General features: G+C 36.2%; 2 protein-coding genes and 4 pseudogenes across 2 annotated transcripts; 4 read left to right on the forward strand and 2 right to left on the reverse strand.

Annotated features, from left to right (window-relative positions):
* Positions 1-3965: 3965 nt before the first annotated feature.
* LOC143621996 (serpin-ZX pseudogene) lies at positions 3966-4373 on the forward strand (annotated as a pseudogene).
* Positions 4374-8096: 3723 nt separating this feature from the next.
* On the forward strand, positions 8097-103745 carry LOC143621998 (serpin-ZX-like; annotated as a pseudogene).
* LOC143621943 (serpin-ZX pseudogene) lies at positions 10377-13296 on the reverse strand (annotated as a pseudogene).
* Positions 21493-25650, forward strand: LOC143621944 (ranBP2-type zinc finger protein At1g67325-like; annotated as a pseudogene).
* On the reverse strand, positions 72793-90536 carry LOC143621945 (serpin-ZXA-like). The gene is made up of 4 exons (XM_077093216.1): positions 90473-90536; positions 90300-90316; positions 90152-90190; positions 72793-73589 (listed from the first exon to the last, which is right to left on the reverse strand). The coding sequence occupies exons 1-4, from the start codon at positions 90534-90536 to the stop codon at positions 72846-72848; spliced, it is 864 nt and encodes a 287-aa protein (XP_076949331.1). The 3' UTR covers positions 72793-72845.
* Positions 103746-141223: 37478 nt separating the features above from the next.
* On the forward strand, positions 141224-141640 carry LOC143621999 (uncharacterized). Its single transcript, XM_077093259.1, has one exon. It carries the CDS (start codon positions 141224-141226, stop codon positions 141638-141640), a length of 417 nt encoding a protein of 138 aa, XP_076949374.1.
* Positions 141641-144179: the final 2539 nt, after the last annotated feature.

Below are 144179 nucleotides of genomic sequence, written 5' to 3' on the forward strand. Positions count from 1 at the left end.
GAAATTTCTTAAAGTAGGGGAGACTGTGACAACTGCCCAAATCCGACCCGACCCAGGTACCCGTTTTCGGATCCGATTTTTAAGATTTAAAATTTGATTATAATCTTTATAAATTTATCAAATATATATATATATATATATTACTAATAATAATAATGATAATAATAATAATTTCTTTCCGCCGTCCCGCCCCTTTCTCTCTTGTCGCCGTCCCGCCCCTCTGCTTAACCCTTAAGCCTTGAAACCCTTTTTCTCTTAACTCTTTGCTTGTCCTTTGGTTCTTCCCGCCTAAGGATGTCTGCGCAGCTCCACGCGCCAGACTCCTTACAAGGAAGCCTGCGTGAAGACCAGCTGTTCCTGCGATACGCGAGGCGAACTGTTCCCGCGGCGCGCTAAGGATTGTAGTTCTTCCCGCGACGCGCTAAGGATTGTAGTTCTTCCCGCGGCGCGCTAAGGATTGTAGTTCTTCCCGCGGCGCGCTAAGGATTGTAGTTCTTCCCGCGGCGCGCTAAGGATTGTTCTGTCTGCCTTCGCCCTCGCGCACTCAAGCCTTCTCGCGCTAGACACTTAAGTCTTTTCTCCAGTTTAAGCCAGCCTGTATGCTTTTGAAATATCTTATCTTCTGTGCTATACCTACCAAGGTATGGGCACAGTAGGCCAGATCTGACATCTGTCCGAAAAGTCACTTTCGGCGCAGCTTGCTTACCAACCCTCTTGGTTGTTAGAAAAAGTAACTGGCATAATCTTTTAAAATCTTCTTTTCCATGTCTTGAACAGTACTTTGACTGACCCCTCCCATGCTATGAACAGTAACCTGTCAGCCTTCCCCATCCCCTGCAGCTGCCACCATATCTCTTGCTTTTGATATCTTTTGCTTTGATTTGATAAGATCTTTTTCCCCAATTCAAGGGATGTGTTCCCTTGGGTTTTCCTATAAATAAAACTAATTTCTTGGATAATTAAACACTACACTCAAACACTTAAACACTCCCCAAAATCTTTCTCCCTTACTCTCTGCCGAAGATCCTCAGCGACGCCTCCAACTCCCCTCTTTGCAATCCGTCTTCTCTTCTTTTCTGCCCAGAAATCTCGGTAAATAAATAATATATAATTTTTTTTTAAATAATTTAAGTGACTTACATATATTCAAGACATAAAAACCAATCGTTAAACCAATAACCTCTTATTTATAGGTTAACTTTCGCTTGTTTAAAAGTTGGTTCTTGCATTATCTTTCAACGCACCTTTTACAAGTGAGTAATCTCGTACCTAATCCCCTTTTATTTTTAACGTTTTGGGATGTTCATGTGTTCGTACAACTTGAGTCTTAAACTTGTTTATGAAATTATGTGCGCAAAACCCATGTGTTATGGACGTTTACTAGTGTTGTATATTTGTATGTGTTGATCATTAACCGCTTTGATCGGCCTACTCCGAAGTTTTCATGGATCCATTAGATAAACACGGGAGACCTTGTTACGATTTTCTTGGTTTGTTTGCACATACACGAATGATTATTTGTTTTTGCTCGATTTGGAGCACGCTATGAACTATGAGCTATGATCTATTTAGGCTTGATCACAATCTGTTTACACACTATGTTGAACACCAGTTATACACATGTTGCGCGCAGTGCTTTGTTATTATCTATTTATATCTATTAAACTTGATTTCTCACCGACACGCAAGTGTTGACGTTTTATTTTAACACATGTTCAGGTTTGCTGTAGCTGCTTTTGGAAACTCGAGGACACGTAGGATGTTTTCTTTTACTTTGGACCTAGTTTAAAATATAACAAGACAAATTTTGTGTATTTGAATATTATGAGTTATGATATGTGATTTATGTTACTTTATGGTGTGTTATGCGCATGCGCAATGAAATGTATTTATTAAATATTGACACCCAAATAGTGTCACGAGTAATGAAACAATTCGTAGCGCCCCGATGTATAATCCGCCATCGATCGGGGTGTTACAACTAATTCCAGAACATGTAGCAATCCCAGCTTGATTTAGCAAACTCACATGGTTGTTTTGTCTAAGCTTGTCATCCATATCAAATGACTTGATGGTGGATATCAAGTGTTATAGAGAGATGACAGTCAAATTTGTTGTTTGCTTGATGGTGATAACACTGCTATTCCATGTATAAGGTAACGAATTCAGCAACTTGTAATTTATCTCCAATAGGTCCGTGTCGATTCCTGCACTTCTCATCAATGTGATTAACTTCTCAAATCTCCTAATGATATTTCCAACAGTCTCTCCTTGAACATGATTGAACATGTTGAATTCACCCTTCAACATGCTTTTCTGCTGTTTCTCATCTCCAAATTTCCCTCAAACTTCTCAACAGGTGCATCCCAGAGTCCTTTAGCAGATGTGTGGTCTCTCAAAGTTTGAGTAATATCGGCTGACAGACACACACTCAAGACTCCATATGCCTTTTCATCTTCAAGGATTAATTTCTTGTCATCTTCTACATAGCCTTCAACGGGAGTATCAACAGGTCCATCAGGTGACATAGTCATAGGCTTGTGAGGACCAATTTCAATGGATCCAAGGAGAGCAAGATCGGTAATCTTTATATAATTCTTGAACCTCCATTTAAAGTCATTAAAATTACTTTTAAATGTCATAAGTTTTGGAGGTTTTATGGTGGTTTCAGCCTCATTCTCCAATATCAAATAGTTCCTCAACAGCTCAGGATCGCTTGCCATCTTGTACTAAAATTAGAAGATCAACACTTGAACAGAAAGCTGATTTAGATAAGTACAAACAAATCAAGTCGAGTATAAATTTGAATTTAGTTGAACATATTTCAATCAAATCGAATAAAAAATAATCGAGTCGAGTCAAAGGAATCGAATCGAATAATTTGAATCGAGTCAAATGAATGAATCGAGTCGACTGAATTGAATCGAGCCGAGTGATGAATTGAGTCGACTGAATTTGAATCGAGTCGAGTGTAGACACTTGATTCGATTAAAATAGAAGTCGATTCGATTGGAATTACACTCGATTCGATTGAAATTTTCAGTAACTTCCAAAATCACTTTTTCATGTACGGATTTGATGACAAACACTCTTTTTACCACTTTTGAACTTTCTAACACACTGAACTCGAGTAGCACTTTAACAACCTTAAACGCACCTTCAACCCGAATCTTTAAGCTTGTAACCACACTTTGTAAACCTGAAATAACTTCAAGGTTGTGATCCAAGAACTACAACTAGTAGAGCCGAAAGCTCTGATACCAATTGTAGGTTCCAACACCGGATCTAACAAGTTCTTGAATCAAACTCACTTACTTGCTAGCTGAAATCACTAGTAAGCAACGAGATCTCGAATCTTGGAAGGGACTGGTTAATTCTGAGAGTTTAGTGGGAAGATAGAGTTAGGATAGAGTTGGTAATTTGGATAAGATGGATATGTTTGCAAAAGGTTATGTGCATGGGTATATCGTCTACTATTTATAGTAGAAGACATTCCATGCTTCTATTCATTATACCCGGCCCAATGGGCTCAAACTTACATGGTCTCAGGCCCAAACATACATAAACGAAACCAAAAGCTACTACAATACATCGTGAATGAAATAGACAAATACAAAAGACTATTTAACAAAACTGGGCCCTACACAATGGCCTTATAAAAAAAGTCGATAATGCTTATTCAGATGACACCAGGCTCGTCTTTGCAAATGCCATCTACTTCAAGGGAGCATGGAGTGAAACAATCGTCAATGACAGAAGAATCCTTGTTCTACCTCCTTAATGGCAACAAAGTTCAAGTTCCCTGCATGATCAACGAGGAAGAACAAATCGTGCGTGAATATGATGATTTTAAAGTACTAGGTCTTCCCTATTTAAAAGGTCTAGATGAACGTCAGTTCACAATGTACGTTTTCCTCCCGGATGCTGAAGACGGGCTTTAATCATTAGTAGAGAAAATCAATTCCATGTCTGACTTTTTAGACTGTCATATTCTATATGAAAAAATAGAAGTCGAGCAGTTTTTGATACCAAAGTTTAAAATATCATTTGAGTTTCAAGCTTCTGGTTTGTTGAAGGAATTAGGGCTTGTATTGCCTTTCACTGGTGAATCTGATTTGACCGAAATGCTGCTGGTGAAAGGCTTTGTGTTTCAAGCATCCATCATAAAGCTTTTGTCGAGGTTTGTGAAGAAGGTACTGAAGCAGCAGGGTACACGAGTGAGGATTTGGATGGATGTGCATAGTGCACCACCGTGGGAGAAGCCCAAAAAGATTGATTTTGTGGCGGATCATCCGTTTTTGTTTGTGATAAAAGAAGATGTGACTGGGGTTGTGCTGTTTATGGGACAGGTTGTTGACCCACGTGTTGGCTGAAACGGTACTTGAAATCTTTAATATCTTGATTACATTGTCTTTTGTCTATTGTTTGGGCCTTTTTTTTCTGTATTACGTACCAACGGGAGTCCTGATCGAAACATTTTATTCAAATTCAAGGTGATGATTTGTATGTTTTGTCATGTTTATAAGTCATTAGTTGCATTGATTTCTGTCTATGCTAGATGAAAAAGAACCTGGGCAAAACTTGATCTAAATGGTTTGGATCCGTTACCAACGGAGTTTATTGATTTGTTAAATTATATGTTGTGTGTGGTTATTACTCTTATCTCTTTAGATTACGTTGTATATCATGTCGGGTAACATGGATAATCGCTGTCATCATTTGAACCGTTGTAAACGGTTGTTGGTTTGGCGCCAAACTAACCATCACAACGATTAAATGAAGTAGTTACCTAATAATTTTTGTATATATTAAACCATCTGTAGTGGAGGAGATTGAGAGGGAGAAGTGGAAAAGATTGGGGTTGAACACACCCCCCCCCCCCCTTCTCTTTGTTAAGTGAGAGATTGAGAGAAACCAAGAAATATTTCTCGGTGGCGTTAGTGGGGCCCACTTGATTTTTATTATTTTTGTTATTCATATAGCCGCTAAAATTGTGTCACCTCTCTCCCATCACTGCACCCTTAAAATACAATTCATTTTCTTGCTGACTAGGCGGCACGTGGTACACTTCTCCCTACATTCTCCCCCTACCACTATGCATGGTCTTATGTGAGTGTTTTCTTCATTTTTAGGGTGTGTTCGGAGTGGTTGCGAGTACAGGAGAAAGAAAAATGGTTAAAAGAGAAACACTATTCATCCACTATAATTTTTTAACGTTTTTTGAAATTGATTGTATATAAAGGAAAAAGAAAATGTAAAGATAAAAGTATAACAAAATTATTATTTAATTAAAAAAAAGTTGTAGTTTTTAATGTAATTTTAAATTTGAAGATATAACTAATTGGGAATGCTCTTATTATAATAATCAAAGATTGATTAAATAATCGACTAATCCAATCATATCTTTGAAATTGTCAATATGATTTTAGGGATAGGATATGCTACAAAATATGTTAACTCTAAAAAATGTAGGAATAAATCCTATGCATCCAATTAAATAATAAATGGTTGAGGTTAAATGGTTTGTTTAAATTAGGCATGGACGGGGATTACAAAGGAAGGAAGGGCAAATTAGTATTTGTAATATTATAATTAAGGAAGCCCCCACATAATCTCAACAAAAGCGCACCTCAATTAATTTACGTTAGCTACTTCAATTCAAAAATCAAGATGATGTTTATTTATGGGATTTTTACATATTTTTCATCTCTAAACCTTTGAAATTACATATTTTCCTAAAATACAAGTTTTTAATGCATAATGTACAATGCTCTTTAAGCATGGTTTGGAAAAATATGTAATTTCAAGTTTAGAAAGGGAAAATATGTAAATACCCCTTTTTTTTATTATTTTAATATGTTAGCATTTCTTCAATTTTTATCCATATATGTTTGTCTTTAAAATATGGAAACAAAACAACTAAAGTATAATAGCTTGCAATTATATCTAATACAATAGGTGTTGGTATGAAACTGTATTGTGCCAGTGTGTGTGTATATATATATATATGTGTGTGTGTGTTTTGTATGTGTTTAATACGATGTGTGCTAGTATGAAATTATATTGTGCTGGTATTTTGATTTACAATGTGTGTTAGGTATGAAATTAGATTGTATTGGTCTTTAAATTTACCTTGTGTGTTGGTGGTTCATACAATGTGTGTTAGCATGAAATTATATTGTGTAGGTTTTTAAATTTACAATGTGTGTTGGTGTTTAGTACAATGTGTGCTAGTATGAAGATTTATCATACCATCGTTTCAATAAAATTGAGTGTTATTGAAACTGAAAGTGTTATTTTAGTTGAAATTATATTATGTGCGGGTTATTTATATGAGTGCTAGTACTTTAAACACGTATACCTATTAATAGAAGTTTTGAGTGTTTGTTGTAAGTGTTATTAAAACTGAAAGTGCTATTTAGTTTGAATTATATGTGTTATATCGTATGTGGTGTAATTATTGTAAGTGTTGCTTGGTAACTTATGATTTAATTCTTTAAAATACAATTTAAAAAAGTTAATTGACGTAGAAGAATACTTAATGTGATTGAGCGATATTAGGACTTTCCAAAACCAATAGTAAACCGAAAATACGAAATTACCCCTTTCCTAATAGTTTAATAACGACCACATGTCATAAACCTATTGGTTCCTATTGTTGTTATAAAAAAAAGGTTTCTATTTGATCCTTCCTCTATGATTTTATCACAAATATTGTTCATCAACTTTTGGAAATAAGATTTGAGTCGTTTACTATATGCTTTTGATATACGTTATTAACAATTTTTTTTTCCACTTTCGGTCAACAATGTCATTAGTTTTGACTCTCAAAAGGTTTTATTAGTTGGTTTTGACTCTCACATATTAGGCCACTGTTATGGGGGAACCCGAAACCCGAACAATCCAACCCGAACTAACTCAATTACCATTACCCAAAACCCGAACAACCCAAAATAATGGTGGAACAAACCTAATAATCATTAAGGAAATAATGGTGGAAGTATTTGACTCCTTAAGTTGAGTCTTAACCTGAACAACCCAACCCAAATACCATTACCGAAGCCCGAACAACCCATATAGTATTTAGTCGGTCCATGGGTTGATCATCAAGTGATCGAAACTTGAACAACCCGAACCCCAATAAAATTACCCGAATGGCACCCCTACATCAAACCACCTTTGTTCGCCAAAAGGTTATGTTTGGTGAAGAACCCACTTTACTAATAGTTGAAACCCAAACAAGAGACATTTAAGCTTAGTATATGTAAATTTTTAATAGAAAGTGTTTTTAACTTTTTTTTGATGTTTTAAATTAGGAGTATTGGCTTCATATAATCTTAACTATACCTGATTGGCAAATATAAGTCCCAGCTATCGAAATGGTAAAAAATAATTCCCAACTACGCATGTGGGTGCAAAGTTAACGGAAACTTAACCAGCGGTTAGTTTTTGGTGGCGTGGCCGCTGACTTGTCATTAACCAGCTGACGGGAACGATGAATTTTCTCTTAACCAGCTTAGTGGGCCCTACGTTTATATATTCATCACCTTCACCCCACCTCCACCATCCACTGTTCACATTCGCTGCCGAAAAACCACCGTCGCTCAACGCCACTTCCTCCTCAACCACCGTTGGCCGCCACCACTCTTAGAACTCACGTCCACCACATTTGCCGCTAAATCCGGCCACTTGCAGGAATATAAAGCCCTACTATCCATCAAATCCAAAATCTCCGACAAACTCCTCTTATGACTAATTGGCAGCCTGCTCGCCGTCGATTTAACCGCGTCGGAAAATTCAACCTTCAACTTAGACGATAACCCGCCGGCGTTTGGAACGTCGGAGGATAAAGTCGGTAACTGGGTTTTCTGGGTAACCAGAAGAAGGTTTTTCGATTGAGCTTAGCGGTGGTGGGACCCGCGATTGGGGGTGTCGGTTAGGTGCTCGATGTCCGACAAGTTGGCCATGTTGGGTGGGACCCACGATTGGGGAGTGTGAGGTAGGGCTTTATATTCTGGCAGGTGGCCAGATTTAGTGGCAAAGGTGGTGGACGTGAGTTGTATGAGTGGTGGCGGCCAACGGTGGTTGAGTAGGAGATGGCGTTGAGTGAAAGTGGTTTTCCGGCAGCGGATGTGAATAGTGGATGGTGGAGGTGGGGTGAAGGAGATAAAGATATAGAGGTGGAGCCCACTAAGCTGGTTAAGAGACAACTCAGCGACCATGTCAGCTGGTTAATGACAACTCATCGTCCCCATCACTTAGGTAATGACAAGTCAACGGCCACGTCACAAAAAACTAACGGCTGATTAAGTTTCTGTTAACCTCGCACCCACATGCATAGTTGGGATTATTTTTTGCCATTTCAATAGCTAGGACTTATATTTGTCAATCAGGTATAGTTGGGATTATATGAAGCAAATAAAGCTTTAAATTAAAGGATAAGAGCATTCACATTCAATCCATCAAAATATGTGAGTAAAGAATTATAATGTAGGGAGTGGTTTAGGGTGTTGTAAGTGGGAGAGAGATAAATGCAATGATTTTTCTATATATTTGAAAAGTTACCGTTCACGTCATATAATTTTTTAATATATTTTGAAAATGGTTGTGACAGGAGAAAAAAGAAATGGTAATAATAAAAGTATAAAAAAAGATTATTTAATTGAAAAAGAAAGAGATAAAATGTGATGGTTTTTAGTGTAATTTTGGATTTGGAGATATAGGAAGGGATGAGAATGCTCTAATATTTAACTTGTTTTTGGTGTTCTAAACTAGAGAGTAACAGCATTCTCAACTCATCCCTTAAAACTATGTAATGATGTTTTTGTAAATTATAGGGTGTGGTTATGAGTGGTTGTGAGTGCAAATTATAGGGTGAAAGAGAAAAAGGTAATGATTTTTTGTAAATTTGGGAAAACTTTGTTTGGCCTTATTTATTTTTTAATATTTGTTGAATTGGTTGAGAGTAGATGATAGAAATAAAACTTTAATGACAAAGGTATAAAAAAGTATTATCTAATTAAACATGAGAGATAACTATAGTGTTTTTTAGTGTAATTATAGAGAGAACGATGAAAGATGAACTGAGAATGCTCTAAAATGATAATTTACACGTGTAACAAAACCATTTAACCACATCTTGCCAAAACCCTCCTCCCAACTTCAGTCTAAGAATCATGAATCCAACATTGTTTTCTCACCCCTTTCGATCCAGGCCATCCTGAGCTTGGCAGCCGCTACTTCCACAGGCCGAACAATAATGCGACTCCTTGCTCTCCTCAAAATTAATTCCACGGGCCGAATAATAACTCAACTCAATAGTAATTAAACATTAACTACCCTTCATCTCTTCCCATTCTTCCATATATATTGATCCTTTTAACTTTTTAAACCTTTTCACATGTAACAAACTAAGTTTATGTTAACATATAAAAATAGAAGTAAGAGATACATTGCTATGAACCCAACTGCATACAAACCCAATCAGGCAATTCAAGAGGCCCACAACTTAGTAAGCGGAACAACCCAATTAGTGTCTAATCGATTGGATCACTCAAGATATAAGCATGATGGTAGGGAGAGCGGACGGCATGAATGAATTTGATGAAAAGGTTCTTCTCCCTGTCTTCCTATATGTGATTCTAACGTTCTCATCTCCTTCTATTATGTTTAAACGTTTTGCTGTTTCATATATCAGCTCGATTGCAGTCAAAATGCTGTCATGACTGATTGACTGGTATGGCTAGCACAAAACACATAGATGACCACAAATCACAAAACAACAAACGATCGCGAAAAAGAAAAATAACCAATTAGCCAATAACAACTTTCCATGAATAAATTCCTCTCAACTAAATTAGTTTATACATCGGCTCTAAAAGACCAATTAACACGATGACTACAAGCTATTTGAATAACTTTTACAAATTAAATTGGTTTTTTTTATTCACACTCGGCCTAACATGATATGGGCTACGCTCCAAAGCTGAAGTGATTGCTTGTCGTACACAGAAAATTAGGATATGAAAGCAATGAACATGATTAAACAAATCACTAGCTTAACTTTTGAATTAAATGGCCCAAGATGTAAGTAATTGTTTACTCCAAAAATCAATAGTAAGCACAAAAAGATGTGGTGTACAAGAATTGGTCGCAGGTTCGAGACCTGCATGGGCCAGTTAACAGTAGTTTTGATCAGCAAATATAGTTTTTAAAAGATTGGGTTTTGCGATTCAAAAAGGGGTAGCGGCGCAGCTTGTTGCCCGCTTGCCTTCTGTTTCGATGTAATCCAAAAGGTCTTTAAAGATTATACAAAACTTTTTGAACCATAAACTAAAAACAATAGATTCATAATACTAGAGGTTTCAAATACAGTTTCAATGAGGGTTAGGGTTAATCACCTGTCCCATAAACAACACGACCCCGCTCTCATCTTCTTTAATTACAAACAAAAATGGATGATCCGCTACAAAATCAACCATCTTGGGTCTCTTCTTCGGGCGGTGTGGACTGAGGAGCGTAATGCTCGTCCTACAGGTCGCCACAGCTGTCGTACCTTTTTCGTTAATCTCCACAAAAGATGTATGCTGAATGCTTGAAACATAAAGCTTTTCGTAAGAGCCAACCATTCCGGCCAAATCATTTCCCTTGCGGAAAGGCAATACAAGGCCTAATTTCTTTAGCATATCAGAAGCTTCAAACTCGAATGAGATCTTAAATTTTGGTATCAAAAACCGAGAAAGTTCTACCTTTAAGTGTGGAATGTGATGTTTAAGAAAGTCAGACGTGGAACCGATTATCTTTGTTAAAGACTGCAACCCATCTTTTGCATCCGGGAGGAAAAAGTACATTGTGAACCGGCGTTCATCTTGACCTCGTAAGTATGGAAGACCCAACACTTTGAAATCACTAAATTCACGCACAAATTGTTTTTCCTTGTTGGTCATGAAGGGAACTCGAACTTTGCAGCCATTGAGGAGGTGAAAGTGGAATTCTTTCGTCTTTGACTGGTCAAACTTCTGAGTCCATGCTCCCTTGAAGTAGACTGCACTGGCAAAGATGAGCCTAGTGAACTTGTCAACTGAATTAGCAGAAAGGATTTCTTTGATCAGGTCATTTGTTTGCTTCCTAGCCCATAAGTTCACTTCATTGGCTACCTCGACAGCCTTTGTTAATGAATAAATAATAAGTTAGCTATATAAAAAAAGTTTTATTTTATAGTATAGAAATTTGATCAGGTTAAGGTTAATATATCACAAACAAAATATATAATTGTATCGCAAAATGTGTGTAAACCTAAAATTAACGATTTGTGCAACAACTTAACGATTACTACAAGCACCTTATAAAATATATATAAACGAAACCCCTAAAATCCTACGTGTCGTGATGTGGTCGCTCCCTCCTTTTATGGAAGCCACCAGATTGCTTGATTTTTAAACGAAGATCTCTCATTATCTAACCCAAATTCATGGGTATGGGTATTACCAAAACCAGATAGCTCTTAAATGGGTTATAATATCTCATTAAATTAAAAATTAATCTTACCAATTATTTAATATGAAAATCTATAAAATAGGGATATACTAAAATTTAATATCCAAATTAAAAAGAAAAAGATATTATTTATAATTAATAAAAAATTTTATAGTAAAAAACATAAGCGGGTCATGGGTCACCAAATCCAGATAGCTTTTAAACGTGTTATAACATGTCATTTATTTATAAAACCCTTTCATCTTCAAACCCTAAGTATATTATTAACTTTCTTACAATAAAGAAAATTAAAATCCAAAAACTAAATATTAAAAAACGAAAAATGTAAAACAACCATTCTCTCAAGCCATCAGATTGATTTATTTGCAAATGAAGGCTTCTAAAGAATTTGACCCGAATTCACGGGTAAAGGCCTCACCAAACCCATATAGCTCTTAAACGGGTTATAACATCTCATTATATTAAAAATTAATCTTATCAAATATTTGATATGAAAATCCTATAAAATAGGGATATACTAAAAATTAATATCCTATTTTATTTAAAAAAGATATTATTTATAATTAAGAAACAATTTTATAATAAAGAAAATAAACGGGTAATGGATATCACCAAACCCAAATAGCTTTTAAAACAGATTATAACATATCATTTATTTGTGAAACCATTTCATCATCAAATTTCAAGTATATTAATTATTAACTTTCTTACAATAAATAAAATTAAAATCCAAATATACATATATAAATATTAAAAACGAATAATGTAAAACAATCCCCGTAATACGGAGGATAAAATCTAGTTTATGTATGTTTGTTTCTATTTCAATATGCAGCTTTTTGCTTATCAGGTTCCTAAAACAGCTGAGAATTTTCGAGCACTCTGCACAGGTTCCTTGTATTTTATTAAAAGATATTGCATTGTAATTACGGTATTTATATGCATATTATTGTATGTTTAGGCGAAAAGGGGATTGGGAAAACTACCGGAAAGCGATTGCACTACAAAGGAACTGTATTCCATCGTATCTTCTCTTATGGGTTTGGTGAGACCTTTAACCATTTCATCATCAAACCTCAAATATATTAATTATTAACTTTTTTACAATAAATAAAATTAAAATCTAAATATACATATATAAATATTAAAAATGAATAATATAAAATAACCCCCGTAATACGGGGGATAAAATTTAGTTTTATAAATAATTGTAAAACTTCAACCGTTTTAGCTAAAGATTTATCCAAATAACAATATTTTATCACTGGACGAAACAAGCTTTATTCTTTATATAACAAAAGTCACGTTGTTGTGACAATATTGAAGGTTCGTCCATGGCGTTGCGGCAGGGTGTAAAATAGTAAAAAGACCTTGGTTAATCTATATTGCATGTATTGCATAATTAGAACCAACCTTGGTCTGGAAGTCGACCTGATTGCAAGCTGCTTTATAAACGGTGTCCACAACATGTTTGAAAGAAGGTTTGAGAGAACAAGTTTTATCAACCCAAACCCCATTTGCAAATGCCAATCGAGGTCCGCCAATTGGACTACGGTCTGGGAAGATCATGGGCACAAGCCGTGAGTAAAGAGAGTTGAGGTCGTCTGTGGTATTTGTTTTGAGGAAAGCGAGGAGTTCTTCAAGTGTTTCCCCTTTGGAACCGGTGGCAAGTAAGCTGAGGACGACATGAATAGAAACAGGAGAGAAAACAACATTGGAGTCGTGTTTCTTGGAGAGAAGGTGGGCCGAGCATCCAACTGAGACATTCGTTTGGTTTCTAACTGATTTTTGAAACTCCATTGATGCTTTTGGGATGAAAGTTGAAAACAAGATATATTATAATAATAAAGGTTTGAGATTGAAGATGGATGAATTGGAGTATATAAACTAGGAAGTAGGAGAAGATTAATTGAATATATAATCAAGGATATTTTTTTAATATAATTGTCAAAGAGCAATAATCTATTCCTTTAAAAACTTTGAATTTGAAGTTTGTGAATAACGATAATTGTGGTGAAATAATAAGGAAACGAAATTTTAAATTGCATATTTTGATTTTTGTTGCGAATAGTTTGGTGTTGGTTGTACGCTATTTTTCAAGATGCACATAAAAGTTGGTGATGAAAATTCTTAATCTTAAATATATACTAGCATATCTAGTCCCGGATCGATAATTAAACACGAAATAAACGAATAACTCTCGTTTATATTAATCAGAAAATATTACTCAAAAAACTGATTACAACTTCAAACCCTAACTCGGTTTGACTCTTGATGGACCCTAACTCGGTTACATCATGTTCATAATCTATAATCTCTAACCATAACTCGGCTTATATAGATTAACCTAACCTGCTAGTTAAGACATTACCAAATATAATAAAACCCTAATAATTCTTGGGTTGGGCCTTACACTTGGGTCAAACAACAATTGAGGCAACAATCAACCCCCCCCCCCCCCTAATTGTTGTATCCGACTGACCCCCTAATTTCCTATTCGAAATTGGCGGATCTTCAACTTCACGCTTGTCGTCCGTTTCTTGATTCCCCCAAGACTTTTCATGATCTCTTGCAATGTTCTTTGGGCTCCACTTAGCTTGAAGTAACACTTGCTTCGTTTGATCATTAGACGCCTTCCCTTGGGCTTAAATCACTTTCTTGACTATGTGTTTAGTTTCTTGAACACTGTTCTTTAGACTTTGAATTTTGGAACTTGGATCTTTGATTGGAATCTGACTCATAGCCGGCTTGTCTTCTTTCAGTCCAATTCTTTGAAGATCCCTACCTGCAAAATTCTTCATTCCAATGATAGCTCGTTTATTGGGACTTGTTATCTTGAGGCTAATCTTGTACAATCGGTTCTTGGTCCTTGTCACCTTCATCAAAAGCTTACCTGTATCATCTTTAATGGCTAGCAAATCATGTTTCAGGTGAATCTCACATCCACCTTCCGTTGCTTGACCAAGACTTAAGATATTGCACCGTAGGCTCGGAATGTAGTAGACATCGGTCAACAGGTGCTGCTCCCCCGTTTTCCCTTCAATTAAGACCGAACGTTTTCCCTGAATATCAATACAAGATTCATTTCCGAACTTCACCTTTCCCATGACATGTTCATTAAACTCATAAAAATACGTTTATTACCCGGATCAATAATCAAGCACGAAGTAAACGAATAACTATCGTTTATATTAATCAAAAAATATTACTCAAAAAACCAATTACAACTTCAAATCTTAACTTGGTTTGACTCTTGATAGACCCTAACTCGGTTACATCATGTTCACAATCTATAATGTCTAACCATAACTCGGCTTATATAGACTAACCAAACTTGCTAGTCAAGACATTACCAAATATAATAAAACCATAATAATTCTTGGGCTGAGCATTACACTTAGGCCAAACAACAATGAGCCAACAATATAGTGCCCCGCGTAATGCGGCGGCGAACAATACTTAAAAGGTAATAACGAGCTAATATGAGCCTAACCAATGCTATTTAGAACTGGACTTGAACTTCATTCTAAGCTAGGTCGGCTAGGCTTCAAATTAAACTTGAGATGGCTTGCTCGACTCCATTTGGCTCAACATTACAATTTATTATCTTAAATCCCAAACATATAACTTAATTATGTTAATGGGTTAAAACTTAAACTTAACCAAAGAGTTGTATGTCATTTACTCAGTCTATTAATTGTTATAAGGACTTAACTCGTATTTATAAAATAGATGGTGTCTCCCTTATTGTTCTCCAATCACGTTGGACATAGAATCAACAATTAATGTTTAACGTTAATCAAAAAGATAATTATTTATAAGATTCTTAATGTGTTTAACACTCGTAATTACTTAAACTACTGAATTTTATGTGCATTTATATTTTTGTCCTTTTATAAGAGAACCTAAATTAAGTATAATTCATTCACTTTTAAAATAAAGATAACTTTTTCATATGACATTATTATATAAAAAAATAAACCATTAAATTTAAATTAACTGTTTAAAAAAACTATATAAGTATTTTTTTTTCAAGAAAAACAAACTGCACTCTTTTGCTATACCTTTTTTTCCAAAAAAAAAAAAATTGTTTCTCAACGGATTGTGCATATAATATGCGTGATTATAGTCATGAGTAATTGCTAAAAAATATGTTGCGTAATTATTATATAAGGTGTTTAATTATTTTTGCATGTGCGTAAGTATGCATGTGCATAATTACAAATATAGATTGTGTAATCATACAAATTGCGTGATTATGTACATATCAAAACGGGATGGTGTTATTTTTTAAAACGGGTTAGAATGAGGTGGTATTATTTTCAAACTTGTCAGAATGGACTGATATGGCACACACAATCCAGCGTCAGTTTCTGCATAACCCGACATCGAAAGCTTAATTGTCCCGTTATACATGTAACCCGACATTAGAACACGTAATAGGCTCGCTACGTGCATAAGCCAACATTGGAATCCACTCCAACCCTAATTGGTTTCGTAAATCGGCATCCAACTTGTAACCAATGTCAATACAAATGTAACGCGACATCGGCCGCTTAACCGATACCGGTACGAGTGTAACTTGATGAAGTTATACACGTATATCGCATCATCGAACTCGTAATCGAAGTCAGTGCGCAGGTAACAAACTCATGCACGCGTGAAATTTAACTTTGACACACGTGTAATGCGAAATCTAACACATAACCAATGTCGATACGCATGCAACCTGACATCAAACACTTAACCAGTGTCATTGTAACCCGACGACGTTACACGCCCGACCAGAACTCGGTTTCCAGTCCTAACTCGTATTCGTGTAACGTGTGAATTATTTAAAATCACAAAGTGTAGCAATACTATACACAAATTAAAGAAAATAAAATTCTCGTTTTTATGGTGTAGTTTTTTCAAAAAAAATATTAACGTATGAAATAGTTATAGCCGTTTAAAAATCACAAGGGGTGGTTGGTTTAGCTTAAGGGGCCAAGAATGTAACTATTGTTTAAATAAATAGTTAAAAGATGAGTAAAGTTGAGGGGCCAAAAATACAAGCATTGTTAAAACAACAATTTTGCCCCTCAAAAACAATTTAAGACATGCATTGAGACTTATAAATTTAGCAATGTTCGTTGAAACTCTTAAAATTTAAGAGATCTTTCACTTATATATATATATATATATATATATATATATATAGGGTTAGGTTAAAATAAAAATCTACTTGAGTTGTGAAAACTTTAGAAACCCATTCTCAACCACATGTTTTTAATTAATGATTAAATCTTGTGGTCCACAATTAAAGTTAATAAAAAATGTAAAAGTAAATTTACACTTTCTCTCTCCTGAAAACATATATAAAAATTAGTAAAAAAAATGTAAAAAAATAGCAAAACATTTTTTTAATGTTTCGATGTTTTGTATTAAATGTAACAACATATATTACATGTAACAGAAAAAAACGATGTTACATAGGGTTTTCACGGGTTTTAACAACTCAAAAGGGTTTTCATTCTATACTTTGCATATAAATATATGATTAGGATCATGTGAGAACTTTTTGGGAATTGAGGACTATGAGAACCATTTTGGACCATAAAAAAACACAAAAATAAAAATAATCATAAAACAAAAAAAAACACAAAAATAAAAAAAGTAAAAAAACCAAAGTTCTTATTTATCATCCAGTTTTCTTAAAAAAATGTAAAAAAAATTCTCGGTTTAGCTAAATTATACATATATGTATAATATGTACATATATGTACACACATGTTTTTTTTCCTATGCACATATATATAATTTAAGGTAAATGATAATATCCATATGTGTACGTTACGTAACTAGAAATTATATGAAAGTATACATATGTGTATAGGTATAATACGAATTAAAAAGAAAAGAAAATCATTTTTTTATTATAGATATATGTATAATATGTACACACATGTTTTTTTTCCTATACGCGTATGTATAATTTAAGGTAAATGATAATGTACATATGTATACATTACGTAACTAGAGATTAAATGAAAGTATACATATGTGTATAGGTATAATACGAATTAAAAAAAATCGTTTTTTTAATGAAACCGGAATGAAATATAAGAATTTTGGTTATTTTACTTTTTTAGAATTTTTGTTTTTTTTTGTTTTATAATTTTTTAAATATTTTTTTAGAGGTTTTTTTAGTGATCCAAAATGGTTTTCAAAGTTCTCAATTTGCCAATGGTTCTCTTAGGATCCTTACCCTATATATATATATATATATATATATATATATATATATATATATATATATATATATTATAGTATAGATAAACAAAACCTTTAAAAGTTCTCTGGTTTCTCTCTACATTCTCTCAAGACATCATATTGTTTTATTTATAAATGGGGGCTTATCATGCATTTGACCCGAATTCATGGGTATGTGTCTCACCAAACCCAGATAGCCCTTAAGCGGGATATAACATCTCATTAAACTAAAAATTAATATTATCAAATATTTGATATGAAAATCCTATTAGATAGTGACTATATGCTAAAAATTAATATCCGTTTTTTAAGATATTATTTATAATTAAGAAATTATTTTATAGTAAAAAAAATAAGCGGGCCATGGGTCTCACCAAACCTAGATAACTTTTAAAGCGGGTTATAATATCTCATTTATTTGTGAAACTTTTTCATCATCAAACCGAATTATATTATTAAATTTCTTGCAATAAATAAAATTAAAATCTAAAAAAATTAATAAATATTATAAACGAAAAATGTAAAACAACCTCCGTAATATGGGGGATAAACCTAGTGGATGATATAATTTAAAGAAACCAAATCCCATAAAACTTTGTTAAAATCATTAATTTCTCTAAAATCAAGTTCAACAAAATCCGGTAAGTACTGGCCGGTTGAACCGATTATACCGGATTTTCATAAGCCAACCGTGATGTGCTGAAAGCGGTCTATAAAATATTAACCTAACCTAGACACTCTAGTTTTAAATTTATAAATCTAGACTATTCTAATGCTAAACCACTAGACAGGCAAGTGTACCTATCGACTGTAGTGAAGCCTAATGAAGTCCGAATATCGAACCAAAAGGACACTAGCGACACCTAAACTAGACTCTGACTAAAACTTAAATAAATATATTTAATTGATTTTCGTGCTTTTTATTTATTAACTACGAACTAAAAATACTTAAATTAAAACTGACACTGACACTGACACTAATTATTTTTGAATTTTTATTTGTTTTATTTTAAAACTAATTATTATTTAGACTAATTAATTAAGCTAAAGTGAACTAATAAATTATACTTAAAACTCCAAGACTTAAACGAATATAATAATGAGAAAGGCGTTACCTAAGCTTGAAATCCTATTTGTGAATCTTGGATACTTATCAGCTATGGGAACTGTGATGGAACCGGGATCTAAAGATACGAAACCCTAGACAACCTAGTGGATCCCTGATCATTCTCCGGGTGTGACCAAAAAGGAATACCTAAGGGACGTATGACGCAAACTGGTTGGTTGGATTACCTCTCAGTCTCTCCAACAATATTAAAGTACTCTAATGACCAGATCACCTCTCAGTCTCACTAATCACAATACATCCGGGAGTTTAAAGGACGTAAGGAGTAACCTAAAGATGCTCAAAAAGACTTAGGATAGCAAAAATCAAAAGACAATAAGGGGGAAATCTACTCTCGTGCAATCTATACCCAAACCACCTAATTACCAAGACAACCCCAACTCTCGTGCAATCTACCTATCTCAGTCTCAAGATAGGTAGAACACTTAAAATCTCTAAACCTCAAGCAATAGTTCCTATGGATTATGTCAACTATAAACCATAAACTAGTTATGAACACACAGTAGGTAACCTAATATGCATCTACACATGAAAGACTTTCACAAACACATATGGAACGATTGGATAAAAGTAAATTAATATTAAGCATGCATGTTCATCTTTTCAAATACCAATAAGTTGGTTACAATAATATTAGTTCAACACAAATAACCCAATACCGAAAAGTAAACCAAAAATCAACAAATATTCATTCAAAACCTAGGCAACTAAAAAAGGTTTTAGCCAATAACCATGTTCGAAAACATAAAATAAATAAGTTCAACACCCAAGTTCATAATAAAGATAATAAAATTAAACCAAAAGAACGGTGTTTGGATGGGTAGGTGTTAACCAAGTGCCTTCACTCGAATAATAAATACTCTTTATGCGCTTTCGTTTGTTGCTTGGCGTGAGGCTCCCTCCACTTCAGCCGACACTTCTTCCAATATATATTGCTTGCGGCTGATATCTCTTCTTAAATTATAATAATCATCCACTTTTTAAACCTCCTCGTCCAAACCATTTCTTGAGCTTCAAGTTGCCGAAAAAAAAATAATAATACTGCAATCCTTTATTTTAATCTTTGGTCCACCATTTAGTCATTGAATACAACTGACCCTTCAAACAAAATTATTAAAGCAACTAGTTGGTTTACCCGTGCTCCGCGGCGGGTGCGTTGAATTGTCGTTTGTTTTTGTTGAAGAAGTGAAAGAGAACTAAAAGGTGCTAGCAAAACAACCATGATTCAATCCGAAACTGCAAATAAAAAACATATAAGACAAGTGCACCATTTTGATCATTTGACTTTTAAAAGACAATTGGCTCATTTGAAAGGTAAGTTCTTGTTTTAATATCAATCTCACAGATAACTACTTCATTGACTCAATCTTTTAGATAAAATACATGAATGACTTAAGTTCTTGCACATCAAAATGAAATCTTTTAGATAAAATCATTACCATATTGTGAACTTAAGTATTAAAACTTTCAAGAAATGAGTTATCTTCCAAAAAAAATGCTTTAAGCTCTTGCTGTTAACACTTTTCATAGCTACTTGTATTTTGAGTTCAGATTATTATCAACACTTAACAAATTTCAAAAACCAAGACATGACCATTCAAATATCTTTGTAATACCAATCATGCCTTTTAGATGCATTAATACAGTAAACTCACCTCTTTGCAATGTCCTGAGCAATTCACCTCACCCAATCTATAAACTTTAACCAACGCCTTCACATACTCCTTAAGCGCAGCTGGATTAGTATGCAACGAAGGCTGACTTTCAAAAAGTCTTATCACCGCCTCGGGATCATTCCTATGATAAAGCTCTCTAAGATAAGCCGCATTAGTCAATCCATCTCCATCACGGTCACGAAAATTTCGTGCAAAACTTCCCACATAAGTGGACTGAAACCTTCTTTGAGCATTCGGAAGCTTATTCGCTGCAAATAAACAATAAATTAACATGAAGCATAATTAACTGATTATGCACTTAGTGTTTTATTATTAATATACCTGAATCGAATCTGAACTTCTGTGAAGTGAGATAAGACCTAGCATACAAGCTTTTCGCAAGGCCTAGCTTCGGGCGTTGCTTCGAGACCTGTATAAGCACAGAATAAAGTAACCCGTTAATAGCAGACTTTATGAAACCCAATTGTATAAAAACCCTAAAAGATGAATAAGGAGGCTAGGGTTTCCGTACAATTAATGGTAACCAAAGTAATAACCAATCGAAGACGAAATCGGGTAATGGGTAACCCGTAATAACATCGATTGGATGATTTGAAGCAATAAAAAGGCAAACTTTATGATTATTGAAATGAAAACAGGTAGATTTTGGGATATACCTCAAGAAGAAGGCGTTTAAGGACCATATTTGGTGGAATCGATAGATAAAAGCGGTTGAATCACACGTTTAGAGAGGAAGTGATCGGGTTGGAAGTGATAGGGGCCGTGAGGCTTGATAACAGGAGGAGGAGGAGGGTTGTGGATTCTGTCAAACTGCTTTCTTTCTTCTCGCCGGAGGTGCTGGAGACGACAAAGCAACATCAATCTCATGATATCACAGTCGCAGATCCACCGCCTCCATGAAAATGGCCGGAGAGAAGACAGAGAAAGAGGAGGTGATCGAAGATGGAGAGAACGAAAGACAAGTGTCATGCCGGTTGTTCAACTAATGACGCTTCAAGCAATTGTACGATAGGCATGAAAAGTAGTAGCACTAGCACAGTGGCAATTTGTGAGACAACAGCAATCTCTCATTTAATATATATATATCTATATCTATTCTATATTACGTTATAAAACATTTATAAGACGCTCTAAATTAAATGCTCATTCACGTCTCCTGCAACTACCCTAGCGAAGGTTCACAATCCGGCGATCGCAATACAACAATCTGGCGCCTTCAATACAATCATTAAAACCATCCGTTACAATCATTCAATACATAATCAATGGATGGTTTAACAGGCCCTTTAAACCCCCCAGCTTCCACCTGCAAATCCCACGTATCATTTGCTGAAATCAGAGTTGTTTAGCTCTTTAGAGTGACGGTTGTTATTATTTTCGGTAAGGTTTCGTATCGTGAATTCGATTGCATTACAGTTTTCAATTAGGTCACAGAGTCTATATGAAGCTTTTAAATTCAAATTAAACTAATTAGGTATCATATGGTTGACGTGCATTAGGATAACTTGTGTAGTTGCCTTTCATTACAGTGATTGAACTATGTTTTGAGATTAATTGTTGCAACTGATTTGTGTTAATTTTGTGTTTATTGTTAGTTGTTAAGTGATGGATGTAAAATGACTAAACAGATGAAGATTTATTGAAATTTGAATCACTTCTGTTAGGGATTTACTTGATTTAGTGTGATTGCAGACTTGATTGTTTGAATTAGGGCTTTATTGGCTAACCGGGATAACCCTTATTTGGCTCATGATCCAAAATATGAACTAAACCATTTGTTTTATAAGTTTAAGCATTGGAAATAGGTTTTGTATTACTATTACTTGTTTGAAACGGCCCGGGTTGACCGCCATAAAAAAGATAATAGCAATTTGATCTGATACTAATATTCTACAACCCGAATCGTTTAGAATTGGGTTAATTTGCTAAATATTTTTTAGCATAAAATCATTTAAAGCAAGATTGTAGTTTAGGACATCCAATGTTTCAAACAATTTACTAATTTACTAAATCACTTTCAACATCTATTTATCACCATATTAGGCACTTCTCCATTTCAAGCAACCAATTCAGGTAGCCAGTTTAAGTAATGTGTGCAATAACTCCAAAAAAGGTGTCTCTCGAATATCATTGCGTAGTTTTTAGAATAAGTATTAATTATCTTAGAAATTCATATATTAGCCTATCCTTTTTTGTATGATTTGGATATATTGATGATAAGATTTTGGTCTGGATTCATAGATCTTAATGGAAGTTGAATGCCGAAATATTTCAGGGATGGTGAATCGGTTGCGGTCGCATATTTTAGAGCTAGACACGCACCCACAGTTAGTCAATAGAAATCTTGAAATTTCTTTTAAAAGATATTCGTACTTTAGGTTAAAAAATATTCTGATTTTTCCTTCTAATCCAAAGAAAGAAAGTCTTACATTTCATAGCCTTTTTATGACATGCTAATGTTGTAAATTCAGTGCAAAACCAAAAGCCATAACCATCTCCTTTTGTAACCTTATGTCAAACAATAATAAGAATGTTAGGATATAATATTCCAAATGAAGCCACAAAATGTTACCAACATATGTGAAACAAAAAGTTACCAACATATGTGAATTTGGGTTTTTAGTCAAAATTATTGATTTTTACACACTCTGTACTAATTCTTTGCATTTTAGCTTATAAGTATATGTGCTTATCTGCCCATGATGTTTTGACACAGCAGATAAGCACTTCTTAAGTGTTTGGATAGAGGCAAAATGCTTATAGTTATGATTCTTTTACATATAATACCAATTTACTTTCTCATGTGTCTTAAATAGTACAGGTTACTAATTTTTGTGCCTCATGGTCATTATAAAATGCCTTTTTTTTTGTCATGTTTCGCGGTTTGGGTCGTCAGAAACTAAGTAAGCAGGTCAAAATGCTGAGTTCACATGGTGATGTGTCGTTTATTTGATTAACTTATATTTTTTTTATAATTTTTAAACGTTGATACAATCTCTTTTTGTTATTTTATAATCTTGTTTGAAAATGCCACATGAACTCTTATAAAAAACAAAACTGCTAAATAAATAAGAAAGAGACACATTACCATACCGGCTCAATGTTTTGGATTGCTTACCTAGCTTTCAAGTTACCGAATGACCCAAACAGGACTAAAGATCTTTGATCCGAAGCACAAAAGTTACAAATGAGAAAGTACATCGCTATGATTATCTGCTTGTGTGAGGATGAAATAAGCAATTTGGGTAGGTGGCTGTGAGTTTCTTATTCAAATTGGTTATCTGATTCTGATCATTTTATATCTTTAAATCCTAATGCACAGAGTTGGTGAACACTAAAATAACTGTGTGTCTTATTATTGCCTGTTGTACCAACAGATGCAAACACAAACACTATCTCACATGTTGCACTTTGTTCCAGCTGATTATATGCTTTTGCTTATTTAAAAAAGCATTAGCATTTTTAATAAGCATTTCCAGCACCTCTTTACTCATGTTAATTTTAACATAAACTGGGATGGTGGTTTAAAGGGTTAGCAATTCATTTGATGATTAATTGGTCCCAACTTTGAACTCATTTTGCTCTACTTTCACGTCTTATATAATATATATGTAATTCAAGCTTTGAAATAACCCTTAGCTGTTACTTTTAAGACATTAACTATTTACAGTGAGAACTCTTCTGTTAAATTTTTTGAAAGGTACCAATACTCTTACTTAGTGAAAGGTGACACTTACTCTTCAGTGGTGTTTGCACTTGCATGTGTAACGCGGAAGTGACCCAGCTTTATATTAAAATGTTGTTGGGAGTTATATTAAAGTGTACCATTAAAGTGTGGATTTATAACTTCTGGTATTTATTGGAGATTTATATGATTTCAGGTGGTCGTAGAGTAGATGATCGGACCTGTGCCAGCTGTGGAAATGTCAAATTTTGATTTAGGACAACTTGCAACATGTGTAACTTTACACAACCTAGACCAACTGATCATATTCAGTAGGTCGCATAATCACATTGTCGCCTTGTTTTTTAATATATATATCTATTAACCAAATGTTGATATTGCAGAAATTTTCTCCAAGGCAAATGCTGAGCTCACAGGGCTACACCTCATCTTCTGCTTATACCAGGACTGCTACACCTGCTTCAATGTATGTGGGTGTTCCACCTTATGGTGCATCTGTGCTTAATGCAACATCTATTTCGCCTTACGAGGCTCCATTGTCTGGTGGTTCTACTTATCCTTATATCTACAACAATCTCCTTGCTGTAAGAAATCCCTATCGACCTCTGCAAATTTTTGGCACGCCCCCTTATTCTAGTACTTTATAGTTTCTACTTTCCATCAATGTGTTTTTTATGATATATTACATTTATCAATAATACATGTTTCTGTATATTTGGTATCTATGGTTTACCTCAACTGATAGACCAACTTGGTTTATGTTTGCCGATTGGCCAGACTGCTATGGTATGTCTTTATCTTGCAATGGATATAACTGTTATTTTCCATTGACCTCAAATTTATAAACCAGCTATGTACCCCATTTTATTAGTGGTCTAAGATCATAGCATTTGTTGCTAAGTTTTGATTGATTGTCTGAGTCTTGAAACTCAATAGGGACCAACGCCTGGATTTTTTTTCCCAGAAGCGACACCTCAAAATAAAGGTATTTCACTTCCAATTGTTTTAGGCGTTAAAGCTTATAATATTGTGATGGTGCATTATGATCTGTTTGCCATTGTTTCAATTTTCAGATGGAGCTCGAGAAAATGACTGGGAATGCCCAAAATGTGAAAATGTCAATTTCTCTTTTAGAACCGTTTGTAACATGAGGAAATGCAGCACACGTAAGCCAATATCTCAAGTTTGGTATGTTGTCTTTATATGCGTTATATTTTTGGCACATTGAAGCATTTTGGACAATGTTTTATGTTTTGGATCACTAACTACTGAAGTTTATACTTTGATAGGGTGTTAGTATGCAGACTGCAAAATCTGGATTGAGGCCAATTGGCAAAAACTCAATGCTCATAAGTCAACTCTTAAAGAGTCAGATGTCCACTATGATTAGGCTATCATTTGTATATTGTAGTTGATTTACTATTATAGTTCATTAACTTGCATAAAAGGGTGAACCTGACAATGGGCAACGAAACGTGAGAACCATTGTTTTGCAAGTAACATATGTCATGGACACTCTCACTGCGTGTCTATTTATGAGAGATCTTGCTATGAGTTGTGTAAAAAACTATATCATTCTTTATAAAAAAAATATATATTCAAAGAGTTCCGCTTTTTTGCTTGGATTGAAGATCATCATCTGTTGATGTTAAAAGTGTATTACTATTGCTTTTTACAAGACTTGAACTTTACATTATAAATATTATAAATCAAATGTCATTTGTTTTCTCTCGTAATGAAGTTTGGAGATTAATTAAACTACACAAGGATTATCAATGAAAATTCTACGACCCCGTCATGAAGCGTGGGCATCAACGCTAGAAATATATACAAAATAAATCGCATAAAACCAAATAGAGTAACCAATATTTGTCAGATTCACTCTGTTATAGTTGAATTTATAAAAGGTTTGTGGTTTGGAATTTAGTTAAAATAGTTTGGGCAAAAGGGTCGTCACCCCCCCTCCCCCCGCAACTTGCAACTAATGTTGGCACCATAACGGATCAAAACGCTGTCAACCAAATTTATATTGTCCCGCCGCAACGCGCGGGCACTCCTACTGTATAATTATATTCATGTTACATGTTGAATTAATGAATTACGTCATCATCGCATCAACCGAACCAAATATTTATATATTTAATCTAACTAGAATTATTATTATTCAATGATCTCAAGTTTTTCTTAAATATATTATAGTAGCTCGTTGTGTCTTAAAATCCTTAAAACTCAAATATAAACCAACTAATGATAATATTCAATAAAAACTTGGCTCAAAAGCAATTAAAAGTATATGAAATATTTATATAATAATATGTATAATTGAGACCACATCAAATATCCCCACACTTAAATCTTTTTCGTCCCTAAAAAAGCTATTTGCATTGGAATCAGAATTGGAAAACTGGTTTTCAAAAAAATTTAGGTTACTTTAATTAATAATAGATAAACGTAAAAACCGCGGTTGCCGATATTGTTGTCCATTTAAACTCAGCCACCAATCTATCAAGCCCCCCATCATATTTAACGATTAAGTTCAAGTGATATCAATAAGCCTATGGGTCTCACACCTAAAGAGTTATAGATCCAATTACCCCCATCTCTAGCATAATTAAGACAATATAAACCGGGTTGAAGCAGACTGGTTCAACCTATCACCGTAAACTAAAAACCCTTTAATGTAAGAAGAAAATGCCCTTAGATGGAATTTAGATGGATGAAAGGTCAAGTGAGGTCGTACGAGCAATTCCTAAACCTAAAACTATATTAGCAGATTTCGGCCCAACATTGTTTCACCCGAGCTACAACCCAGTATATGTCGGTCTCAGGACTCCACCCTTAATATTTCCTAAAAATATTTATTGACTAAGAACCTTGAACCCCAATAGTGTATCCTCAGAGTCATCATCCCCTTGGTAACATGTAAGCTCTCGATCCCGTCTAGTATATGCCTTTTGGCCTCTTTTTCTGACTTTTGAATTTTATTTTTTTTTGTGAATGTTTCTTTGGCTTTGCATTACTTTCTCATTCACTTTACTTTCAAAATATTTGCACATCTTTAACGTTAATGCAACACAACTTTGTGCTCTTAAGCATCTTTTATCTAAATATATAACTATTTTCTAAACTTGTATAAAATTTGGACATTGCGGGGCGCCACCACTCATTATTTACTTTCATAAAACAAAGTGACGTGCTAAATTTTAAGTGCATTTAATTCTTACCACCTCAAGGTAGTCAAATTACGGTAATACTCGCTATGCCTTATCGAATTTTTAGCTTCACTATCCCCCCTCAAGATGAGAACACACAAGATTTATGATTATTAGGTATATTAATAATAATCAGGGGAAACCTTTCAAAGCTAGTTGGACCTACAGATACATCACAAATTAAGTGCGCTTTCTATTTTATTTATCTCATATATATTAGTAGTTTTAAAAACCAATTCCCAATTTTTCTATCATTTTCCATTTTATTGCAAAATATTTAATTCAAGGGACCCCTTTTTTTATTATTATTTTTTTTGTTTTTGATTTTTTTTGATTTTTTTTTAACTTTTATAAAAATATATACTGTTTTTTTTTTTCAAAAAAAACGTCAGTTTCCCATCCCCATACTTAAATTTCACATTATGTGAGACAGGAAAAAGAAAAAAATAAAGCAAAAATAAAATAAAATAAAACAAAAAACAAAGAAAATGGAACAGACTCCCCTGGTAAATATATTCGTGAAGATGTGCGGTGAATCATGTTTCTTGCCCTCCAATCGAACGCGATAACAAAAATGCTGCAATAACGTAATCTCCCACGAACGAAAGCGGCAATTCTGAAGTAACTTGCATTCCCACACTTGTTTAAAACTATAATTTAGCAGCCATCTCACAAGAAACTTTGGAACACCCTACAAGCAAGAGAAGAACCACCCAACAAAACAAAGAAAGAGAAAATTACTGTTTGCATCCCTGTGGCTTTAAGGCAGAGGCACAATGAGTCCATAAAATTTTTTTTGAACTGGTTGAGTCCCTGTGGTTTCAAAAATGAACAATTTGAGTCTCTACCGTTACTTAACTTTCAGGGTAAACTTTCATTTTATTGAAACCACAGGGACTCAAATTGTTCGTTTCTAAAACCACGGGGACTCAACCAGTTCAAAAAAATTTTCGGGGACTCATTGTGTCTCCGCCCTAAAACCACAGGGACGCAAACAGTAATTTTCTAAAAATAAAAATGAAAATAAAATAAAAAGAAAAGATATTACCAGGTTGCCTCCCGAGAAGCGCTAAGTTTACTAAAAAGTCTTCAGCCGGACTCGCTCCCAAAACCTCAATCAGGAGGCTTCTCCTTTATCCTCTTCATATCTGTACTCCTCAACACTCTCCTCTTACACATGATTGAGAAGAAATCAACTGCAAAGCTCTCGTGGGCCAAAGGATATGAATTCAACTCAGCCCGCCAACTCTTGAGATTCCCAGGACCGAATTGTATGATATGCATGTAATCCAAGAGGTGGTTATCCCTACATAATGATTCGGTGAAGTTAGGCGGGTATGACAATTTCCTACGAACAATTCGATCCCTGAGCCTCGGTATCCTTTCTCTTCTAGCCAATTTTCAAACCTCGACACGTCCCGAATGGAGATTGAGTACGGTTCATGTTTTGGTTTATCAAAAGCGAGGTGTAATTTCGTAGTAACCAAGTCACTTACATCCTCATGGCTCTCCTCACAAGGCTCCCTCTCGATTCCCACACTTGGCTCGTTATATAGTAAATCTTCAAGATGCTTTAAATCACTAAGCGGGTCAAACTCTTTTTCTTCACAACATAGAGTGGGCAAATCTAATAACTCGTCACCGAATTCCAGCTCCCATGAAGGAATGTGCTCCTCCTCCATGTCGTTTTCCATCAACTCATCACCCTCTTCAACTTCAACCACGGTGTTGTTAGGTAACTCTACTACCTCTATCTCCTCATCACCCCAAAAATCATCATCAATGGGTTCGGATCCAAAGTACCAAAGTGTGAAATACCGATAATCTGAGCCAACATGGCCAACGCTCTACTGAACCGGAGGTGGAACTTCATTGTCCATTATGGTCTCCGGTTCCGGGATGTGTTCCGGCTCACAAACAATTTTCTCCGTACTGCTAGTTGAACGCTCCTCTAGATCTTCAGCCAACCAGTCGCTTAATACCCGTAAATTCTCATTCATTTTTCTAACTGCTTCATCAAATTCCATTATATGTTGCTCAGTTATAATTCTACTTTCCTCTGGATCCCAACGATCACAACTATTTAAACATTTTTGCAACAACTCATCATTGAATCTGGCGAGCTCACGTATAGATGGAGATTGGCATTGAGGCTCATACGGTTGTGAGTAAGGTCGATGATCTTCATACTCGTATGTGCGACCCCCTTATGAATATTAGCAATCATGTGACCAATGGGGTCCACCACATATCTCATACAAAACTTCCCTAAAACGACCCCGATGGCTATAATCGTATCCATGCTGGCGGTTCCTATAGTAATGTTCCATAATAATCACTGCAATGGACACTCAAACAAAACAGATCACGGGCACCAGATAAATATATAAATAAAAAAAGATTACTAGACACACTAAAAAAAAACTCTCTAAGACTTACTGGACGCAGACAATTAGACATACAAATAATAGACTCACTAGACTAGTCACAAAATACACAAAGACATGGACTCACAAGACACAGCACAACTCAAGACCCTAAATAACCAATAATATTAATAATAAAAAAAATATTTACAAAAATTACAAGACACACTAAAAAGACTACCTAAGACCTACTAGACGTAAACAATTAGACACACAAATAAGACCAGTTAATCAATTAAGTTCAATCAAAGCTAGTTTCGCTATCGCCTAAGTATCCCCGGCAACGACGCCAAAAACTTGATGTGCTGAAATCGGTCTATAAAATATTAACCTAACCTAGACACTCTAGTTTTAAATTTATAAATCTACACTATCCTAATGTTGGACCACTAGACAGGCAATTGTACCTATCGACTGTAGTAAAGCGTAATGAAGTCCGGATATCGAACCCAAAGGACACTAGCGACACCTAAACTAGACTCTGACTAAAACTTAAATAAATATATTTAATTGATTTTCATGCTTTTTATTTATTAACTATGAACTAAAAATAATTAAACTAAAACTGACACTGACACTAATTATTTTTGAATTTTTATTTATTTTATTTTAAAACTAATTGTTTGTAACATTCATTACTTTTCAAACCCAAAAACCCGACTCATTTTAAATTTTCGGTTTTGTTTGCAAATATATATGTGTGTGTGTGTGTATATATATATATATATATTTCTCAACTTCGCTTCATGCAATTCTTGTTCATTATTCATCGTTAACAATATGTTCACGATAATTTACGTTTATCGCTCGTTCATAATTTTTTTTTCATTTTATTCAATAAACGTACCTCCGGGATTTAGAGTTAAAAGCTTTAAGAATTTAAACAAATTGCAAATCATTCGAGTATAATACAAACATTTCAAAGTGAAAGTTTTAAATTGTAACCAATACTTTAAATTAATTTTTAAAACAGTTTTAAAGTGCAGGGACCAGATGGTAAATATATTTAAATTATATAATAATATTAACATTAACCTTCCCGGCCCCCACTATTCCCGTTTTTCCGGTACACCGGATTTCCGGCGCCGGCATAACCCAATACACCCCTTAATCCTCGCCGTTTAACCTGCTTATTTGATTTAACGACCATAGACTTTGATTATAAACCATAATCAGCACGTTAATTAAGTTATAACGACCATTTAATCTTCAATTAAATTGCGAACTCACCGGAATTTCATTAAAATCCAATAAGGAACAATTAATCGTTAAACGCCCCTGTTATTAGTATAAATAGGACCTAAATCTTTGACTAAACTCGTCCTCAATCTCAAAGTAATCAAACAAACTCTCTAAGTCCAGCAAGTTAATCCGGCAAGATCCGATTACGGCCGACCCTCGTTCACCGTCAAACAGAAACTTTTCCGGGTAATTTTTATATGTTTTTCTTTAGTTTTTCATCGTTAATCAAAAGCCCTAACATAAATGGATTTGATTAAGAAGATTAAATTTAGGGTTATAAATATGAAGAAGATGATCCAGGATATTAGTATATGTATACTTTTGTTCTAATCCTTTAACAAACAAGCAAACTGGTGTAGCTGGATAATGCATAAAGATGTAAACACAACGACCCGAGTTCGGAACCTGGGTCAGGCCATGTTTTTTGTTTTATTTATTTATTTTTTAAGCATTCTATTATATATATTAACTTATTAAAAATTATTAAAAATCATTTTAAATCAAATAAATTATTTAAAAATCAGATTAAATTAACAAAATTATTATAAACTAAATATGTATTTTTATAAATTACTATAAATCAAATATAAAAACTATATTTACCACTTTCACCTAGAACCGATTTTTGTTTTCGTTAAAATTCGTAAAACCCGAATTATCGTAATATTAAATACTTGTCCGTTAGTATTACAATACTTTTTCGACAACTTTAATTACGCTTGTAAACGAGGATAAAATTAGACTAGTTAATTTCGTATCTCATAAATACTAAAACCGTTAAAAGGAGTTATAATTCGTTAGATTCTAATTCGTTCACTTTAATCAAATAACATAATTGCTTTTTGATATAAAACCCGTGCCTTGTAATCATCATAACTCTCATATTAGTGTTAAAAAGTTATAACATAAATCATAAACATCGCTAAAATTTCGTTAAACTCAAATATAATATTATATTATAATTTTCCAAAAAAGCTAATAAAAATACATTAAAATCCCTTTATCTAAATTATTGTTTTCATCAATTTCGTTAGTTAGTCTTTAAATATTTGTATTTGTTTATAGTTCGAGAAGTTCAAACGTTTCGATTCTTTAAATGCATTCTCTATCACTTCGGTTTCGTTATTGGGCTATCGGCTTTTATTACAAGTTTATCTTCGCATTCGAGGTGAGTTTTTCACCACCCCTTTTTAATGTTTTATTGTTTTGGGGTAGCATATGTATCTGTATTAAAAATTCAAGTGTTGTTACTTCTATTACAAACTACAATTCGTTTATGGACTTGTGTGTTACTTGTATTACTTGCACGAATATTACTTGCACGTTGGGAAACTTCATTAAGTATGATCTTACACTCTCCTTTGCACTCCGGTCCATTTGTACCGAGTGGAAAAGGGCCTCATTATCCAAGTACGTTGGTTGTTACCAACTGGAAAGGAACTTACTTGCGCGAATACCCAAGTACGTTGGTTGATACCAACTTGAAAGGACTTTCCTTGCTCGTTTATCACTTATCCATGAATTGTATGATTTTTATGTATGTATATAAAACTGTGGGAACTCGCCAGCTATGTTCATAGCTGACTTTATTTTATACATATGTTACAGGTGTAAAGATACGAGGATGAAAGTTAGATGACACATAGCATGTCTATAGGATATTCAAAGAACAACTTATCATTTATTTATTTATTGTTTCAACTTGCATTATTTGATAAACTTGTGTTACATGATGATTTAAATGAAATAATGTTATTATGGTCACCTAATAGTATCACGTGTGTTTGAGCTATCTGTACGTTACACTCAGGCGTTTCCGCTTTAGCCGGGGTGTTACAGATTGGTATCAGAGCCGTGGCTATAAGATAGGACATTAGACGTAGTGTTCTAGGTAGCTATAGCTTAATTGCTTGATTGCTTAATTTGTTTAGGTTGCATGATTAGTAAATTGTGTGGGCCTATATTTGATTGTTCGAATGCACTTACTATTACTATATTACGGAATTCGTTTACGCCTCATGTACACAAGTGCACACACAAGTCCAAGTCTTAGACCTAAAATGCTTCAAAGGTATTTCAAAGATTTACAAGCAAGTTATACTTTGGTTTTCCGATATTTTTCCGCATAAAGATGGTTCTACGTGGCGGGTATGTAGTAACTGGAAGGGGGACGTGCTTGTTTCCTGAACTCTTGACACCAAGGTCCAGGAAACCTAAGGATAAGCAATGCGCACAAATCTAATTAGACGCTGGACCTGGTTGCTTACCTGGAGAGTTCGGGAAGGGCATGAAACTTATTAGGCCAAAACATACCACACCAAACGCCATACGAATCATGACTTTATGTCTTCAAACCGTGATCATGTCATCTATGTGACAAGGACATGGTTGCACTTTTAGGATGTCGTACAAGTCATTGTGATTCATGCGACATATGACTCCGACCCTCAATGTTTTACAATGTGTTTTATCTAAAAGTCTGACAAGTTGTGGTGATACACGAATAACAAGCTTTTGGTTTGATTTAATTATGCATTTTGGTTTGTTTTAACTGAAATTCTGCCAAGTCGTGATGATACACGAATACCCAACTTTCGGTTCAATTTGATTACGCATTTTTTTAAACACACAAGTTATGATGATTCTTACAATGTGTGATTTCGAAGACTTCATTGTTCATATTACGGTTTTAAAAAGACATTGGGTTATGAGAATAGCCAAGTTTTAATTCGTTTTTCCGTGATGATATAGAAAGTTCTAAAAGTTGTGCTATTACACTTGTCGAATTTCAATTCATTTCTTTTATTTATATATTCTTTTAATGTTGGGATTTAAAATTGAAAATTCGAAAAGCCATGGTGATACATGAATTGTTGAATTTCAATTCACTCCTTTATTTATATACCACTTTGGGTTTAAAAATTGAAAATTCGAAAAGTCATAGTCGCTTTCCAATTCATTTTCTTTATTTGTAAATACTCATTATCTTATATATTCTAAAATTGAGAATTCGAAAAGTTATTGTGATACATGAATCGTCGAATTTCAATTTGTTTCCATTATTTATATTTAATTACTATTTTGGGTTTAAAAATTGAAAACTCGAAAATTCATGGTGATACATGTATAGTCGACTTTCAATACTCATTTATTCGTGTGTTTTAAAATTGAGAATTCGGAAAGTCATGGTGATGCATGAATTGTCGATTTTCAATTCGCTTTCTTTATATAATTCGTTCATTTTTATGATTCTAATTGAAAATTCGAACAATTATGGTGATACATAAACACTCGATTTTCAATTCGATTTCATTACCTATATTAAGCTTGCATTAAATTCATATTTTACTTCAAAATTTGATATATATTTTTCATATGTTAATCAAAAGTTTACGAGATTATTATGCGAAAACTCACGCTTACTCATGAGCACTTCAATTTCCATTTCGGATTTTGTTTAATACGACCATTTCCGTCCTTATTTTCATAATTTGTATCTTTCATGCAATATTTTATATGGTTATTAAACAAATTTCATACCTACGACTCTTGTCATACGAACCCTTCACACTTCATGCCCTATCCTTTTTCCTCGACGTTACCATCGAAACTCAACTGACAAAACGACAACCCAAATTATCAAGTAATTGACCATCGCAAATTCCGACCATGACAAACCAAGATTCATTACCAACCACAAAACGACAACCCAAATTATCAAGTAATTGACCATCGCAAATTCCGACCATGACAAACCAAGATTCATTACCAACCACAACAATGCATTCTTTATATAATTCGTTCATTTTTATGATTCTAATTGAAAATTCGAACAATTATGGTGATACATAAACACTCGATTTTCAATTCGATTTCATTACCTATATTAAGCTTGCATTAAATTCATATTTTACTTCAAAATTTGATATATATTTTTCATATGTTAATCAAAAGTTTACGAGATTATTATGCGAAAACTCACGCTTACTCATGAGCACTTCAATTTCCATTTCGGATTTTGTTTAATACGACCATTTCCGTCCTTATTTTCATAATTTGTATCTTTCATGCAATATTTTATATGGTTATTAAACAAATTTCATACCTACGACTCTTGTCATACGAACCCTTCACACTTCATGCCCTATCCTTTTTCCTCGACGTTACCATCGAAACTCAACTGACAAAACGACAACCCAAATTATCAAGTAATTGACCATCGCAAATTCCGACCATGACAAACCAAGATTCATTACCAACCACAACAATGCATTCAAACCACAAATCTAAACCTAAGTAAATCCAAATCCAACCTAACTCTTGGATTCTCAAACCCAACCTAACCAAGATATTTACACGAGAACCCACCCTTTGTATGACACGTACGATTCCCCCACTCCGCTACCGCAATGTCGAAATGTCCCAAATAGTGTTAAATTCAGCCAACTCATCATTTTTTGTCTCATACCTATACATATACGACACAACACCCTCATTCATAGGACCTGTTACCCAACCATTTATCCCCCACCTTCTACCTTACCTCATGCTCGAACTTCAAACCCGCTACTATTGCAGTAACTCGAGCACACCCGTTATAAGGCCTCATTTATTTCCGCCATACAAAAACCTTACCCCGCGTTCCTTGTCGTCTTAGAAGTTTATTTGTTTTTGTCAGCAATGCTTAATCTTTTCAAACTTATCAACCTTGCCTAAATTTTAAATAAATTTTCCATACACGTTTATTCTTTTATAAACCCCTTTTACGTAAATTTCAAATTCCGCTTAATTTAAATAGTCAATTAACAAATATATATATATATATATATATATATATATATATATATTCATAAAAATATTTCGTTACACGAAGTATAATCAAGATTTTTTTTTAAAAGAGATCTCATTTTAACCAAGTGGGTTATCCCAATATTTTTTTTCGTACAATCATTATTATTTACTGTCATTATCATAATTATTATTATTACTATCATTCTAAAATTATTATTATTATTATTATTATTATTATTATTATTCCAAAAAGATCTTTAAAATAAGACTATTTTTAAGTTCAATAAAATTGTTATAAATTACTCTTATCACCTTTCACTTAATAACCAACTTCTTCATGCTTGTTAAGTCCGTGAGTTCCGTTAGCATAATATTATCACCATAACAGTTATAACATTTGACGATCCTCCATAAAATTTTCACAAGACACGACCCGTCAGAAAAATACTTTACACTAAAAGATTTTAAAAAGTTTCGCAAACTTTAGTACTTACTAAAAGTTTCTTTGCAAATTATTATTTTCCCTAAGTTATAAAAGCATCACATTTTTACAATTGATTTTCACAAACTTAAACGAATCTCAACAATCATTTCTTTTCCTCTTCCTTTTCAACACCAACGAGCTTTGTGTTAATAAGTCATATCATCGCTCCCGTAATAATCTTCATACCGTAAAACCCATCTTTGCGAAGACAAGCATCGCAAGCCATCCTTCGTTTTCCTTTCTTTCCTCTTCATGCCGATATATTGTTATATATATTATTCTGTTTGGGTTTATAAAAATAATTTTACTCATCGATTTCTTCCGAAGGTTGTTTATGAAGTTTTTACTGAGTTTGGTTACTCATTAATTAGTGAACTATTTTCACTCATAGTTCATTGTGAATTGATTTACTTTGTCATTTTTCGCGATCTATAACCAATTTACCATAAACTTAATCGTTTAGTGAAAGTTAGGATTATGAACATGTTTATGTACATATTGAGTTTATTATTGTTACACGAATCGTTTTGATTGTGTGATTTGTTTTATTTTCACTCAACATTTTATTCGAATTATTATTTTTCAATGTTTCATCAAATTTAATCAATGTTTTATTTTGAAAATTCAATTATGTATTTTTTATTTTAATGTTTTGCCAATTTGAGATCAATATTATAATTCGGTCTTGAAATTTCGATTATTTTATTCTCAATATTTTACCAATTTGAGATCAATATTTTAATTCGGTCTTGAAATTTCAATTATTATGTTCTCAATGTTTTACTAATTTGAGGTTAATGTTTTACTTGGATCTCGAAGTTGCAATTATTTATTAATCTCAAATGTGGCCCTTATTCACGTTGATATTTTCATAGAGTTATTATTGACTCCAAGAGCTTACTTGATTCTTTTACTAAAGTCTTGTTTATTCTATCTTATTCTCGGGCCCAATGCTAGCGATTTATGTGTTACATTTTATAGCTTGTTGCTATGCTTACTTAACATGTTATTCTCAACTTTATTATTTCATGTTCATAATTTCAATTAATGTCATCCGCTATTCTAAGAGTTTCGCGTATTTAAGTTTGGTAACATTGTTTGTATATTTAAAACTTCAATTATTTCATATTCTTGCTTATCCTTGGCATTAAGGACTGGTTTCTATATTTTATTGATTTTCGATCTATATAGTTCATCGTTCTTGAATTCTAAAGTTTTCACATAAGGACTTATTATATTTTAAACCCACAAAATGGAACGAATTATGTGGACCATCCGACGATAAAGGCAATTATCCAAGTCCTCGCATGGAAGACATAATAAGTACGTTGTGTGTAGTAACTCGAAACCTGGAATGATTTTGAAAGACGGGACAAACGCAATATGATAAGGGCATGGTGGATACACCGCTGGTACATCCTATATATAAGTGTCCTTGCCATATTCCCATTTGTGACGTCTTTCGGGTCATTCAAAGATCGACGTTATTGTTATTATTTAATTATGTATATGAAAATCAATAAAACTTTTAAACAACTCCTCATATGAGTTGTTTTCTTTTACAATTTTTATTTTTATTTTAATTTCAGGACGGAATTCTCAAAAGTTGTGAATCCTGTAACATTCGTTACTTTTCAAACCCGAAAACCCGACCCATTTTAAATTTTCGGTTTTGTTTGCAAATATATATGTATATAATATATATATTCCTCAAGTTCGTTTCATGCATTCTTGTTCATTATTCATCGTTAACAATATGTTCACGATAATTTACGTTTATTGCTCGTTCATAATTTTTTTTTCATTTTATTCAATAAACGTACCTCCGGGATTTAGAGTTAAAAGCTTTAAGAATTTAAACAAATTGCAAATCATTCGAGTATAATACAAACATTTCTCAGTGCAAGGTTTAAATTGTAACTAATACTTTAAATTAATTCTTAAAACAGTTTTAAAGTGCAGGGACCAGATGGTAAATATATTTAAATTATATAATAATATTAACATTAACCTTCCCGGCCCCCACTATTCCCGTTTTTCCGATACACCGGATTTCCGGAACCGACATAACCCAATACACCCCTTAATCCTCGCCGTTTGACCCGCTTATTTGATTTAATGACCATAGACTTTGATTATAAACCATAATCAACACATTAATTGAGTTATAACGACCATTTAATCTTCAATTAAATTGCGAACTCACCGGAATTTCATTAAAATCCAATAAGGACCAATTAATCGTTAAACGCCCCAATTATTAGTATAAACGGGACCTAAATCTTTGTCTAAACTCGTCCTCAACCTCAAAGTAATCAAACAAACTCTCTAAGTTCCGCAAGTTAATCCGGCAAGATCCTATTCCGGCCGACCCTCGTTCACCGTCAAACAGAAACTTTTCCGAGTAATTTTTATATGTTTTTCTTTAGTTTTTCATCGTTAATCAAAAGGCCTAACGCAATTCTAACGAACATGGAGTAGATTAAGCAGATTAAATTTAGGGTTATGAATATGAAGAAGATGATCCAGGATATTAGTATATGTATGCTTTTGTTCTAATCCTTTAACAAACAAGTAAACTGGTGTAGCTGGATAATGCATAAAGATGTAAACACAAAGACCCGGGTTTCTCAGGCCATGTTTTTTGTATTATTTATTTATTTTTTTAAGCATTCTATTATCTAGATATTAACTCATTAAAAATTATTAAAAATCATTTTAAATCAAATAAATTATTTAAAAATCAGATTAAATTAACAAAATTATTATAAACCAAATATGTATTTTTATAAATTACTATAAATAAAATGTAAAAACTATATTTACCGCTTTCACCTAGAACCGATTTTTGTTTTCGTTAAAATTCGTAAAACCCGAATTGTCATAATATTAAATACTTGTCCGTTATTATTACAATACTTTTTCGGCAACTCTAACTGCGCTTGTAAACGAGGATAAAATTAGACCAATTAATTTCGTATCTTATAAATATTAAAACTGTTAAAAGGAGTTATAATTCGTTAGCTTCTAATTCATTCATTTTAATCAAATAATATATTTGTTTTTCGATATAAACCCCGTGCCTTGTAATCATCATAACTCTCATATTAGTGTTAAAAAATTATAACATAAATCATAAACATCGCTAAAATTTCGTTAAACTCAAATATAATATTATATTATAATTTTCCAAAAAATCTAATAAAAATATATTAAAATCCCTTTATCTAAATTATTGTTTTCATCAATTTCGTTAGTTAGTCTTTAAATATTTGTATTTGTTCATCAATTATACTTAAAACTCCAAGACTTAAACGAATATAATAATGAGAAAGACGTACCTAAGCTTGAAATCCTATTTGTGAATCTTGGATGCTTATCGGCTATGGGAACTGTGATGGAACCGGGATCTAAAGATACGACACCCTAGACAACCTAGGAGATCCTTGATCATTCTCTGGGTTTGACCAAAAAGGAATACCTAAGGGACGTATGACGCAAACCGGTTGGTTGGATTACCTCTCAGTCTCTTCAACAATATTAAAGTACTCTAATGACCAGATCACCTCTCAGTCTCACTAATCACAATACATCCGGGAGTTTAAGAGACGTAAGGAGTAACCTAAAGATGCTCAAAAAGACTTAGGATAGCAAAAATCAAAAGACAATAAGAAGGAAATCTACTCTCGTGCAATCTATACCCAAACCACCTACCAAGACAACCCCAACTATCTATTACCTCTCAGTCTCAAGATAGGTAGAACACTTAAAATCTCTAAACGTCGTTCCTATGGATTATGTCGAATATAAACTAGTTACGAACACACAGTAGGTAACCTAATATGCATCTACACATGAAAGACTTTCACAAAGACACATATGAAACGATTGGATAAAAGTAAATTAATATTAAGCATGCATGTTCATCTTTTCTAATACCAATAAGTTGGTTACAATAATATTAGTCCAACACAAATAACCCAATACCGAAAAGTAAACCAAAAATCAACAAATATTCATTTAAAACCTAGGCAACTAAAAAAAGTTTTAACCAATAACCATGTTCGAAAACATAAAATAAATAAGTTCAACACCCAAGTTAATAATAAAGATAATAAAATTAAACCAAAAGAACGGTGTTTGGATGGGTAGGTGTGAACCAAGTGCCTTCACTCAAATAATAAATACTCTTTCTGCGCTTTCGTTTGTTGCTTGGCTTGAGGCTCCCTCCACTTCAGCTGACACTTCTTCCAATATATATTGCTTGAGGCTGATATTTCTTCTTAAATTATAATAATCATCCACTTTTTAAACCTTCTCGTCCAAACCCTTTCTTGAGCTTCAAGTTGCCCAAAAAAAATAATAATAATGCAATCCTTTATTTTAATCTTTGTTCAACCATTTAGTCGTTGAATACAACTGACCCTTCAAACAAAATTATTAAAGCAATTATATTCATGTTACACGTTGAATTAATGAATTACGTCATCATCGCATCAACCGAACCAAATATTTATATATTTAATCTAACTAGAATTATTATTAATATTATTATTATTCAATGATCTCAAGTTTATTTTTAAATACATTATTGATGTACCCAAATTTACACATAAAAACAATACAAGTATTCTTTAATAAAGTAAATGGTTTTTATTTGTTTTTATTAAAAGTTATATCGAGTTAATGGATATTATGCTAGCTGATTAATAACTATGTTATATATTAAAATTATGTCGGTGTTTGATATTTACCATACTATTCTTAAGAAGAGATTAAATGACAAGTTAAGTGCATTAATTGATTTTTTTTTCCTGCACCGTGTGACCTGTGAGTATGAAGCCTAGGAGAGTTATAAAACTACTTGGTCATAAATGTGGTATCATTAATAAATGTTGGAATCCAGGACATTAATTCGTGAAATAGAAATCATAGTCAAATTCAAGAGTGGGCCTTAGATTAGTTGATGGGCTATACTTAGTCCATGGTAAAAAATTGTAGAGGAGATCTAAAATAATAAAAGGGGAAGTCGGCTACAGAATTAATTAGAAGACTTTGGACGAAACGAGAATTAATATATTCTTGGAGACAGGCGCAAGAAGGAGGAGGCGTGAAAAGGAGAAAAGGAGAAGAGGAAGAAAGCACTTGGTTCGAGCAGAGAGCGTTTGGGGTTCAACATCTATTTATCAAAACACCCTTATTATTCAGTTTGAATTTATTATTTTCGTCATGAATTTATTATTTGAATCTATTTATTATCTTTTGGTCTTGAGTATGGTTCTTGGCTAAACCCTTAGACCGCCTAGGCTTATTATGAACTTTTGTTGACGTTTGATCTTGGCTTGGGTTTTATTTATCGTTATGGTTTTATGAACTAGTAAAATGTTTAATTATATTGAGTTGACGCGTATGTGTACTTGAGGTTGTTTAATTAAGTTTTATTATTCCATAGTGGCCTTGATTATTGTTTGTCATTAAGATAGGTTACTATTAGGTCATTTACTTTGTGTCTTTGACTATTTTATGATTGACTTCGAATTAGATCATAGGAATAATATTATTTAATCAAATAAACCTAAGTGTCCTGCTAACCTAAATAGCTGTAAGGTGCTAGGTTATTGGTAGGTCTTTGTAAGGAGTCATCAGGATTGAGAGATTTAGTTCTTCGTAAGGAGTCCGTCTAGATTTGATTGATTAACTTTGTCTATCGAGTCAATCGAATATATTAGACTGCCTTTGATTTCTGCGCTGTAAGGTAGGATTTCGTATAAAGGAACTAGTTTGTAATTAATTAGGTGACCGTAAGGAAACTTGATTTTTAATACTGGTGAGTGTTAAAACTTATTAAAAACCCATAGGTGTCTTCTTGAGAAGGGTCAAGGGTCTTATTCGGGTTTTCTTTTAAGCGTCTATTTTACGATCCCAGTTCCATAACTAAATATTTTCCTGGTTAATTGATAATTGAAACTTAGGGGATTCTAACCTAGGTGGTTGCTTGTCATCATTTGGAATTAAGTCTAGGTTTAAGTCATCTTTAAGTCTTAGTGATTAATTTAATATTAGTTAGTAAAACCCCCCAATAATATTAAATAAATAGTCGCGTTTGTAGTTAAGTTTAAATTTAGCTAGTTAACGTAATTTAAAGAGTCCTGTGGGTTCGATATCCGGACTTACTTAGTTGTACTATAGTCGATCGGTTCGCTTGCCGGTTAGTAGTTTTAGTTAAGTTAAAAATCTAGAATTATTACTCAGTGTCTAGATTAGCGTTTATTTAGTTAATAAATTAATAACTACTTTTAGCACATCAATTATAGTAGCTCGTTGTCTCTTAAAAGCCTTAAAACTCAAATATAAACCAACTAAGGATAATTTTCAATAAAAACTTGGCTCAAAAGCAATTAAAAGTATAGAAAATATTTATATTATAATATGTATAATTGAGACCACATCAAACCGGTATTTAGAGCCTGGTATTTTTAGTTGGTTTGCTAGAACACCGTACCGCCGGTTTTTAAAAAAATACCTGTTTAAACTGGCAAACTAGTTTTAAATCCCAAAGATTTTTGATATATTTTGTGACCCATATTTTTTAAAATTGACTTTTAATATTGCGGATAAAATTGAAATGAGTAAACATGGTAAACGACTATTTGTTAATCAACCAATTTTGTATCATGCAAATCCAATGTTTATTTATTTACATATTTTCTAATTGACTAATTTCGTATACAAAGTTCAAAATTTTTATCTGACTAGTGATATTTGGTTCAAGTTTGATGTTTATTAATGTAATTTTGGTTAACTTTTTAGTTGAAATTGTAGTTATATAGAATTATAAGGTAAAATATTTAACCCGGTTGAACTTCCAGGTACATTCAAGTTCAACCGGTTGTACCTTTTTTTAAACTAAATCCGATATAGGTAAAATACTGGTTTTAAAAACATTGGGTTCAACCCATCTTAAATTTTATACGATCATTTCTTAGACAAATATATACATATACCATATCGTATTTATGTTCAATCTTATGCCACCACTGTTGAGTGCCTTCAGATCAAAGACCACCCTAAGCTACCGTCGTCAGTCGTCGCCCCTGTGTGAAGCATCCATCGCACACCACCACTTACCACTTTGAATCAGAAAGGGACCATCGCACCCGGTAAGCCATGCTAACACTGTCATTTCAACCATCAACCCCCACTGTTTCCTGCCAGCGGCAGATACCCACCTGAAAAATATGAAGGAAAGAGTTTGAGGTGTCTTCAAATTGGGTTGTTTGTTTGAGTGTGTGATTGTGTTGTGCATATCTCTGTGTAGACATGCGTAACGTATTTGATTTCAAATAAAAAGAAATAAGAAACCAAATTTCATTAAGGAGAAAATCGTAATTTAATAAAAAAAGTTTTAATGAAATAGGTAAATGGTAATATATATATATATATATATATAGTTTAGGAAAGGGAAATGTTAAATTTTTTTAAGGGTTGTGCATATATATAATAAGTGATCTTAAAAAGGGGATTCTTCTGTAACATTTCGGATTTTTCATATTCGTATTCGTTTACATTTAACCCGATTCGCGAACATTATTGGATCCTTATTATTAATAAAATCAAACATTTATAAATATTCCTTAATGTATTTTCATTTTATATCCTTTATATTTTCAAAGTTGTTCATTCTTTGTTTAAACTTTAAAATAATCAAGAAATAGCCATTTTAAAAAGTTCAAGGACTTATATTGCCAAACAACAAACTTTCCTTCCATACACCCAGGGTGTCGCGCGGCCACAAGAGCCTTAGGCCGCCGTGCGCCACCTTGGGATGTTTGCACAGATTATATTGATTTATTGCTTTCCTAGTTCGTTTTTGGCACACAATCGCTTTTTTTACCGAATCACGTGAATTAAGCCCCATGAAAATTAATATGGACTAAGTGCTTGTCCATATACATTATACCCTTTCCTCAAGAACAAATTTGGCTGCATATAATATTGATTTGGTCATTAAAGTCATTCGGTTTCTTAAACCAGAAAACTAGCTATAATTGGTTCGGTTTTGTGTATTCTATATAAACAATGCATATTTCACCTGCCACAATTTTCGTAAACCCTAAATATATTATTCCCAGCCATCACCTACCTCTGTTCTTCGTGTTTTTGCTCGTTTTGGCCATATTACTTGAAGATACAAGTTTTGGTGTTTGACTTTACCATTACAACAACCTTTGACTTCACTTTTCGGTTGATTCATACACATTCCGGGTAAGTTGTGTGTTGTAAATCATTCATATATATTCCCTAGTCAATAATTTCTGAGATTGAAGGGTGTTGACTGGTCAATTCGATTAAAACCCGTTCAAGGACATAATAGTCAACAAGTTTGACTACTCATTTTCTCATGCTTCTTATCGGAAACGACGTTTAGTCCAGAAGACTTTTATTTTCGTATCGAGATTTTAAGGCTACTGACCAAAACCCGACTTCTGACTCGCTGTTCGGATCCTGGTCAGTACCAGCTCGCTTAAACGTTTAAATTCTCATAACCAAAGTTCTAGACATCCGTTGAGAGTGATTCCAGCGGAAATGCTTTCGGTTTTTCTCATATTTATTTATCTCAAACTTTCATGTTTATTTGATTTACTTGGTTCGACGCATTAACAGGCGATCGTTTATTTCTTAATCGTTTATTCTTCTTTTCATTCGCTTGCTTACGAAATAAGGTGAGTTTTATCATTCCCTTCTATTTTACTATTTTCATAAGTTTTGGGGACATATGAGTACTAAGTACTAATATCTAATTCATATTTTCATACCACATATCTATACAAAACTAGCAAACGAATGCTTGTGTGTATTTCGATCAAATGTTATTTGTTACTTGCTTATGTGTAACATCCCGAAATTTCTAAGTAATATTTAATATATTATTTTGTCGGGTGAAATAAACGAGTTAGTGGAACAGCATAATATGAAGACTTAGTAGGATAATTAGATGGGTTTGGATATGGACCAAAAGGAAATATGGGCCTTCGGTCCATGGGCTTGAGGGAGTATAAATACCCCCTTAAACCCAATCCTTTCCATTCCATCCATTTATCCATATCTTTACACACACCCAAAACACACACACCACATGCACCGCCGGCGGCCGAGGAGAGGAACGAACAAGATCCGAGAGAGGGTGAGCGATTAGTTGTGATTAAACAAGTTAAACGAGATCCAAACAAGCTCAAAAAGGTATGATTCTTGATCTTTGAAGTTTAAAGATCCAAGATTTATAGTGTATAAACGACCGAAAACGGTTGGGGAACGTAGTGGGTGATGTTGAACCATAACAAGGGTGTTAAAATCGCCAAAATGCTTGATAGAAACCAAACAGCGGCTGGACTGGGCAACTTCGCCGCGAACTGGGCAACTTCGCCTTCAAAGCGATAACTTCGCCTAAGGCCAAGTTCGCCTAATTGATAACTTCGCTTACGGCCAAGTTCGCCTAACTGGTAACTTCGCCTGAGGCCAAGTTCGCCTAATTGATAACTTCGCTTACGGCCAAGTTCGCCTAACTGATAACTTCGCCTAAAGCTAAGTTCGCCTGATGGCAACTTCGCCTAAAGCTAAGTTCGCCTGATGGCAACTTCGCCTAAAGCTAAGTTCGCCTGATGACAACTTCGCCTAAAGCCAAGTTCGCCTAAGGTTTAACTTCGCCTAAAGTCAAGTTCGATTAGAAAATAGATTAAAAACGATAAGTAAAAGTAAGCTAATACTAGGCCACCAGATTAAATCAGGCGAGTATTGATACGTGTAACTTATACAGTCAGCCGAGCTCAGTTAAAGAAGGGATTTACAACTATCGGAGGAAGAAGCAGAGTTCAGGTGAGTTTCTAGCCCCATTCCTTGTTATGTTTTCGAGGCTGTGTGCATACTCGATGTGAAGTGTGAATACACTTACCTTAAGTGGTAAGTGTATGCTATAGATGTTATACGAAGTATATGTTTTATAATGCTTGTCGGTACGTGAACGATCTTCGGATATTGCACGTATCGCCAAGGATAGTAAATTCCAAGTGGTTGATAGTGTGTATGAATGTTATGATGTGACTTGTTTATTACGTAAATACCGAACTGATATGAAGTGTGATATAGGCAGGTAGAGGTAGAGTGTGTTAAAAGTGGGGCAAGAGTCTAGTAAGGGTGTTAGTGGCATAACGTGAGCGCGTGATAGGGAAAGCCTGTACGTGCCATCGTTATTATGTGGGTATGATTGTTGATGTGACTTGCTTATTATGTAAATGATATGAAGCGTGTTGTAGACAAGTAGAGGTAGAGCGTGTTAGAAGTGGCAAGAGTCTAGTAAGAGTGTTAGTGGCATAACGATAGTACGTGGTAGGGTAAGCCTATACGTGCCTTCGTTATTAAAGTGGCAAAGTGGCATAACGTTTTACGTTATTAAAGTGGCAAAGTGGCATAACGTTATACGTTATTAAAGTGGCAAAGTGGCATAACGTTATACGTTATTAAAGTGGCAAAGTGGCATAACGTTTTACGTTATTAAAGTGGCAAAGTGGCATAACGTTATACGTTATTAAAGTGGCAAAGTGGCAAGGTGGTAGGTGTAAATAAGAGGCTAAGTGGTAAGGTAAGCAGGTTAGATGTGAAAGTGTGAATACACTTACCTTAAGTGGTAAGTGTATAGATGTTATACAAGTAGCTATTATGTAATGCTTGTCGGTACGTGAATGATCTTCGGATATTGCACGTATCGCCAAGGATAGTGATTGTCAAGTGGGTGTTAGTGTGTATGTATTCTATGATGTGACTTGCTTATTATGTAAATATTGTATTGATATAAAGTGTGCTGTAGACAAGTGTAAGGCCCCGAACCCGGTAGCCCTACTTTAGCGTCGGATTTACTCATAAACACAGTTCTTCAAATCAGAGTTTATTAAAACTTTTCGCGGAATATAAAACGTCAATCATTTGTTACAAAACATTAAATCTTTTCTTTGATACCATAACACAAAACTTTATATTTTAAACATCTTCACTTCTTTCTTCAGATGCCAGTCGTTCAATCCATGCCGTGTGTCATCCTCATGCTAACTCTATAATCCGCTCACCTGCGTGCATACTAAAAGTCAGCTACGCTGAGTGAGTTCTAGTTAATCAAGCAACTTAACATACAACCACTTCATACAATATATATATACGTATCCGAAGACACATAGTCCACTGTCTAACATGCCACTGTTTAACCACTTAATTACCCCTATAGCTTAGCCTCTTAATTACCCCTACAGCTTAGCCACTTATGCCACTTTATGCCACTTGTGCCACTTTATGCCACTTATGCCACTTGTGCCACTTTATGCCACTTATGCCACTTGTGCCACTTTATGCCACTTATGCCACTTATGCCACTTGTGCCACTTTAATAACGAAGACACGCATAGACTCACTCTACCACGTGCTCACGTTATGCCCCTAACTCTATTACTAGACCCCTATCCACTTCTATCACACTATACTTCTACTTGTCTATAACCCACTTCCTATCAGCACATTATTTACATACTAAGCAAGTAACATCAACAATCATACACACATAATAACGATGGCACGTACAGGCTTTCCCTATCACGCGCTCACGTTATGCCACTAACACCCTTACTAGACTCTTGCCACTTCTAACACACTCTACCTCTACTTGCCTATATCACACTTCATATCAGTTCAGTATTTACGTAATAATCAAGTCACATCATAACATTCATACACACTATCAACCACTTGGAATTTACTATCCTTGGCGATACGTGCAATATCCGAAGATCGTTCACGTACCGACAAGCATTATAAAATATATACCTCATATGACATCTATAGCATACACTTACCACTTAAGGTAAGTGTATTCACACTTCACATCGAGTATGCACACAGCCCCGAAAACATAACAAGGAAATGGGGCTAGAAACTCACCTGGATCCTGTTACGCTCGCCGTTGATCGTAATTCCTTTCTTTAACTGGGCTCGGCTAACTGTATAATATTTACACATATCAATTACTACTACTACTATTACTACTACTCATTTTCGATAACCGCCTTAACACATTTTCCATTAGGTTTTTAATTTATTTCATAAACGAACTTCACTTCAGGCGAATCTTGGAAACAACTTGGTTCTGGCTTGATTCGATCGAATAGGAACACGTTCGATCGAATAGACACACGTTCGATCAAATACAACACTCATTCGATCGAATACAAAACTCATTCGATCGAATGAGTTGGAGACCATTCGGTTGCTTCCCTATTCGGTCGACTGGACTTGTTCGATCTACACATTCGATCGAATGGACTGATTCGATCGACTGGTTCGATCGAATGAGTCTGATTCGACTCCTTCAAGCTGGGCGACGGAGAAAACTACGGGTTTTCCAGATTTTCCAGATTTTTGACCCAAAATCGAAGTTTTTGACATGGAAATGCTCGGGATTGAAAGGGCTATCGATTCCTAGTACTTTTAAACACAAAAGCTTGCATTTTGACACCAAAACAAGGCGGTTTTTGACCCGAAAACTCAAGTTACGTTTTTGCTCGATTTGAGGCCGAAATGGTTATGAAAACGGATGATTTTCGAGAGGGACTTACCAAAAACGACTAGGAACAAGATTGTGAACTCGGATTTGTGATTTGAGAACTTTCTCTCTCTAGTTTCTCTCTCTATAATTGAGAGTGTTTGGGTGTGGGTGTGAAAGGGAGTTGGTGAAAAATGGTGGAAGAGTCTTGGTTCTCGATTATATACTACGGGAATTAATCCAAGTCCAAGACCCATACCAACTCCTATTCTTTTATTTATTTCCTGATAACCCGAGTAAACTTTCCATCTAATAATAAGTAATATAATTAATATTACCTTTGAAATTTCGGGATGTTACAAGTCTTCCCTCCTTAAAGAGGTTTCGTCCCCGAAACCTAACTTATTCCCTATAAAAGAAAAACTTCTTAGTTTTACACGCTTTACTGAATCGCTTGCTTTCTGAGTTATCCTCCTTACTCCTGACTCGTAGTCATCGAATGGTGGTCATGTGTTTTAGCTATTTAAGGTAGCTCGTCCATGAAGCCCTCGATGTACCAAGTCTCGTATCGCCTTCCCGAGGAACCTTGTTTTGCATCATAACGCTAACTCCTAAGGCGACGCTTAACCATCACACAACTATTTATCATAACCAACATGCATTCAGATAAATTCATAGATCGTTCATACAAAAGCACAAGAAGTCACAAGTACTTCATAACATAAAAGGAAATCATTCAAGCTTGCTAAACAAACACAGGTTCAACTGTAATATAAAACACTCTTTAACTACCAAACATAAAACAACTGTGACATGCCACTTATTCTCCTGCAACCTTCTCAGCAGCTAATAGACCATCCTTTCACGCGTTTCCTCTTCCTTCCCCCACTGCCACGGCTTCTCCACACTCCCTAGCTATGTGACCTGACTTACCACACTTGTAACACTTCTGGTCCTCGGTGCATTCACGGGAGATGTGTCCCTTCCTCCCACATCGGTAGCACTGATTTGGACCAGCCTTACATTCCCCCAAGTGCATCTTCCCGCACACTTTACATGCTTCCCTTCCTGCCATCGTCTGTGTCTTTCTCCCTGCACGCTCCACGACATCCCCAGCTCTTTTAGTTCCTTTCCCTTTTTCCTCATCTTCCACTCCCACATCATCCGCCGCCAGATCATCATAGACCATCTCCGCCAACTCGACCGCAGACTCAAAGGTGACGGGTTTGCTTGTCCTGACTAACATGCGGACTCTCTGTGGTAATCCCCTCACGTAACACTTGATTCTCTTAGCCTCAGTGTTCACCATGTCAGGTACCAACCTAGACATGCGGTTGAATTCAGTAGTATACTCACGATGTGTCAAAGTCCCAGCTCTCAAGTTTAGGAACTTCATCTCCGCCCTTTCAACCTCGGCGTCAGCACAGAACTTCCTCATCACCATGTCCTTTAGGTCATTCCATCCCATTGCCTTGATCTCTTCACGGGTCTTCCTCTGCTCCACACTCTCCCACCAATACATAGCCTCATCTCCAAATGACTGAGTGGCATAACCCACTGCTTGGTCAGGATGACACTCGCTGATTCGGATAACTTTATCCATGGCAGTTATCCATTGAAGAGTGGCAATTGCGTCTCCTAAACCAGTCAGCTTCGGCGGGTCGCATCCCTTGAAGGATTTATAGCTGTACCCACCTTGGCCTCCTCTCCTGTCATCAGCTTTTATAGACTTACCCCCACTCGAGGCGCCTCTTTCCTCTTCCCCATCTTTCCTTCCATCACCACCTGCCCCTTCAGCAGTTCGTTCACGGCTTCCAGCAGATCCTTCGGGGTTCAGATTCTTCACAGCAGCAACTACCGCTTGGACAATGGCTGCTTGAACTGCAGGGCTAAGTTGAACTCCTTCGTTGTTGTTCTGGTCTCCTCCAGCTGCGCTTCCTTCATCTTCGGTGTGGGAAGCTTCTTCTACCAAGGGTTGCCGGACAAGACGAGGCCTGCCACGACGTCCAGTGCGACCCCCAGTTCCAACAAATTCTCCAGCTCCCGCCATTAGTATTCTACAAGGGAAAACACAAACATCATCACTCAAGGAACTATTTAGTACAAGGATAGTAAGGCTAACAGGTAATAACAGTGGCCAGTTGTGATTAGCTGATCACGTTACTTTCCGTGTCCTATACACTTCCCTTTATGAGTCTATTTGTGCTGGTTCTACTTAAGCAGTTTGTCAAAGTAAACAATCAATTATTCCTATCCCTACCGTTCACATATCTTTCCTTTCTCATTAACAATTATCATTTAATCATACACCTTACCTTTACTGATCTTGCTTGAGCAACACATGGCATTCTTGAACTGGCATCTTCTTTCTTTTCTTACTTAAATCCCATTCTCTGTTCGAGTCTAAGCATGTAGGATGCTTAAATCTCTCGAACTTTGCTCTGATACCAACTTGTAAGGCCCCGAACCCGGTAGCCCTACTTTAGCGTCGGATTTACTCATAAACACAGTTCTTCAAATCAGAGTTTATTAAAACTTTTCGCGGAATATAAAACGTCAATCATTTGTTACAAAACATTAAATCTTTTCTTTGATACCATAACACAAAACTTTATATTTTAAACATCTTCACTTCTTTCTTCAGATGCCAGTCGTTCAATCCATGCCGTGTGTCATCCTCATGCTAACTCTATAATCCGCTCACCTGCGTGCATACTAAAAGTCAGCTACGCTGAGTGAGTTCTAGTTAATCAAGCAACTTAACATACAACCACTTCATACAATATATATATACGTATCCGAAGACACATAGTCCACTGTCTAACATGCCACTGTTTAACCACTTAATTACCCCTATAGCTTAGCCTCTTAATTACCCCTACAGCTTAGCCACTTATGCCACTTTATGCCACTTGTGCCACTTTATGCCACTTATGCCACTTGTGCCACTTTATGCCACTTATGCCACTTGTGCCACTTTATGCCACTTATGCCACTTATGCCACTTGTGCCACTTTAATAACGAAGACACGCATAGACTCACTCTACCACGTGCTCACGTTATGCCCCTAACTCTATTACTAGACCCCTATCCACTTCTATCACACTATACTTCTACTTGTCTATAACCCACTTCCTATCAGCACATTATTTACATACTAAGCAAGTAACATCAACAATCATACACACATAATAACGATGGCACGTACAGGCTTTCCCTATCACGCGCTCACGTTATGCCACTAACACCCTTACTAGACTCTTGCCACTTCTAACACACTCTACCTCTACTTGCCTATATCACACTTCATATCAGTTCAGTATTTACGTAATAATCAAGTCACATCATAACATTCATACACACTATCAACCACTTGGAATTTACTATCCTTGGCGATACGTGCAATATCCGAAGATCGTTCACGTACCGACAAGCATTATAAAATATATACCTCATATGACATCTATAGCATACACTTACCACTTAAGGTAAGTGTATTCACACTTCACATCGAGTATGCACACAGCCCCGAAAACATAACAAGGAAATGGGGCTAGAAACTCACCTGGATCCTGTTACGCTCGCCGTTGATCGTAATTCCTTTCTTTAACTGGGCTCGGCTAACTGTATAATATTTACACATATCAATTACTACTACTACTATTACTACTACTCATTTTCGATAACCGCCTTAACACATTTTCCATTAGGTTTTTAATTTATTTCATAAACGAACTTCACTTCAGGCGAATCTTGGAAACAACTTGGTTCTGGCTTGATTCGATCGAATAGGAACACGTTCGATCGAATAGACACACGTTCGATCAAATACAACACTCATTCGATCGAATACAAAACTCATTCGATCGAATGAGTTGGAGACCATTCGGTTGCTTCCCTATTCGGTCGACTGGACTTGTTCGATCTACACATTCGATCGAATGGACTGATTCGATCGACTGGTTCGATCGAATGAGTCTGATTCGACTCCTTCAAGCTGGGCGACGGAGAAAACTACGGGTTTTCCAGATTTTCCAGATTTTTGACCCAAAATCGAAGTTTTTGACATGGAAATGCTCGGGATTGAAAGGGCTATCGATTCCTAGTACTTTTAAACACAAAAGCTTGCATTTTGACACCAAAACAAGGCGGTTTTTGACCCGAAAACTCAAGTTACGTTTTTGCTCGATTTGAGGCCGAAATGGTTATGAAAACGGATGATTTTCGAGAGGGACTTACCAAAAACGACTAGGAACAAGATTGTGAACTCGGATTTGTGATTTGAGAACTTTCTCTCTCTAGTTTCTCTCTCTATAATTGAGAGTGTTTGGGTGTGGGTGTGAAAGGGAGTTGGTGAAAAATGGTGGAAGAGTCTTGGTTCTCGATTATATACTACGGGAATTAATCCAAGTCCAAGACCCATACCAACTCCTATTCTTTTATTTATTTCCTGATAACCCGAGTAAACTTTCCATCTAATAATAAGTAATATAATTAATATTACCTTTGAAATTTCGGGATGTTACAAGTCTTCCCTCCTTAAAGAGGTTTCGTCCCCGAAACCTAACTTATTCCCTATAAAAGAAAAACTTCTTAGTTTTACACGCTTTACTGAATCGCTTGCTTTCTGAGTTATCCTCCTTACTCCTGACTCGTAGTCATCGAATGGTGGTCATGTGTTTTAGCTATTTAAGGTAGCTCGTCCATGAAGCCCTCGATGTACCAAGTCTCGTATCGCCTTCCCGAGGAACCTTGTTTTGCATCATAACGCTAACTCCTAAGGCGACGCTTAACCATCACACAACTATTTATCATAACCAACATGCATTCAGATAAATTCATAGATCGTTCATACAAAAGCACAAGAAGTCACAAGTACTTCATAACATAAAAGGAAATCATTCAAGCTTGCTAAACAAACACAGGTTCAACTGTAATATAAAACACTCTTTAACTACCAAACATAAAACAACTGTGACATGCCACTTATTCTCCTGCAACCTTCTCAGCAGCTAATAGACCATCCTTTCACGCGTTTCCTCTTCCTTCCCCCACTGCCACGGCTTCTCCACACTCCCTAGCTATGTGACCTGACTTACCACACTTGTAACACTTCTGGTCCTCGGTGCATTCACGGGAGATGTGTCCCTTCCTCCCACATCGGTAGCACTGATTTGGACCAGCCTTACATTCCCCCAAGTGCATCTTCCCGCACACTTTACATGCTTCCCTTCCTGCCATCGTCTGTGTCTTTCTCCCTGCACGCTCCACGACATCCCCAGCTCTTTTAGTTCCTTTCCCTTTTTCCTCATCTTCCACTCCCACATCATCCGCCGCCAGATCATCATAGACCATCTCCGCCAACTCGACCGCAGACTCAAAGGTGACGGGTTTGCTTGTCCTGACTAACATGCGGACTCTCTGTGGTAATCCCCTCACGTAACACTTGATTCTCTTAGCCTCAGTGTTCACCATGTCAGGTACCAACCTAGACATGCGGTTGAATTCAGTAGTATACTCACGATGTGTCAAAGTCCCAGCTCTCAAGTTTAGGAACTTCATCTCCGCCCTTTCAACCTCGGCGTCAGCACAGAACTTCCTCATCACCATGTCCTTTAGGTCATTCCATCCCATTGCCTTGATCTCTTCACGGGTCTTCCTCTGCTCCACACTCTCCCACCAATACATAGCCTCATCTCCAAATGACTGAGTGGCATAACCCACTGCTTGGTCAGGATGACACTCGCTGATTCGGATAACTTTATCCATGGCAGTTATCCATTGAAGAGTGGCAATTGCGTCTCCTAAACCAGTCAGCTTCGGCGGGTCGCATCCCTTGAAGGATTTATAGCTGTACCCACCTTGGCCTCCTCTCCTGTCATCAGCTTTTATAGACTTACCCCCACTCGAGGCGCCTCTTTCCTCTTCCCCATCTTTCCTTCCATCACCACCTGCCCCTTCAGCAGTTCGTTCACGGCTTCCAGCAGATCCTTCGGGGTTCAGATTCTTCACAGCAGCAACTACCGCTTGGACAATGGCTGCTTGAACTGCAGGGCTAAGTTGAACTCCTTCGTTGTTGTTCTGGTCTCCTCCAGCTGCGCTTCCTTCATCTTCGGTGTGGGAAGCTTCTTCTACCAAGGGTTGCCGGACAAGACGAGGCCTGCCACGACGTCCAGTGCGACCCCCAGTTCCAACAAATTCTCCAGCTCCCGCCATTAGTATTCTACAAGGGAAAACACAAACATCATCACTCAAGGAACTATTTAGTACAAGGATAGTAAGGCTAACAGGTAATAACAGTGGCCAGTTGTGATTAGCTGATCACGTTACTTTCCGTGTCCTATACACTTCCCTTTATGAGTCTATTTGTGCTGGTTCTACTTAAGCAGTTTGTCAAAGTAAACAATCAATTATTCCTATCCCTACCGTTCACATATCTTTCCTTTCTCATTAACAATTATCATTTAATCATACACCTTACCTTTACTGATCTTGCTTGAGCAACACATGGCATTCTTGAACTGGCATCTTCTTTCTTTTCTTACTTAAATCCCATTCTCTGTTCGAGTCTAAGCATGTAGGATGCTTAAATCTCTCGAACTTTGCTCTGATACCAACTTGTAAGGCCCCGAACCCGGTAGCCCTACTTTAGCGTCGGATTTACTCATAAACACAGTTCTTCAAATCAGAGTTTATTAAAACTTTTCGCGGAATATAAAACGTCAATCATTTGTTACAAAACATTAAATCTTTTCTTTGATACCATAACACAAAACTTTATATTTTAAACATCTTCACTTCTTTCTTCAGATGCCAGTCGTTCAATCCATGCCGTGTGTCATCCTCATGCTAACTCTATAATCCGCTCACCTGCGTGCATACTAAAAGTCAGCTACGCTGAGTGAGTTCTAGTTAATCAAGCAACTTAACATACAACCACTTCATACAATATATATATACGTATCCGAAGACACATAGTCCACTGTCTAACATGCCACTGTTTAACCACTTAATTACCCCTATAGCTTAGCCTCTTAATTACCCCTACAGCTTAGCCACTTATGCCACTTTATGCCACTTGTGCCACTTTATGCCACTTATGCCACTTGTGCCACTTTATGCCACTTATGCCACTTGTGCCACTTTATGCCACTTATGCCACTTATGCCACTTGTGCCACTTTAATAACGAAGACACGCATAGACTCACTCTACCACGTGCTCACGTTATGCCCCTAACTCTATTACTAGACCCCTATCCACTTCTATCACACTATACTTCTACTTGTCTATAACCCACTTCCTATCAGCACATTATTTACATACTAAGCAAGTAACATCAACAATCATACACACATAATAACGATGGCACGTACAGGCTTTCCCTATCACGCGCTCACGTTATGCCACTAACACCCTTACTAGACTCTTGCCACTTCTAACACACTCTACCTCTACTTGCCTATATCACACTTCATATCAGTTCAGTATTTACGTAATAATCAAGTCACATCATAACATTCATACACACTATCAACCACTTGGAATTTACTATCCTTGGCGATACGTGCAATATCCGAAGATCGTTCACGTACCGACAAGCATTATAAAATATATACCTCATATGACATCTATAGCATACACTTACCACTTAAGGTAAGTGTATTCACACTTCACATCGAGTATGCACACAGCCCCGAAAACATAACAAGGAAATGGGGCTAGAAACTCACCTGGATCCTGTTACGCTCGCCGTTGATCGTAATTCCTTTCTTTAACTGGGCTCGGCTAACTGTATAATATTTACACATATCAATTACTACTACTACTATTACTACTACTCATTTTCGATAACCGCCTTAACACATTTTCCATTAGGTTTTTAATTTATTTCATAAACGAACTTCACTTCAGGCGAATCTTGGAAACAACTTGGTTCTGGCTTGATTCGATCGAATAGGAACACGTTCGATCGAATAGACACACGTTCGATCAAATACAACACTCATTCGATCGAATACAAAACTCATTCGATCGAATGAGTTGGAGACCATTCGGTTGCTTCCCTATTCGGTCGACTGGACTTGTTCGATCTACACATTCGATCGAATGGACTGATTCGATCGACTGGTTCGATCGAATGAGTCTGATTCGACTCCTTCAAGCTGGGCGACGGAGAAAACTACGGGTTTTCCAGATTTTCCAGATTTTTGACCCAAAATCGAAGTTTTTGACATGGAAATGCTCGGGATTGAAAGGGCTATCGATTCCTAGTACTTTTAAACACAAAAGCTTGCATTTTGACACCAAAACAAGGCGGTTTTTGACCCGAAAACTCAAGTTACGTTTTTGCTCGATTTGAGGCCGAAATGGTTATGAAAACGGATGATTTTCGAGAGGGACTTACCAAAAACGACTAGGAACAAGATTGTGAACTCGGATTTGTGATTTGAGAACTTTCTCTCTCTAGTTTCTCTCTCTAGAATTGAGAGTGTTTGGGTGTGGGTGTGAAAGGGAGTTGGTGAAAAATGGTGGAAGAGTCTTGGTTCTCGATTATATACTACGGGAATTAATCCAAGTCCAAGACCCATACCAACTCCTATTCTTTTATTTATTTCCTGATAACCCGAGTAAACTTTCCATCTAATAATAAGTAATATAATTAATATTACCTTTGAAATTTCGGGATGTTACAACAAGTAGGGGTAGATTGTGATAGAAGTGGCAGAGTCTAGTAAGAGTGTTAGTGGCATGACGATAGTACGTGGTAGGGTAAGCCTATACGTGACTTCGTTATTAAAGTGGCAAAGTGGCATAACGATATTCGTTATTAAAGTGGCATCAAGTGGCATAAAGTGGCATAAGTGGCTAAGTTGTAGGGGTAATTAAGAGGCTAAGCTATAGGGGTAATTAAGTGGTTAAGCAGTGGCATGTTAGACTGTGGACTATGTGTCTTCGGATACGTATATATTGTATGTAGTGGTTGTATGATAAGTTGCTTGATTAACTAGAACTCACTCAGCGTAGCTGACTTTTAGTATGCACGCAGGTGAGTAGAATGAGACAGCTAGCTTGAGCGGGCACATGGTGGGCGAATAGGAGACTGGCATCTGAAGACTCAAGAATGTTTAATTAAGGCAAGTTTTGGATTGCTGTAACGTTTCATGAAAGTTTTTATATTCCGCGAAAGTTTTAATGAACTCTGATTTGTAAGAACTGTGTTTATGAGTAAATCCGACGCCAAAGTAGGGCTACCGGGTTCGGGGCCTTACAAGTTGGTATCAGAGCCAGGTTTCGATCCTGTGACCTGTGGGTTATGGGCCCACCACGCTTCCGCTGCGCTTATATTCTATCATTTTCGGAGAAGTCCATCAGAAATCTAGCAGGTCAGTATGATCATACACCGTCTTAGTAACCAAAGCCTGATTATCTTGGCGATGGTAAACAGACAATCACAGTTATATGCAGTCATAGTAGCCATAGTCCGTGTCCGTGAGGCATGGTTAATTGACACACTATTTGTTTATGGTTTGATTGTTTATTACCGCATTTATTTCGTTTTGCTTATTTATTTATATTATTATTATATCATGCAAAAATGGTGGTCATCTCACTCAATCTAGTGTTGACAAACTCTATTCTATTTTCTACGCATATGCAGGTTACCATTTGACTTGAAGTTTAAGGAGAAGCATGTTTAAAAAGACCTTAGGAAAATTAATGAAGACTATTATTAATTCTATCATGTTTGGAATAATTTATTTGTTTTGGATTATTTATTTATGTTTGAATTTTTATGCACCTTTATATGACATAATTAACTTAATAGATATTGTCATTTTTATATTATGATAGTACCTTTGAGCTGTGAACAATCTGCTCACGCCCCGGCATTTCCGCCTTAGGTTGGGGTGTGACATCTTCTGCATAAATTCTTCCTCTACGTAATGAAATAGGTAAATAATAAATATATATTTTCTTATGCTTAGAACAAATTTATATGTTTTTGTGCGAGATTATGGGTTGTATATTTTTTGTTATTTTATAATTCAAATATATGTAGGATATTTTATTTTGTATTATTCATCACAATGTAAGTATGTGTTAGTTTATGTAGGTATATTGATTGAGAATAATAATTTATTGATGGCTATGAAGAAAATACATGTCGATGGATATTGATAAATTGAGTTAAATAAATGTAGTGTATGAATAATTGTATTTGTGTAGGATGAAAATCCAAAGGAAAGAGAAATAAATTTAAAAAATAGATGAATTAGAGAGAGATATTAATGTTTTTTAGTGTATTAATTGAAAAAAGAGAATGTATTGACTGCAAGGTTGCAAAAGTGCTAGACGGACCCTAGACGGCCGACTGAGGAGTTGGGAGTACTCGGAGTACTTGGGGAGCATTCGGAGATTACTCGGACATGGTAAATATAAATAAAATTAACTTTTTGATATTATATGTTTGTCAAAATAAGTATAATTCACGTCAAAAGAGTACTCTACTTGACTCGGCGACTGAATGACTTTTAGAGAAACCTAGCCCTCTTAGCCCGACTTTTCACTGTCACACCCCAACCTAAGGCGGAAATGCCGGGGCGTGATCCGATTGCTCATAGCTCGAAGATACTATCATAAATATAAATGACAATATCTAATTAATTATTTAAAAATATTACACCATTATCCAAATATACAAAACAATTCAAATACACAAATATGAGTTCATATAACGATTATCCTGATTATATCCTAAGGTTTTGTCTACTTTTCCAACTTCAATCTTCAGGCAACCTTCATATGCGTAGAAAATGGAGTTTTGGTCAACAAATATGTTGAGTGAGTTTACCATCAAGTTTTGACACCAAAATAATGTTAATATGATAAATAAGCAAAACGTAATAAGTGCGGTAATGAAATCAAACCATAAGCAAGTAAGTTGTCGATTAAACCATTGCCAAGCGAATCGGGCGCCGGTAAATCAACTATGAGCAAATAATGAGAATAAGACCGTTGCCAAGCGAATCAGGTAATGGTCAATGAGAATGAGAACCCTCTCTAAGGGGATATGTCAAGCGAATCAATACAATAACACATAAGCACATAACAAATAGATTTGATTAATCACACACAATTACACGTTTGCTATTTTGATATCTATGTATATATAGATATGTATATATAGTATTATATACGCATATGTCCCCAAAACGTTTATGAAAATCGAGTAAAATAGGGGAATAATAAAACTCACCTTAAACGGAAGGCAAGTGATTAATAAATTCGACACACAAACTAATGATTTAAGCAAGTCGTCCAATACACGTCCAACGAGATTAATGATCAGAATCTGAAACTTTGGGATATGAAACTATAAATAAAAACGAACTTAATGCAGCTGGAATCAATCCAAACGGATGAGTAGAACTCTAGTTATGTTGATTTTAATGTTTAAACGAGTCGAGTCTGACCAGAATCCGAACTTCGAGTCGGGATTCGGGTTTTTGTCAAAACCCTTAAAATTTAATTACGAGAAGAAAAGTCTTCTGGACCGAACATTGAATCCAACCAGAAGTATGAGAAAATGAGAAGTCAAAGTTGTTGACTGTTTTACCCTTTATCGGGTTTTGAAGCAATTGATCAGTCAACACCGTTCAATCTCATAAATTGATTGAAGGATATTGACTAGGGGATGTTTATGAACAATTCTACAGTTTACAAATTACCCGGAAAGTGAAAGGATTGATGAGAAACGGAAGTCAAAGGTCCTAAAGCAAGCAACGTCAACGAACAATTCTTGAATCTTTAACGAAATGCAAAAACCGAAGGGTTTACGAGCTGAGCAGAAGGTAGGACGGCTGGAGTATGATCTTTAGGGTTTGATTAAAGTTTACAGCAGATGGTTATGTCTTGTTTATATAGAAAAAACATAAAACGAACTAATTATGGGCTTTTTAGCCCGTTTAAGCAAGTAAATACGTTTTAAGGAAAGAATCGTCGAAAGATCCATAAAGATCTGATCTGGAGCAGTAAATAACGAATTAGAATTTGTATTTTAGATACAGGATGTTTACTTGGACCTTAATTCACTCAAACATGCTTAAAATAAATGATTTTATACCATAAACGAGTTAGGAAACGATTTCAAGTTTAAACAATCTGTGCAGGTGTTCCCCCGCGCTGTGCGACCACCATGGGGGGTGGCCGCCGCGCGGCGCTCCGGTGAACCAAGGGAGAATTTCATTTTTACACTTTTAGTCCTTTAAGTTTGATATTTTGTCATTTATTGAACTTTGTATGCATTAAATAAGAAATGAACTACTTAGAAAAGTATAAGGGTGTAAGTTGAACATGAGAAACTTAAGGTCTTATAAATACTTGATTTTTGGTTAATAATAAAGATATAAAATATTCCCGAGTCGGGTTATACGCAAAAGAATACGGTTTCGAAAAATCCGAGATGTTACATTCACTGCGTGGCCCGACTTTTTGTCCAACCTTTTACCGACTTATAGAAATTCCTAGCCCGAATTTTGACCGCCTAGCTCGCCTCACCCGACTTTGACCGCCTCCGACTAATTCAGGCTGACTTGAAAAATGTCTCCAAGGTAGAGGTCCAAGGACCGACTTGTCGTCGACTAGTCAGCCTTGAAATCCGACTTTTACAACACTAATTGATTGTTGTAATTAAACAATTTTAATTTATTTTTAAACATTTATGATTTCAAATTAAATTAGTTGGTTTATATTGATTTCTCGCACTTAACTGACTTCTCGTGTGAACCATAACGTCAACTAGTACATAGCTTGGTTAATTAAGTTAAACGAGAAGCATAACGCCGAACTTTTCAGATTTCATGAGTCACCTTGCGTAACACATCAATGCCAACTTTTGTGTAGCAAGTTCTTTAGCCTCAAGGGTAGGCTCCCACAAGATTGAGGTTTCTGTAAGTAATCCAGTCACTATATATGGGTCCATGTTTGATGCAGGACGCCTATCTTTCAAGTCACCTAAACATTTTTAACATTCACCGATTATTAAAAATAAGTTAGAATTTTTTATTAATGTCAGAATTCATTTGAAATGAAATAAAAATTCAATACCCTTGCCAGCCTTCTTAGTGTCACACCCCACATGGATTGAGTAATCACGAGTAGTTTGTTTTGCTTTGTTTTTTGTTTTTTTTTTTTTAGGAAAAAAATCTATGGCATGATGGGGTGGTTGTAAGTCGGATAGCATAACCCTGGTTCTCGAGTCCTTCCCATGTTATCGGGAAAACCTTTTTTCCCTTATGCCACTTGACACCAGTTGCATCGCCACAAGAGTCGAAACTATCTAGCATAACGCAAACAATATATAAACCACATTTTGCCTTAGATTCCAACTGGAGACCTCCCGAAGAAAGCCTAGTTCTTATCTTCATTGTCATAACCAACTGGGCTAGCCCAGAAGATTTTAGCAATCACGAGTAGCTACTCCCTAAAAGTTGACTGAATGAAAAAAAAATACAAGTTCGGTAAATTATAAAAAAAAGTGACTTTTCTATAAAATTCAGTAGAACATGCTTTATATATGCCCATGCAAACTGGCTAATGCTAGCGGTTAAGTGTTTCCCAGTCAATATTCTCTTGTTTCCTTCCCATAAGCGCTGATGTTCAATTTGTGGCAAAGGTTCAAAATCGCCTCAAATCCATCTTCTCTCATGGTCATGGTACAACAAATTGTTAAGAAATTATATATTTATGAAATAAATAATTTAAAAAACCTGTAAATGACGGTACCTATAGTTAGTGTGACATCATGCACCATTCTAGTCTCCCTGCCAGTACCAAACAAAAAAAAAAGAACTTGTATAGTTAAATATAAAATCATCAAGAGTGAGTACATGTGGCATGTTTAACTCATTGGCTTATGAATAGAAGTTACCTCAATCAATTTAGGGTCAAGTGTCAGGGCAACACCAGCTTGCTCAGTAATCCTTTGTTAAAACAAGTTAATTATTAAATTCTGATTAAAGTAAAATAACTGAAGAAATATCGCATAGTTAAAAATAATGATGGTGTATAAGATTCACATCAAGAAGGTATCTAACACACCAGATATGGTCTCCAGCTTCAATTCCAACACTAGAACAACTTGAAACTCCCACTATAAATAATAATAATAATAATAATAATAATAATAATAGTAATAATAATAACTGTCAATGTGATACGATAATAATTGTTTCTAATACAACATAGTTTAGTTTTATTAACTTTTTAGGCGCAACACATGATTAAAATTTATTTTTAGTCAAGAAAATCCTGTTGGTTTAATTGTTCGTGATTGCTTATTCGGTTAAAGTTAAATAATAAGCATGAATATGCTCAGTTCGTGTTCAGTTAGCTTACGAGTCGACATCCAAAGAGTATTTTTAGTGCATAAAACCTTTTGTTAAAAAATTAGATTATTGTTATCGAGCCTAAGCACGAGCCTTACATGATTTTAAGTTTTACCACTTTCAGAATTCTATGTATTAGTTTTACAAATAGCCTGTTTAACTTAGTCAAACATAAACAACCATTTCTAGTGCTCAAGCCCTCATAAGTCAAATCGAACCGAGCTCAAGCCTAGTCGAGCTCAGGCTTGGCTCGATACATCATCAGCCAAGTTACTCTGTTAATATGAAATGAAGCAACAAAAACACTCCAACCACTTTGAAGCAGATTCCTTCTTTGTTGACTTAATATTGACGAATTATGAGTTACATGAATTGAGAAAGTGTTGTGATCACTATGGGGCCTAAGCCATTTAATAACAACCTTACCATAGTGGGCCTGATAAAGTAATCAACAAAGAGTATTAGAGGCCCAACAAAAGAGTGTGCGAGGAGGCCATCGTAGGTTATAAGCAGTGTTAGAAGAAGAGCTACGGATTATGAAAAAAAATGTTAGAAAGTTGTGGTCTCTAGTCATCTCATCCCTCTTCTTTGAATCTGTTTCTCGTCTCCTTCTTGTTATTGTTGAATTCTTATTATAATCGTTCTATTGAATCAATCGAACCACAGTAGTTATTGCATAATTTGTTCTCTCTTTCGTTTTGTCAATTTGAATACACAACAGAAAGGCATAGGCATAATCCTGCCTACACTTTTACGGGCCTTTGTAAACACATAAATAACTATCTCAATTACCTGGACTGCATCAAGAACTCCATAAACAGAGATAACAACTAAGTTTAGGTTTTTATGAAAACGCATGAATAGCTATCTCAATTATCAGATTTGCTATGTTGAACCGAAACCTAAAGGAAATGCACCTGCAATTGAAACTCAGTCAAACGTAGCTAGAACAGAATCGGTTGAATACCCGAACCTAGAGGCCCAACAGCGTTTATTTCTTTTTACTAACATCGGGTTTTGGTTTTCTTAATGGCTCTGTCGGGTATTTACCCGAACCTGACCCGAGACATATTATATCCATATATTAGGTCCGGGCAAAAATATGCTCATCCCGGTTACATACACACACAAACACAACTTCACATATATGCATACATACAAACAGACATACACAAAAACCTTAGTACAAGTTATCCCAATTCCATGCCCTTAATTGGCTAATTCTGAATATGATAAAAAGATTAAAAACCCTAGTATAGATCTAGAAAAATAACATAATAGCACAAAAAATTACCAAATTCGATAAATTGCACAAGATTAGGAGGCAGTGGTGTTGCTTGAAACCGGCGGTGGTAAGGTGCTCTGATGTTTTGAAGAATTCCGATGGTGGCGGAGCGTGGTGCTCAGGTGGTTTTCGTCTATCGTTCTCCGGCTGTGATTGTGGTGAGAGAGAATAAGCAAAAGTGACTAAGGGGCTGGCGGGTTAAAACTTTCCATCGATTTTTCACTTTTTTGTTAACTTTCCTTCCAAAATTAAAACGATTTACAAATTCCACTAAGCGTGAGATTTTATTGGAATTCACTTAAATTCCAGTTCTATCTCTTATTGAATCGAATACGCCATGTTGCTAGATTTCAATTGGAATTACTTTAAGTTCAAACAAATTATGTGAAACGAACGTGCCCTTATACATAAGACCAACAAACCAAATGAATACAAGTCATTTGAATAAATTTTACAACTTAAATTGGTCTTCTTAATTTTCGATAGGCTCCAAAGCGTAAGTGATTGGTTGTTTACCCCTTTAATTTGCAGAATAGGAAATTAGAAAATAAACGCAATGAACATGATACACCTAATTAGGCATAAGTTTGAATTAAATAGCCCAACATGTAATAATTTGCTCTTAAAATCAATAGCAAACTCAAAAAGATGTGGTGTACGAGAATCAGGTTCCAACCATAACCAAAAGCCAATAAGTTCAGAATACTACAAATTTCAAATACCGTTTCAACGAACACTGGGGTTAGTCACCTGCCCCGTAAACAAGACGACCCCACTCACATCTTCTTGAATCACAAAGAAAAACGGATGGTCTGCCACAAAATCGACTTTCTTGGGCCTCTTTACCTTCTGCAGTGCACATCCTTCAAACATCGCCACAGTGACCGCCGCAGCTTCAGTACCTTTTTCATTCACCTCCACCAAAGATAATGGCCCAGATCGAATTGAACACGAACTAAACTCGGAGAATACGTTGCACAACTCACCAATTTTATTAATCAAGAAAATAACTCAAAACTTGATCACTTCTCCAATAATCCTTACATGAATTCTTTGGGTTTATATAGAGGCTCGATTATAATTAGAGTAAAACACAAACTCCTATTTATCTATTAAATAAAATTCCATCTCTATCTAATAAATAAAATAGATAATTATCTCTAATTATAATAAGTAATTAATTAACGAGATCGATCCATTAGCTCAAACCGACCCCACCTTCCCGACCCATAACTCGGTTCGGGAATTAACTCCAACAATCACCCCCTTAATTTCCGAACGGGAATAAGCGGACCTTTAACTTCGAACACATCTCTTTTGTTCCTTTTGATTTGACCCACGATCTTGACCTTCTCAGCTTTCACATCCATATTGGTCCTCATCATCTTGGTCTTTACCTCTTGGAACTTCTCTTGATCCATGATTTTGTTCTTTCGGCTCTCCCGAACTCGACCTCCTTTATGACCATGTCCCCAACCATTCCCTCGGCTGCATGAACTCGCATAACCGCTCCTTTGGTTGCGATTCTTGTCATCTAATCGAGCGAACAACAGTTTTCCTTGATCATTTTTTGTTCCCAAATCGTTTAACCTGTTCTGAATCGGCGTGGAATTCTTAACATAACCCAGAACTCCCACTGTTAATTTAATCGTGTATAACCGGTTTCTCGTTCGAAACGCCTTCATCATCAGTTTACCCCCGTCACCGTACAAGAGCAAATAATTCTCCTTCATACGAACATCACACCCGTTATCTGTTTCTTGACCGAGACTTATTATATTATCTTTCAAACTTGGTATAAAATAAACATCGGATAAAACCCGATCTCCGGTTTTCGATTTAATAAAATCTTCCCTTTACTGCATATATCAACACACGACCCATCCCCGAATTTTACCTTACCTGTTATATTTTTGTTGAGTTCGGAAAAATACGACTGGTTACCTGTCATGTGGTTCGACGCTCCGTTGTCGAGATACCAAGTGCCTTCACTTTCTCGGCTTCAAGCCTTTTCGGGTTAACTCGTTCTTCGTTTAAGTAAACCGTCTCATGAAGATTTAAATAACCAGCCGGATCACTATCGGCTTGTGTAACATTCGTTACTTTTCAAACCCGAAAACCCAACCCATTTCGAATTTTCGGTTTTGTTTATAAATATATATGCATATATATATTATTTTATATCTCAAGTTTGTTTCATATATTTTACGTGTCATTCGTTATTTTCGTGGTTAAACATCCATCGATAATATAATACACACGTAGAGACGTTTATGAGTTTATCGTTCGTTTCTTTCTCGTTCATTTTGTTCATTTAACGGTACCTCGGGATTTTAATATTTAAAGTTCTATTATTTTCAATCATTTAATGGAACCTTGGGAATTTAATATCTAAAGTTCAAATAATTTGTTAACGTTTCGGGTATATTACGTAAGGAAAATAGTCCTACAACTTTCAATTCACTAAATATCAATTTCAATGTTCAAGGTTCTATTTGGAATTATAAGTTTAACTTAATTTTAATAATTTCTGAAAGAAGAAGGGCCAAGTGTGTAAATTAGAGTTTAAAATAATAATAAAAAAATACAATATCCCAGCTCCCCTTTCTTTCCCCCGATTTTCCGGCAGTTAGGCCGCCGGCACCGGCGACAGCTCCGGTGAAGCTCCTAATCACCCATAAATCACGCATTTTGACCCGTTTAATTATGGTAAAGAGTGTAGGCCTTGATGATAACATTTAACTAACCCTTTAATTGCGTTAAAACATACTATAATCACCGAATTGAAACCGAGTAGCCGCCGGAATTTGAGTAAAACCCATTAATGAGCATTAACCCATATACGCTCCAATGATATTAGAAATAGGACCTAATCAGTAATCTAAACTCGTCCACAACCATCTAAATTATCTAAAACATTCTCTATACTACTTAATTGATCCGTCAAGTCCGAACTCCGGCGAGCTCTCGTTCTCCATCAAAACAACACCACTCTGGGTAATTTTTATATGATTTCACATTAGTTCTAGCCGTTTAACAAAACCCCCAACTCTAATTGATCGTACATGGAACCAGTTAAGGGAATTGAAAGCTAAGGTTTTTGTGGTTGAAGATGATCTTTAACTATTGTATTTATATAATTTGTTTTGATCTTAAATCAAACTAACAAGTTGGTCTGGTGATAAACCACAAACCCAGGTTCAAACCCGGGTCAATCCGGTTTTTGTTATTTCTTTTAAAAACCATTTATTTATTATATAAAAATCAAATAAAACTTTTAAAAATCATAATAAACCAATAAAAATCATTTATAAATTAAATAAAATTTTTATAAAATATAAATTATCATTTTCAACTAAAACCCAACTTTCATGTTCGTTAAAACTAATTTATTTTTTTTTTAGTAGTTTACAAACTTTAAAATTCGTTATCTTTAAAATTCTTAACATAAATATTCATCGGGTTATGATTCTCATTTAAAATTCCTACATTGTAAAACCGTAACTCTCGCATTAGTATTAAAGTTATGATATTAAAACCCGACAAAATCATTACAACTAATTTATGTTTCCGTTGCTTTAATAATTTTATAATCCGTTACACCATTAAAATAAGTTAATTCCAATACTTTACATTACCTCACTTAGATTCAATCCGTTAGCGTATAATTCGTAAGCTTAAACAGTTAACTTATAATTCGTAAACATTAACTCGTTAGCTTTAAATTCGTTAACTATAATTCGTTAGCTTTAATCCAATAATAGTAATTCGAGATAAAAATCCCCATTTAAAATCTGTACCTTGAAATTATCATAACTTTCATATGAATGTTAATATTATAATATTAAAATAATATAAACCACTAAAATTCCGTTATGCTTAAAAATAATATTAAATTAATTCATGCCTTAAACTAATAATTACTCCCAATAATTAGACATAATAATCCCGTTAGATCGGTCGTTAAATTTCGTATTTATTTTATTTATAGTTCGAGAAGTTCAATCGTTTCGGATTTTTTACATATTTTCGGTTGCTTCGGTTTCGTTAAACGCGCTTTCGCTTTTATTACAAGTTTATCTTCGCATTCGAGGTGAGTTTCTCACAACCCGTTTTTAAACGTTTTCATATTTTGGGGTGGCATATGTATTTATTACAAATTCAAGTATTATGATTTCGATTACAAACTACAATTCGCTATATGGACTTGGGTGTTACTTGATTACTTGCTCGAATTTACTTGCACGTGGTAGCCTCAATAAGTATGATCATACGCTCCCCTTTGCACTCAGGTCCATTGTATCGAGTGGAAAATGGCCTCATTATCTGAGTACGTTGGTTGTTACCAACTGGAAAGGACTTTACTGGCGCGATTACCCGAGTACGTTGGTTGATACCAACTGGAAAGGACTTTACTTGCTCGTTTATCACTTGTCAATGAATTGTATGATTTTTACGTATTATATCAAACTGTGGGAATCTCACCAGCTATGTTCATAGCTGACTTTATTTTATACATATGTTACAGGTGGAAAGATACGATAATGAAAGTTAGAAGACACATAACATGCTATAGGATATCCAAAGAACAACTTATTATTAGTTTATTTATTTGTTACAACTTGTATTATTTGATAAACTTGTGTTACATGAAGATTTAAATGAAATAATGTTATTATGGTCACCTAATAGTGTCACGTGTGTTTTAGCAATCTGTACGTCACACTCAGGCATTTCCGCTTTAGCCGGGGTGTTACAGCTTGTCCTTTCGTTTCAGTCAGATTTGCTTCCTGGTTTGCTCATCTTCGTTCCGGACACGAGGACGCGCAGTGTCCCGTCTCTTCACACCGAAAACACTTAATCTGGGAGCGATCATTCCTTTCTCTTACCCGTCATTCGGTTTGGTACGATCCTTGTCCTCCGGTTTCCCGGCCTCTTCCACGTTCCCATGAACTCGGCCCACCTCTACCTCGGCTACCGGACTGATCATATGATTTACCTTTGTAACTACTTTCTGATCAATTGAAAAGTAACTGACGTTGAGACTCTGAAGCGCGCTCTCTTCCTCATAGACGTTCCTCAAACGCCTTAAGTCTTCCGACAGCATCTTCAAACCTCATACTATCAAGATCAACAGTTTGCTCGATTGATGCTACCAGGTTGAAGTATTTGTCTGGAACCGCGTCGAGTAACTTCTTCACTAAAGCATCTTGTGCGAATACGTAACCAAGACCTATTGCCTTTGAAACCATACCGGTTATTTTTCCTGCAAACTGATCAACAGTCTCATTTTCCGCCATCTTGAGTTTCTCAAATTCACTTTTCAACGTTAGTAGTCGAGCCTTTTGGACTCGCTCAGCCCCAACATATTGTGCCTTCAAAGCCGCCTATATTTCTCGTGCATTCTTGTATTGAGCAATCTGAAGAAGAATATCACCTTCCACAACTTGAAACAAAAACGACCTTGTTGTTTTATTCTTCTTCGCATCAATAGCCGCACCTTCTTCTGGTTGAACGACTTCCCATAACCCTTGATCATCCAAAATCGCTTCCACCACAATCGCCCATGTGATGTAATTGGTTCCGTTCAACTTTGTAACTTGTAATGATATCCCCCGGTCACTTTGGGTTGGATTATCGACCTTTCTTCTTCACCTGCCATTGACGCCCTTTTTTTCTTCCGTCGGTAAACACTTAATGGTATCGGACTCCCTTGCTCCAGTCCGTTGGAACAAAACACAAACTAGTCAGCCCCAAACAACTATTCAGAACTGAACCCGTTTACTTTCGTAACCCGGTCACGAAAATTCCTCTTGAAATAATGATCCGTATACAAAAAAAAAGTGGAACTTTATTTGCAACAAATAATTGTGTTTTCTTTCTTTTGGTAACCCTCCTGGGTAGCCGTGCAAATCAAGATAATTTTGATTATTCAAAACGTTGACTTTTGTGATTTATTTAATCACAAACCTTCCAACCACGGAATCAATATCCGATCAAAATTAGCAACCCGCGTCCTTGCAAATCTTTTTTTTTTTTTTTTGAAGCAACACCAACACTAACAAATCCCTTCTGTTTGATCTACTATCGCCGCTCCAACACAACTCGGTTGTTCTTGGTTTGCTCCACCTGCAATCTTGAGGTAATTAAATCGAAGTTTGCCTTGAACAGAAAACCCGTATGAATCTTGGAATCTGCTTGCCTGCTACCTTCTTCTAAATGATTCGACCCGGCTCTGATACCAATTAATGGCCCAGATCGAATTGAACACGAACTAAACTCGGAGAATACGTTGGCACAATTCTCCAATTTTATTAATCAAGAAAATAACTCACAACTTGATCACTTCTCCAATAACCCTTACATGAATTCTTTGGGTTTATATGGAGGCTCGATTACAATTAGAGTAAAACACAAACTCCTATTTATCTATTAAATAAAATTCCATCTCTATCTAATAAATAAAATAGATAATTATCTCTAATTATAATAATTAATTCATTAATGAGATCGATCCATTAGCTCGAACCGGCCCCACCTTCCCGACCCATAACTCGGTTCGGGAATTAACTCCAACATAAGATTTATGGAGAATTTTCGAAACATAGAATTGGTCAAAGTCAACCATTTCGGTTAGACCATAGCTGAAACGATTAAGGGGATGGTGGGTTAAAACTTTCCATCGGTTTTTTTGTTAACTTTCCTTTCAAAATTGAAACGATTTATAAATTCCACTAAACGTGAAATTTCATTAGAATTCACTTAAATTCCAATTCTATCTCTTGCTGAACTGAACAGGTCATGTTGTTAGATTTAATTCCAATTACTTTATGTTCCTACAAATTATGTGAAACGATCGTGCCTTATACATTAGCTCTAAACGGCCAATAACCAAATGAATACAAGTCATTTGAATAAAATTTACAACTTAAATTATATATATATATTAAAAGGCAAATGTTAGTTTATTCACATCACTGTATTATTCATCATTTTGTGGCTGTTGTTAGCCTACGCTAGCTACATTTTCTAATTTAATATGTTAAAGAGGCAATGACAGTTATCTTGAGAAGATGCACTCTTCATCAATTATGCATGGTTTATTAAAACTGATTTGTCACATTTTGCTATAACAGTGAGTTGTTGCTTTAGGGTGTTAAGGTTTTAAGGTTGATGAATAATTGGGCCGGCCCTTTGTCTAAGAATCCATTGTTGACACCGATAGACTTTTAGTGACACCATCAAATCACCAATTTCATAACATATGAACAAAATCTTATCTATTACTTGGTATTAATGTAGATGCAATATTATGGCTATTGATTTTTGAAATTTGTTTCATTATTACATTTATATATTACAATTGACAGTTTTTAAGTCGCCAAGAACCTATTGATTCACTTGGCGACACTTTACTTGTGCAAGATTTCTTTCTTTTTTTTAGTTCTAGCCCGTGATGAAGCCTAATGAGAACCAACTTAGTGCCAAATTTTTTGTTTCTTTGTTTTTTTAGTTCCCGTATCGTAATTAATGAACGTGATGGAAACCAACCGAATTCACGTAGAGACACCACATTTTGTTTTAGTTCCAATATCGTAATGAAAACCGATCGAGGGCCAATTTTTTTAGTTCCGCTACTGTAATGTAGGTGACAGATGCCGACTTAATTTGAGTAGGCTCACCGCCTCAACGCCGGAGATCAACAATCGCCGGATTCTACCAACGCTTGAGTTCTACCGACCGACCGCCATCCCATTTATCAAGCTCAATTTTATAATTTTTTTTGTCTTGGTTCCGGTACAATAAAGCACGTAACCGAAACCAACTGAATTCGCGTCGACTTACCACATACGTGACGATATTGTTTTGGTTGTTTACAAAGTAATGTTTTGATAATCGATACTAACAGAATTCATCTCCCGTCGCCGTAACGCGGCGGGGTTTTTTTACTAGTTGGTCTTCATAATTTGCAATAGGCTCCAAAGCATAAGTGATTGCTTGTTTACCCCTTTAATTTGCAGTACAGAAAATTAAGATATAAAGGCAATGAACATGGTACCACTAATCAATAGCCCAATATGTAATATATTACTCCAAAAATCAATAGCAAACTCAAAAAGAGAGATGGTGTACTAGAATCAGGTTCCAACCATAAGCAAAAGCCAATAAGTTCAGAGTACTACAGATTTCAAATACCGTTTCAATGAACACTGGGGTTAATCACCTGCCCCGTAAACAAGACGACCCCACTCACATCTTCTTGAATCACAAACAAAAACGGATGGTCTGCCACAAAATCGACTTTCTTGGGCCTCTTTACCTTCTGCAGTGAACATCCTACAAACATCGTTACAGTGACCGCTGCAGCTTCAGTGCCTTTTTCATTCACTTCCACAAAAGATTTATGAAGAATTTTCGAAACATAGACTTGTTCAGAGTCTACCATTTCGGTTAGACTATAGCTGAAAGGTAATACAAGGCCTAATTCCTTCAACATATCAGAAGCTTCAAACCCGAATTCGATCTTAAATTTTGGTATCAAAAATTGCGAAAGTTGTACCTTTTTGTGTGGAATATGACGTTTAAAAAACTTAGATGTGGAACCAATTTTCTCTATTAAAGATTGCAGCCCGTCTTTTGCATCCGGGAGGAAAAAGTACATTGTGAACCGGCGCTCATCTTTACCTTGAAAGTAGGGAAGACCCAACACTTTAAAATCATTAAATTCATGCACGTATTGTTTTTCTTTGTTGGTCATGAAGGGAACTCGAACTTTGTTGCCATTGAGGAGGTGAAAGTCAGATTCTTTCGTCTTCGACTGGTCAAACTTCTGAGTCCATGCTCCCTTGAAGTACACTGCATTTGCTAAGATGAGCCTAGTGGACTCGTCGGCTGAATTAGCAGGAAGGACGTTTTTTATCTGACTGAAACTTTGGTCTGGTTGCTGATTGATCGTTCAAGCTCCATTCACGCTTTTGAAAGGGAAACTAAAAGAGATGGGTTGATGAGAGGAATTGATATTATTATAATTATAATAAAGGTTTGTGATTGAAGATGGAAGAAGCTAGAGTCGTTGATAATATATAAACTAGGAACAAGGAGACGTTTATTCGGAAAAGTATAATAATAAAAGATATCAATCTCATATAGTTGGAAAGAGGAATAATATATTCTTTTAAAAAATTCTAAATTTGAAGTTTGTGAATAAAAGAATGGACGATAATTTGCGGTTTATTAGGTAAATGGGCTTTGAATTTTTTAAATAATAATAATTAGGACTTAGACCTGCCGCGTTGTGACGGGAGTAGTTAGGTTCTGTAACGCTCAGTGTCGACAACTTTTACATTAGTATAAGGCCCAAAAAAATACACTTTTGAATTGATTCGGAAATATGGCATGTGTGTTGCGTTGGGTAGTGAAGAGCTCGGTGGCGACTTACAACTCGCGTAACGAAACTAAAAAAACTCAAGTGAATTAAATTAGTTGAGGCAACATATCTCCTTTACGGTTGCGACATATTATCGTTTCAAATAACAAAGTGTCATCATAGCCAAACATACTATTCCTGTTTGAATATGTTTCCCTTTGTTCGCTACTTTCGATTGATCATTTTACTGAACTCCTTAAGAATTAAGATGCAAACAAAAATTAATTGGTTTCCCCATAACAATTGCTTCAGATTGATCATTCTACTGAACTCCTTAAGAATTAAGGAGCAAACTAAAATTAATTGGTTTCCCCATAACAATTGCTTCATAACAGTTTCATATTACCTAAATGACACAATATGATTACTACTTTCCTCACTTCAAAATTTGACAGATCGGTTTCAAACCATCGTCATAACACAAATAAGTTACAATAAAACGAAGGCTCAGATCTCCGTTAAGGTTGCCACATATGTTGCCATTCCAAATAACGAAGCATCAACATAGCGAATTCGCGCTACTACATCCAAGCTTCCATACAATACAAACAAATGAAAATCATAGTAGTCACACCGGACCGACATCAGATGTGCTCAAATCGGTTTCAAGCCATCATCATAGCACAAATGAATTAATATAAATCAAGGGTAAAAAAACGAATCCGTTCACAACCTTGAACACCATTCAACCCATAAACACTCAAAAACCACCACTAAAATAAGAATAGTCTCATAACTTCAACCCGTAATCAGAGCATCGCATCAAAGTTATAGCCGAACCCACACAATGCAAATTCGCGGCTGCCATAGAACGACCCAAAAGTCGTCGGCAACACAGAAACCACAAACAAAGCCAAACTAAACACCACCAACAATGAACAACATCAGATGAACTATTTTAAGACATATGACTGCAATACCATCATAACCCAACGAATCTTTGAAAAATAATTAAGAACCCAGACAACTTAAAAGCTAAAATCGGGTTTTCTAAATACCTGGGTTCGGGCATGGAATCGGGTTCGGGTATGATCGGGTATTGGTAATACACGGGTCGGGTTCGGGTCCGGATATTGTCTCTAAAAACCATACCCTATGCATCGGGTTCGGGTCGGGCATAGAACCGGGTATTCTAAAACCGGGTATTTGAATACCCTATTTCCGGGTATTAAAAAACCCTATTTTTGGGGTTTTTTTTGGTTTTTTCGGGGTTTTTTTCGGGTATTGATTGGATTTTTTTTAAGGGGTTACAATTTTAGGGTATTTTCTGGTATTTTTCAGGTATTTTTCGAGTAATTTCGGGTATAGATCGGGTATTTGAAAAACCCGGTTCCGGGTATTAGAAAACCCGGTTTCGGGTATGGAACCGGTTCCAGTTTTCGGGTATTACCGGGTATAAATTGGGCTCGGTTCTGGATACGGGTTTTGGTACTGAAATGCATACCCTATCCGTACCCTACGGGTAGGGTCTGGTGTTAAAAACCCGGGTATAACAATAACCGGTTCCGGGTATTTTTTCGGGTCCGGTTCCGGGTTCGGGTTTTTTGTGCATCTCTACCTCCGGATGCACACCATTACCATTGGTATAAACTCCAGCAACCATAGGAGAAAAACTCGGTTATGTTGAGTAGCTTCAAAAGGCAAGCACACATCAAGTAGTTCCTACATGTAATGAAACTAACGCATTAGGTTGTATACTTGTCAAAACCATTTAATTTTCAATCAGTTTAAGCTTTTCTACTTTAGCTCAAAAGTAAATTAGAACTAATAATCGAACATCATATTTCAGCATACGTAATTATGTATAATATGTGCATATTGGTCTATGAAGAGGTATGTACCCGCCTCAACACCGAGCAAGGCGGGTCAACCCACAAGATAAAGACATTATGAAGGCACAAAGCCAAAACCTATGCGCATGGCGCATACAAAACATGCTCAGGCATCATATGCCCAGGCACACATATGCTCGCGCATCACATATGCGCGCGGCGCATCAGCGCGCGGCGCATATCACATGCCCGTGCATATCACATCTGCCCAGGCACACATATGCTCGCGCATCACATATGCGCGCAGCGCATCAGCGCGCGGCGCATATCACATGCTCGTGCATATCACATCTGCGCATGAAATATCTGCGCGTGAGAATAAAGAGAAGACCTCGCGCATCCTCAGGGTGGGCGCATATCATACGTGCACATAATCAACCTCGTCCTTATCCAAATCAGGATTAGGGCAACCTTGATTGTGCACATCAGACAACCTTCCAGAAGGCATCTTTTTAAGGAGTAAGAATATGCTGATGTTGACAGCTGCCAAATGAAAGGTCGACAACTCAGCATGACACATGTGTTACCACGTGATTACAACCAACGAGAAAGCGCCAGGTGTCCCAGAGGACACGTGGCGCAGTGCGATTGGAGGAGGCCAACGAGGTTGAGCCCAATCAGCGGAAACCCTAGCATTATAAATACAGCATCAACTCCACTTTGATGACATTCATACTCAATCATTGACAGTTACAGGCAGTGATATCACATTCAATCATATTGAATTACATTCACTCACAGTCAGTTACATACAAACACACAGTCTCACAATCAGAGGGTATTCAGCTATTCAGCAATACTCTTGAGATTCCCTTACACACATTATCATCTTCTCCACAATATACTGATTCTCACGCCGGAGGGTTACCCCAAAGAGGACCCCTCTGTCCCTTTCTGAGGGGTAAGTAACGGCGCTGTTCATTTTGTAGGTGGAAGAACACAGATCCAGAAGAACCATCGGTGAAATAGTATAATCACACCCGAGGAAAGTAGATCTGCTACCAGTGAGTAGATCCACGTTTCTTCATTGGCGCCATCCACTGTTACAACAAACGGCAATCAGATCTCATCAGATCTATAAAAAAAAAAAAATCAATCACCATGGTTTATGGCGTTCGTAACGTTGATCAAGCTCTGAAGGATATTGAACGTGAGGGTGTTAACGACGGACAGCAGGTTCTGAGGGTTCCGCGTGATTCTACGCGTACCACCAGTAATCGTCCCTTCGTCACAACCCCTCACGGCCAGACTGAAACTCCTCCAGACGATCTCACGTTACAAAATATGGCCGGCGCGAAACTGAAAGGACCAATGGGTCCAGAAGAAGAAACAAATGATCCGAATGAATGGCTCATAAACGAGCAGCGGCGTCTGATGGAAAAGTACAATGAAATGGTCAAGCAGAAGAAGCTAGCCGACCAAACACAAAGGCAAGCTTTTGATAAGCAGACTACAAAAAGGCCGCGCGCGCCGGAAGAAGGACATTCTGTTCACACTGCACACACTGAGTTCAGTGATGAAGAAGTGCATAGCATGAGGAAGACACGGGATACTCATGCAGGAGGCTCACAGCTCCGCGCGCCTGTGAACATGGCGCCTGGAGTCAGAGCAGATCTGGATCTGCACATGCCGTACAGCCCACCGGTCAGAGGGCAAGTGGACGTAACCACGCCCTACAGACCAGCCATCCTGGTAAAACACTCAAAGTTTACTGCGCGCATCGCGCAGGCTCCCATCCAGCACAAGACCAAGATGCCAAGTGGTTTGGGTAAATATGACGGCACGACAGATCCAGACGATTTCTTGCAAGGTTTTTACAACACGGGAAACCTAGAGAGCTGGACGATGCCAACATGGTGTCATATGTTTGCTCGCTGCCTAACGGGCGCGACGCGAGTATGGTTCGAGAGCTTGCCGACTGGGCAAATTGATGGGTTCGAGGAACTATTAGAAAAGTTCCAAGCCCACTTCGTACAGCAGCGCAGGCACACGCGCGATCCTGATGACATCATGCACTGCGTACGCAGGAATGATGAGACGATTGAAGATTACATCACTCGGTTCAATCAGGAGTCTTTGGCAATCGGAGGTATAACCGAGCAACTCCTGTGCGTGGCCTTTATACAAGGCGCGCGCAGTGATCAATTACGACGAGCTCTCGTAAGCAAAGATGGCATGCCCACCACGTGGGCCAAGTTAATGGAGGCATCGCGAGTTTTCGCGAGAAATGAGAAACAGATTGCCCAAGATAGGGCAAGAGAAAGAGCGCATCAGGCTGAATCACCGCGCAGCAAAGAGAAGAGGGCCAAACAGAACTCTGTATGGTCCAGGTTGCAGCCAACAAGTTTTTCTTCCGCAGAAAAGCAAGCGCAACCAAGCTCACCCCAGCCCCAAAAAGATGTTCGTAATCGCGGGGAGGGTGACAAGAGGGAGGGCGGCAGAGACCCAAGCACACCTCTGCCAAGAATATGGACTCCCCTCACTAAAACACCTTCACAGGTGTTAAGTACTGAGAATGTCCAATTCAAGCCCCCCAAGCAACTACACTACAAGGGACCGCAAAACAGTGGCAAATATTGTGAATTTCACAGGTCCCCGGGCCACAACACCGACGCATGCCATCATTTAAAGGATGCGATCGAGAAGGATGTAAAGTCAGGCAGGCTGGCTCACTTGGTGAAAAACCAAAGAATAGAAGATGAACAACCGGAAGGAGCCTCTGCCAGCAAGAAATACAAAAGAATCTGTGTGGCTGATGGGGGACGACAAGGGCAGACGTCAAAAAAGAGAAGCGCGCAAATCCACGGGGATTGGCGCGAGCAGCAAGTCATCTTCCCAAGAATCAGGGGAGGCCCTTCAATAAGCAGTCCTCTCGTCATCACCACACACATTGCTCATTACGAAGTGTCAAAAGTCCTGGTGGACACTGGAAGCGAATCTGACATTATGTATGAGCAATGTTTCAGAAAGTTAGACCCGGCAGACCAAGCGCGGCTCGAAATTGTGAACGCACCAATCTGTGGTGTTTCAAATGAAATCATCCATCCCCTAGGCCAGATTCAGTTTGAATTAACTATGGGGGATGATGAGCACAAGCGAGCCGAAGTTGTCAACTTCTTGGTCTTGCCCACCACGTCATGCCACAATATGATCCTGGGTAGGGGAACGATTGCCCAATTTAATGCTGTACCGTCGCCAGCGCACGGCGCATTGGGGTTCCCTACACCAACAGGCGTAACATTTGTTTACCGCGATCATTTGTGCGCAGTGACAAGTACGCCGCGGGAAGGGAGAATGAAACTTCCAATGGCAGACAATGCGCCAGAGAAGTGGATTTTAAACCCAAAATTCCCAGAGCAAACGGTCACAATTGGCGCTACCATTTCAGACGAAACGAGATTGAGAATGAAAAGGTTGCTCACAAAATACACGTCGGTTTTCGCGTGGCAACACTCCGATATGACGGGGGTCCCGCGAGACTTGGCGCAACATTCTCTTAACACGTTCAAGTCGGTGGAGCCAATTGCTCAGAAAAAGAGAATCATGGGGGATGAAAAGGCGAAGGCCATGAATGAGCAAGTTGAGGACCTGTTGCGCGCAAACATCATCCGCCCGATCCGATACCAGACGTGGGTAGCCAATCCTGTGATGGTAAAGAAAAGCAACGGGTCATGGAGGATGTGTATTGACTTCAAGGACCTAAACAAAGCATGTCCGAAAGACTGTTACCCCCTACCAAACATCGACGCAAAGGTGGACTCCGTGGCGCCATTCAACCTCAAATGTTTCCTGGATGCCTACAAAGGCTATCACCAGATTCAAATGGCACCACAAGACGAAGACAAGACGGCCTTCAGGACCGACAAGGGTGTTTTTTGTTACACAAAAATGCCCTTTGGTCTAAAGAATGCGGGCGCCACCTATCAGAGACTTATGGATTCGGTTTTCAGTGAACAAATCGGAAGAAATCTAGAAGTCTACGTTGATGATTTGGTGATCAAGAGCAGGGAGGAGAGACAAATGCTCAAAGACATCGAGGAAACTCTTCAGCGCCTAACGGAAGTTAACATGAAGCTCAACCCGAGCAAATGTACTTTCGGCGCGGAAGAGGGGAAATTTCTTGGTGTAATGGTCACTAAGGATGGTTTCAAGGTGAACCCTGAAAATGTGGAAGCCATCCTTGACATGCCTTCACCATCCACCATGAAAGAGGTTCAGAAGCTGAATGGTAGACTGGTGTCAATCAACAGGTTCCTAGCGAACCACGCCAGCAAATCTACTCCATTCGTTAACACTTTGAGGAACTGCTTGAAGAAGAGCCAATTCAAGTGGACGCCTGAGGCTGAGCAAGCTTTCACTGAGATAAAAGAATGTCTCATAAAGCTGCCCGCGCTCACAGCTCCACTTCCTGGCGAAACCCTTACATTGTACTTGTCAGCTGGAGATCGCGCCATCGGCGCAGTATTATTGGTGGATCGCAAGGGGATCCAAACGCCAATATACTATGTGAGTCGGGTGCTCACAGACCCTGAGACGCGCTATTCCATCATGGAAAAGTTAGTTTTGTCACTAACACACGCGTCGCGCAAGCTCCATAGATACTTCAATGGTCATCCTATTGAAGTTCTGACTGGTTACAACATCCAGCAAGTCTTGCGACGCCCTGCGCTATCCGGAAGGCTGACAAAGTGGGCGCTGGAATTAGGTGAACACACGATCACCTATAAGCCCCGTCCAGCAATAAAGGGTCAAGTTTTAGCGGATTTCATCACGGAAATCCCAGAGGGAAAGATTGAAGAAGCTCAGCGCGAGGTAGACCCTCCGCGAGCAAATGATGAAGAAGATGTTTGGAGGCTATTCACTGATGGAGCCTCCAACAGCGAAGGGTCCGGCGCAGGCCTCAAACTGGTGGACCCTGATAATCATGAATATACTTATGCCATTAGGTTGGACTTCAAGAGTACCAACAATGAGGCTAAGTATGAAGCCCTGCTGGCTGGTCTGCGCATTGCGCGCAAGTTTGGAGTTAAAAGGCTAGAGGCCCATGTTGATTCTTACTTGGTAGCTGCTCAGGTCAACGGCCTATATGAGGCCAAGGAGAACACAATGCCTCTATATCTAGAGCAGGCAAAAAAGCTCGTTGAGCAGTTTGACTTCTTCAGAATCATACACATCTCGCGCAGCGAAAACAAGTCCGCTGACGCGTTGAGTAAAATGGCATCAACTAATTTTGATCACTTTGGCAAAGATGTCAGGGTGGAAGTAATGAGCCACCCGTCAGTGCAAACGCAATCGGTCCTTGTAATTCATACAACCCCTTCATCCTGGATAACTCCAATAATGGAATTCATGAAGGAGGGGAAGTTACCGGACGATCGCGCGCAGGCGAGGAAGATAAGACACAAGGCGCAGAACTATGAACTACTTGAGGGTACATTATATCGACGCTCTTATCTTGGACCGCTCATGAAATGCCTGGATGCTGAAGACGCAAGCTATGTGATTAGGGAGATTCACGAAGGAATCTGCAGAATACACGCTGGCCCGCGCATGGTGGTTGCCAAGGCAATGAGCGCAGGCTACTATTGGCCAGGCATGTACTTGGATGCGCTAAAAGAAATCCAAAAATGCAAGGCATGTCAGAGCCACGCGCCAAACACCATGCGGCCAAAGAACAATTTGATTCCAGTGACCTCCGCATGGCTTTTCCACAAATGGGCCATTGATATTGTGGGGCCCTTGCCGCAAGCGCAAGGGCGAGTGAAATTTTTGGTAGTGGCAGTAGACTATTTCACAAAATGGGTTGAAGCCAAGCCACTAGCAAAAATCACAGCTGAGGCGATGAAGCAATTTATCTGGAGCCACATCATTTGCCGTTTTGGCCTTCCTATGGAAATTGTGAGCGACAATGGCAAACAATTCACTGACAGGAAGATATCCAGCTGGCTCAAAGAATTGCACATCAACCAAATCTTCACTTCGGTCTACCACCCACAGGGGAATGGCCAAGTGGAGCGCGCGAATCAAAGTTTGTTAAATGGGCTGAAGAAAAGGTTGGAGGGAGAATCCCATTCTTGGGTCGAAGAGTTACCTAATGTCCTGTGGGCGCACAGGACATTAAGCAAAACTAGAAATGGCGAATCCCCGTTCAGCCTAACCTATGGGACAGAGGCTATGATCCCAGCAGAAATTGGATGCCCATCCCATAGGGTACTCATGATGAGCAAGACTGATAACGAGCGCGAAAGAAGATTGGACCTCAACTTGCTTGAAGGGCGCAGAGAAGCGGCTATCATCAATGAAGCCAAATACAAGAAAAAGCTGGAAAAATATTATAATCAGCGCGTTAAAGAATGCCACTTCAAGAAAAATGATTTTGTCCTTCGAAACAACGAAGCTAGCCGCGCGATACCCCCAGGAAAAATGTCCCCCAATTGGGAGGGACCTTATCAAATTTCAGAAGATTTGGGGAAAGGCGCGTACACTTTAAAAGATTTGAATGGAAAAAAGATACCGCGCGCGTGGAACGCGGCACAGCTTAGAAAATGCTTCATGTAAAAGTTCAAATATGTAATCAAGGCTTTTAAGCCATCATGAATGATGATTCGCGCTATCTTTCAATATTTGTTCTATTACTTTGCATACATGTTTCACACTTCCTTTATTAATTTGGAGCAATATGACAACACTATATTGACTTCAAAACAACATAAAACGAAGTAAAACATACATGCGAGAGCCTTAGCTCAAACGCGTTAACGAGTCTTAACTCTAAAACGTCAGGGCCTTAGCCCAAACCTACGAGCCTTAGCTCAAACACGTTAATGAGTCTTAACTCTAAAACGTCAGGGCCTTAGCCCAAAACAAAGAGCCTTAGCTCAAAACACTCACAAACATCCATCTTACATCCCGCGCAGCCTGATCATAAAAATCCTTAAACACAACTAAGGCAAAGTACATGCCATATCATAGTTGTTAAGGTCTCAGGTCGAGGTCGCGCTCGGAATCATAGTGGGTATCTGAGTAACACATGATGACATGTAATGGCTAAAACTCATACTTCCATATAAAAACCGCGCGACAACGACGCGCGAAAAAGGAATTGTGAAAAGTTATCGCGCATGTCAGCATAAACAAGATACTGCGAAACCACTTACAAAATAGGACTATGGTTAAGTGAATAATTTCCTTACAACCTTGTTCTTATTTTAACGTGCAAGCATATCTTATATCTATACAAGCAAACATGAAGAGATGAATGGAAATGCGCAAGATGTAAAAAAGAGAAAACAAGTTTCATTCCATAGCATTGAAATTTACAAGTATGATGAGTTACAAATTACAAGTATAAAAAAAAATTATAAAATTTGATGAAGGGCTTCTCAAGTCTCCACGTCGACGTCAGCCACTTCATCACCCTCATCATCTCCCGCAGCATCTGGCGCGGCCTGCTCCTCATCTCCGAACCGACCATAGTCAAGTTCTTCCTCCTCATTGGAGTCTTCTATCACGACGGTGTCAGGAGCAGATTCTTTCGCAGCGCCAGAGCCGCTGGCAGGGGCAACATCCCCCGCGCCACCATCATCGCTACCAGCCCTCTCGCATTCATCGAGCAACTTCTTTAGCGCGCCGAGGTCGGGCTGGTCAGCAAGCGCAGCTATCTGCAAAATCAATAGAAAAGTATTGAGTACAAAACACTTGGAAAATTAATCAAGTAAAACTCATTAAGGTCAAGGTACCTGCATAAGGATGGGGATGGGAGTATTCATGTACTTCTCCCCCACCGCGGCCATGTCCGCGCAGGCCGCGTCGCTCTTGTAAGGGTACTCGGATGGGTTCTTCTTCAACATGCCATATTCATACCCATCCGTAAACCCTTCAGCGCGACCCACCAAGCGCGCGGCAGCATTGCAGTCCATCACAAGGGCCTGAAACTCGGCGGAATATTTCATCGCCAAAGCGCAACGAGTCATGCCCTGTGACACCAGCCATTGGCGATCCTGCGCGAGGCCAGCAACAGACGTCTTGAGGGCAGGAACCTGGGAGTTTAATAACTCAACAGTTTCCTTGGTCTTTTTTAGCTCCTCCTTATCAGAAGCTGCTGCCGCCAACATTTTTTCTTTCTCCGCCTGCGCAGCACCAAGTGCTTCCTGGCTGGACGCTGCCGTCGCCAAGGCCTCATCTCTATCGGCCTGCGCGGCCGCCAACTCCCTCTTCAGGCGCGCAACCTCGCTCTCCAGTGATGATTTCTCAGTGATACTCTGGACGATAGCTTGGTCACGCGCCTCAGCCTGCTGTTCCAAGACACGCACTCTACGCGCGTACTTGGCAACTTCGGCCTCCGCCACCTGCTGCTTCTCCCGCGCAGCTTGGAGCTCATGCCCGCGCTTAATATAGGCGGTGTTGGCACTTGCTCGGTTTTTGCTGAGCTCCGCCTGGAGTTTCTCAGCTCGTGCGCGAGCATCAGAAAGGTTCCAGGCGGCCACCTTAGCCTCTCGCTGGGCTTCCACAAGAGCATCGCGTACTTTAATATAATCACGACGAAGCTCCTGGGAGGCAGCAAAGAAAGCCGACCCAGCGAAAATATGGTCATTCAGCAAGTCCGCGCGGGTGCGCTCCTCCTGATACCTCCTTTCAGTAGGAGGCACGGCATGAGCCCAGAAGTCCTCGCATACGCCCATGGATTGGAAGGAACTGTCTTCATTAATATTCCATCTAGGGCGGTAAACGTGGTCACCTTCCTGCAAAACACAAGAAATGTTCTAAGTCATAAAACATACTTATATGGAGGTACGCGCGGCGGAGCAACAAATTAAAACATACCTGCGGGGATGAAGCAGAAAAGTCAGCGCCAGCCCCACCAGAAGTCTGCGCTGCGAACTCTTGTGGCATCGCAGGGCTGGCGCGGTCTCCCAAGGAGTCTTCAGCTTGAGCCCCCTCATCCTCCTCATCTTCTTCAATAGGCCTCTTCTCCTGCGACCTGGAGGGCTCCAAACCAGTCTCGCGGGGAGGGCTGCGTGTAGGAGGAGGCGAGGGAGGTCTCGACGCCGCCAGTTCGGCGCGCAATACGGTTTCCTGCTCCTTGGTAATCCCAATAAGGGGAGACTCAGCACTAGCAGGAGCAGGAACAGAACCAGCGGCGCCGGCAACGGCGCCAGGAGTGTCACCAGCAACTTGTGCGCCAGCTACAACTCCTATGAACAAATCAACAAGGAAAAATGGTTTATGACTGAATCCAAAAGAAAAATTCAGAAGACAAGTGTGCAAAACATACCTTGGCGCAATTCTGTTCGCGCGGCGAACATCGCCATAAAGTTCATTCTACCCTTTTCAGAGGGTAGAACAGGGGACTCCGAAGCAGCCCCCGGCGCAGCCTTAGCACCTTGTGGCGCCTGCGGCTGATCTGCTACCGTCGCCGGTTCTGCAAACATTCAAAGGAGCAAAGGTTTAATAACAATTCAACCAGATGAAGACAAGCAAAGTATACCTGTTGCGGGCGCGGCACTGCTTCTCTCTTCAGCCGCGCGAACGGAGGAGGTGACGCCACCATACCTCAAGTGGACAGGAGGTCTGCCCACTCTCACAGGCAGGGAAGCTAAAGAAACCTTGGTGGTAAACACCTGGGTTTCCTTAGGTCCCTTCGTTTGAGCATGGGGATGAGCGACAGGGGTGTCATCTTTCTTTTGTTTCTTACTGGCCCCTGCGCCAGATTTCCCCTTAGCTTTGCGTTTTAGTAGGGGCGCCTCCTCTTCCTCCTCCTCCTCTTCCGCGAGCTCCAGCTCGTAGTTTTCAAGCGCATCTGCAAAAACAAGCAACAGAACTGTTAATAAACTTGGGTATTCTAAAGGAATGAGCATAAGTGCGAAGGCTTAACAGGCGCGTCACTGTCAAAGTCAAAATCCAGATCCACTGGGATGAACATGTCATCGAAGCGATCTGGGAAACCAACCTCCCCAGCGTCAAGCGCGACGGAGCCACCCTCCACTTGATTGTCATAAGCGGCAAGGATATAATCCTTGGTGACTGCGCAAAAACAAGTCAAGTGATATCAGCAAAAGAATTATGTTCGCGCAGAAAAACAAATAAAGCAATGAAATAAACTTACACAACCCGTCGACTTGGATAACGGGCTCAAGCGCGCGGTCGGCCCACAGTCTACTCATGCCGACACCCACCAGCGCCTCCTCGCGAATTTTCTTCGCGGGGGATGGTTCGGCGGTCAGTTTCTTAACCCAGGCGCCAGTTGGGTTCTTGAGGACACCCTCATCCGCAGGCGCAGAAGAGATAGAGCGCATGGTCATACGGATGGGGATCACACCAGCCCTTATGTAAAAGAACCTCTCAGACCAGTCATGAAGGCTCTTGAATGAAACAGTGGAGCACTTCACCTTCTGACTGCGAGGAATAAAAGAGAACCAATTGTCTTGGATCTTGGGCTTGTAAAAATACTGAAAGCGCCGAGGAGTGGGCTCCTCGCGCTGGGATTTGCACATGAACTCAAAGTGAGTCACGCGCACGAGTCCAAACGGATGGACTTGGGATATATGAATCCCATAGAACTTCAGCAGTGCACCCACAAACCTTGTTATCGGGAGACGAAGGTTGCAGTGGGTGAAAAAGTGGCTATATAGGGATATATAGCCGGCAGGCGGATCCGCCGCCGTTTGCCCGGCCCCAGGCAACATGCAGCCAAACAGGGGGAGAAAGCCCTGAGAGGCGATGAGGCTGTCGATATCGGCCTGCTTCAATTTGCAGGGGATTTCATTCCACCTTTTGGTGGCCTTGGTCCTCCCTACTTCCTCCGATGTGGTCTCAACAACCCTCTTCCCCTTCCCCTTTTGCTTCAATGTCGACATCACCACAGATTTCACACGGCGTCTTCGAGAGGCAATAGAGGTGATTGAGGGGCTAGACGAGTCTGAACTATCAGACATACAACTGCAGCAGCAAATAATAGAAGTTTTGAAACGATGAAAACACTCAATTCGGAATATGAAAGACAGAAACTCGAAAATTAGCAACAATGAAGATGAAGATAAAAAATTTCCTAAGGGCCTGCTTTTATAGGCCCAGTGGAGAGAAAAGTGGTAACTGATGGGATTTCACGCGCCCCCACTCGCAGGTGTAAGCCAACGAGGGCGCGGCACGTGTCCCTAACACTGTTGAGGGGACATAAAAACGTAACGGACCTGCCACGGAGCAGAGACGCGCCCCCACTCGCAGGTACAAACCAATGAGAACGCGACACGTGTTCCAGACAGCTGTGTGAGGGGACATGAAAGGCAACTGTAGCACCTCGAGCACACGAAACGTCTGACACGTTTACGGCGCACGTCACCACCAACCAACCACGTGCTTGGACCCTTCGTTTCAACCAAATGGATAGAACTTCGCGCAACGATGGAAACAACCAAGAAAACGACAAAACCCCTTTTAAAAGACCAAATCAGTAAGTCTAATATCTATCTTACCGCGCTAGCGCGAGATAAGACACACATTAGACTGGGGGGGCTTGAAGAGGTATGTACCCGCCTCAACACCGAGCAAGGCGGGTCAACCCACAAGATAAAGACATTATGAAGGCACAAAGCCAAAACCTATGCGCATGGCGCATACAAAACATGCTCAGGCATCATATGCCCAGGCACACATATGCTCGCGCATCACATATGCGCGCGGCGCATCAGCGCGCGGCGCATATCACATGCCCGTGCATATCACATCTGCCCAGGCACACATATGCTCGCGCATCACATATGCGCGCAGCGCATCAGCGCGCGGCGCATATCACATGCTCGTGCATATCACATCTGCGCATGAAATATCTGCGCGTGAGAATAAAGAGAAGACCTCGCGCATCCTCAGGGTGGGCGCATATCATACGTGCACATAATCAACCTCGTCCTTATCCAAATCAGGATTAGGGCAACCTTGATTGTGCACATCAGACAACCTTCCAGAAGGCATCTTTTTAAGGAGTAAGAATATGCTGATGTTGACAGCTGCCAAATGAAAGGTCGACAACTCAGCATGACACATGTGTTACCACGTGATTACAACCAACGAGAAAGCGCCAGGTGTCCCAGAGGACACGTGGCGCAGTGCGATTGGAGGAGGCCAACGAGGTTGAGCCCAATCAGCGGAAACCCTAGCATTATAAATACAGCATCAACTCCACTTTGATGACATTCATACTCGATCATTGACAGTTACAGGCAGTGATATCACATTCAATCAATTGAATTACATTCACTCACAGTCAGTTACATACAAACACACAGTCTCACAATCAGAGGGTATTCAGCTATTCAGCAATACTCTTGAGATTCCCTTACACACATTATCATCTTCTCCACAATATACTGATTCTCACGCCGGAGGGTTACCCCAAAGAGGACCCCTCTGTCCCTTTCTGAGGGGTAAGTAACGGCGCTGTTCATTTTGTAGGTGGAAGAACACAGATCCAGAAGAACCATCGGTGAAATAGTATAATCACACCCGAGGAAAGTAGATCTGCTACCAGTGAGTAGATCCACGTTTCTTCAGTCTAGCATCTGTATTAGTCTTAAAATCTAACATATTCAAACTTTTGAAAACTTTGAAATCTATCACTCCTAATATCTAACATAATGAAAGTTTTGAAACTTTTGTGGCTTTTATGGCTTTCAAGATGAAACTTACTACCAAAATAAATAAATTAATCTTTTGGAATTACTTTCCCTGGGTGTAAAGTAAGCATACTTCAATAATATGCCTATACCAAATATAAATAGATAAATTTTAACATCTAATAATTAGTAAAGTCGAGGAGGTTTCATGTTTGCCCTTTAGCTAATCAAGACTCTTGTTCATATTTGGCATGCAAATATTTTATTTGCATATGCAATTCATTTGTTTTGTCAACATTGGTTTTTAACCTGAACCGGTTTTAACTAAAACGGTTTTGACTAATGGTTTTTGATTCGGTTTATAACCTGAACCACTTTGGGCGTGTTAACCGATTTGTATACATCTATATATCAACTATGGTAACCCAAAAGACTTTTTAACACAAAACTTACAACTCATTCATTAACCGACTTGCATGCCTCTACCATTCATAACAAAACTAACAATCAACTCAAAGACAGCAAAGAGAAAAGAAAGTGACCTTAACATTCGAAGGTGCTACCATTGCCACCTACTGCTTTCCTCAACTCCCGTTACCTTATTAGCCAAATAATGCACTAAAGTGCATTATAGCTCAAGAATTAGTTGACCCATTTGACGCATTAGAAAGATATGTAATAAACATTGACTGACCAATTTTAAATTAAAACACTTCAGTTTTATACCTCGAAAATGGAGTCACGTAAATTACTAAAACATACCTCGTGTATCAATCCATCACACAGAACGGCTTGATTTCAATCGAATAAAAGTTTGCCAGTTTGTCTTCAATTTTTAGGTAAAAAATTGAAAGATTTTTGTTTGCCCATTGTATTTCCACGCACTTCACAAATAAGTAAAAATGGCATATTTTTAACAATGAGTGATTATAAAAATCAACAGCAACAATTTTGTTACTTACAGATTTTCAATTTGATAACAATTTGTTGCACAATCTATGGAGTTAAATGTTTGTGTGCGTCCATCTCATGTAAGTCTTTTGAATCTCATACACCTGCAAAATAAGTGAAAATAATTAATTATTATATATTTTAATTTAATTTTGAAAGTTGTAGACACACTAAATACACTATTCATTTCAGTGTGCATCTTTTGGTTGTACTTTGTGCTTCACTTGATGTTCTTTGTGTTATGTGTTTATATGCTTACACGTGTTGTTGTTGCGCCAGGTTTTCTGTCCCATTTTCTTCTTTACTTCAGACATTGTGAGAGAGAAACCAGATCTCTATCTTTTTGTTTTTCTTGCCCTGAGGTTTATGATCATCTTTCATAGGTTTTCGTTGCTCTCGATTTTAGGTACGTTATCTTTGGTCTTTGTTGTCGATTTTAGGGGCTATGCTCATCGATGGTTGTTTGGTTGACTTCATGTTCTAAGTTATGCAGGTTAGGTTCCCATCCTTCAATTATATTTACAACCTGGCTTCTAATCGTCATTGTACAAATCCCTAATTTAAATTTTTAGGAATTTCCTTAGTGCTGAAGGACGAAGCAGAAGACCTTTGAACATAATACTCGAAGGTCTAATTTATTCTTATAATTAACAACCACATATACAATAAAATAACCAAGAAAATTTACATGCTTGTAAACAACATCATCGAATCGCTTTGTAGCTTCCTACATCATACAAAATTAAGAAAGCATAGAATATTAATCAAACCTTACTAAAAATTAAAACATAAAGTGAACTAAAATAATAGGAAATCGCCAACGATAAGGGTCATACATGATATGAAGATATAGCTGCGTTCAAACAAACAATATTAATTTATTTGTATCCATAGGATCAATTATTCCAAATTGAGGCTCAAAACTGTTTTGTCGCCAGAGAAAGAGGATTGCACCATCATGGCTGCAGCAGAGGTTGCGAATGGAGACATAAATATGTCACACACTCACCGTCCTCCAACACTGCCACGCCACTCGGCAAAGCAAGCCAATCTTTTATGTAGCTTGCATTCATTATCATAAATATACATGTGTAGCCCACCTCAAATTTTATTATTTAGATTTCTTTAACACGTACGTCCTCCCCACCTCTTCTATTAGTCTCAGTGGTCATAGTAGCATTAGCATTGACATTTGTCAGCCTTTGGTCATGGTAGAATTGAAACCTATCAGAAATGATAGCCATCAGAATTGTGAATGCGAATGATGGTGTATTCAACAACCCACAAAGAAAGAATGATACACGGCGGTTGAAACCACCACCACCACAGTTGAACCACAGCAAATAGACCCACCAGACAGGTAGGTACACAGCGGTGGTGAGACACCACCACTGCCACATAAGCCCACCGTCTAAGGAAGCCGGTAACAGCAAATAACACCACACTGGGCCACCACACGGCGGTGGTGAGAAACCATAAAAGAGTCTACAATCAATGGTGACCAAGTAATCCACGTCGCTGCGATGATGAGTGGAAAACAAAGAGACAAAAATCCAAATCCATTCCTTACCAGACCACCGCCACCAACACACCACCGCCACCTGGGGTTTCGAAATCAAACCCGGCAACAGTAGGCGGCGACAACGATGGTCAATGAAATAAACAAAAAGGTGGAAACAAAGGTACATCACGACAGGAATCTACGAATCACCGTTGATATCAGCATTGGTTATTAGAGAGAAAGAGGAGTGACAACCAAGAGATCACAAAAGGCAAAAGGCACTAATGCTCAGAAGGTGATCGATGGTGAGTCAGAAACCAAGAAGCTGGTTCAAAAGGCTTGTGACGCGTGTGTATCGAATGTCCTGATGAATTTCATTTGGCATGGTACAAAACATGGTGCATGATGTACAGGAGCTAAAGCATACACTCACCCGTAATTGTAATGTTATAAATAATAATAATAATAATAATAATATATGGGTTACGTATCTTAATAAGAGGGTTAATTTTTTATGTAGATCAAACGTTATTGATCAGTATGGCAAAATATCAAAAGTCCATATTGGGATGGGTTTTCTAAGCCCAGTATTATACACAACTAAGGTGTTGTTTATTTTTTAAGAGATAAAATGTCTGCAGTCTGCGGACCACATCTGCAGACATCTGTAGCAGAAGAGGTGGACCAAACCTCTGCAGTCTGCAAAAAGAAGACTGTTTGTTTTTTAACACGTCTGCAAACTGTTAAAATTAACATAAATTTAAATAAACCGAATTTTAAACATAAAAAAGGTCTTCAAACGACTTAAACTTTATGCAAACATAATGTAACAAGATCTTCATTAAACCTAAACTTTCTACAAACTTTTTAAAAAAAAAAACTAATGATAATTGGACAATTATACAAACTAATAATTGAACAAAAACTAATAATAATTCAACAAATCAAATTCTACAAATCATTTTCTTTAAAAAAAAACTAATAAAAATTCAACAATAATTGAAAAATAACTCTCGAGCTCTCGTAAGTCAAAACGAGCCAAGCTCAAGCTCGTTTACACAAAATAAACCTAAATTGATATACACGACATCAATAATCACTCGACGAACATCAATTAAACCTGATTTCAACAAATTCCAATCTTATAAACTTTCAATAGTATAATCCAATACACAAATTCAAACCGATTACATCACAAATCATACAAATATAGGTAAAGTACACAAATCAACAAAACAATAATACCCGGACTGGAGTTGTGGATGTGTGGCAGTGGACGGCGGAGACGGCGGACCTGCGGCAGTCGAAGGGTGGTGGAGATATGGGGTGGTCGGAGAGAGGGCGGCGGAGGCAGGGGAGGGGCGGCGGAGGTGTAGGGTGGCTGGATAGGGGATAGCGGCAACAGGGGTGTGGCGGCGGAAGTGTGGGGTGGCCGGAAAAGGGGGCGGCGGAGGTGTGGGGTGACCGGAAAGGGGGCGGCGGAGGTGTGGGGTGGCCGGAAAGGGGGCGATGTTGGAGAAGAGAGGAGAGGGGTGGAGGAGTTGCTAGGGTTGATGGAAGTGTTTGATGAAAAGATGTGGGAAGATGTTAGAAGCTGATGGTCCAAGTCATCTCCAAGAAGAGGGCGCGCAGACGTTTTTTAATGAAATGTCTTTCGAAAAACAAACAGTCTTCAGACCATAACATCTGGGCGTGGTCTACGCGATGCAGACATAAGAGGCTAGGAAGGTCTTTAGAGAAAAAACAAACACTACCTAACTCACTTGTCCCTAGTATTCTTTTAATAAAGCATTTAATAGTCCAGGCTCACAAGAATAATCAAACAACATCCACGGGCTGTTTGTTAAGCCCAGCCAGAACTATATCACGGAAAATAATAATAAGCATGCTACCGGGCCGAATAACATTTGATTTAACGTTCTCACCACTTAGGTGTTGTTTGTTTTTTCAGATGTAAAATGTCTGCCGTCTGCGGACTACACCGAAGACATTTGTAGAAGAAGAGGTTGACCAAACCTCTGTAGTCTGCAAGAAGAAAACTTTTTGTTTTTTAACATTTGTAAATTGCTAAAATAATCTGGTAGTGGTGTACAAATTATGGTAGTGGATGGTGGTGATGCTGGATGGTGATAGTGGTAGTGGTGGTAAAAGGCGGTGGTGGTAGAAGGCCATGGTGGGTGGTGGACGATGGTGGTAGACGGTGGTGGTGGTGGTGGACAATGGTGGCGGGCGGCGAAAGGTGGGTGGGTGGTAGGGGGTGGACGGTGGTGGTGGCGACCGATGGGTGGTGGTGGCGGGCGATGGGTGGTAGATGGTGGTGGCGAACGGTGGGTAGTAGTGGTTGTAGTGGACAGTGGGTGTTGGTATGGTGAGGTGTTTTAACCCTCTACAAACCTTAAAAGATCTCATAAGTGGATAGACCAAGTCTGCTCCATGAAGAGCTTGTGCAGACGTTTTTTAATAAAATGTTTTCGAGAAAACAAACATCCTGCAGATGCCAATGTTTGCACGTGGTTTGCGCGACGCACACAAAAGAGCATGCGCAGACCTTTTCAGAAAAACAAACAGCACCAAGGTCGAGTCTTTCTGATATTGATTTATAGAACACGTACATAATAATTTTAACCCAGTCCCACATCCCATTTTTCTGGTCAGCCACCTTCACAATCACAACTACCTGCATCATCACTTACGTCCGGCGACCTCACCAATACACCCATCTTGGTTCATTTTTTGAAGCTCATACGTCTATTCAGTTCGTTTTTGTTCCCTTATTCATAGATTTGGAAGGGGTCTTATTTGCGGGTGAATTCGTGCAGTGACTACGACGACTACAATGCTTCTGGTTGTTGGCATAAATGGCACAAAATAAAGTGGGCGGTCGGAGATGATAAGAACGTCACCGGAATTTCAAGGTAGGTAGAAACAAACTGTAACATTTTGTTTTTGTAAAATTTTAGGGCTGTTGTTGGTGTTAGTTGAAATTGTCTCAAAATTGGGGAAATCACAATTTAGGTGAAAATATGATAATTGTTTAGTGTGTAATTGGTGAAAAAAAATACAAATATATATATATATATATATATATATATATATATATATATAGGATCAAGAGAAAACTTATCTTTAGAGAGAAAACTAAAAAACTCCTAAAAACTCCTAAAGAATTATTTTTAACTAAAAATAAAAAAATATTTTCAAAATTATGTTTTAGCCATTATTCTTATATTTTCTTATATTTCACTCGAAAAATATATATATAAAAAAAAGACCGTTGTAATGCACATACGTATTACTGTGCGATACCGTTGTATTACACATGTGTATTACTATGTATTTTTGAGTTTAATAGGTTTTATTGCATATATTCAATACTTGTGTATTGTATATGTGTAGTAGTGTTGTATTATATGAAAAAAAATAATAATAAAATAAAAGTCGATGTGCTGCACATATGTGTTAATGTTGTATTACACATACGTACTAATGTGTATTCGATGTGTGTATTAGTCTTATATTACATATATACAATAGTGTGTATCAAATATGTGCAATAATGTTGTATTCTATGCAATACAAACACTTCTGCATATATGCAATGCACACTATTACACATGCGCAGTATACCGACGAGGTTACCGACAAGTTTTTTTTTTGAACCAATAACAACATATAAGAATAATGAAAAAAAAAAAGAAACTACAAATAAACAATTTTAAAAAAAGTTAAAAATAGTTTTTTAAAAGTTTTTAGGAGTTTTTAAGTTTTTTATTTAAAAGGAGTTTTCACTATAACCCACCCTATATATATATGTATATGTATATGTATATGTATACACACACACACACACATATATATATATACATACATGTGTATATATATACATACATATATAGGGGAGAGATAATTGAGAACATTGCTTAGTTTTAAGAACTTAAAAACTTCATTTTTGACCACACATTTAATTAAATAGATTAGATTATTTGTTTAAGATTAATAAAGTAGGAAAGAGAATTAAGATGTACAGTGATTACATTAATTTAAACATCCGTCACACCTATGTGATAAGTCGACTCGGTGCGTAAAAAATTCTGTAATTTTTTTACGTACATGTAACCTACATATATTACGTATATGTAAAAAAATTCAAAAAAAATTTGTTACGTTAAGTTCTTTCGAGTTCTTAAAACTCAAAGTGGCATTCAAAAGAAATCTCCCATATATCTACCTATACTAATAAAAGAAAATAATTCTAGACACATGGCATTCTGAGGTTAATTCTCACTATCAAATTTCCGCCCAAATCACTTCTCTTCTATTGATGGAAAAACAAATATATCGGTTCTAAATATAGTATTGATTATAAATTCAACATACGTATTAACTGGTCAATCTCCATTGATAGAATTATTAATGATATAAATTATATTGTAAACATACTTAATATAAAAAAAATATTAATATATATAATAATTACGTGTCATAAATATATTTTCTTTAAAGTTAAAATGTATATAAAAGAGTTTATGTTTAAAGAGTACACTAACGTTTAATTTTTGAGACATCTTCATATTGAAGAAAACTTTAATAATTTTGTTTACTTTTTACAAATATTCAATGTTTAATAAGTCTTAAAAATCATAGACAAATTTTCTAATTTTTTAATATTTAGTATAAGATTATTGTGACAGTTGAACAACAGTGTGTTTATAAGGACATCATGAAAACTGTTCAGAAAAGAAAATCTGGTGTCTTTTTTGGTTTATGGTTTGGTGTTTGGGGTGTGGAGTGAAAGACTTTAACTACATCTTTCAGATTCTAAATGCCTCATTGTTTTAAATGGTGCTTCTGGTGGCATTGCTTCATTATTGTATGCCGATGGACCCATTCTCGATTTAAAATTCAAAAATACATTTGACGATATAAAGCGACTATATTTATAATACATTTTTTACATAATATAAAGAGACTTAATTATCTTTTATTTTATTTTTATTAAATTATTCATTGTAATTTATACATTAACTTATACCGTGTAACACACGGGTTTCTAATGTTAGTGTATATATATATATACAGGGAGATGATTAAGAAAGAACTCCTTATTAAAGAGAGAACTAGAGAACTAATAAAGAAATATTTTTAATTTAATTAAAAAAATATTTTTAAATTTTTGTTTTTGCCATTATTCTTATATTTTGTTACCATTCACTAGAAAAAAATAAAAATAATAATAAAAATACTAATAAAAAAACTCATTGTAGTGCACATATGCAATATATCGACTTTTTTTATTGCATATGCGCACTAGTGTGTATTTTGATATGTGCAATAGTGTTGAATAGCATATATATAATTTTTTGTATTGTAATAGTGCAATAGTGCTATGCTATATCCAAAAATACAAAAAAATCAATATAGTGCATATTTGCACTAGTGTTGTATTACGTATATGCGATAGTGTGTTTTGAGTACAATTATTAGTGTTGTATTTGCATATATTCAATAGTGTGTATTGTATAATGCAATTGTGTTGTATTATAAGCAATAAAACATATTGTATATATGTAATACATATTAGTGCACATATGCATTACATTAACGGGTTTTTTATTTATTTATTTTTAATGAACAATATCATCTTAGTAGAAGAAGGAAAGGAAAAAAAATCATAAAATATTTTTTAAAAAAAGTTAAAAATAATTTTTATTAGTTCTGTAGTTCTCTTTTTAAGAGAGGTTCTCTCTAGATCCCACCTATATATATATATACATATATATATGTATGTATGTATATATACACTGGCGAAGCTTACTTAAGGCCGTGGGAGGACCAAGCCCCCATTTTTTTTGGCACAGTAGTGTAAATTTACCCGTTTTTGCCCGAAATTTTTTATGTGTAGTGTAAATTTAGGCGTTTTCGGCCAAAAATTTGAGTCCGGCCCCCCATCGTTTGTGAATTTTTGTATACATTTTGAGTCCGGTCCTCCCGGTGCCTTAGTCCAAGCTTCGCCACTGTATATATAAATACAATTACTATATAGAGATAGTAAGAAAATCCATATAATTTTGTTTTAAGAACTACTTTTTTTGACCTCTAAAGTCAAAGCACGCTCACTGCTCAGCTTTAAAAACAAAATGCACATCACTAATTCATTTGCAGAAGCATGTTTATAGCAACCGAATCAACAATAAGCTAAGTGAAAACCCTTGAACCTTTATACGATCTTAGATTTTCAGTTATGTTGCATAGAGTTTTTTCCAAAATTAGCTTGCACTAATCAGTGACCTAATCTGTTTGTCCAATTGATCTTGTAGCAGATATGTTTGTTCAAATAACCTTGTAAATTATAGTCAAAACAGTTGTAATTAATATAAATTTATAAAATTATAATACATTTGAAAAAGAGAAAATGTGGAAAAGTAATAGCAGACTTTATTGAATTTGACTAGGGTTGTGCAATTGGTCATACCCGGACCGAAATAATTCTGACAATAGGCAACTCCAGGTTTTTTAAAAATAATTCTGACATTTACTCTTTTGTACCGTTTCCCGTAAAAGAGAACCGGAACCTGGACATTGTTTCTAATACCGGTTCGGTTTCAAGGGTGCGGGACAGGTTTTGCGGGTCTGACCTGTATTATGCACAACCCTAAATTTGACCATACAAATTGTACCAGTTGACCTTGAAATTTTGGCCATACAAATTGTACAATTTGACTTTTAAAGTCAAACTTTTGTTTCATCATTTCATCAAAACCCTATAGAAACTCGATGGGTTTTGGGCCGGGTATACCCGACGGGTATTTTTTTTAAATTCGATAAGAAACTTGAAACCTGATGGGAAAACCCGATACTCAATAGGTAATTACTCGATTAAAACCCGACGGGTTTGGGTGAGCTTTAATTATCGGGTATGGGTTTGGGAAAACCCGACCCATTGCCATTCCAAAGAATTCCAAAGCATCATATTTAAAATTGCCATGTACGCATGTTTAGTTGTAGGAAGTCTGGGTTTCATAATGGAGACCCAGGTTCAAACCCATTAACAACACTTTGGAGGGAGCATGAGCGACTCAATGAAAAAGAAGATTGAGATCTTTGTGATATTCAGTTCGACCATGAGGGCGATCGGGTTTTACCACCAGTGCGCCTTCGGTCGGGTGGGTTTTTTCGGGAACTGTAGATAATTTGGAGGTGCTTAAGGGCTTTATACGGCTGGGTTGGGTCAGCTGTCGGTGGGTTTTTGCCATCGTGTCACCCATTGCGGAGCACCTATGCAATTCTTTGTTTGTTGGCCGTTATAGAAAAAAGCCATGTTCACCTGCTATGTAGGTGAAAAAAACATAGGATTAGAACATTCATTTTAAGTCTAGTGATCTAATTGGAACAAAAGAAAATATGAATAATCTAATTAGAACTAATTTGAAACTTAATTGCTATTTTATGATGTCTCTCTTTCTATTATATAAAACCACTAGTTTTAGAGCCCGTGTCACACACGGGATAATTCAAATTATAAAATTATAAGTAAAACAAATAATTACATAGCGTATATGAAAAAAAAATATATATTACATTTATGCTTGTATCTATACAATGTATACATAAATTGATTTTATTTATATCAATAAATGATTTTTTTAAATGAAATTAATAAAAAAATGTCCGTGCAAAAACGTACCCGTGAATGCTTCTTTCTATTGAAAAATTCATTCTCGGTGTCATATATTTATAATTGAAAGAATTTTGGTTATGAACCAATTTCGGAAATAACACTTCTCCCACGATAGTAGTTCTAACCACTCAGCCCAAATACAAAGGAGGCGTTACATTTATTGACATATATATCAATTTACCATCCATCAAAGGAAAGTAGAACATTAAGTTGTAATAGTGGACATTCTTTAAGAACTATGTTTTTCTGAGTTATACCATGAAAAAGATTTTAATAAGTTTCAGAGGGCTTCTCAACTTTGTCATAATGACAACATAAAAAATAACATGTTAACCTATTCAATTTTGTGAATATTTTGTTACTTTTGAGCATAGTTTTGCATGACATTTTTCCCATACACGTTCTGATCATCATTGAAGGAAAAAATTAACGTTGACATAATTATTTCAAATTTGATAAAAGTTAGAAGCATTGATAGGCATAGAGGTGGCATGTCGAAAGTGTTCGCTATCTTTTCTTAAATTTTAATAATTGACGGAAAAATAGTCAACTTACCAAATTCCGAACCTTTTGATTATTTCAAAAAATGCATTTAAAAATAAATTTGAAACCCGAATCATGTTTAAAATTCTAACTTTCATACTTTTGACATTTTAAAGTCAACACTTTGAACCTATAACAAAATTGACGATAAATCTATTTTGCATTCTCAAACTTTTAAAAATACTCAAAATTTTTTATTTTTGACATGTAACAAATTTTGACCTTAATGTAGTTAACTTGTACAAACAATCTATTTACCAACTTTTGACCCATAAAATCAAATTTAAGTTCCACCAAAAACCCGAAACAATTTTCATTTAAGAAACATGATTTGTTGTTGATTTTTGGAATTCACCAAGTATTTTGAAATATATAGTAAAATAATATGTTAATATTTATATTTATAAAAATATATAGATATTATATAAATATAGTGTAAAAGAAAAGGGAATAATTATTGATTTGTTGCATATATTAGGGTATATTAGTTTTGGAGGGAAAAAATTGTGAGAATTAACCAAAACATGACAAGTGTTCACATTTATTTTACTTTATTAGAATAGGTAGATCACCAACCGAAACGTTTTTATTCATTGATCTTTGTATCCATTGTGGATACCCATATTGTTTATGGATCACACCAAAGCACAAAACCCATTTCGTTTTATGATCTGGTGTTAAGCCATGATTACTAAGCCCATCCCTATTAATTTGAAAGGCCAATATTATTAATATATAGCCCAAATAGAGAGATGGCCCAACCGACAAAATACGAAACATTATTATTAAACGAGCATGCGCTCCCGCATTTCCTAACTAGTTAATAACTAATAATGTTTATTAGGTCATCAAGTTAATCCAATATCAGCAAAATCATGTTGATAACACTAAAATTACCAACAATCAGCAAAATACAATCATGTTAACACTCTCGCAGTTTCACTAACTACATATATTCATTGCGTCCAGAAAATACATTGCATCAACCTTGCCCTTATGATGTACTAGACATCTAAAGAAAGGAACCGAAACTACTAAAAGATAAGTAAATTCATATCTTCTAATAAAATTCACAGATTTCATCGGCCGAGTTGAGAAAAACTTACAAGTAACTACAAGAACAAGCAAGACGTTGAGGAAAATCACCATACAAGATGAGAGGTTAATCATACGAGCGAGGTTTTCTTGTTTGCGTTGGTTCGTTAAGAAACTGAACATGTTTGTGTTCGTTTATATTCGTTCATTAATAGTATAACGAATTCCTCACAAATGTGAATAGATGAACATAATTAAACATACATAATAGACATATTTTCAACCAAATTAAAATAATAATAGTATAAACGATACAAACATGATAAAACCCGTATAATACAGGGGCTATTTAGTTAGCTAGTAATAGTATGTAAATTTTCAATAATATTTCCGTTAATAAGTAGGGTGAAATAAAATAAAAAAAACAAAACAAAAGAAAGAAATTTAAACACCTGCTTTGATGCGAAAAGTATGGCGTTGGTTGTACGCTACCTTTCAAATCTTAAACCAAATCTTAAATAATATTTGATTTGATTTGATTTGATTTGATTTGATTTGATTTGATTTGATTTAAATTAGGTAGGGTAACTACGAAAAATGGAAACGGAATTTTAGTTTTTTTCTAATAACATCTTGAAACTATAAATACGTTCACAATATCCTTTTTCTCTAATTCCTCTACAGGTTTTTTCTTGTTCTTTCAAACCCAACAATGGCTTCTAATTTCCCCTTCAACAACTTCAATCAATCAACGGCGGACATTGACTACCTCTATCCACCAACGCCTTCTCAATCAGTCAGCAATCAAACCCACGTCTCAACCACGCTCGCTATATTCGTGGCTTGTGTCCTCAATCCTAGCCGATGGAAGCCCGAGTGGTGGACCTCAATTATGTTTTGTGAACGGGGTTTGGGTTGACAAATCGCACTCTCTTAAAACTTCTTTTAAACAGATTGGGGACACTGTTTATAAAGCCGCTTGCAAACAAGTCGATTTCCAGACCCAGATCAGTTCTTAGTTCCTTCAAATTGGACTACTTTGAGTTGTTGCACAAATCGTTTAGATCATATTTTGCTATACAATATAATTGGTTTGAGAAATAGTAACTTAAACCTATTCCAATTTATGTGCAACTTTTATGAGGTAGTTTTTAGATTATATTTTATTATGCATGTGATACAGTATAATTTGTTTCTGATATATTAACCTAAACCTAATCAAAGTCTTCTTATGCAACATTTATGAGGCAAGTTTTAGATCATACTTTATTATGCGATACAATATATTTTGTTTTTATATATTAACCAACTAGAATATAACCCGTTTAATATACGGGTAGTTAAAAAAAATACAATAAAAAGGTTAAATTTAATAATATATATATACCTTTATAAATAAAACTTTATAATTTATAAATATCAAAAACCCATTTAATACAACATTTAAAGTTACATTTATAACTTTGTTAGTAATTCTATAAATGATAATAGCATTAGTTATTATCATAATTGATCACTCTAGTTGAATGACATGTGGAATAATGATTTTGCTTGAGTAGTATAGAAACCAAGTAAGTGTAGTTAGAAGAAATATTTACCAAATAAAGGATACTTTGAAAAATAATTCCCAAAATGGGTGTTTTCTAATTTAATGTTTAAAAAAAATTAAAACACTCCCATTACTTCATCTTCTCCTATAGTTACCCTGATTCACTTGTCACCCTAATTCAAAACTGACACTAGAAACTTGATTATGAATTCCGGCAGTTCATGCAACGTCACTGCAAGCCTCGATTCCAATATTGGCCATTTAGGCGGCTGTAATGGCGGTTCACGGCGGCGACAAGTTTGTATTCTTCCGGCTGTTCACTGCTGCGCCATTGCGAACGTCGATTTCTAATCCAGCGGTCAGGCGGCTTTCAATGACGGTTCACGATGACACACGTTTTTGTTCTTCCGGTTGTTCACGACCGTCAGTGCAAGTTGTGGGATTCACAAAAATATTTGATTGTATTCATATTTGGTTTTAATTGATTTGAATGTTTGATTATCAAATGTCTTCTTCATATGAAACAATTTGTTGGGCGTTAATTATTAAGTCTTTGCCAACTAATTCTTATTTCAAGTGTGGGTATTCTTTAATTTCAATTGTTAGGGTTTATTGTTGGAGAAGATGAAGGAGTTGGTTGAGTTTTTTCTTAATTGATTTTAAACTAAATTAGAAAACACCCATTTTGGGAATTATTTTTCAAAGTACCCCTATCTGGTAAATATTTTTTATAACTACACTTGGTAAAAAACTCGATTTAATAATATATGTAATAATATACCTTATGGATTCATAAGATATAAATAATTATAAATAAAATTTTATAATTCATAAATATCAAAAACCCATTTAATACAACATTTAAAGTTGCATTTATAACTTTGTTAGTAATTCTATAAATGATAATAGCATTAGTTGTCATCATAATTGGTCACTCTAGTTGAATGACATGTGAAATAATTGTTTTGCTTTAATAGTATAGGCAGATTCCTAATCAAATTCTGGGCAACTTTTATGGGGTAAGTTTTAGATCTTATTTTCCTGGTTTACCATTAGTGATCAGGTTCTTCCTGTGATATAAATCTTGGCATTTTGTTCACAAACTGGTTTGGATATTATCTTTATTAAAAGCTATATATACCACTTGTTTTTGGTATAACTAACATGTTCTTTATTGATTAACAAAGGCTGTCGAGGTAGTCAACGAGGTGAATCTATGGGCCGAAAAGCAAACAAATGGCTTAATCAAACAAGTCCTTCCTAAAAATGCAGTTAACAATCTCACCAGACTCATCTTTGCAAATGCGGTCTACTTCAAGGGAGCATGGGGTCAGAAGTTTGAACAGTCAATGACAAAAGAGTATGACTTCCACCTACTCGACGGCAACAAAGTTGAAGTTCCTTTCATGACTAGCTACAGAAGACAATTTGTGCATGAATATGATGGTTTCAAAGTATTGGGTCTTCCGTATTTACAAGGTCAAGATAAACGTCGGTTCACAATGTACGTTTTCCTCCCAGATGCAAAAGATGGCCTTCAATCTTTAGTAGAGAAAATCGGCTCCACATCTGACTTTTTAGACCGTCACATTCCACACAATAAAGTACGGGTTGGGCGGTTTTCGTTACCAAAGTTTAAGATCTCATTCGAGTTTATAGCTACTGATCTGCTGATGGAACTAGGGCTTGTATTGCCTTTCACCAATGATTGTGATTTGAGTGAAATGGTTGACTCATCTGCAGGTGAAAGCCTTTCTGTTTCCAGCATTATTCAAAAAGCTGTTGTGGAGGTTTGTGAAGAAGGTACTGAAGCTGCAGCGGTCAAGACAACAATGTGGTTTGGTTCATCAATGATAGCATAGAAGCCTAAGGTGGTTGATTTTGTGGCAGACCATCCATTTTTGTTTGTGATAAGAGAAGATAGGTCTGGTGTCGTGTTGTTTATGGGACACGTGGTTGAACCTCATGTTTGTTGAAACAAGAGTTGATCTTTAGTATCATGAATAAGTTGTCTTTGGGCCATATAATTCAATCTCAAGCTAATGATTTGTTATATTTTGTCAGGTTCTTTGTTTTTGTGGGAGAGGTTATAATTCTAGGTTCAAGTTATTTTATAGATTAGGATAAAAATAAAAAAAGTGAGAAAGATTTGTAACAAAAAAAACAAAAATAAAAATAAATAATAAAAAATTAATAAAAAAAATTATTAACTCAAAATTTAATAAAATAAAAAACTTGAAAAAGACTCAATGTTGAGAGAAAAGATCATTGTATTTTTATTTATCATTGTGTTTTTTGTTTATTTTCATTATTGATTGTGTATTTTTCCTTTGACACTGTGTCTTTTTTTTCTTGATATTATGTTATATTACTCAATATTGTGTTGTAGTTTGTTTAGCATTGTGTTATATTTTTTGACATACTGTGTCATATATTATTATTATTATTATAATTATTATTAGCTTTTATATAGCTGTTAAACTGTGATCTTATTATTAATATTATTATAATTAGTAGTAGTTTGTATATAACTGTTAAACTTTGATTTTCTTTATTTTGCTTCATACACATGTACTTAGAGCCGAGGGTCTCTCTGGAAGCCACCTCTTCATTCATTTGGATGGAGGTACGGTGTGCCTACATCCCACCCTCCCCAGACCCTACTTATCGCTTTGCTGTCGGTGGGATTGTACTGGGCATGATTGATTGATTTGATTGATTGTGTCTTTTTTTTATTTATTTATCATTGTGTTTGTTCATTTTCGATGTTGTGTCTTTTTTTTCTTAGCATTGTGTCTTTTCGGGATTTATTTTTTTATTATTTTTTTCGAACGGGAGTGACGGGGGAAACATTTTAGTTTTTAAATTTTTTTGTTTTTTATTTATATGTTGAGCTATGATTTTTTTATTATTTTTTTTGAATTTTTTAATGAGTTATTGGTGTTGTCACAAATCCTTCTCACACTTCTCATTTTTGTCTCCATTTACATTTTAACTTTTCCCAAAATTCTAGCTGTTATGAATGAACAAAAATTGTTATTTTTTTCTTTTTTGGTAAAGGGAAGTATTATTATTACTATATATATTTTAGAACTTTGGTGCCGTAGGGACCCTATTGGGCCACTTTGCGGCATCTTAGCGGTGGAAAACATTTTTAGTTTTTTCTTGTTATTTTTCTTTTTATTTTTGTTTTGATTTTTTTGTTATTGTTTTGTTTTAGTTCTAGTATCGTAACACCAACCGAATATCGTTTTTTTGTTTTAGTTTCGGTACCGTAAAGAACGTGACGGAAACCGCACAAATTTGCATAAACTGATCGCGTTAATTAATGCCCGGGATCAACAACGGTCGGGTTTTACCAACGCTTGAGTTTTACTGACTGACGCTTGCTCATTGGTCCACCTTATTTTTTTATAACTTTTGTTTTATTTTTGGTTTTTGTACCGGCAAAGGCGTGTAATCAAAACCGACCGAATTCGCATTAACTTACCACTTTAATGCTTAGGTTTTACCACCGCTCGAGTTTTACCGACCTGCCCGACGCAACGCGCCGAGTAGAAAACTAGTTTTAGGCAATCACGGAACAAATGTTGAATGTTGACATTCAAATAAAATTAAAGTTCTAATTTACGCCTTTCTTATTATTAGAGAGAATATTATTGAAAGGCGTTTTCTTACCTTCCTTTTTTACATAATTCGATTTTTTATATATATAAGAAAACTAGCTTTTGAACTCATATATTACACGGGATTTGTCAAATGATAAAAATTAATAAGATTCAATATTTGAAATAAGACACAAATTATGGATAAAAAGAATTGAAATATATAGTAAAAATAGTAATAAATCTGGAATCTCAATTTTAAAAAGTTTAGAAAATCTCTTTATATTTTATACATGACATTTATAATTTTATCATAAGTAGGTGCTATTGAATATTTTAGGACTATAAACACAAGCAACATATTTTATTTTATGTTTTTATTTTGTATCTTTTTTTCTTTCAAATAGTTCATTTTATTAATTTATATATTAACAAATCTCATGTATACATAGTTCTAGAGCTAGATAAAATAACAAATATGATAAAATGAATTTATTTAGATTTACACTCAAGGCCTAATTTTTCTCTTAATTCTCTAATTTATAACCCTTTTGTCAAAAATGGTTTTAACCCATGACCCATGGATAGTTAGGATGCAAGAGAGAAGAGATTAGAGAATTAGTAAATAAGTTTAAGCCAAGTTTAGCTAGGATGCATCATTATTTTTGTTTATTAGAATTGTAAGATAGTTTCCAACCCTATCTCTAACCTATCGGTTATTCTTAATTTGAAGTTTTGTGTTCTTTCATTTATGTGTTTACCGATATTTTTTATACATTTTTTTATTTATTTAGTTTATTCTTCGAAAGAATTAAAAATTGCTGTCATAGGCTGTTAAGTCGTTGCTTCAACCGACTCAATTATAGCTACTACCGTTGCAGCCGAAGCTCCTATCATCATGCCTAGCTGTCGTATGACCATGGTCAAGACGCCGCCGATCTTCTTAGCTCCTATAACTGATCGAGTTCTTGCTCTACATGATAACGCTCGTGTATCTTCACAAACTTTGCACTCCAGTGTGAGCATACGATTTTCTACCCTCTGATTGTGGGGGAATATTAGATAGTATTATATAATACTAGCTTTTAGCCCGCGTGCTATGCGGGTTGATTTATATTTTTTTATGATATTATTGTACTATGTTAGAGCTCGTGTTCTACACGGGTGAAAAATATAATAAAAATAAAAAATTATATATGTAATACGTAAATTCAATTGTTTCATATACTAATTTTTATTTGTGACTTTTTTTATTAAATTTTGATATATTATGCACTATAATTTTAAGTTGAAAACCAAATCTTGATGTTTGATTTATTTTAAATACAACATTCATACCGATGTTATATTAAATATTGTGTGTACAAAAATTACCTTTATAACAAAATGTTGTCACGACTTTTAAAAACTAAATTTACAAGACTAAGGTTTCATGGTAAAAGAAAATAAATAGAAATATATTATATTTTAAAATAAAGAGAGAAAAGATGAATAATCTTAAATGGTTGTGTTAAAAAGATATGAGAAGACAATGTAATATTGTAAATTATGAAAATGTTAACAATTAAATATAATTTTGGTTTTATACTTGAAGAGAAATCACATTTATATCTGTTAAGTCAAGAAATCAAACACAATTATTATTTTAGTGGAGTTGGTAAGCACATTTGGTTTGAAACATGAGGTCTTGGGTTCGAAACCCGTATCACACAATGGTATATTTTTCAAAATTTTATAAAACCTTACGGGTCATGGGTTATAATAGGAAAACGGGTCATTGGTCATAATATAATAGAAAATAGTGACATGACATCTATTTGACATCCTATGTAGCGTGCCTAGTTAAATGTCATGTGAACAACTTGTGTTCCTTTAATAGTATAGTTAGATTAATTTGTGAATATATAATTTTTTGTTATGATGTCTTTAAGTTTCAACTTAAACGGAAACTTTGAGATGTAGATTTTATATTAAAATCAAAGGCTATATAAATCTTCAAAATTATGTTCATTATGTTTTTTAATCTTGCTTGGGGTCTATCGATAGATGAATAGGTTTATAGTTGGTTTGGAGTTCAAGTTTATAGATGGACTCTATAAATTAAGATGAATATGTTTATAGCTTGGAGTTTAAGTTTAGTTTGTTGATTTTTAGCATGCTTGTATGTGTATTACACGTTTTTTTAAATTTGTCGTTTCTATTATTGTGAATATATTTTTTGAATTTTAATTTAATTTATTGTAATGAAGTTTGTGTTATATTAATTCATAATTTATATACTTGTATTGTGTAAGGCCGAGAACCCCACAGTTGGTAATCATACAAAACACTTATAAAATATTTAAACTAAAAAAAATCAATCGTTCCATTAGGCAACCAATTTCAGAGTAAAATTTAGCGGAAAACGTAAATAATAAAATAAGTTCCCAAAACCCGGGAATTTTGTCCAAAACCAACATAATTATCTTTAAATAATTTTTTTTTAAAAAAATAAACGTTTTAATAATAAAGTCTTCAGATCCCGTATGCCCTTCACCGTCCAAGTAACTTCATACATGTCCAAGCGATAAGGCATCCTCTTCTTAACCTGAAACTTACACTAACATGCACACAAAGTCAGCTTAAGCTGAGTGAATTCAAGTTTTAAATAAGTAACAAAAGTCTTAATAATCATTCCAACGGTTTTAAAACGGTAAACGGAAATACATACATATATATATATATATATACACACACATACATACACGCATTCTTTAACATTTCAAGGCCTACCAATACTAGCAAGACCATGCAAAATCGTTTAAAACATTTTATCCAGTAAGAAAACACTTAGGTGTGCATGCTAGCCCAAAACTTAAAAAGAGTTAAACGAGGCATCAAGAACTCACCTGAAATCGATCGAACACCTGCAACGAGCTAGGAAATCCCTAAGTGCACACTCAAAAGTAAGGGCCTGTAAATAGTACACAACGCGTTACTAAACTAGACCGTAAGAACACTTTTGCCTAATGGGCCATTCAAGCCCAACACTTTGGCCACAGGCCCAACACGCACAGGCCCAACACGCGTTGGCCTAAGGCCCAACACTTGGCCCGAGGCCCAACAACTTGGGCCGAGGCCCAACCCAAATCCAATTACATTACCTCAGCCCCTAAAATCTTTCAACTAACCAAATCCACCATACGATTATGGTCAGGGCTAACCATGATGCACAACTCACCTGCCGGTAATCAAATCGAGTCGAATACGCGCGTAATAAATGTTAAAACAAATTGTCAAACGAATCAGCCCCAAATGGACCAAATTTCCATCTTAACCTTTTCTTACATCATAATTATGTCACCCAAGTTGATAGGGTTGACGGTTCCTTTTTACAACTTTCAATTTAACATTTAAACGAAAATTCGCGCACCGCCGACTCGATTGACCAATCACCAACCAAAACAGCCCCGAGTATCAAAATTTAATTTTCCCACAGCCCTTAAACCCCCTAGGGTTGTACAAACTGATTCGGTTGGTCATCCGATCGATTAACGCATCAAACTCAACAATTTCCAATCCTACACCCGGTAAACCCTAGTTTTCGAACTAAAATCGATTGACCGACCTAAACACCTTCAATGAATACGGTTTTTAAGTATGATGTACCACACATACTTAGGAGGATTTTGGTGCAAAAACCTCACTCAAAACAGCCCCGGAAATGCTCAATTGGACAGCCACCCGGCTAGCCTACAACAAGCCATAAATCGATCAATACACGCGTTATAACGATCAATTATGGTGTAAAAGACTTGGGGAATCGTAGTACATACCTTGAATTGAAGTTCTAAGGCTTAGAATTGGCTGCAAAAAAGAAAAATCGAGGGTCTTGGGTCTTTGCTTCCTGCCGATCTCAACAGGGGAGGGGGGCAAGGGTTAGTTTATGTTATAACATAATATATTACACTCTAGTCCCTCCAGATTGAAGTGTAAGGCAAAATGGAAGGAAAAGTTAGGTTCTTTAACGTACCGGGATGACGTAAAGGCTCCCGAGAAATGTCGGATAAGTCCCGAGAATTATACATACTCTACACGCTTTAATACTTGAAACCGGAATTAACGGCGTTACATATTGTAAATACAATGTTTTGGGCCGAGATGGGCTAGGTTTAGAGTTTGGTTGGAGCCTGTCTACCTGTTTATATAAATGATTTGACGGGTTTACCTGTTTGAGTAAGCAGACTGAAAAGCGGCCTATTTCACAAATCGTCAATGGTCGGCCTATTTCACCAAACGGATTGACGGGTTGAAACAAAATCACATTAAGCAATTCTCCTATAACCTATTTTATTACAGCTGATTGTGTGATTATGTTTTATCCTATACCACATATCACTTATAAATCTATGCCAAACACCCCTCTACGCACCATTGAGCTAAAACAAACAAATCCAAATATTTTCATTATTATTGTCATACCTGCCTAACTCTAAACTACCAAATTCAAAAGATGAAACTTGTTCTTAACCAATTCAGAACCTTAAAAAAGTAAAATATACCAAGGTCCGAATGATCCTCTAATTCTTACTTCAAATATAGAGGCAAATAGTGTAGTTAACAGCCTTGGCATAACAATATATTAAACTTGAACACCAAAGGCTTCTAAGTTATAACATAATAATTTAGGTGAGCTTAGTGACCATTCACATAACATAATGGCAATTAATCGATCAACCACATTAAATGAACAATTATACACAGATGATGAGGGTGTATCCGTTTAAGCTATGTGTAGGGGAGGGGCTACAAAAAGGAGGTCGGGTGTGTTTATGAAGATGCTGACATGGCGATCAACTATAGGTGGGGGGGGGGGATTTTTGGGCTACAGCACCGCCCTATGGGATACATGTTGCCTCCTTGGCCACGTGTCAAACCCTCCCCCCCCCCCCCAACCCCAACTTATCGCCCACTTATCACCTGGGGGAGCCGTTCTCGCCCTTGTCGACCCATATTTGCCGCCCACTACGCACTGGCTTAGCTATTACTAAAATTATGTTGATTCCAAATAATAATGTTTTGACCTGCTACTTGGCCCATCCAAATGCTAAGAAAGATATGCAAGTTATTGAAATGAAGTACAGGTAGGCTCATGTTGAATTTTAGTTTCCACCGTGTCTCTAAATTTGATTTAACTAAATCTGCAACGATGAGAAAAGAAACATATAAAATATTCTTATATCTAAAAAATATTATGTGTTATTTCATCAATTACTCAATATAAGAATCTATTTCTAAAAAAAAAAAAATCATGTCAAAGCGCAATTGTAAACCATTCTTAAAGCATGAACAGAAAAACATCAAATCTATTCAAATAACAAACAAATAGTAAACAAATCTATACACAAATTAAAAAAAAAAAGTTAGACATAACAAGTTAGACATAAATTGCAACAATAGTCATTTTAAGTCAGCATATGAGTGAGGCGGTTAGTTGACTGAAATATCCCAATAAAATTCAATCGAACAATATGAAATCGATCAATTACTCAATTTAATCTAACATCAACACATGCATTGACTGACCGCCTTACCTACAGCTAGAGCTTCATTTGATACCTCGAGTGATCTTAGTGAGATATGAAACAACGATATCCCCTCAGTGTTAATATTTTATTTTATTTTTTTTTATCACTAATAGGTCATTTCAGTCTATATATTAGTTTGTTGCGTTCAATATTTTTTTTCTTAACGTTTGAGCTCTTTCATTTGAGATGAGTAGGTTTATAGTTGGGTTGCTATAAAAATTTTGGCGGGCGTGTTTGTGTGTTAAGTGGTGGTGGGCAGTTGGTTTTGTAGTTTGTAATACAATACTCTAATCGATAACAAAATTACACAATTAGAATCCTTTTAATCCAACCAAATTTAAACATATACGCCTTTACTTAATATTTGATGTAAAGTTTCAAGTAAGTGCTTCAGTTTTGTTTCTAAACAGTTATTGAACGGTTAATTACCATATCATGGTTACGATACTCCTCAATACCCTTTTCTAGCTCTTAGTTTTACCATATGTAACAAAAACGTATCGTTTGCCTGACCCGTCCAAATCAAACTAAATCAAACAAAAAATACAAATGTCTAGTTAAAAGACATCCGAACAACGAAAAAAGTGACACTGAATTACGTACGTATATGCTTTAATTTATATAATGTTTTTATTTAAAAAAACTATATAACCGGGGCGGTGGTAAAACCCTAAGCGCTGATACGGTAAGTTGACGCAAATTCGGTCAGTTTTGGTTACGTGCGTTATTGTATCGGAACTAAAAAAAATAAACCAAAAAATTACAAAAATTGGGTGGACCAATGGCGTGGCGTCAGTGGGTAAAACTCGATCATTGGTAAACCCGACCGTTATCGATCCCGGACATTGAGGCGGTTGAGTCTACGCGAATTCAGTCGGTTTTCGTCATCTTCGTTACGGTACCGGAACTAAAATAACAAAAATCAGCATTCGGTTGGTTTTTGTTACGGTACTGGAACTAAAACAAAATTCGTTGAGCCTAGCAAATTCGGTCGGTTTCCCGTTGCGTGCGGCACGGTACCGTAATTAAAACAAAATAATAATAAACAAAGAACAAAAACAAAATTCACATTCCGTAGGTTTTCGTTACGTTACGGGCCAAAACTAAAACAAAACAAAAACAAAAACAAAACAAAAAAAATACTACCAATAGAGTGCCGCATTGTGGCCCAATATGGGCTTTGCGACACTAAACTTATAAATTATTATATAAAATAATATACTAATATATAAATGTAAAATACAATGTTGAATGCATAATACATATAATAATAAAAAATAAAATTTACTTTCATAATTCAAAAAAAAAAAAACACAAATGATATTTTGGAATGATTAAGAGACTACCTCTTAGCCATTTAGACTTAATGCTACTTCTTAATCATTAAGAGGTTATGAACAATTAAGAGATAACCTCTTAATGACCATTAAGAGGCTACTAAACTGACTATGCACACTTGACCAAAAGACACCAGGTAAAATACACAGACTGGTTTTAACAATAACAAGGTGGTAAGTTTTGGTCAGTTGAAAATGGTATCAAATATACTGGTCACAGTAATAGTCTCCATTTGAAAGCATAGCCCTCTTAGTAGCCACCACATCCATCTAGAGGTGGTCAAAAAAACCGGTTCGGGAACCGGTTTGCCGGTTTAAACCGGAAACCGGTTTTTACAAAAACCGGTTTTTTAAAAACCGGTTTGACCGGTTTACAAACCGGCGGTTTGTACTTCGGTTACCACTTTTAGATCCAAAACCGGTTTTCAAACCGGTTAATGAAAAAACCGGATTTTTTTAATAACCGGTTTTTATAAACCGGTTAACCGGTTTATAAAAAAACCGGTTTTTTACCGTTGGAAAAACCGGTTAACCGGTTTCTTTATAACCGGTTAACCGGTTAAAAACCGGTTTAGACCGTTGTATAACGGCTATATAGCCGTTTTTTTTTGACCGTTTTTTTTTTTTTTTTTTTTACCATTTTACCCCCACAAACATCTATATATAGTTTAGGTTGGGTATTGGTTACATCACACTCGATTATACAACTCCAAACGCTCTAAACGTTTATTTCATACGCGATTATTTGTTATCTCACGCTCAATTATACCACATTACCACTCCATACGCTCTTATTTCGTAGTCGATTATCATGGCCTCCCAAAGTGCTGCTTCATCCGTCAACATGGGTGCCTCGAACACGGGAGAAACGGTCGTTCGGGTCATCCCCACGAAACGAAACAAAGATGTTTGGCAACATTTCGACCTATGCGAAATGTCTAACGGTAGCCAAAAAGCTCGATGCAAACATTGTTTGAAGTTTTATGGCAAAGATGCAAACTCCACTTTAAAAGCGCATGTACAAAGGCCCTTTTGCAAGGCCTTGAAGGACGAATCGGGAAGTAGTTCGCAGCCGGAGATGACGAATCAAGGAGCGGTGTTTACGTACGACCTTGAAGTGGTACGTCAAAAGTTTTCAAACTTTGTGATTCAACAAACACTTCCTTTCAACCACTTCGACAACCCTCAGTTCACGGAGATGATGCAAAAGTATGTTCAACCACGCTACCAACACGTAAGTCGTTCGACCCTTAGAAGAGATTGTCTTAAAGCATGGAAAAACGCTAAATCCAAACTAATTTCATACTTTTCAAACTTACAAACTGGTGTAAACTTAACAACGGATGTGTGGTCGGTACCTAATGGTTCGCCCGACTCATACATTTGTGTGACGGCTCATTGGGTTGACCCCGAGTCGTGGCAAATGATGAAACGAACCGTTGCGTTTCAATTGTTTGATTACCCGCACACGGGTAGAAATATTTTTAAACTCTTGGATAAAGTCATTCGACAATACAAGATTGAACATAAAATCTTTTCAATTTCGTTTGATAACGCGTCCAACAATACGGCCGCGGTTGGCCATTTAAAATTAAAGTATAAACCTATTTGTGATGGAGCGTTTTTTCATAGCCGATGCATTGCACATATTATCAACTTGGCCGTGCAAGATGGGTTAAACGTGATCGAAACGCAAAGAAACAATTTTAAAAGAATGTTACGAGATGTTTTTAGCAACAATAAAACATTTTCAAGATACAAAAAATTTTGTGTAGAAGCTAATTGTCAATGGTTGGGGCCAAATTGGGATTGTCCAACAAGATGGAACTCGACTTGTGATATGTTTGAGAAAGCCATCCAACAAAAAGAATCATTAATTGCGTTTCATCAAATTTTGTCAACTAGGGGTAAATGTGCACCGTACGATCCTAGAAACTGGTTATTGATTGAGATCGTTACGGAGGTCCTTCAAATTTTTAAATCTTGCACAACTAGTTTATCCGGGGTTTACTATCCAACAAGCCCCATTGCTTTACCAAAAATTGCTGTCATGTGCACAAAGTTGAGTGAACTTCATTGTAGGGGTGCACCTTATTTTGATATGGGTGTAAAAATGAAAGAAAAATTTAGAAAATATTTTCAAGAACTACCCGCTGTTTTGACATGTGCTGCTGCGTTAAACCCTTGCATCAATGTTGGTGGTGTTGAAGCTTTAATAGAAAAAATTTGTGATGAGCTAAAGTTAAACGACGATCAAAACCCCTATTATAGCCAAACTTTAAAGAATGCTTTCAACACCACCTTGTCAAACATGTATGATGTTTACCTTACAAAATACGGGTCGTCTTCCCAAATTCATGACTCGTTACGAGCTGTTGCCCAATCCCAATCCCAAACCGACCTTGAAATGGGGATGTACTAAATGATTTGGGAAGACGCCGGTAAACGTCAAAAGGTAAACACCCCAAGCAGTGAACTTGGAAGGCATGGTGGTACCAACTTTGTGAAACACATGACTCCGGATGAATTTAGAAGTCTTGATTTGCTGGCTTGGTGGAGAGGTAAGGAGGATGAGTTTCCGATCCTCGCCGCCATGGCCAAAGATTTACTAACGGTCCAAGCTTCCACGGTAGCTTCGGAGTCTGCTTTTTCTGTTTCTGGCAGGGTTATATCGATTAGGAGGACTCGACTCACTCCACCAGCTGTAGAGATGTCGATTTGCTACAAGGATTACTTGGACTCTTTAGATAGGGCACAACATCAACGCTCACTCGACGGGGAAATGGAGTATGAGGCGGGCTTGTATGAAGACGAGGTCAATCAAGGACACACTTAACCAATGACCGATGAAGAAGCCGCGTACGACGATTACCTAAGGAATAGCTCGGGATCGGGTAGCGAAGAAAATTAGTTAAAGAAACAGCAAACATGGAGACAAATAATGAGTAAGAAACAGCAAGTTGTTAATGTAATCGTGTCTAAGCATTCTTTAATGTTTGTATTTTTGAGTTACGAATATGCGATAACGATTTAATGTTTGTATTTTTAATGTAAAAGCTATAAATGAAAGTTATGTGTTTTTAATCTTCCAAGCAAAGAACCCTAACAACGAAAGCAAAGAATGGAGTCAGTCCGTTTTGCCTTGTAGTTACCGGTTTGCCTTGTAGTTATCGGTTTGTTTATACTGTGAAAAAATAATGGTTATTTAAAAAATTAAAAAAAAAAAAAAACCGGTTAACCTAAAAACCGGTTATTAAAAAACCGGTTAATAAAAAAACCGGTTTATTAACCGGTTCTAACCGGTTTCTAAACCGGTCCTAACCGGTTAGACCGGTTAGGGTTTTCAGATACAAAAACCGGTTATTAACCGGTCCGGTTATTAACCGAACCGGTTTTTTTCCGGGCAAAAAAAAACCGGTCCGGTTAATAACCGAACCGGTTTTTTTAAAAAAACCGATTTGTGCACCTCTACATCCATCTGAAAAAACAAACAGAAGTTTTAACTTCTAAATGACATGATACAAACAATAGCCTACTGATTTTTAAAAGCCAATCCTTACATCTAAAGGGACCCGCATTATTTAAAGCTTTTCTACCTCAAATGAAAATAGATATCAATAACCACATGGCAAATTAGACAATGGTGTTGAAACAAAGATTACTGTCTCCTTGGCTCTATAAAACCATTAAGCATTAAAAATAACCTTGGATCTATAAAACCATTGGGCATAAAAATAAGATTCTCCATCCACCCCTTCAAACATTTTCACAATTCTACAAATGTAATATTCCTTACCCTCGCCATCCTACAATAAATAAAAAACATATTAATAATAACTTAAGGATAAACAATCATGCATCCCAATAATAAAACTCTAATTAAACTTCTTTTTGAATGAAAACAATTTATGAGGCAACGCATAACCCAAATCAACCCATTTATAAGTCAACGGGTCAATTGCCACATCCAGCTCTGATGTGAGTATGGTATCTTTTCATCTCATCCTGCAATCATTGTCCCGAGATACAAACCCATACAACGATATGAATAAAGAATGTTTGCCAACAGTTTTGAAGCACAATTAAGTAACTAATATTCTTCTCCTGTTTGCAAGTTCACGCAACCGATGATGAAACAACATGTGCAGAGTACCAGTTAGCTATATTTGCTGCAACCATACATTAATGATAAACTCATTTTGATTCCATTACCACGTTTGTCACATCACATGATACAGGTTTACCAAGTTCTCATAGGGGCATAAATGGTAATTGACATTGGAATCTCAAAACTAATAGCTTCGAGATTCAAACATGCATCTATAACTATAATACAAACTATGATACCCAACCCGCTAATCCCAACCATATGGGCCATATTGCTATCTCTAATGAGCATTTACACAAACACCTCTTAGATCATAACCTGTGTCAATTGGAACTAATACCTAATTCCAAATCAAACTTACAAGAAAAATTTATAACCGTTAAACTACTTATATTCAAATAACTCCATCCTCAAGTCACTTTTAATTTGATATAGAAAAGACCTTCAATAGGTCAGCTAGAAATGAAAGACCATTTTAAGCATCATAAAAACATGTTCAATTCAAGAAATTAGGTTAGTACTTTAATCATCGTAAGTATATGGTTAATGCCTACGTCATAAGCAAAATTTATTTTCTGAATCAGTTGTGCCAACATTAATTTGAGTATTATTTATTATAAGAGGAGTTTTGAGAAGTAAAAGAAAATACATATATGCATGTGTGAAAATAACCACCATGACCTTCAGTTCCAAAATCCTCTTTCAAATCTTCTTTATGGTGAACACCAATCTAATTGGGTGGGTGGGGGGGGGGGGTTATAAGATGCACCAAATCGAATAAACCAAGAAGATAACGAAGGAAGAATAATAACAAACCTACTCAAATCACTCGCCAAGAAACCTGTAACTGAGCCTAGTAATCGTTGGGGGGGGGGGGGGATATTAAATGAATTCGAAACAGGTGAACCGTCTAATTTGGAGAATGAACTAATGCACATGATGACGGGGAAGCAGGAGGAAAAAAATATTGGATTAGGTTTATTGATTTGGTGATCTTAACGAAACGTAAAGGAGATGATGGTTAGGGTTTAAGAAAAGGATTGAGGGGAGGAGTTGTTATGACCCGTGGTGTAAATGTTATCCGGGTTAACAGTTCAAAGCCGGGTAAAATCAATGAGAGCTCACAATTTATAAATGAAGTAATTTGGTGGCTTCATAAAGGTTGGGAATTGACTAGAACGCGACACATATGGTTTTAATGTTTTCGTTTATATATATTATATACTAGATTTTATCCCCCGTATTACGAAGTTGTTTTACATTATTCATTTTTAATATATATATATATATTTGGATTTTAATTTTATTTATTGTAAGAAAGTTAATAATTAATATACTTGAGGTTTGATGATAAAATGGTTTCACAAATAAATGATATGTTATAATCCGGTTTAAAAGCTATATGGGTTTGATGATACATATTACCCGTTTATTTTCTTTATTATAAAATTGTTTCTTAATTATAAATAATATCTTTTTTTTTAAATTAAATAGGATATTAATTTTTAGTATATCCCTTTTATAGGATTTTCATATCAAATATTTGATAAGATTAATTTTTAATATAATGAGATGTTATAACCCGTTTAAAAGCTATCTGAGTTTGGTGAGACCTTTACACGTGAATTCAGGTCAAATGCGTGAGAAGCTTTCATTTACAAATAAAACAATCTGATGGCCTGAGAAAATGGTTGTTTTACATTTTTTGTTTTTTAATATTTATTTTTTGGATTTTAATTTTCTTTATTGTAAGAAAGTTAATAATATACTTAGGGTTTGATGATGATAGGGTTTCATAAATAAATGATATGTTATAACCCGTTTAAAAGATATCTGGATTTGGTGACCCATGACCCGCTTATGGTTTTTTACTATAAAATTGTTTATTAATTATAAACAATATCTTTTTCTTTTTAACTTGGATATTAAATTTTAGTATATCCCTATTTTATAGGATTTTCGTATCAAATAATTGGTAAGATTAATTTTTAATTTAATGAGATGTTATAACCCGTTTAAGAGCTATCTGGTTTTAGTAAGACCCATACCATGAATTTGGGTTAAATCAATGAGATGCCTCCATTTAAAAATCAAGCAATCTGGTGGCTTCCATAAAAGAGGGGAGCGACCACATCGGCGACATGTAGGATTTTAGGGGTTTCATTTATATATATTATAGATAGATAGACAGATATACAATGATATTATTAGAGTTAGATTATTATATTGTTACGTATTTAGGAGATTTTATTTGATTATGTTTCCTTGTATTTACCTCTTTGTACTTTTATATATAGTTGATCAGTAATACATTACGTCTTACGAGGTTTTCATTATTTTACACTGATGTGTGGAAAACTCGAAACATACACTTATCTTCAGCTCTATACGTTATTGATGTCATATGTCTTTAGTTTGTGAAAACTTGATCTTGATTTGATGTAATTCATTTGGGTCTTTGGTTATTTTAGTTGATGCTAATGGTTTTCATTCTTGGTATGTGCTAATTTTGTGGGGGGTAGTTATTGTGTGATATAGTGAGGTGACTTTTTCCAAAAGCCTAAACAATGAACTTACAAGAACTACCAGGAGGTCCCTCTGGTTGGAAGATCAAAACTCGTTTAACATACAAACTTCTTAAGATACATATGCCAATTAACGAAAAATTTTCGGGTGTTACAAGTCCACCCTCCTTACTAGGGGATTTGTCACCGAATCCCTTTGTAATAAGAACGGATGAAGATAAAGACGAAACCTAATCACCTAATCACACAAGGGAATGGTATAGATAAAACCTCTACTGGCGCCGACTTAAACAGGACCAAAGTATGAAGCTTAACAATAAAAGAGTATCTAGAATGATAGCATGCTATATCTTGTCCCTACAGAGAAAGAATTCTAACACAATCAAGCACAAGTAGCATTCAGAACACAGAAGGTAATGGAAAACTGTCAGGATCGCGAGTTGGGTGAAACCTTAGAAAAAGGTTGACAAGAACACAACGACTCTGTAACCCAAAGGCCTATTGAATATCCCGGTGGAATCAGGATATCCAACAAGTGGGAACGAATGTGTGAAATAGCGAACACGAAACGATAATGAATAATCAATAAGAACACAATCTAAGACAAGGATTCACTGCATTTAATATATCATTTAATACAACAGTGAAAGGAATGTCTAGGGTTTCGTGTATGACGGCGGCGGCGGCGGCTGTACAAGGAAACAAATAGAATATTCTTTTTGGAATGTTTCTCGTATTGTGTGCGTCGTTATCCGTACCCTAAATGGAAACCTAGGACCCTATTTATAGACCCTGACATTCCTTCTAGAAGTTCCTAATCATTACATAATGAAAGACAAAATAATACAAGTGTTGATTTCTCGAGTAAGGTAATAATCTTGCTCGAGCATACTCATTACGCTAGGTATGCTCGATGAGTGTCCTCGAGCATACTTTACTTAGAATATCTTCAGTGAAGATATTCTCCTCCAGCAGGCTTCATTCCTCTTGACCAATCCTTGCTGTGCTCGAACTAGTCCATCGAGCAAGCTCATTCTTCTTGATGTATTCAGTCTTGTCCTTAGACTTATTGAGCAATCTTTAGCATGCTTTGATGTAAATCTTGCTTGGGGAACTGAACTGTGCTCGAAGTCCTTGCTTTGATCACGTGACATCTTCTTATTGCATCCATGCTTTTCCTTGTGTGCTCGACCATCCTGTGCTCGTAACACTTGGTTAAAACTTGTATGATCAAGCTGTTTGCTCGATTGGCAATCCATGCTCGATAGAAGAATACTCTTGCTCGTTGAAGTGTAGCTTGCTCAAAGCCTTAACTCTTAGAAGAATCAACCATTTAAGGTTCTGAAGACCTTGCTCGAAGTAGTAAAACCATGCTCGATCGTCTAGGCTTGCTCGAAGTCCATACTTAGCCGTTTTCTGAGGAGGTTGAGAAGATTCCAATCTTCCTTATCAAAAATCCGGCCCAACAATCTCCCCCTAGTTTGGAACACACTCAGATGCACCAAAACATACCTGCATAGAGTTACACATGTATCAGTCATCAAAGATATATCATTCAAGAACATGTCATTTCATTACATAAATAGGAATTCTGCCTCTTGGGCATTACACATTAAAATTTTACATCAAACATTCAACTTAAACAAAATTACAAGATAAACAGAAATAAAATTAATCATCATTAAGCTCCATTCTGCTATCTCCTCCTACTGCTCCTTGTGTCAGATTTTTCTTTCATTCGTTTGACAAGGGCTGCTTTTTGTTTAATCATATCAAGCTCCATAGCGTCAGAGGAGTCAATCGGAAATTCTGCATCAATCAAGTCTTGGAGATCTTGAGGATGCATAAATTGAAGATCCCCATCATGACGGATTACAGCTATGGTTATCCCCGATACATTTCTTAAGGAGATAGAGTCATTGTGCTGGTTGTAGCTGATGTTGGTGATTCTTCCATTATATTGCACAACCGAATTTGGTTCTCTCATCTCTTCCCTCATAGCCAAGCACTCCTTTAACGTCTTTCTCTTTCCATATGAGCTGCTTTCTTGGGATTTTCTTTTCTTATTCTCAAACAGAGAGAGTTCTAGAGTATGTACTTCATTGATTATCTTGTTTCTTTTGTCCCTCTCTGCTTAACTCCTTATTTCTCTCCTTCTTTGGTTTAGAAATGGGAAGCCCTTTTCTGCTTGTTCTTTAATAAATATGGAGAGATCGTTTCTTTGTTGCCTGGCCAATTGTCTTCTGTCTTGATTATCATGAAGGTCCATTTTGGCCATTTTCTTCAGCTGCTCTACTGTGAATTTTCTCAAATTATCTCTAAAAATGATCAGAGTTTCTTCGTTGTCTTCAATAATAACCCTCAATGTCTTTGATCTTTTATCATAGAAGAGATGTGTGGGCAGATTTAAATTTCTTGGTTGCTCAGGCCTCACAATCTCAGACCTTGGGGTTCGGCTTGAGCTTCCTTGAGTATTTGTCTTGATCTGATGTAGCCCCGCCTCTTCATAATTGTATCATCTGATTGTACCAGTAACCTTGACATTTTTGCCCCCCTTTTATGAAGAGCACTTATCATTTCAGCTCTGACTTCTTCTTCTGCTCTCTGCTTAGCTTCTTGTAGTATTCTTTGGGTTTCCAGATACAATTTCTGCTCTCTATTGTATATATCAATCAATTGCTCGTGAGGCATGTTTTGAAATTGTTCTTCGGTCATACCTTTCTCCATCACTATCTCTTTCAATGTCTGTATCCTTTGAGGGTCTTCAAACCATCTTTTGACTTCCTCTTCTTTCTTCCTTGTTTCCTTTCTCTCTTTCTCCATTCTCATTCTTAACTCTTGTTCTCTCACATATTCTTCCTGGATCTTCTTATCTTTGTGAGAATCTTTTACCAATTGAATTTTCCTTTTCAGTTAATCAAAAGAAAGACTTATCAAGGACTCATACCTGTAGCCATATAATTGAAAAAACTTTATGTCTTTATGTTTAGCCTTTAATGTTTCATATTCTGTTTCATCACTGGCTTTCTTTTCAATTCTCCTTTTGCTACTATCAGACTCTTTTAACACTTTTTCTCCCTCTTCCTTCTACTTAGTTGCCTTTTTCACATAATCTGAGATATCATCCACAAGAGCATCTTTGTAAATTCTGTCAATTGTGTCAAAGGATTGCAAGTTTAGGAATGCAGACTTGTGACCAGCCTTTATTAAAAATTCTCTCTTTGATTTCCTCATTTTCCATCCTTCAACTTCTTTGGCTATTTCTTCCTTTGATAGTCTTTGCAGATATTTCAGTTCATAGTCAAGACTTATCAAATAATCCCCATCTTCATCTTCCTTTTCAACATATTTTGTTCCCTCTTCATCCTCATTCTAATCAAATTGATCATCTAAATTATGAAGAGCCCCAATGATTGGTTCTTCATCATTCACCGATTGAGCCCTTTTCCTTTCTTCAAGTTTATCAAGTCTTCTCTTGTACACCATTACTTTTATAGATTTTTGTCTCTTTGATTTTGGTGTTTCAACCTTAGCTTTATCTTTTCTTTTCGGTGATTCTCTCACTTTAGACTCTGGTTTAGATGGTTTAGAGGATGATGGGACAGGTTTTGCCACTTGAATACTTGGTTCTTCAACTACAATTTCTTCATCAATCAATTCAGAGGTCTTGGGTTCTTCATCACTGATCTCTTCTGTTATTGGCTCCTTTTCATTAATGTTTTCAACTTCTTCATCAACTTCATTTATGATCGGTTCAGTAGTGTTTTCAGGCTCTTCAACTATTGGTTCTCTTTCTTTGCTCAAATCAATAAAGTCTTTTTGTGCCTTTCTTGCAGCCATTACTATTTCAGGATGATTCCTTTTAGGTTTGTTCAGAGTATCTATCAGATCCTTCATTATGACCAGTTTTACCATTGTACTGGCAGATATTTCAATAGTCTCATCCTTTTCTTGATCAACTGGACCTAATCCAAGTTCTTGTTCTTTATCAGTCTCCATCTCTGGATTGGCAGGTTCAGTTTGTACAGGCACGGGTAACTCTGGTTCATGTGCAGTTTCATTTTGTACAGGCTGAGTCTGCATAGGCTCTTCGGGTTCAGTTACCACTGGCTCATCAGATTGTATATGCTCTAGATCATCAGCATTTTGTTTCTCTTTTAGAGCTTCCAGTGTAGCCTTAATGGCAGCATCTGCCTCTTTCCTCAGTCTCTCATTTTCCTCATCTTTTTCTTTCATAATGATTAGTGCTTCAAGCACTTCCTAAGGAATTTCCTCCTCATTTTCTTGATTCAAAGACTCCAATTCTTCATTCATTAGTCTTATAGCAGTTTTCACTAATTCAACTTCATTAGTCTTATTATATTGTTACGTAGTTAGGAGATTTTATTTGATTATGTTTCCTTGTATTTACATCATTGTACTTTTATATATAGTTGGCCAGTAATACATTACGTCTTACGGGGTTTTCATTATTTTACACTGATGTGTGGAAAACTCGAAACATTCACTTATCTTCAGCTCTATACGTTATTGTTTTCATATGTCTTTAGTTTATGCAAACTTGATCTTGATCTTGATTTGATGTAATTCGTTTGGGTCTTTGGTTTTTTTAGTTGATGCTAATGGTTTTCATTATGGGTATGTGCTAATTTTGTGGGGGGTAGTTATTGTGTAATATAGTGAGGTGACTTTTTCCAAAAGCCTAAACAATGAACTTACAAGAACTACCAGGAGGCCCCTCTGGTTGGAAGATCAAAACTCGTTTAACATACAAACTTCTTAAGATACATATGCCAATTAACGAAAAATTTTCGGGTGTTACAAGTCCACCCTCCTTACTAGGGGATTCGTCCCCGAATCCATTTGTTATAAGAACGGATGCGGATAAAGACGAAACCTAATCACCTAATCACACAAGGGAATTGTATAGATAAAACCTCTACTGGCGCGGACTTAAACAGGACCAAAGTCTGAAGCTTAACAATAAAAGACTATCCAGAATGATAGCATGCTATATCTTATCCCTACAGAGACAGAATTCTAACACAATCAAGCACAAGTAGCATTCAGAACACGGAAGGTAATGGCAAACTGTCAGGACCGCGATTCGCGTGAAAACTTAGAAAAAGGTTGACAAGAACACAACCACTTTGTAACCCAAAGGCCTATTGAATATCTCGACGGAATCAAGATATCCAACAAGTGGGAACGAATGTGTGAAATAGCGGACACGAAACGATAATGAATAATCAATAAGTACACAATCTAATACAAAGATTCACTGCATTTAATATATCATTTAATACAGCAGTGAAAGGAATGTCTAGGGTTTAGTGTATGACGGCGGCGGCGGCTGTACAAGGAAACAAATAGAATATTCTTTTTGGAATGTTTCTCGTATTGTGTGCATCGTTATCCGTAACCTAAATTGAAACCTAGTACCCTATTTATAGACCCTGACATTCCTTCTAAAAGTTCCTAATCATTACATAATGAAAGACAAAATAATACAAGTGTTGAGTTCTCGAGCAAGGTAATAATCTTGCTAGAGCATACTCACTACGCTAGGTATGCTCGATGAGTGTCCTCGAGCATACTTTACTTAGAATATCTTCAGTGAAGATATTCTCTCCAGCAGGCTTCATTCCTCTTGACCAATCCTTGCTTTGCTCGAACTAGTCCATCGAGTAAGCTCATTCTTCTTGATGTATTCAGTCTTGTCCTTAGACTTATTGAGCAATCTTTAGCATGCTCTGATGTAAGTCTTGATTGGGGAACTGAACTATGCTCGAAGTCCTTGCTTTGATCACGTGACATCTTCTTATTGCATCCATGCTTGTCCCCATGTGCTCGAACATCCTGTAGTCATAACACTTGGTTAAAACTTGTATGATCAAGCTTTTTGCTCGATTGTCAATCCATGCTCGATAGAAGAATACTCTTGCTCGTTGAAGTGTAGCTTGCTCGAAGCCTTAACACTTAGAAGAATCAACCATTTAAGATTCTGAAGACCTTGATCGAAGTAGTAAAACCATGCTCGATCGTCTAGGCTTGCTCGAAGTCTATATTTAGCCTTTTTCTGAGGAGGTTGAGAAGATTCCAATCTTCCTTATCAAAAATCCGACCCAACACAAACTGCGAATAACATTGATCAAGTGTGATTAGTCGTTTACTTTACCCATCTGTCCTAACCACTCCCTGTTCTTAACCATATTAGCATTCCATCCCACACTTAAACAATTTATGCACACAAAAAGTTCTAATGCCTCTAAAAACAAAAGGTTACCTCTTGGCGTGCAGCTACCCGCGGTTGGCATTTATTTTCCTTCCCTTAACTGTTCGAGTCCAAGCATCAAATGATGCCTGGATCCCTCGAACCTTGGATCTGATACCAACTTGTAAGACCCCGAAACCCGGGGGTCAAACAGTTGGTCACCATACCCAAATATTTATAAGTAAATGTCAAAAACAGCTTCAATTTATTAAAAACACGTCTAGAGTTACATGCAGCAGAAAATATTCAAGTACAAATCCCAAAGCGGGGAAATATGCCAAAAAACCAAATTTTTAAATGCGACTAGTAATTAAAGAAAATTAGACAGTTCGCTTTATTAAATTCTTCGACTAGATGCATTCAATCATCCGGGTAGTCTCAAGCACGTCCAAGCGGTAATTCCCAACTTCTCAACCTGAAAATCAATCTAACATACACACAAAGTCAGCTTAAGCTAACTGAGTTCATGTTTTTATAAGCAACCTTTATAAATCACTTTAAATTAATAAATATAAAAATAGTGGAGAAAATAATAAATAGAAAATTTTCCTCCGTCAAAACACGCAAACATGGGCCTTATCACCACGAGTCTTCCTCGAGTAATATCTTTAACCCGGTCGCAGTAAAAAGAAAACATAAATGCGTAACACGAGCCTCCTCACCACGAGTAATATAATTGACTCGGTCACGGTTCCACAAATGGCGGGCCTACTCACCCCCAAGTCACGAAATACGAAGTCAAGGACTCAAGTAATATATTTGACCTGCCCTAACATAAACATGCAGCACGGGCCTCCTCACATCGAGTGTTCCTCGAGTAATATATTTGACCCAGTCATCAAAACATACACATCAATAGACACACTTACATACATGTAACACCCCGGCTTAAGTGGAAACGCCCAAGTATCACGTACAGATTGTTCAAACATACGTGTCACTATTTTGTGACCATAATAACATTAATTCATTTCACACAACATGTAACACAAGTTTGAATATATGAACAAACCAAATCAAACAACTACAATAATAATCCATTTATTTGAATACCCTAAATAAACTAAGTGTCTTCCAATACTTCATCCTCTAATCACGGTACCTGTAACATATTTATAAAATACGGTCAGCTATAAACATAGCTGGTGAGATTTCCACAGTTTGATGTGTGTGTATATATATATATATATATATATTACAAAAAACCATACAATTCCATGAACTCGTAAAATGCGCAAGTAAGGGTTCTTTACACTCAATGCAATGGACCTGAATGTAAAGAACAAACGAAGGTCCTTTCCAGTTGGGGCTACCAACGTACATGGATATGAGGTCCCTTTTCCACTCGATTCAAATAGACCTGAGTGCAAAGGGGGGCGTATGATCATAGAGGCGACCACTTGAAATCCACGTATATAACAAATAAGCAAGTAAGCATACAAGTCCATTATGTGAATTGTAGTTTGAAAGCAAAGCTGTAAATCTTGAAGTTTGATAATAAATACATATGCCACCCCAAAATATGAAAGCGTTTAAAAAGGGGATGTGAAAACTCACCTTATAAATTGAGGTAAAATGGGAATTCGAACGCGTCGAAAAGATTGATGATGGTAAAATGACAGAAAGCGTTACGAAAGTCGAAACGAGGGATCCGCACCAACTATGATAAAAGAATACGAGACTTAATCGATAATCTTACGGGGTCATTTATTGTATATACTTATTTTGGGAGTTGGTTAATATTTTATAAATATTATTATTTATGTTTTAACGATAACTTGGTTATTAATTGGTTATAATCATTTTAACGGCCAAGGAACAAGTTTATACGTTCGAAAGTCTTGAACTAAGGTTTATAAGTTGAAATTACAATTATTGTTTAAGCGAAAAGATTTTTAGTAAATTAAAGTTTACGCTTGTTATTAAAGAACGATTTTTAATTCATGGTTTACGGAAACGAAATTTCAATTTTTAAGTGTGAAAAGGTGAAATATATTTTATATTTAATTTACATAATTTTTATTTAATTTAAAAAGATTTTTATGAGCTATTTATGATTTTTAAATGATAAAAAATTAATTGATAAAACCTAATTAAATTAATAAAACTGGTATATATAAAAAAAAGTAAAGTGTCTGACCCGGGTGAGTTTCGAACCCGGGTCTCCATATTACGAGTTCTAAGTGTTAAACAGCTGGTCTGGGTAGGACATTCGTTACAATTTAATATTATATATGTATATATATATATGTATATTAACAGTTTAAAGGTTTATCTTAATAATTAATAATAATAAAAAAAATGTGTACAGAAACTGTCTGACCTGGGGTTTCGAACCCGGGTCTCGCGCGTGACACAAGCGTGTTCCAACCAGTGGGCTATCAAATCAATTCAATATTGAATGAAAAACAAATTTTTATAAACAAGTATTGAAGTTCATCTTCTTCACCATATAAACCCTAATATTACAATATTCTTAATCCGTTCCAGATTCGATTAAATTGGTTTAGAGGTTTTATTTGTTGATCAAAATCTATTATAAAGCACATAACAATTACCCGGTGTTGTGTTGGTTTGATGGAGAACAAGAACTCGCTAGAGCCGAAGCTTTTGGACTTGATTACGGCCAAGTTAGAGAGAATTTGAGAGAAAGAGAGGTGTGAGAGAGTTGTAATGAAACTTAGGTCCCAATTTATACAACTAATTGGAGCGTTTATGCGTTAAACCCATTAATTTGATTTCCGAAAAATACGACGGGCATCATGGATATTAAACACGGTGTTTAGGTTGTTATATCGCAATTAAATAGTTGGTTAGGATGTAATGTTGACGATTAATGAATTTTATATAATTTAATTGGGTCAAAAACGCGTTGAAGTTTGGTGGCGGCCACCTCCGGCGCAGGATTCCGGTGGCCGGAGGATCGTCGGAAAAACGGGAGGGGTGGGGACGGTTCTCATTTATGACCACCGCCTGATTCACTTGGCAACGGTCTGATTATTATTACTTGCTCATGTTTGATTACCAACGCCCGATTCGCTTGGCAATGGTTTAATTGACAACTTATTTGCTCATGGTTTGATTTTATTACCGCATTTATTACGTTTTGCTTGTTTTTCTTATTTATTATATTAACATTATTTTTTGTGTCAAAAATTGGTGATAAACTCACTCAACATGTTTGTTGACAAAAACTCCATTTTCTACGCATATGCAGGTTGCTTGTATTGAAGATTGAAGTTTGCACATTTAGACAAGACCTTAGGATATGATCAAGATAAATATTATTTGAGCTCATATTCGTGTATTTGAATTGTGTTGTTATATTGTGTATTATTTGAATAAAATAATTAATTAGATATTGTCACATTGTATATATGATAGTATCTTCGAGTTGTGAGCAATCGGATCACGCCCCGGCATTTCCGTCTTAGGTTGGGGTGTGACAGACTGGTATCAGAGCCGAAGGTTATAAGATAGGTCGTTAGAATTTGTCCTAGACATATGTTAGGAACCCTATACGTGCTTATCTGAACTGCCTTATGTGCTATTTAATAAATTGTTTACAGCTTGCTTAGATTAATTATTTTATTGTATTTACATTATTTATTTTTTGCACACACACACGAATTCTGAGGTTATGCCTCACTTTTAAAATATTTTTAAATCCTCTTATTTTTGGTAGATGGCCTTTTATTGTGTGAAATTTCTTAAGAATTCCCGTGTTTTGTTTTGCTCTTCACCTTGAAGCATGGGAGTATGACAAATATCGTACAACCATAACTTTAAGTGGTACCTATAATCGGTTAAACAGTTGCATAGTAAACATAACCGACTAAACGGTTATACTTCCAAATTATGTTTTTAAATCATTTTAAATGCTTAGTTGGGTGAAAAAATCCATGGAAATCCATGGGCACTCCAACTATCCATTTCTTAAACCATTTTCAATTTAATTTTTTTTTGGTTGGAACGTATCGTCCGGGGTGGTTCCCGAGATACACCAACTACTTATATTTGATTTGTTGATTCGATATTTAGTTGGGTCGGTTAAATTCCATGTAACGCTCATGGTCCAAGCAACTCCATTGATTCGATAATTCGTTAATTAGTTAGGTCAGTAAAATGCCATGTACACGCTAATGGGCTGAACAACTCAATTGTTTATTACACGTTATTTGAATTGGGCTATCAAAATGCCATGGAATGCTCATGGGAGGCCAATTCACAAACTTTATGTTGTTGTATTTAGTTGGACCATTCAAATTTCTATGGAAAGCTCACAGGAAGCCAACTCATTGAACATGTTTTGGTATTTTATTTGGGATCTTAAGCTACCATGGGAAGCCCATGGAAAGCCCAACCCAATAACATTTTACTTTCGAATTTTTGTAAACATTAGTTATTAAATTAAATATCTCAAGAAAATTATTCTCATTATTTTAAATCCTGACTTGTCCTCGAGTCATCACTTGCAAAATTATATTTAGGTACACTTCTTTAGTATCTCACATCAACTTATTCACCTAACTTACCCATCATCTCATAAGATTTCATTTTTGGTCCTCGTAGAATGTCTTTCTTAGGAAATTATAGTCGTAATCAACGTCGTCCGTCAGCTACCCGTGATCACCGTTTGACTGTTAGGATCACTAAGGAAATTGTTGCTGTTATGCTTGGGATTGCTACGAGTATGCCATGGGAGGAATTCAAGAAAGCTATCACTCTTACTGCTTCACGTCCCGATGACCCAATTGAAGTTGTAACCCTACCTCGCTCGGACTCTAACCCTACCTTTGAAAACTCCCAAACCAAATCCTCTAACCTATGCTTAGGCCGAACCCGAACCCACTCTGCGCAATGACAACTCTTCTCACCACAAATGTAAATTCAACTACCAAAACTATGTTGCTAACCAAACCAACCCTCCGCCCTCAAATCAAAATGCTCCTAACAAGAAACCTTATACCGGACTTTTCCCGTTATGCTCTACTTGTAACTATCATCATCTGACCCGATCCTCGTGCCGACTTTGCATCCAATGCAACCGTTATGGTCACCTTGCTAACGCTTGTCGTATATCACCCGATACTCAAGAAGCTTCACAAAGATCTGTTCCACCTACCCCTAGAAATACTACTAGCCCGTATGCTCAAACCGGTGTTCCTAATACCCGTGCTTGTAACCATTGTGGAGATCTTAGTCATCTTCGTAATATGTGCCCTCAACTAATCCGTGTTCACCAATCTCAAGATAGAACTGCACCCTATTACACCACCAATGCTTATCAAGTCTAAACCCATAACTCTTACACTCTCCAAGCTCTTCCTGTCAACCAAGATCCCTCTTAATTAGCTCAATTTTATCAACACCCGTACCCGCAAGCCCAAGTTTACCAAGCCTACACCACCCAAACCTCACTAGTGTCGTTTTTTCAAGCTCAACCTACCCAAACTATTCCACATCCACCTGCATCGACTGCTTAAGTTATTATGGATCTAACTACCTCAAGTGCTCCAAGTCAAGTGAAATACATCAACTGTAACTGAAGATGCTTGAAGACTGTGAAGATTTTTGTTGCTTTCGTTATTTCTATCTTAAGTTATCTTATATTTTTGTTTATGCATTATATCGACTCTTTAGTTAATCGCAACATTGGATGATTTCAGTTTGAACTATTTAAGCATTTAATTTCATGAATAAAGTTTCCTTTATCAAAGTTAAACTATTAGGTTCATGTACCTCCATCTCATTTACTTAATCTCGATTATCACAATAACATATGCTTCACCAAAATTTTTTTCTTTCAATTTTCAGAATTTTACTTTTAAAGGCAAAAGAGGTTTTCGAAATCTCACAGTTTTATTTATTTAACTAGAAATTTATTAATTATCATTTGAAACTATATTTAGAATTAACAAAACAATTGTTTTCTCTTAAAAAAATTGATTTTAATTTTTTTTGTAACCCACATGATGGAACGGATTATGCGGACCATCCGACGATAAGAGTAATTATGGATGCATACATAATTATCCAAGTCCTCGCATGAAAATCATCATACGTGCAATTGTGTGTCATAATTTAGAACCAAAGATAACTTGGGTAACGGTACGAAAGACGAGATGATAAGGACATGGTGGATACGCCGCTGGTACATCCTATACATAAGTGCCTTTATCGGATTGTCATTTGAAGCGTTGCTTCGGTTATTAGAAAGTTCTATGTTATGATATTTTTCTTAAAAATTTAAATTATTTTCAAAACAATGATGTTTGGTTTTCCTTCATTTCGGGACGAAATTCCCTAAAGTAGGGAAGACTGTAACACTAAGGTCCCTCTAGTTTCATGTGTTATTTAAAACATAAAAAAAGTGTTGTTACAATTTAGTCCCTGTAGTTTCTAGTTCTTTGAAATATGTTAATATTGCAATGAAAGTTTATTTCTTTTATATTTTTCCCCAATAGTTTGCAACTCGATTAACTTTAATAAAACTTTAAACAAAATGTTAATCCTGGAATTTCGTTTATTGAATCAAATGAATAGAAAACGAACAAACGCTAATTATAAGTCATCGAATATATTATTAACGATTAACGATGAACAAGAAACGTTGAAACGACAAGACGAGTCGGTTAACAAATACAAACGCAAATTCAAATAAAACATTACTAATGATACGTAAATGACCTGAAACAAACTTGGGATATAACATAATATATATATATATATATATAAACAAAACCGAAAATTTCAAAACGGGTCGGGTTTTCGGGTTTGAAAAGTAACGAATGTTACAGGATTCACAACTTTAGAGAATTTCGTCCCGAAATTAAAATAAAAATAAAATTTTACAAGAAAACAACTAATATGAGGAGTTGTTTAAATGTTTTAACGATTTTTATATACATATTTAAATAAAAACAATAACGTCGACCTTTTGATGACTCGAAAGACGCCACAAATGAGAATATGGCAATGACACTTATATATAGAATGTACCAGCGGCATATCCACCATGCCCTTATCATATTTCATTTGTTTCGTCTTTCAAAATCATTTCAAGTTCCGAGTTATTGCACACAATGTTCTTATTATGTCTTCCATGCGAGGACTTGGATAATTACGTCTTGACCCATAATTACCTTTATCGTCGGATGGTCCACATAATCTATCCAATAGCGTGGGTTTTAAAACATATACAATAACTAAAAACTTGAAAATCAAAAACGATGAATATAGAAATGAAAATTAACAAAATGTATAAGCAAATCCTTGAGATCAAGGATAAGCGAAAATGTTAGGTTAAAATAAATGAAATCATTGATGTTTTAAATAATATAAACGATGTTATTAAACTTACACAAAATGAGTGAAATTCCAATATAACTTAAAATAATAAGGATAATAAATGACAATTTGAAAATCATGAACATTTATATATTTAAACGAACATTGAAGTCGGGAATAACAAAATAAATAAATAAGCGTGTAAGTCGGTAAAGCATTGGGTTCAAGAATAAACGAAACTTTTAATAATAGAATCGAGTGAGTTCTTGGAGTCAATAATAACTCGTTAAACAAAGAAAATTTTCAATAAAGAAAATATCAACGTGAATAAGGGCAACATTTGAGATTAATAATAACAAAATAAATAATTGCAACTTCGAGATCAAATCAAAACACTGGTCTGAAATTGATAAAACATCAAGAACAAAATAATCGAAGCTTCGAGATCGAATTAAGACATTGGTCTCATATTGGTAAAACATTGAGGTCAAGAACAATAAAATTGATTCGAATAAAACATTGAGCAGAAATAGAACAAAATAACCAAACCAATTCATGTAACAATAGTAAACAATAGTAAACTCAACATGTGTATAAACATGCTCATAGTCCCAACTTCCACTAAACGACTGTATTTATGGGAAATTGGTTATAGACCACGAGTATGAATAACAAAGTAAACCGATTCAAAATGCAACTATGAATGAAAATAGTTCACTAATTAACGGATGACCAAACTCAATATTAACTTCGTAAACAATATTCGAAAGAAATCGCTACACAAAATTATTTTGATAATGCCTAAACAGTATAACAATATATCTGTATAAAGAAGAAAGAAAGGAAAATGAAAGATGGCTTGTAATGCTTGTCTTCTCAAAGATAGGTTTTGCGGTATGGAAATTATTATAGGGGCGATGGTATGACTTGTTAACTCGAAACTCGTTGGTGTTGAAAAGGAAGAGGAAAATAAATGATTGTTGAGATTTGTTTAAGTTTGTGAAAATCAATTGTAAAAACGTTATATTTTTTTTATTTATATAACTTAAGGAAAATAATAATTTGCAAAGAAACATTTAGTAAGTACTAAAGTTTGCGAAAATTATAAAAGTTTAAGTGTAATAGATTTTTCTGACAGGTTGTGTCTGATGCAAACTTTATGGAGGATCGTCAAATGTTATAACTGTTATAGTAATAATATTATGTTAACGGAAATCACGGGCTTAAAAAGTATGAAGAAGTTGGTTAGTGAGTGAAAGGTGATAAGAGTAATTTATAACAAATTTTATTTAACTTAAAAATAATCTTATTTTAAAGATCCTTTTGGAATAATAATAATAATAGTAGTAGTAATAATAATAATAATGATAATTTTAGAAATGATAGTAATAATAATACTTATAATAATGATAGTAAATAATAATGATTGTACGGATAGCAAAAAAAATATTGGGGATAACCCATTTGGTTAAAATGAGATCCCCTTTTTTTAGAAATATATATATATATATATATATATATATATATATCTTGATTATATATCGCGTAACGAAATATTTCTATGAATACATATGGATATATTTGTTAATTGACTCTTTAAAATAATCTAAATTTGATTTTTCTAGTAACAGGCGTTTATAAAAAAACATGAAAAATTATGCACGGAAAAAGGCATGGTTGATGAGTTTGAAAAGATTAAGTATTGATGTCAGAAAACGAATAAAATTTTAAGTGGGCAAAGAAATGCAGAGTAAAGTATTGCGTGGCGGAAACGAATTAGGTTCTTCAGAGTATTGCGGTGTGCTCGGGGTACTCAAATAATAGCAAGCTTGAAGCAGGAACATACGGTAAGGCATATGGTTGGGATAAATGGTTAGGTAACGGTTCATGGGAAATGAATGGGTGGTGTTGAGTATGCATGGTTACGTGGAAAGGGTTGATGAGATGGCCGAAATTATCGCATTTCGATACTGCGGTAACGGAGTGGTGGAATCGCACTTGTTACTCAAAGGGGTGGGTTCCCGTGTACGTATTTTCGTTAGGTTCGGTTTGAGTATCCAAGAGTTGTGTTGGGTTTTGATTGACTTAGGCATAGATTTGGGGTTTGAATGTATTGTTGTGGTCGGTAAGTATATCTTGGTTTGTCATGGTCGGGATTGCGATGGTCAATTGCTTGATGATTTTGGTTTTTATTTTGTGGGTTGAGTTTCGAGGGCACCGCTGAGGAGAACGAAAAGACATGAAGTGTGAACAATTCGCGTGACATTGGACGTAAATATGAAATTCAAATGAAAATCTAAAGAAATGTTACATGAGAGATTCCTAAAAATCGGAATACGTCTATAAGTATGAAAATAAATAAATAAATAAATAAATAAGTGCAATCGAATGAAACAAAATTTGAAATTGAAATCGAAGTGCTAATGAGTGAGTATAAGTTTTTGCATTTCAATAATACTAATCTTGTAAATTTTTGAATAAACATATGGGAAAATATATTAAGTTTGAAATGAAAACACGGAATTAATACAAACCTAATATAGGGTAATGAAATTGAATTGAAAATCGAGTGTTTATGTACCACCATGACTTTTTGAATTTTCAATTAAAACCATAATAATAAGCAAATTATATAGAGAAAACGAACTGAAAATCGACAATTCATGTATCACCATGACTTTTCGAATTTCTCAATTTAAAAACATATGAGAAAATGAGTATTGAAAATCGACTATTCATGTATCATCATGACTTTTCGAATTTTAAATTTTAAACCTAAAACAGAAAACAACTTGAAATTTGACAATTCTTGCAATAGCACGACTTTTAGAAATTTCAGTGAATATATAACCACAGAAAACGAATTAAAAACTCGACCACTCACATAACCTAATGACTTTTCCAAACCGTAATATGAACAACTAAGTCTTTGGAATCACACGTTGTATGAATTATCATGACTTGTATGTTCCAATGAAATAAAAAAATGCGAAATCAAATTGAACCAAAAGCTGGGTATTCATGTATCACCACGACTTGTCAGACTTTTAGTTAAAACACATTGTAAAACATTGAGGGTCGGAGTCACACGTCGCATGAACCACCATGAATTGTGTGACATCCTAAGAAGTGCAAGCATATCCTTATCACAAAGGGGACATGGTCTTTAAGAAAATGAACTATTGGAACACCGAATTTGAAAATTTCTTGAAATTGCTTTTGAGAAACCTTGTTTTAGGCCTAAGCCTTGGACTTGTGTGTGTGTACTTGTGTTCATGAGGCGTTAATGAAATCAGCAGTACAGTAATACAGTAATAGTAAGTGCATTTAAACACTCAAGTAGAGGCTCACAAAATTCTATTATGCAACCTAGACATTTAACAAATAAGCTATAACTAACTAGGGCCCTACGTCCAATGTCCTATCTTATAGTCACGGCTCTGATATCAATCTGTAACACCCCGGCTTAAGCGGAAACGCCCGAGTGCGACGTACAGATTGTTCAAACACACGTGACATTTTTTTGTGACCATAATAACATTAATTCATTTCACGCAACATGTAACACAAGTTTGAATACATTAACAAACGAGATCAAACAACTACAATAATAATCCATTTATTTGAATACCCTAAATAAACTAAGTGTCTTCCAATACTTCATCATCTAATCACGGTACCTATAACATCTGTATAAAATACGTTCAGCTATAAATATAGCTAGTGAGATTTCCACAGTTTGATATATATATTACATAAAAACCATACAATTCCATGAACTCGTAAAATGCGCAAGGGTTCTTTATACTCGATGCAATGGACCTGAGTGTAAAGAACGAACGAAGGGCCTTTCCAGTTGGGGCTACCAACGTACTTGGATATGAGGTCCCTTTTCCACAAATGGACCTGAGTGCAAAGGGGGGCGTATGATCATACTTATTGAGGCGACCACTTGAAATCCAGGTATATAACAAATAAGCAAGTAAGCATACAAGTCCATGATATGAATTGTAGTTTGAAAACAAAGTTGTAAATCTTGAAGTTTGATAATAAATACATATGCCACCCAAAATATGAAAGCGTTTAAAAAGGGGTTGTGAAAAATCACCTTATAAATTGAGGTAAAATGGGAATCCGAACGCATCGAAAAGATTGATGATGGTAAAAGGACCGAAAGCGTTACGAAAGCCGAAACGAGCGATCCGCACCAACTATGATAAAAGGTTACGAGACTTAATCGATACTCTTACGGGGTTATTTATTGTATATACTTATATTGGGAGTTGGTTAATATTTTATAAATATTATTATTTATGTTTTAACGACAACTTGGTTATTAATTGGTTATAATCATTTTAACGGCATAGGCACAAGTTTATACGTTCGAAAGTCTTGAACTAAGGTTTATAAGTTGAAATTATAATTATTGTTTAAGCGAAAAGATTTTAGTAAATTAAAGTTTACGCTTGTTATTAACGAACGATTTTTAATTCATGGTTTACGGAAACGAAAGTTCGGTTTTTAAGTGTGAAAATGTGAGATATATTTTATATTTAATTTAGATAATTTTTATTTAATTTAAAAAGATTTTTATGATTTATTTATGATTTTTAAATGATAAAAAATTAATTGATAAAAGCTAATTAAATTAATAAAACTGGTATATATAAAAAAAAGTAAAGTGTCTGATCTGGGTGGGTTTCGAACTCGAGTCTCCATCTTACGAGTTCTAAGTGTTAAACAGCTGGTCTGGGTAGGACATTCGTTACAATTTAATATTATATATATATGTATGTATGTATATGTATATATATATATATGTACATTAACAGTTTAAAGGTTTATCTTAATAATTAATAATAAAAAAAATGTGTACAAAAACCGTCTGACTCAGGGTTTCGAATCCAGGTCTCGCGTGTGATACAAGTGTGTTCCAACCAGTAGGCTATCAAATCAATTCAGTATTGAATGAAAAACAATTATTTATAAACAAGTATTGAAGTTCATCTTCTTCACCATATAAACCCTAATATTACAATATTCTTAATCTGTTCCAGATTCGATTAAATTGGTTTAGGGGTTTTATTTGTTGATCAAAATCTATTATAAAGCACATAACAATTACCCGCAGTTGTGTTGGTTTGATGGAGAACAAGAACTCGCCGGAGCCGAAGATTTTGAACTTGATTAAAGCCAAGTTAGAGAGAATTAGAGAGAAAGAGAGGTGTGAGCGAGTTGTAATGAAGCTTAGGTCCCTATTTATACAACTAATTGGAGCGTCTATGCGTTAAACCCATTAATTTGATTTCAGAAAAATCCGGCGGGCATCACGGATATTAAACACGGTGTTTAGGTTGTTATATCGCAATTAAACAGTTGGTTAGGATGTAATGTTAACGATTAATGAATTTTATATAATTTAATTGGGTCAAAAACGCGTTTAAGTGTGGTGACGGCCACTTCCGGCGCCGGATTCCGGTGGCCGGAGGCTCGCCAGAAAAACGGGAGGGGTGGGGACTGCTGGGTAGGGTTTTATATTTTATTAATATAATTTAAATATAGTTACACTACGGTCCCTCTAGTTTCATGTGTTATTTAAAACATAAAATTAAAGTGTTGTTACAATTTAGTCCCTGTAGTTTTTAGTTCTTTGAAATATATTAATATTGCAATGATAAGTTTAGATCTTTTATATTTTTCCCCAATAGTTTGCAACTCGATTAAGTTTAATAAAACTTTAAACAAAACGTTAATCCTGGAATTTCGTTTATTGAATCAAATTAATATAAAACGAATGAACGCTAATTATAAGTCATCGAATATATTATTAACGATTAACGATGAACAAGAAACGTTGAAACGACAAGACGAGTCGGTTAACAAATACAAATGCAAATTCAAATAAAACATTATTGATGGCACGTAAATGAACTGAAACAAACTTGGGATATAACATAACATAATATATATATATATATAAACAAAACCGAAAATTTCAAAACGGGTCGGGTTTTCGGGTTTGAAAAGTAACGAATGTTACAATACATCTTAGCAAATCAAACAACCGAATGGCATCATCCCGTGTAAACTATAAATAATGAATAGTCTAGAAATTAATACAAGGCCTAATAATATCCTCAAGCCTAGACTATAAATAATATATATAATTTTCAGGAATATATGATCATAGACGAGTCTAAATAATATCCTCAAGCATAGACTATAAATAATATATAATTTCATAAATATACAATTATAAGTAAGTATATGCAATATCATCCAAATAGTATAAACGAGTAAAATGGTAGTAAGGTGTGTATCCTAGCCCAAAACGTAAAAATATTAAAAAGGGCATCATGAAACTCACCTGAAAAAAGTCACACAAGTACCAACGAGCTAGAGAATCTCTAAGTAATTCCACAAATCAAAAGCCTGTCGGGTTGCACACAACAATTACTAACTAAACCGTACTAATTTGCTTATTCTACGAGATGTTATGACATGATTTAATTGGCCCGAAGACTCAGCCATACTAATTTAAATTACATCAGCTCCTGAGGCCTTTAATTTACCAAAACCACCCTTAGATAAAACCGGGGACAAAAAGAGTTTCTGAACTACACCCGGTTTACGTTAATTTTGTCTAAGTCGTGCGTTAATGAGCCGTTTAAGTAAGTATCAAACATAACGGGCCCGTTTAGATAAAATTTGCTTTCATTAATGCCCATAAGCCCACACGACACAACACAAGCTGAATAGGTTGGCCATTCCCTTGTACAACGCACGAATTACCGATTAAGCGAGAATTCGGTTTCTACCGAACCGTTTGAGCAATCATCAACCAACTCAGCCCCATATAGATAAAATATAGCATTATTGCAGCCAATAAGCCCCCACTTCACTACACGAGCTAAATGGGTCGGCAATTCCCTTGTACAACACACGAATTACCGTTTAAGCGAGAATTCACGCTCTACCGAACCGTTTGAGCAATCACCAACCAATTTAGCCCCGTTTTATTAAAAGTTAATATTTTCACAGACCGTTTATCATATTAAATACACAATCTGAATTGGCTGTTAATTCCCTCAAACAACACGCGAAACGCAACAATTAACAATTTAAACGACCGAAATCATAGTTTCCAAACTATTAACAATTGACCAACCTAACCAATTCCAATGACCATGAAATTTATATATGATACTAACTACATACCTTAGAATCCAATAGAAACAAAATCCCTAATCTCAAACTTCACAAGGTTCCCAATCCGTACGACCGACGCACTCACTTGCGTAAGAATAACCTATAAATAATATTAACGAAAAACGCACTCAGACCTCATTCCTGAAAAATTGTCATATCCCATAACCATACCAACAATACATAAAATATTCACCGAGTCATTCATTCGATTATAAGTTATTTGAACCCATACGCACAACATCCTAAACTGCCATCGCGAACAAAAGAAACTGAAACGTTCATAACTTGACCATACGAACTCCGATTGGCACAAATCACATATCCACGAACTCGTCTAGAAATGCCGGACCTTAGAAAATTACTTTCACAGGCTGAACCTACCCCCAAATCTGTCAAAACATAAAACAAACTTCAGGTGCGTTCGGTTTTACGTGTTAATAGTCGAATAACTCAAAACCCTATCAAACGAACTCCGTTTTGGCTAAAAATATATCCACACGTTCGTCTCGACATCCCAGACCTACGAAAATTGCTTTCACAGTCTGTACCTTCCCCCTGTTAGAATTGATCGTTTATTTATCGGGTTGGGTCGTTAGTACTTTAGATTGATTTGAGTTTACTTAGTTGGATGCATGAATAAGCATGGCTTCAAGAATCACGTAAGCTGCATGGCTGGAGTTTGAAGACATGTGTTTGTGGTTTTATATTTGATTTTATTTAATAGTTTAATATAGTAGACTTGGTAGTTGGTTTGACCGGTTTACATGGAAGTGTACGTGGAGAGTGGTGTACCGAGTCTATAGGTAGAAATGGTCATTAGGTAGTATTTTATTCCTTATTTTCTGCATTTGCACGTTCTCTTGTACGGCTATATATAGCCAGCTATGGAATGAATAAAATATCTATCTTTTCTTTTCTTTAATGCATGTTTCATATATCTCCTAAATTCATATTTGAGAATTATTCATTTTATCTTCTGCAAGTTATTTGTTCGTGAGTTCTTAGTGAGAGCTATAAAGGCTTGATAACTAACATTTGGTATCAGAGCTTCGTTTAGTTTAAAGGGGATGTGAGTAGTTGGTTGTAGGCTGAAATTATACGAGTACAACTTTTACTCTTGATCAACCTGTTCGTTGGAAGACTCTAACCGACGGAGGTGCGTGAGAAACGAATGTGAAAAAATCCGTCAAAGAAGACGCCTTTGGATTTTGTTCGTTTAGCGGGTTAAAGAAAACGGTAAAAGCGGTAGCTTGTTTTCTTGATCGGTGTAATAGAGTTCTTGGAACGGGTTTTATCGTGAAAAGAGTTGAAGCTGTCAAAAAGAAGAAAACAAATGGCACTAGTACCGGTTAGGGAGGCTGGTTCGATGTCGTTCTAAATTCCTGTTTTAACTATCCGGTGTGGGCGGTCAAGGTTAAGGCCATTATGGATGCTAATGGCATATGAGAGACTGTCGTATCGAGGGCGTTGGGTGATAAACCGGATGAAAGGAAATCGAAACAAGCACTTGCTTTCTTGTTGCAAGCTATACCAGAAGAAATGGTGCAACAAATGGGGAACTACGTCGACCCAAAGCAAGTGTGGGATGGATTGAAGACGCGGTATTTGGGTATTGATCGGGTGAGAATGACTCGAGTTGCAACGTTGAAGCGGGAGCTTGAAAGTTTGTGGATGAAGGAGGGCAAAACGGTTGATGATTTCGTTACTAAGTTAAGAGGTATAGCCTCAAAGGTACGTAGTGTTGGTCATGAACTTGAAGAAGTAGAGTTGGTGAAAAGGCTACTTGACTCGATGCCTAAATCGTTTTTCCAAATCCTTGCTTCCATAGAGCAATGTTTTGATTTAGACTCCATGCTTTTTGATGAAGCCGTTGGTAGGTTGAAGGCGTACAAAGAGCGCTTAAAAGGGGCCGAGAAAACGGAGGATACTCAAGGTGGGTTGTTGTTGGCTAGCTAAGAAAAATCGCACGGGTGTAAAAATTATGGCGGTGGAAACTTGAACCGAGATGGCTTTGGGCGTGGCCGGGGAAGAGGTCGTGGGTCCGTGAGGGGTCGAGATGGTAACGAGCGGTTTCGGGATAAAAGTCACGTAAAATGTTATAAGTGCGAAGAATATGGTCATTATAACAACGAGTGTCCGAAGTTGAAAAATGAAGAAGCGAATTTGATTGAGGAGGAGCTGACATTACCATGAGTCATGGTATAAATAAACGATTAAGGAGGTGATTGTTAGAATTAATCATTTATTTATTGGGTTGGGTCGTTAGTACTTTAGATTGGTTTGAGTTTACTTAGTTGGATGCATGAATAAGCATGGCTTCAAGAATCACGTGAGCTGCATGGCTGGAGTTTGAAGACATGTGTTTGTGGTTTTATATTTGATTTTATTTAATAGTTTAATTTAGTAGACTTGGTAGTTGGTTTGACCGATTTACATGGAAGTGTACGTGGAGAGTGGTGTACCGAGTCTATAGGTAGAAATGGTCATTAGGTAGTATTTTATTCCTTATTTTCCGTATTTGCACGTTCTCTTGTACGGCTATATATAGCCAGCTATGGAATGAATAAAATATCTATCTTTTCTTTTCTTTACTGTATGTTTCATACATCTCCTATATTTGTATTTGAGAATTATTCATTTTATCTTCTGCAAGTTATTTTTTCGTAAGTTCTGAGTGAGAGGTATAAAGGCTTGATAACCAACACCCCCACAGCTGTCAGAACCGAAAACAAACTCCAGATTTGTTCGGTTTTATGCGTTAACAATCGAATAACTCGAAACCCTATCAAACGAACTCCATTTTGGGCAAATAATATATCCACATGACCGTGTCGCCGAGCACTATGACCCTGTAGCATCACCGCCACCAGCCACTGTCAGAAAACCAAACAGCCGCCGGAAACCTGAACCGTCATCCGGAATCGAACCCTTTCTTGTTTTGCTCATAACTTTGTCACGCAAACTCGAAATCAAGAATAATATATCCACGCGACTGCGTAACCGAGAAATACAGCACTGTACAATCTCCACCACTGGCCACTACCAGAACAGTCGCCGGAAAGCCACCAAAACGAAGAATTGATCAATAAACGCATATAAGAAGCGGATTAATGGTGAAAAAGATGTTCCTAGGCCTAGAACCGGCCTGGAATTAGATTATTATACCTTGAGATGGCTGGATTAAAGAAGAAAAGTGAGGTGGGGGTGGCTGCTACTGGTCTGATCGCTACAGCAAGTAAGGCGGCCAAGTTTGTTTTACATTGAACAAGTTACAACTTTGGCCATTCTTGTTAGTAAGTGAGGTGACTTGTTCCCAAAGCCTAAAGAATTAACTTACAAGAAGTACCAGTAGGCCCCTCTGGTTGGAAGATCAAATACCGTTTAACATACAAACTTCTTAAGATACATATGCCAATTAACGAAAAATTTCTGGGTGTTACATATATGTAGGTTACACATACAAAAATTATTACAGAATTTTTTACGCACCGAGTCAACTTTTTATATATATGTAAAGGACGTAAAAATTAGTATAATCACTTAAATTTTTATTCTCTCTCCTACTTTAATTGTTTAATCAGATTTAATCTCAAACACATAATCTAATCTATTTAATTAAATGTGTGGTTAAGAATGGGGTTCTTAAGTTCTTAAAACTCAACAAGGTTTTCAAAATACCCATCACCTATATATATATATTGAAGTTATTGGTCTTTAGTGTCTATATAGGGATTAGCAAACCTCAAAGATTCATCAATTGCAATTCTTGTTCTGATGTACCTCAAAAACATGTGTTAAAGCATTCACAGTAGGTTCTACATTTCCATCCTATAATTTAGCTAAAAATCTCTATTCCTATATTTAACTTTCATTTTTTAAAATCTCTCATATCTCATTCCCCATACATACCGTTGTATTCATTTTTTTTATTATTCCATTTTTGTATTCCAATTACAGTCTTAACTACTATTTTGTCTTATCATAGTTGTCACATCCCGACTTAGGGCCTAGGCGTGTGACTACTAGTTGGTACCTGCTGTGCAAATATATTAGGGTTGTGGGTTATCTTTAGCAGAAGACTTTGTTTATAATAAAATATATATTTATTTATTTATTTTGAAAGTTTCTCGGATATTGGTTACCTAAGAGTTTGATTTACAAATATTGTTTAAAACTAGTTACACTATTTTAATAATTGAAAACTGAGTCATCTTCATATAGTGAGCATCTAACTCCATGAGTGAATCTAAATCCTTGTTATCTGAGCTAAATTTGTTCCCTAAAATGTAGAAGAAAAATACGTCAGCGATATGCTGGTGAATCGTTGACTCTAAAAGAATTTAAATTACTGTTATAATACAAATATAGTTTTCTTTACAAGCTCAGTGAAAATATCTTCTATTTCCGGTATTTGTACAACTGCCCTACACACACAAAAAGTTTATCCGAATCATGTAGCCCTTGTTGGAGAACTAGTTATGACTGTTAGCTTACG

The sequence above is a fragment of the Bidens hawaiensis genome, unplaced genomic scaffold (genome assembly GCF_021521415.1).
Source record: "Bidens hawaiensis isolate Kalapana, Puna unplaced genomic scaffold, B.hawaiensis_p1.1 tig00003004_1, whole genome shotgun sequence".
NCBI classification, from domain to species: Eukaryota; Viridiplantae; Streptophyta; class Magnoliopsida; order Asterales; family Asteraceae; genus Bidens; species Bidens hawaiensis.

Bases quoted from the DNA above. Each gene is read 5' to 3' on its own strand.
- LOC143621945 (XM_077093216.1), bottom strand. From the start codon at position 90,536: ATGAATGCAAGCTACATAAAAGATTGGCTTGCTTTGCCGAGTGGCGTG. The intron at 73,590-90,151 runs GTAAATTTTCTT...ACGATCAATCAG, and splicing joins ATGATGTTGTTTACAAGCAT to CAACCAGACCAAAGTTTCAG.
- LOC143621999 (XM_077093259.1), top strand. From the start codon at position 141,224: ATGGTGCAACAAATGGGGAACTACGTCGACCCAAAGCAAGTGTGGGAT.